Source organism: Arvicanthis niloticus, chromosome 18 (assembly GCF_011762505.2).
Source record: "Arvicanthis niloticus isolate mArvNil1 chromosome 18, mArvNil1.pat.X, whole genome shotgun sequence".
NCBI classification, from domain to species: Eukaryota; Metazoa; Chordata; class Mammalia; order Rodentia; family Muridae; genus Arvicanthis; species Arvicanthis niloticus.
The window spans coordinates 49,565,677-49,686,668 of NC_047675.1; the positions used below are offsets into that span (position 1 = coordinate 49,565,677).

The 120,992-nt window shown below is 47.8% G+C and overlaps 3 protein-coding genes and 1 long non-coding RNA gene across 4 annotated transcripts; 1 reads left to right on the forward strand and 3 right to left on the reverse strand.

The window, feature by feature from the left end:
• Nucleotides 1-20,786: 20,786 nt before the first annotated feature.
• On the reverse strand, nt 20,787-23,935 carry Acta1 (actin alpha 1, skeletal muscle). The gene is made up of 7 exons (XM_034522884.2): nt 23,790-23,935; nt 22,648-22,788; nt 22,218-22,542; nt 21,855-22,016; nt 21,566-21,757; nt 21,250-21,431; nt 20,787-21,173 (listed from the first exon to the last, which is right to left on the reverse strand). The coding sequence occupies exons 2-7, from the start codon at nt 22,774-22,776 to the stop codon at nt 21,030-21,032; spliced, it is 1,134 nt and encodes a 377-aa protein (XP_034378775.1). The 5' UTR covers nt 22,777-22,788; nt 23,790-23,935; the 3' UTR covers nt 20,787-21,029.
• A 5,135-nt stretch (nt 23,936-29,070) lies between these two features.
• Nup133 (nucleoporin 133) lies at nt 29,071-77,091 on the reverse strand. The gene is made up of 26 exons (XM_034523049.2): nt 76,807-77,091; nt 74,251-74,369; nt 71,754-71,857; nt 69,416-69,523; nt 67,229-67,363; nt 66,390-66,560; nt 64,883-65,038; nt 64,134-64,204; nt 62,251-62,398; nt 59,693-59,840; nt 58,160-58,317; nt 55,917-56,008; nt 50,606-50,769; nt 49,109-49,203; nt 47,799-48,023; nt 45,564-45,686; nt 44,631-44,730; nt 43,737-43,988; nt 43,176-43,309; nt 40,960-41,118; nt 39,269-39,404; nt 36,950-37,068; nt 35,341-35,421; nt 33,609-33,673; nt 31,921-32,009; nt 29,071-29,293 (listed from the first exon to the last, which is right to left on the reverse strand). The coding sequence occupies exons 1-26, from the start codon at nt 76,983-76,985 to the stop codon at nt 29,157-29,159; spliced, it is 3,468 nt and encodes a 1,155-aa protein (XP_034378940.1). The 5' UTR covers nt 76,986-77,091; the 3' UTR covers nt 29,071-29,156.
• Nucleotides 77,092-81,073: 3,982 nt separating this feature from the next.
• Abcb10 (ATP binding cassette subfamily B member 10) lies at nt 81,074-108,431 on the reverse strand. The gene is made up of 13 exons (XM_034522722.2): nt 108,020-108,431; nt 98,053-98,253; nt 96,983-97,185; nt 95,593-95,727; nt 94,015-94,161; nt 92,898-93,033; nt 90,921-91,016; nt 89,772-89,981; nt 87,920-87,999; nt 86,268-86,448; nt 83,644-83,687; nt 83,289-83,323; nt 81,074-83,171 (listed from the first exon to the last, which is right to left on the reverse strand). Exons 1-13 carry the CDS (start codon nt 108,429-108,431, stop codon nt 82,904-82,906), a joined length of 2,148 nt encoding a protein of 715 aa, XP_034378613.1. The 3' UTR covers nt 81,074-82,903.
• Nucleotides 108,432-108,736: 305 nt separating this feature from the next.
• Nucleotides 108,737-110,891, forward strand: LOC143435014 (uncharacterized). Its single transcript, XR_013104975.1, has 2 exons — nt 108,737-108,965; nt 110,445-110,891. It is a non-coding gene; the product is annotated as an uncharacterized LOC143435014 (long non-coding RNA).
• Nucleotides 110,892-120,992: the final 10,101 nt, after the last annotated feature.

A 120,992-nucleotide genomic window follows, 5' to 3' on the forward strand; every position in this document is an offset into this window, starting at 1 on the left:
TTGTGGAGGTCAGTTCTCTCCTTCCATCATGTGGATTCCAGCGATCACACTCAGGTGGTCAGGCTGGCAAACACCTTGGCCTGCTGCTCCATCCCACCAGCCCTTAACTCTGCCCCCCCCCCCATCCTTCCTCCCTGGATTCCTTTTAAGACACACACAGGTCAGGCTGGAGAGATGGCTCAGAGGTTAAGAGCACTGACTGCTCTTCCAGAGGCCCTGAGTTCAATTCCCAGCAACCACATGGTGGCTGGAAACCATCTGTGATGGGATCTGATGCTCTCTTCTGGTGTGTCTGAAGATAGGGACAGTGTGTTCATATATATAAAATAAATAAATCTTAAAAAAGACACACAGGTCTGGGCAGTGGTGGCGCATGCCTTTAATCCCAGCACTTGGGAGGCAGAGGCAGGCGGATTTCTGAGTTCGAGGCCAGCCTGGTCTACAGAGTGAGTTCCAGGACAGCCAGGACTACACAGAGAAACCCTGTCTCAAAAAACCAAAAAAAAAAAAAAAAAAAAAAAAAAAGACACACAGGTCATATCTGCTGACCTTGAAGCAGGAGAGCATTTGGGGGTATCACTATTCTCAACATGACTGTCACTACAGTGGAGACTTGGCCCAGCACAACAAAGCCTTGGCTTCAGCTTGTAAGACAGGGTCTGAAGACCCACACCAGAGGCAATTTCAAAAGCCAACACTTTTATGGGCAAGCACCTGCTTTTCTGAAAGCGTTGTGTGTGATATCCTCTGAGCCAAACAACCTCCATCTTGGGGGGGGGGGTTCCCCGCTGTGCGTTCTTACAAAAGGATGAGTATGGACTATTCATACCCAGCTTGAGGAGGGCTGGAGAGACTCACAGGACCCTCACCTGTGGCTCCTGCCTCTCAGTACCACCCACCTGTTCCAGTCACTTTGCCTTAATTGCAGTGTGGCCCAGGGGGGAGAGAAGACTAGAAGGAGGGGCTCTATCTATGTAGTTATGGGGAAGCTCTCATCCCTGTGAGGGAAAGGCTTTCCAGGAATAGCTTGAGGGGGGACACCCCATTGTATTGCATGTAACCCTATGCTCTATAAATGAGCCCAGTAAACCCAGTGGTTCCCCAGAGTGATCTCTGTGAAATAGTGCCTTGGTTTGTCACTGAGACCTTAGAGGAGACCTCCCCTAGGGAAGGACTTTTAGAAACAGAGACTAATGAAGCTGTGGCATTCCATTAAGACTGGGGCGATGGGACTGTGTAGACACTTCAACAGGCGCATGCACACTGGTGCACATGTACACACACATTCTTGTACACATAAACTTACAAACGTGGACTGACAATGACTGACAGAACTCCTCCATCTCCCTTCCTCTGAATGAAGCCTTTTCAGGAGGGAGTTGGGCCTCCTTTGTCCAGACCGAGGCTCGTTCTTTTCACTCTTCCCCTTTGCCTCCATCCTCTGAACAAGCAATTGCTCATATCCACTCGCCCCTTCTGACAGTCCGTTAGCTTGGGATTCCTGGCCCACAAGGAAAGTTCCCGACAGAGTGTACCTGTGTGTAAGGCCCACGGGATGCCCATTCTGTTCTGTTTCTTCATTGTTGAGACAAAATATCTAACAGGAAGCTCCATTAGGAAAGAGAGGCTCATTTGGCTGTGTGGGTCAAGGGCTGCCAGGCCTGTGGTAGGACTCCTTGGTTCGTGGCAGCCAGAAGCTGCTTGCTTATATCTGAGCAGATCAAGAAGCGGCGGTGGGACAGAAAGTGAGGCTGGAAACCTCAAGGCTTGCCAGTGATCGCTTTCTCCACTAAGGCCACGCCTCCGGAAGCTTCCACAGCTGCTGAAACAGCACCGGAGCCAGAGAACAAATGTTCTGCACAGAGCCTGTCGGAGGCTGCACTTCACATTCAAACCAGACTCCCTCGGCCAAGCCAGCCGGTGAGGAGGGAGGTCAGAGGAGGGAGTTATAAACTGCCCCGTGTTCCTCTAAACCAGTCCTAAGCCCAGATCTCAGAAAGTAACCTTATTTGGAGAGAGGGTCTTAAATGTAATAAAATAAAAGTTGTTAGGGGGAGGCCTCATTTACGAGTCCTGTGTTCTTACAAAGAATGCAATCAGGAATAGACACAGGGTAAAGAGAACACCACTTGAAAGGAGGGTGCTATTTGCAAGGTAAGGCTCAAAAACCCCTCCACATGGGTTATTTACACCGGAAATGAAAACATCTGGCTCTCAACACAGTAAGTAAGGATCATGGCACCACAGGCCTGTGAACCCAGTACTCGGGAGAGTTGGACAAGCCTGGGCTACAGAGTGAGATGTCACACTAAAAGTTACTAAAGACACGTCAAAGTCAGATCTCAAAATACTTTCCTTGATTTTTTTTTTTCAACTCAAAATTCTCCTTTATCGTCAACAACAAAAATCCTGTATTTACCCCGTCTCCAAAAAGGGGAGGGTGGGGGGGGGGGTAAACTATAATCTTCAATAGTGTGCTTGTGGCACTCATTTGTAGTTCCAGCACTCAGAAGGCTGAGGCAGGAGAATTGCCATGACTTTGAACCCAATTTGGGCTATACAGTAGGTAATGGGCCAACCAGGGGTACATAGCAAGACCCTGGATTAAAAAATAAGAAGGAGAAGACAGTCAGTGGTGCACACCTTTAATTTCAGCACTCAGGAGGCAGAGGCAGATGGACCTCTGTAAGTTCAAGGCTAGCCTGGTCTACAGAGTGAGCTTCCAGGACAGCCAGAGCTCCATAATAGAGAGACCCTGTCTCAAAAACCAAAACGATGATGATGGTGGTGGTGATGATTCCAGATTTGTTATTGTTTTTGAGGCAGGGTTTCTCTGTGTAGCTTGACTGTCCTGACACTCACTCAGAGGACTAGGCTGGCCTTGAACTCAGAGATCCTTTCCTGCCTCTGCCTTATGAGTGCTGGGATTAAAGGCATGTACCACCACCGGCTGGTGCATTAAGTCTGAGTCTCTAAATATTGAAAGATGTCAGCAACAAAGTCGGGTTCTTGCCCCTTCCTGCTCACCAGCCCTTATTTTAACTCTTCTATTTTTCTGCGGCCAGCAGCTGGCAGCCCATCTGGCTTCTGTCCCTGTTTTTTTCTGGTCTCAGTAGTCACTTGTGGTTCCACAGCTGAGAATTCATCTATGTTTGGGAAAATGCCAGGGACACATTAGACCTATTTGGAGAATTACATGGGCAGGAGGTTGGTTCTACAGGAATGAGCACAGGCATTATTTCCTGGTAGAGACCTGGTCCAGAAAAACCCATGGATAAATAGTCAGTACCCTCTAGTGAAAGCACGACCTTCCCTCTGCTGTGACTCCTTCACAGCAAAATACGCCAACTGGGGGAGGAAGGGGAGGAGGAGGGGGAGGGGGAGGAAGAGGAGAAGGAAGAGGAAGGGGAAGAGGAAGAAGAGGAGGAAGAGGAAGAAGAAGAGGAGGAGGAGGAGGAAGAAGAGAAGGAAGGGGAGGAGGAGGAAGGGGAGGAGGAGGAAGGGGAGGAGGAGGAAGGGGAGGAGGAGGAAGAGGAGGAGGAGGAAGGGGAGGAGGAAGGGGAGGAGGAGGAAGAGGAGGAGGAGGAAGAAGAAGATAAGGAAGGGGAGGAGGAAGGGGAGGAGGAGGAAGGGGAGGGTGGGGGGGAGCATGATTATATGTTTTCCACTCCGGACCCCAGTGGCCTAGGAGTCGGCACTGCCTTAAAGTCTATGACTCCAGGAAGCAGCTATTCAGACCCACACAGAACGTAGTCTGACTCCAGGGGCTGCTATGAGCTTCTTACACTGCCACAGCTATGGGAGAGCTCTGGGGCCTTCAACTGTAAGGGATATTGCAGAAACTCCTGCCACCTGCACTCAGGAGATAACGTCCTGAACTATGTGGACGTGACCTAAAAGGATGAGCAGGCTGAGAACATGAGGTGACACTGTATAGAAGTCTCTTGGAGATGACACCTTCTTGCCTCTGTCCTCTAATAAAAACATCCCCTCAAATCCACGACCTGCCGAGCAGGGAGCAACCCAGGGCCTCGGCCATGCCATGGAAGCATCTATGGGCATCAGGGTTCCCCTGGTTCAAATGTTCATGTGGCACCAAGACATGCTCCCCCTCTTCCCATCCCTGTATGGATGGAATTCAGGACCTCAAGAATGCCTTCCTCCAAGGGTACTGCATGGATGTGATATACACATACACACAGGCAAAACACCATGCACATAAGTGGTTTTGTACTAAAAGGCAAACAGAGCTGGTCCTAGGCTACAAAGTAAGTTCAAGGATAGCCTGGCCATTAAATAAAGAGGAGCTGGGGATATGGGTCAGTGGCTGAAAGCTTGCTCAGCAAACATAAGGTCCTGGGTTCCATGCCCACTACCATAGAAGAGTCCAGTTTTGTTCTTCAGCATGTAGAGATCCAGCTACCCTCAACCCATTTGCTGAAAACACCATTCCTCCTTTCCCCAAATCACCTTTTTGCGGATAATCAGTTGACCATCAGTAGGTGCGTGGAGGGCAGACTCGGGCTACTGTAAGCAAGATACTGAACTTGAGGTGATAGCCAAGCGCCAGATGCAGACCTTCCAGGCAGGCAAGAGGGCTCATGTATATCTCAGTGCCTTTGGAGCATCTCACTCTGTGGTACTTGATAATTACGGTAGTCTTCTCTCACAAAAGGAAAACTAAGCTTTAGAGAGATCATGAGATTTAGGAATGGCCAATCAGGGGCCTGGCCCTGGTCTCCTGTCAAGCTCTCAGAAAAGAAATGACCGTTGCTGACCTCAGTTGGTAGAGTGATTGCTTCTGTCAGCACTGCATGGATCCCCAGCACTAGAGAAAACGGGGTGTGGTAAGAGCAAGTACCAGACCGGATGCCGAGTGAGACCCTGTCTCAAAAACAAAAAGGTTCAAGGTCATCCTTGGTCTATGTAGTGAGTTCAAGGCCAGCTTGAGATATATAAGAGCTGCACACAGAAGGAAGAGAAGGGAAAGGAAGGAGAAACACGCAGCGTTGTTTGTAAACAGAATAATGACTCCTGTCCAGCAGTGGCATGTTCAGGGCTGCCTGGTCCACTCCAAAGGCAACATCCCAGGCTCTGGGGAGCTCAGGCTGGCCTGCAGCATTCAGTGTAGCAGTTGCCTGCTGCCTCCTGCTCTGGAGGGCAAGAGGGTCTGTGTCAAAGACTACTTCCGGCTCAGTCACAGTGCACAAGAACTGCTAAGGCTATGAGTCTGATTTTTGGTTGAGGGGGGAGGTTGTGGGGGAGGGGGGTTACCATCCTCTATCCTGCTGGAGATTTAGCTATTTCTGGAGAGGTTTGGAACACATGGAGTATACACGCTCACAGACACGTGCACACGAGAGCTGGACTGCAGCCCAGCCCCGGAGAAGCTGCTTCCCTAGAGACAGATTCTCAGAAAGGAAAAGCCCACGTGTGAAAGCAAATCATTGGGTTGCCTAGAGCCCGTCCGTCACAGGATGCTGCAGCCACCTGATATTCAGGAAACGAAGATGCTTCAAATGCCCAGACAGAGAGGGTCTTCTTTCCAAGAACTCACAGGGACTCCAGAGAGAGAAGAGTGAGCCTGCTTCCTCGCAAAGGGGCCAAGAAGCCCACAAGTGACTTTGACAGGCAAGTGGTGGAAGCCCAGCTGTAATCTATATGCTAACTACCTGGGGTGATGTGCATCTGTTACACCAACCATAAGGAAACACACCCCCTTCACTTCAGGTCCCTGTTACTTTGTAGACTTGGTCCATGCTAGGAAGGGGGTTGGCCAGAAAAGGGGACATCTTCCAACAACAAATACTTCTGTGTAAGTCTACAGGATATGAATGGTTAAGTATACAAGTGGCTGAGAGGGCAGCCCCTGGTCCAAGGTTCTGAATAACACAGGTGACTACTTCCTCCTCCAGCAGGGGGCGCCTATCCCCAAAAAGCCCGGACTCCAGAGGATATTGCGGGTTGAAGGTAATTTAGCAGGAGACACCCAGCAGACAATAGCATGCACATGCACCACACGGAGAGGGTGACTTCCCAGCATGCACATGCACCACATGGTAAGGGTGATTTCCCAGACATGCTCATTTTATTCAACAGGAAGTCACTTTGTCATTGCCATGTTTGTTCCTAGAAGACAATGTCAGGGAATTGAAGACCATCCTGTAAAATATCTGACCAGGAGCCAAGCATAGTAGTTCATGACTGTAATCCTAGCTCTGGGAGGCAATGGTAGGAAGAGTGTGAGGATATCTCAAGGCTATCCTCAGCTACATATTGAGTTGGAAGCTGGCCCAGCCAATATGAGATTTTGTCTTAAAAATATTATCAAACCAAATCAAAATGAAAAAATATTTGACCAAGGACTTCGGTGCTCTCAAAATTATTGAAGAGCAAGAAAAGGTTGGGATACTGTCACAGGCCAGAGGGGCACCAGCAAGCACACTCATTTCATGAGTCCTGAATGGGTTCACCGAGTGGGGCTTTGGTGTGCATGGCACATATCTCTGGAGGTGGGAGGACCTAGAGCATTGTGACAGGATGGGACCCAGGCTTCATAGTCTCCTCTGCCTGCGCCCTTCCTCCGTCCTCCTCAACCCAGACCCTGGCAACCTTGACAGGGCTCAACCTCTTTTACAACCATCTCCTGTCCAGTTCATGGGTGGTAAAATGGTTTCCAAGGTGACTCCATTGCAGTACGTGTCTGTAGCCAGAGGCTGGAGTCTCCCCACCACAAAATTCATGGGAACAACCCCAGCTGCCGAAGGCACCTCCTGGAATTTTCACATCTTCCGGGACCAGCAAGGAAAGACAGCTTTAGGGAGCAGATGGTATAAGGGCTGGGTGATCGCTGTGGACAGAATTTCAGGCCAGATGGAAGCCATCTTGGAGACGACAACGTTTGCTGCATACGCTGTAGATGAGCTGCATGGTCACAGCTCCGGAGGACAGGCAGCATCACACGTCAGTAAGGACACCAGAGAGGCAGCTCTGGAGGACAGGCAGCGTCACACATGGTAAGGACACCAGAGAGGCAGCTCTGGAGGACAGGCAGCATCACACGTCAGCAAGGACACCAGAGAGGCAGCTCTGGAAGACAGGCAGCTCTGGAGGACAGGCAGCATCACACGTCAGCAAGGACACCAGAGAGGCAGCTCTGGAGGACAGGCAGCGTCACACACAGTAAGGACACCAGAGAGGCAGCTCTGGAGGACAGGCAGCATCACACACAGTAAGGACACTAGAGACCCTGCCTGATAGCTGTAGACTCCAGGGCAACTCACTGGGTAGGGTACGTGGTCTCATAAGAGGCTACAAATCTTTGCCAGGATCCCTGAGATTGACTGACCAAAGAACCAGCAGCTCCCATCTGCCTCCTGCCGTATTCCAGTGGGGCCAAGGACCACAAACCCAACCGGACACTTGATGGCAGCGAGGGCTGCAGATTCTCACTCAACACCAGTTTTGAGGTCCCCTGTTGATGGAGCCCTGGGCTCCTCTTGCTTGTGTGAGTGAAAGGAGACAGAGGCACTTGGGAAGATACCTGTCATTTTCTGTCACCCCCTCCCCAGTCCTCCAGACAGTAAAGTGGAATACAGCATACAGTCCTTCGTGCTCAAACTCAGCTGACAAGCCCTTGGCATGGAGCAAGGTGGGGCCCGCCTTATGCAGACCCCACTGAATTACCTCCCATTTCCAAAATTAGCCCCTCTAGTTGAGTTGCATTGATGACCCTGGTAACCATGCAGGGAGAGTAAGGCGGCACTGGTCAGGTTCCTACCAAATTAATTTACAAAATGGGAAGAGTCACCAGGGAGCTGGGAACAGTCAGGTAAGCAAGGCAGAGTCTTGTGGGAGTCTGAAAACAAAAAGAGTCAGGTATTCCCTCTTTCTGGAGGCCCTGGTTTCCTGCAGCACCTGAGGACCCTGGGCAAGCTCAGATTCTGAGATAGTGCCTATAATGAACACTCCACCCCACCCCACTCCCAGGTCTCTGGGCTCTCCAAGCTGTGGAGTTCCTAAGACCTAATAATACCCACAAATCAGAAGGCAGCCCACAGTCCCTAGCCATGCAAGGGCAGGAAGAGAGTTGATGCCTGCCCTGGCCTGTCCCCTGGCTTTGCCCTCAGGCAGCACGGCTGCCCAGGGCCAGCTGGGCCTATATTGAGAGCATGAGCCTGCTGGCGGGAATGGCCGGCATGCGTGCAGCTGTCGTAGCAGCCCTGCCCAGCCACCCAGCGGAGCCGAGCCCACAGGGGCGCCACTATGACACTCCCTATTGCTGTTTTCCTGTTAGAACCCAAGCAAGCATTGCACATGCCAACATGAACAAAGGAGGTCGTATACACTCAGAAGACCTGCCCAAGGTCTAAGTAGCATCCTGCATCTCTTATGGGAAAGAAACTGCCTGAAGCCCCACCATCCCTGCAGTTACCTCAAAACCTCCTGACTCGGGGGAAAGCTATAGGCAGAGACCATGTCTCAATACAATAGCGCCGGGGCAGTGGTGGCGCATGCCTTTAATCCCAGCACTTGGGAGGCAGAGGCAGGCGGATTTCTGAGTTCGAGGCCAGCCTGGTCTACAGAGTGAGTTCCAGGACAGCCAGGACTACACAGAGAAACCCTGTCTCGAAAAACAAAACAAAACAAAACAAATACAATAGCATCTATAATTAAACTCCCCCCTGCCTTAGTAGGGTTCTTGGAAGCTTCTCCCTAGGGAGCAGCTCCCAGAGGGACAGTCCCTTTACCCCAGGTCATACAGACAAAGATGCCTCCTCAAGCTGGGCCTGGTGTGAGGGAGTCAGTTAGGAAGGGAAGTTTGGTCTTTGCCAAATCAAAGTCAAAGAATGGTATCTAGAAGCTTGGAGCAGGGTCGCTTTGCACTGGGGATCAGAACCTGAACCCTAGATATTTGGACCCTTGGGAAGTGTTTATCAGGCTGGAGAGATGGCTCAGCGGTTAAGAGCACTAACTGCTCTTCCAGAGGTCCTGAGTTCAATTCCCAGCAACCACATGGCGGCTCACAACCATCTGTAATGGGATCAGATATCCTCTTCTGGGGTGTCTGAAGAGAAGTGTTTATCAAAGCTGCAAAGCCAGGACAAAATCAAAATCAAAGCCAGGACAGGCTTGTCAGTGTCTTCTGCTTCTTGCTGGGGTCAGGCAGTGTTGAAGAGAGGTCAGCTGCTGCCAGAAGCCTCCAGAGGGGAACCTGTGTCAGGGAGAGAGCACTCAGTGTGCACGGAGCCATTTTTCTGAATGTGGGGTTCTTCTTGAAGACAAACCAACAGGTTTTTGACTCTCCTCCACAAGCTGGCAGCCAGTGCCTGGGGATGTGGGACACATGTTCACTTTAATCATCCACCTGCCCAGAGCATGGCAAGGAGATGCTTGCTGCTCCCACCTCACCTGGGACCCGCCTTCTGGGGTAGACAAAGCTCCACTCAGTATGGTCTTTACAGATGGGATAGTGGACGCTTAAAGACATGGACTTATCTGTCCCAGCTGTCATTCTTCCCAGAATGTTAGCCAGGGGCTGCTGTCGTGGTACCCCAGCCTGCTGCTGTGCTTGTAAATTCTCATCTCTGTTCCCAGAGCCTTTAACGCAGCCAAGGGCTGCAGGGCAGAGGCCTGGAGCACTGACTCCTTAATAACAGGAATTGCTCTGAAATTCCTGCCTAGACTTTCCAACGACTCCCTCAGTCCTTGCCCTCCGCCATCAGATTCCCCTCCTCTGCCATCAGATTCCCCTCCACCAACTGGAAGGCTTATTTCACGCAAGATGTGAGCAGGCGCTGGTATAAAAATAGAAGCAGGCAGTGGGCGCAGCTCGGTGACTCACTGAGGATGGCTCTGTAGTCAGCTGCTGCCCAGCTCCTCCTCCCCCTTCAAGCTCCCCTCCCAACCAGTACCCTCCCTTCCCTTTGCTGTCCCTCTCACACGCATGTATCTTAGGCTCTCATCCCCCTTTCCCTTCCCTCTCCTTCCTCTACCCTTACCCCAGCCCCTCCCCTCTTACAGAGCAGGGTCTCCAGAGCAGACTAAGGGTCAGGCAGGACTATCAGCTGGTGCACAGGATAGGAGGGGACCAAGGCAGCAGGAGCTCTTGCCCTCCAGTAGTCTTGGGTTTTCTACTCAGCACATTTTAACTCCAGTTCTACTGAACCTCCCTGCTCTCCCCAAGGCTCCAGTGAACTGAAAGGAAGTGAAATGGCTTAAAGCCAAGTCATGTGTCACCTAAGGGGCCCAAACTGCACCCCTCCCCCTCCCCCGGCCCTGACACAAGGTGTGCTTGCGATTAAAACAGATCAGCGATCTCCCCATTGTATTCATTTATTTTTTACTTGTTTATTTAATGTAGGCTTGAGTGTTCTATCAGATGATTGGATGCTGGGACCAAACCCCAGTCCTCAGGAAGAGCCTCTTAAACAAAGAGCCAACTCTCCAGCGCTCTCCCATGGTTCTTATGATGTAGAAACTGTATGTGCCTAGCGATGAGGTTTCCTCAGTGGGGCAGCTACCCTCAGCACCTTCCTAAACCTCACACCTTCCCCAGCCCCAACCTTCCTCCAAGCCCAACCATGGCCTTTCAAGAGCCTCCCCTCCCAATGTCAACCCCTCCTGGCTCTGAGAACCACTTCCCCAGCACTTAGGCTGGGTCTAACCCTTTCTCCTTTTGCAGCCTGTGTGGATGGAGCCTTTGGGCTGATGAAGATGCACCTCCCTTCTAGGCAGGTCAACGTCCTGGGGAGGAGCACATTCTCTGGTCCCTATTGTTTCTCCTGCACATAGTAGGTGTTCTGCCACGTCTACTATCTCCAGGTGCATCAGTTTTCTTGTAAATAACGCAACTTCATTCTTCTGTATGGCTGGAACTCCTCTTGTGCATAAACCCTGCTTTCCTTCATCTTTCCTGATGATGGATACCAGGGTTGGTTATTAGCTATTGTGGATAGTATTCCACAGCACTGATGTGCAGGGGTCCCTGTGGTTTGATGACTTGGAGTCCTTTGGTGAATCCCCAAAAGTGGAAATGAGACTGTGTAGCAGAGCACGGCGGACTAACCAGAGTAGGGAGGAGAGAGAGAGGGAGAGAGGAAGGGCAGGTGGGTGGAGGAGATGCTCAACGTACATTATATGGGCAAACGACCTTATGTAACCCTGTTCCTCATGCAATAAACATAATGCCAACTGGAAAACCTTAATTATTTCCCCCTAGAGCCTGGCTGATCCTTTGAAAGTGTCACCTCAATACAGCAGGAAGGAGACAACCTCACCTGGAACTGAGGAGAAAGGGAAAGGCGGTGTCTCTCAGGCCTCACCCTCCCTGGCATATGAATGACCTTATGGGACTCCTTTCTTCTTATATATTTGATTTTGTTTGCTTGCTATTTTGAGGCAAGCCCTTACTCTGTAGCTCTGGATGGTCTAGAATGCTCTATGTAGGCCAGAGTAGCCTTGAACTCCCAAAGATCTGACTGCCTTCTGCTTGCTGGGTGCTGGGATTGCAGGTGGTTATCACCACACATGCCTTATGTGATTTTTGAGGGAGTGTGCTCCCTCTCTCAAATTCCTTCTTTGTAGGGCAGGGTCAGCTCGGCGGGGGCAGGACATGGCCCTCTCCCCCTCTGTTGTCTCCTCAGTCTGTCGGGGAACTCCTAGGGAGCTCACTAACCCTGCCTGGACCTTGAGGACCCGAGTCCTAGGGTCCCTGCCTGTCCTGGGCTGAGCACTAGAAGTTGGGATGGAGATTAGAAAGCTCAGACCTCAGGCAAGAGTTGCAGGCAGCTTGTAAGCATTTTCTTTCCTGGAGATGTTCAATCCTGCTGCTTTATCCACAGTGCCTTGTGTTGAGAGAGGGAAGGTAGATGCTTAGTGCCTTCTGAAGGGGTAAGTGCAGCGGGAAGCCTTTGAGGGACTCTCAGGGAAGTGTGGGAGAACCCTCCTCCTTAATTCCCTGCTGTGCAGTTTACCAGCTGTGATACTCACAGCCCCTGAGCTTAGCCCCAGCCACTTCTCTCCTATTGCTCCAATCACAGGACACAGAGCAGCTGGTCCCTCCACACAGGTGTTCCTCCTGCATGCAACCCAGGCCTCTGATGGACAAACCATTCTATTATGCTTGGTTTTAATGTCAACTTGCCACAAATTAGAATCATCTGGGTGGGGAGCCTCACCTGAAGAAGTGATGTGTGTAAATTTAACTTATTCTTGGAGGCCTACTGCTCACTAAGCTCACCCTTTCTAGCTCTTTCTGAATTCTGGCTGGCTGGTTCAATTCAGCTGTTCAGGCTCAAACTCCTCTCCAAGCTGACTGATTCAAACTGGCTTCTCACTGAACTGCCCTGTTTGGTCTCAAACTAACCCTAGTGATCTGCTATCTTCTGGTTTCTTCTTTTTTGTTTTGTATTTTGTTTTGTTTTGTTTGAGACAGGGTTTCTCTGTGTAGCCCTGACTGTCCTGGAACTCACTCTGTAGACCAGGCTGGCCTCGAACTCAGAAATCCACCTGCCTTTGCCTCCCAAGTACTGGGATTAAAGGCATGTACCACCACTGCCTGGCTTGGCTTCTTCTAATTCTCTGGCTTCAACTGCCTCTGCACAAAGTCACCAACAAACTCAACCCCACTGCACTGCACACACCCAACTGAACTGCCGTGCCTGAACTCAAACTCCACTCTCCCCGTAAGACTCTTTAGTAACCCCTCCCTCCTGTCCTCATGAGAGTCGAGTATATCCTCTTTCTGACTCATTCTGGCAAATCTTTCTCTGATTCATCACTTTGTCTGCTCCTCAATTAGACATCACTTTCAAACATGGCTGCTTCCTTCTACAAATTAGTTTTACCTTTTGTTGTTTGGGATTAGAGGTTTGTATTAATATTGTGTTTATATCTCAGTCAGATCACATAGACTGAGAAGGTCTTTGAATGCGATCTTGTACCATAGCAGCCATGTTGCTGGATTAAAATTCTTCTACAGTGGGCTGGAGAGATGGCTCAATGGTTAAGATCACTAACTGCACTTCCAGAGGTCCTGAGTTCAATTCCCAGCAACTAAATGGTGGCTCACAACCATCTGTAATGGGATCCGATGCCCTCTTCTGGTGTATCTGAAGACAGCTACAGTGTACTCATATAAATAAAAAATAAATAAAACTTAAAAAAAAATTCATCTACAGAGGTGGAAAGACCTACCTTGATGTGTGCAGCTTTTTCCAGTAGCAGTCCAGATAAGAGAATGGGAGATGGACGGTCATCTTGGCCTTCCCTCTCACAGCAGGGTTAATCTGCCTCATTGTTGCTGCTGCTGTTGCTTCCTTGCTGATTTCAGAACCAGCGTTTCCCCTATGGGAAGAATAAAACATTTGCATAAAGGTGGATCTTAAGGAGTTTAAGGCCGGCCTGGTCTACAGAGTTCCAGGACAGCCAGGGCTACACACGGAGAAACCCTATCTCAGAAAACAAAAAAAAAGGAAGGAAGGAAGGAAGGAAGGAAGGAAGGAAGGAAGGAAGAAAACACTTGCATAAAACCCTTACAAGGTGGGGAAAATGAACGATTTAAATTCCTTGTCCTAAACACAAACTCCATTGAACTTGATAGAAAATACTAGTGTTTAATGTTCCTTGTAAAGCCCACCTTACTTTTAAACACTTGTCTTCAAATCATTAAAAAGAAGTTTGATTTTTTTTCTCCTATCTTATCTTGGAGTGAGAAGCTCCTCTAGGGAGGGAATGGAATACCTCTTTAGTGGCTTGCTCAGTAAGGCCCTGAGTTAGGCTAGGCATTAACTATCCCATTTATTCATTGGCCTGGTTTACTGGAAGCCTGCCTTCCTAGCCGTGGTTCCTTGGCCAAGAGACTGACCTGGCCCCACTGGAATGTCTGCACCCAGACCAGAGATTCTATTCTCTTGTTTAGGAGTTTTCTCTTAACAGGCTGTCTTAGTCAGGGTTTGTATTCCTGCACAAAACATCATGACCAAGAAGCAAGTTGAGGAGGAAAGGGTTAATTCAGCTTACACTTCCATGTTGCTGTTCAGCACCAAAGGAAGTCAGGACAGGAACTCAAGCAGGACAGGAACCTGGAGGCAGGAGCTGTTGCAGAGGTCATGAAAGGATTTGCTTCCCCTGGCTTGCTCAGCCTGCGTTCTTACAGAACCCAGGACTACCAGCCCAAGGATGGCACCACCCACAATGGGCTGGGCTCTCCCCCACCCTTGATCAATCACTAATTGACAAAATGGCTTACAGCTGGATCTCATGGAGGCATTTCCTCAAGGGAGGCTCCTTCCTCTGTGATAACTCCAGCTTGTGTCAAGTTGACACACAAAACCAGCCGGTACATGGGTCTTCCTTGCTACTTTAACCGCCTACTCTTCCCCCAACCTCCATCTTTTGAGCTCCTCCTCCTCTAGTCACTAAGGCCCTCCAGAGTGACAAACCCAGGATCTGCTTTCAGGCCCTTTGATAGCTGTTGGAGTGTCTATAACCAAGAGTGTGGTGTGCTCTCATAAGGCTTTCAGACAGGGAGAGAAGAGATATTTAGCCATCGTTTGATGTTTATGGTCAAACAACAGTTGGGCAAGATGGAACATTCCTTAAATCCCAGCACTAGGGAGACAGAGGCAGACAGATGTCTGAATTCAAGGCTAGCCTGGTCTACAAAGCAAGTTCTAGGACAGCCTGGGCTACACAGAGAAACCCTGCCTTGGAAAACAAAACAGGTAGCCAAATTAGTTTTGTTTCTTTTTCTTTTCTTTTTGTTTGTTTGTTTTTGTTTGTATCATCAGACCAGGGCTCCACCGCACCCCCAGGGCCCCACTGCACCCCACGGTTAGGACTCCAGATGTCCCCGAGCTGCTCCACCTTGCTCCATGTTTGGGGGCCAAGTGTGCAGGTCTGCCAGTCAATCAACAGGGTCTAGCAAGAGAGAGAGAGTGGGGATGGAGACAAGACAGAGCATCTGATCAAGTCCTTTTTATTGAAAGGAAATCCTGGGTATTTATATGCTTTACCATGTGCCTTGCCTCCGTGGGCAAGCAGGGGAACACAGCTGAAGACACATTACCACGTGCACCGTGCAGCTGGGGGCACTAAACAGCAAAACAAGCTATGTGGGGTAAACAAGATGTTTGTCAGAGTGTGCTCAGCTGTTGTAGGCTGTTGAAAAACAAGTCTCATGTCAGGGTATGTGGCTCGAGATGGCTGCAAAGCTGATAGCCACTTTCTGCTAGGAGTCGGCTCCCAACAGTCATCCAGGCCAGTTGAAGATCTAGTTCTCAGGATCACATGATTACGGAGGGACTTCTGGTTCCTTTAACCTTTAACCAGTTGTATCTGTGTGAGGATTATCAAAAAGCATTGCTTGATTGTGGCTTCTCTTGGAGGAATTGAGAACTTTTTTTCCTCTGTGTTGACTCTCATCTCTGTAGAATGGACACAGATTAGAATTCACCAGAAGTGGCCTCCATGTCTTTCCTGAATAAGAGAACAGGTAACTCCCCATGGGTACAGAACATTTCAAGATATACCCACAGTCCCCTGGAACCTGGCTGATCTTGGGGAGCAAGACAAATGGATCTATCAACTAGGCAGAGGTTTAACACAAATATATTAAACTTCGGTGCATGCCTTTAATCCCAGAACTCAGAAGGCAGAGGCAGGTGGATCTTTGAGTTCAAGTCCAGCCTGGTCTCAGAATGATCAGAGATAACCAAAGAACCCTTGTTTTGGAAAAAACCTTTGACCTTATGAACCTGATGCCACAGTCATTTTTCTCTAAGTCTCAATTCTTGCATCCCCTAAATAATTTACTCAGACCTTTAAAAAGAAAGAAAGAAAGAAAGAAAGAAAGAAAGAAAGAAAAGAGATTTATTTACTTGTTGTATGAGTATACTGCAGCTGTCTTCAGACACACCAGAAGAGGGCATTGGATCCCATTACAGATGGTTGTGAGCCACCATGTGGTTGCTGGGAATTGAACTCAGGACCTCTGGTAAAGCAGTCAGTACTCTTAACCACTGAGCCATCTCTCAAGCCCTACTTAGATCTTCTTAACTTGCATAAACTTTCTAGTTTTCCTTATCACTTTGGAAACACCCAGCCGTCTTAATTTCATATATAAACCCTTCTTCACTAAAACAATTTCACATTTTTTTGTTTTGTTTTGTTTTGTTTGTTTGTTTGTTTGTTTGTTTTTGAGACAGGGTCTCACTCTGTAGCCATAGCTATCCTGGAACTTGCTTTGTAGACCAGGCTGGCTTCGAACTTAGAGACCCACCTGACTCTGCCTCCTGTGTGCTGGGACTAAAGGCAAAAGACGCCACCACCCAGCTTTGTTCTCCTTTCTTAATGCCATGAGAAATTGTAACAGACCCTGAGACCTTAACACAACTGACTCCATGATGGAAGGACCAGTCAGGCTGCAAACCTCAGCCAGAGACAGCACCACCTGCCAAGACTAAAGCAAATGTCTACTCTGTAGTTCCAGGAACATCTCTAAATGGACTATCCTTGCTTTTTGGCTTCTGTAATTCTGCTTCTGGCTAACTGTTCTTGTTAACTGGAATATGACAACCTAGTTTTTGTGCTTAAAAGCTTGCCCTGAGAAAGACTCGGGCTATGCTGGGATCCCAAACACCACTTTCTAGTGACTTTAAATCCGTGTTAGAACAGTTCTCTCTGGTGAATACCCCCACAACAACATAGTAATATTAACAAATACATTTACCATCTGTTATGAAATTTTTCTCTTTGGGGAGAAGGGGGAACTCAGCAATGTCTGTTCCAACTTCATAAGGTCCCAATGACAAACCAAACATTGGTTCCATCAGAGTTCACTCTGGGTGACCAGTGAGTTTATTGAGCTTACTTACAGAGCACGGTGAGGGGTTCTTGACAGGACTGTTGGAGACTCAAGAGCAGCCACACTGGAGAGTCTTTACCCTGTATGTGAGGGCTTCCCGGAAGCCACATAGGTGGTCCCCATCTCCCTAGTCTTTCCCAACCATGTACTTACTGTAATGGCTTTTCCTCCAAAATCGTAAGGCCACACATCTAATCAGGGCAGAATTACACACAACCAGCTGTGAGGAAAGTCTGGCTGTTCAGATGAGCGTCCAGTGACACGCCCTAGCCACTACAAAGGCCCATTTACAGTCACCAAGCCCAGCAGCCAGGACCTATTGTGACAATCCACTCCTGGCTTTAAGAGGATACCAGCTGTTCGGCTTACAGAGTAGTGCTGTGTGGTTCATCTGTGTAAAGGAGCTGACGCCTAACTATACACACAAGATAAAGTAATGAGTTAGTGTTGTGTGCACACTGTTAAGCTATCAGGCTTTGCATGTTCCCAGATAAATCTCACAGAAGACACAAGACAATCTTTTTAGGTCTATAGGTCTATTCATCCCCTTGTCTGCTCCTTTGGAGAACCTGACTAACACATCCTCCCGGCCCCTGAGCTAGAACCCCTGCAGCTGGGAGAGTGTAGCCTTTTTCTTTGGCTGCTTATTTGCTTTTCATTTCACTTTAATATTTTAATACTAAGATGACATACATCTGCAGGAAATGTTAAGTTGGAAGGAACATGGGAGAATGGGGGAAGAGAAAGCAGAAAAGAAAAAAGAAAAAAAAAAAAACCTCACAAAACCCAGCCCTTGTGCTCCCCATAGAAGCTTTGTGGTGATTTGTCACTTTGACCTGATTTCTTTGTCCATTTTGTCCTTCATTTTTCATTTTCCATGGCTCAGTTGGTCCGTGGACATGTTATGTGTCAGCTTTAGTCTGCAGGGCCTCCAGGCCTCCTGGCCTTCCAGTTGGTGTCCTCCTGGGGACTTGTCCAGGACAGCAGCTTGAAATGCAGCAGCAGGGCTGGGGTTGGGCCTCAGCTGGTGGGGTACTTGCATAACATATGCAAAGTGCTGGATCTAACACACACACACACACACACAGACACACACACACAGACACACACACACACACAGACACACAGACACACACACACACACAGACACACACACACACACATACACACACACACACACACACACACACACACACACACACACACGGCGATCCATAAACTAGGAATGTCAGAAAACCCACGTAGTCCTATTCACCTGACCATCATCTAGATCAGAAGTTCAAGGTCATCCTCTATCTTTGGCAAAACAACAACAACAGCAGAGAACAGCAGAGTTTGGGGTGAAACCCCCAGGTTCCAAGAGGGCTGAGCAGCACTTTAGAGGCAATGAGGGCTGTGACACTTTTTAAGACTTGGGAGCTGAGTTTTCTCGTCGTTTTCATTGCTGTTCAGTGCTCCTTTGTAGTGTGGAGAGCTGTGCTTCTCCACATCTCTTCTGGCCTGCCGTCTTGCCCACAGTTCCTACATGTTGGTTTCTTAGCCCTGCTGCTGTTCCTCTGCTAAGCTAGAATCCCAGGAGACAACAGTTATCTGAGAGCACGCTGAGACCCACGGCTCGCAGTGTTCTCTCTCTCTCTCTCTCTCTCTGTGTGTGTGTGTGTGTGTGTGTGTGTGTGTGGTGTGTGTGCTGGTGTGGTGTGACTTATTTTGTGCCTTGCTGTGTTGTTTTGTGTTGATACAGGGTCTCATGTTGACCAGGCTGACCTCAAACTTACTGTAGAGTCAAGGATGACTTTAAATTCCTTTATCTGCCTAGTGTTGGGATTACTGACATGTGCTACCAAATTCAGCATCTCTCTCTCTGTCTCTCTGTCTCTCTCTCTCTCTGTCTCTCTGTCTCTGTGTGTGTGTGTGTGTGATTCTCTCTCTCTGTGTGTGTATGTGTGTGTGTTTCTGTTTCTCTCGGTCTCTGTCTGTCTCTCTCTCTCTCTCTCTCTCTCTCTGTGTGTGTGTGTGATGTGTGTGTGTATTTTCTGTGCCAGGAGCAACATTTTTTCTCTCATCTTTATTCCCTAAATTTAGGGACTGACATGTCTGCCGATTCTCTAAGCAGCTTTTCAACAAAACTGTAGCTCCAGTAGGGATGAGCTAACAGTGAGGATGGTTGATTCTCTCCCAGCCCAGGAGGAACGTTTGCGTGTTCTAGGTTCTTGTTTTGCTCCGATCTGCTCACCCTTTCCACGAAACACTGAAACTTCAGGCCTCATTTATAACGGCTTGTCAGATATCAACAGCTTTCTCCAAGGGCGTGAAAAGATGTGGAACACTTAACAAAATGTACGACACTCGATTCTTTTTCAGAGAAATACCAAGAAAAGAAAAAAAAATTAGGCTTGGTGCCTCTTGAGTGAAATTACACAGCCCATAAGTTTGTCCCCTTCTTGGTGGTAGACTGAGTCTTGGATTCTGACTGAAGCTCAGGGAAGAGATTCTATTTCAGAGTTCAAACTTCTGTCAGCTTCAAGGTATCTTGAGTTGCTTGCTGATTGCCCTGTTGTGCCCATACTTAAGTCTCTGGCTCCAGCATGCTCACTAGGGCAGCTGACTTAGAGAATACTGATGGGTTTCCTGGGTTATTTGCTTGTACAAATTATTCAGGCTGTGGGTGAGGCTTGTTCAGATGTGTCCAGCATTGGCTATCAGCAGGCCAGACATCCCTACTTATATTTAATATTATCAATACAACCTAAGTTCCTACAAATGGCTAGAAACTGGTCTATCTTAAACGTTCTTCCATGCTAAGTAGAATGAACGTGTGGTTTTCAGTAAGTCTGGTACCATGTGCTCACTGTCATAAAGTCTGAAGCTGTATTTAGAAGTCAGGTCTTCTGAACAGTGCCCTGAGGGCCTTGGAAATTCCTGGAGCTTGTCACTAGGAAAGGAAGAGGGAAGAAGCCCTCAGTTTTGTGGCAGATAACAACTACATAGTCAAGCCTATCTGTGAACATGCTTCTAAGCAGGCTTGTTCCCTTTCTTCAGTTGGTATCTGTTTTATTTAGACGACTGCCCTTGGAAATATTGACTGGGAATAGTAAGGTACTTTTAACAGCAAGTTGGGTCTGGTGATATTAGTGGGAAGCCAACAATAGAGAGGCTGGGGAGGAAGGGTGACTGAGAGTTCAAGGCCAGCCTCTACTACATATGAGATCATGTCTAAAAAAATAGTTTAAAATAGGTGTTTGTAGTTCCCTCCTGGAGGATTTCAAACTGCCATGGTTTGTATCTTTCAAACATTTGATGGGTGTCTGGGATGTATCTCGGTGGTTGTGTGTTGTCCTTGTATGCTTAAGGCACTGGGTTGGGTTTTTAAGATGGCAGGCAAGCAGTGACCAATTCTTGTGCTTATGTCTTCTTCTTTGAGCAGGGTTGCCAGCCTTGGACCTAGTGAGCTACTTCCTTTCTGGGTAGCCCAGATCCTTCCCAGTCCTCCCTCCCTGGTAGCTGCTCCATAGTCCTGCAAGGAGAGCGCTTCTCTGCGCCACCAGCATTTGATAGAAAGGAAGAAATGGTGACCGTTCTCATTACACGCTTGTTAGACTAGAGGATCCAATTTCCAGCCCTGGCGAGAGGTGCTTCGGGCAGCACCACGGCCAGCGCCCGCCAATTCACAGCGGCCGTCTCTTAAAGGGGAAGATGCTTTTCGAAGCATCCAGGGATCAGGCAAGCCGCTTAGATCTCCTATAAGGGGACTGGCTATGATCCAGAAGGAAGAAACCATGAGGTTTGTGTGAGAAGACCTAACTTCCTAATTTCGTTTCCGAAGGAGCTCACCCAGTTGGAGCCCTTTGAACAGTAAGAGGTGGAGACGGGTCCTTCGCCTGCCCGCTGCCTACTCCCAGTGAATAAAGACAACACACACTTTATTGGAGCAAAACAGAATGGCTGGCTTTAATGCTTCAAGTTTTCCATTTCCTTCCACAGGGCTTTGTTTGAAAAATAACAAAATGAGGTAAAACGAGTCAATCTATGTACACGTCAAAAACAGGCGCCGGCCGCAGTGGCAGCGATGGAGCCACAGCAGAGGATGGGGCCACCCTGCAACCACAGCACGATTGTCGATTGCCATCCTGAGGAGAGAGAGCGTACGCAGACTCGGGTGCACCTAGAAGCATTTGCGGTGCACAATAGAGGGGCCAGCCTCGTCGTATTCCTGCTTGGTGATCCACATCTGCTGGAAGGTGGACAGCGAGGCCAGGATGGAGCCACCGATCCACACTGAGTACTTGCGCTCAGGGGGGGCGATGATCTGCAAGACAAGAGTGTCAGGTGCCTTTGCGTTCCCCCCGCCCCCAGTCTCCGCCCACACCAGGCACGTCATCCACCTTGATCTTCATGGTGCTGGGAGCCAGAGCTGTGATCTCCTTCTGCATGCGGTCAGCGATACCAGGGTACATGGTGGTGCCCCCTGACATGACGTTGTTGGCGTACAGGTCCTTCCGGATGTCGATGTCGCACTTCATGATGCTGTTGTAGGTGGTCTCATGGATCCCCGCAGACTCCATACCTGGTGCCCGGGGGAGAGGCAGTGTGAGCAACCACGGAGTCAGACTAAGGGCACCGGCGGGTGGAGACCATGTACTCTGAGGCTTAGGGAGAGGGAGGACTGATCCCGGCACACCAGCGGAACAGGTGGCTCACCGATAAAGGAAGGCTGGAAGAGCGTCTCCGGGCAACGGAAACGCTCGTTGCCGATGGTGATGACCTGCCCGTCGGGCAGCTCATAGCTCTTTTCCAGGGAGGAGGAAGAGGCAGCGGTGGCCATTTCATTCTCGAAGTCCAGGGCCACATAGCACAGCTTCTCTTTGATGTCGCGCACAATCTCACGTTCAGCTGTAGGGGCAAAAGCAGTGGGAGGCCTCAGAGCAAGGCCCGGGGCGTGTGCTCACCCTCTGCCGGCCCACCCTCAGCGGGCATTGGGAGCACGCACCTGTGGTCACGAAGGAATAGCCACGCTCAGTGAGGATTTTCATCAGGTAGTCAGTGAGGTCGCGACCAGCCAGGTCCAGACGCATGATGGCGTGTGGCAGGGCATAGCCCTCATAGATGGGCACGTTGTGGGTGACACCATCCCCAGAATCCAACACGATGCCTGTGCAGGGAAGGGACAGTGTGTGAGAGAAGGGGACCAGCAGAGAGAGCAGAGGCAGCCGCACAGGACTGGGTTAGGGCAGAGGGTCATCAGGGATTGGGTGGGCATGGTGCAGGGTCTGGGGCAGAGGATTAAAAAGCTGGGCTGGAATGGTTGGGGCAAGGCTACCTAGGCCAGAGTGGGCCGTAGGTGAGCACTTACCGGTGGTACGGCCGGAAGCATAGAGGGACAGTACGGCCTGGATAGCCACATACATGGCAGGCACGTTGAAGGTCTCAAACATAATTTGTGTCATCTTCTCCCGGTTAGCTTTGGGGTTCAAGGGGGCCTCAGTGAGCAGAGTGGGGTGCTCCTCAGGGGCCACACGCAGCTCATTGTAGAAGGTGTGGTGCCAGATCTTCTCCATGTCGTCCCAGTTGGTGATGATGCCGTGCTCAATGGGGTACTTCAGGGTCAGGATACCTCGTTTGCTCTGGGCCTCGTCACCCACGTAGGAGTCCTTCTGACCCATACCCACCATGACACCCTGAAGATGGAGACATCAGACACTTGTTACTTCAGCCAGGGGGGTGGGGCAGGGAGAACATTGGCTGTATTCAGAGAGCCTATCCTTCCCTGCCAGCAGCCTGACCTGGTGACGGGGTCGGCCCACGATGGATGGGAACACAGCCCTGGGGGCATCATCCCCGGCAAAGCCAGCTTTCACCAGGCCAGAGCCGTTGTCACACACAAGAGCGGTAGTCTCGTCTTCGTCGCACATGGTGTCTAGTTTCTGCAAAGACAAGGTGTTGAACATTGTGTATATGTGATGCAGGTTACGGTGAGGCTGCTTAACCTATCTTCACTTTGGAGATCCAGGAATTCCTTTCCCCCATCCCCTTCCTTGCACAGGGCCAGAGGATGCGCTTCCAGCTGAAGGCTGTGCTTTCCGCTATGGGAAGCAGTCTGTGGACCACACTAAGTCCTCCAACTAGGCATGCAGGGGACATCCTGAGACCCTCTGCCTTCACTGTTGGCCACGAACGCCACAGCCAGCACTAGTGCTATCCTGTCTGCTCACACTCTCATCTTTGAAGGAGGCATTAAGGACCGCTGTCCATCTGCCTGTCCCGTGAGAGGGTAGAGGATTCTGCCCTGGGAAGGGTAATTTATTATCTCAACTATGGAAAAGCTGCCAATTTAAACACCCACAGCATTCCAAACTCAGAAGGAACCCTTCCACCTGTCTCCTATTTCAGAGAGGAGCAGCCAGGCTTGTTGCCCTTTAGAAAAGCCTTGAGCTCAGAGGGAGTTGCCCCCAGGCTAAGACCAGGCTGGATTCTCTCCAAGCTCATCTTCAAATCAGTCTCCCAGGGGCTGGGGTGTAGCTCTGTGGGAGATCCGGCCCGCCTCTTGCATCACAAGAGTCCAGATTTGATCCCAGCAGAGAGGGGAAAAAGGAAGGAGAGGGGGATGAAAGGCGGGAGGGAAGAATATAATTCAGGGAGAGAAATCTCAGCCAACCAGGCGCAGGTGTGTGGCTCAGTAGGAAAGCACTGGCTGGCTCTCTTGCAGGGGGACTTGGATTTAGTCCCCAGTAAGAGGGGAGGAGTCTGTGGGTGGCAACGATAGTCGTCAGACCCCAGGCATATTCTAAATGCCCAGTCAGCAGCCCACACGGGCTGGATGTGAGTTTGGAGAAATCTCCAGAGCTCAGTGCTAAATACAAGTGCAAGGCTCAACAGCGTTCTGTTCTCGTCTGGGTCTCCAGGTTACCCACCCGTCTCCACCTACCTGTTGCTCTGACTCTGGCCCTGGGTGCCGAGGGTAGGAAGTGAGGCTTCACTGTCCGTGTGACTGCCTGTCCCCAGCTCAGGTTTTTATATAGTCCCAGGAGCTCTCTCCACACCGCCCCGAAGGAATGTTGCTGCCCTTCCCAGGCCATATTTGGGTGTCGGGCACTAGAGTCCCTTCCTTCGGCTGGTTCTCAGCCTGGGTCCCCGCCCGGGTCTCCTGCACTGACCAAAGAAGGAGAGGACTGGCCCTGGCCCAGGTAGCTAGGACCGGACCGGGCCGTATATGGAGAGTATCCCCAGCTGTCCGCCCCTCCCAACTGGCTCCAAGGCTTGCTGAAGGGCTGGGCCGGGCCAAAGGTCACTGTTTTGCAGATCGCTGGTCTGCACTTCCCAAGTTTTACCTGTTTCAAAGGTCTCCCCAGATCTGCCCACCTGGGCACATATGATTGCTGATCTACCACAGTGCACCCCATTTATGGGTTCTTAACTCAAGACTACCAAGCCCTGATGCTTAAGCCCAGGGAGGGAGCCCTGTTGTCAGGTGAGCTGGGAGGGGTCATGGGCTCCAGGTAGGAATGGAAAATAACCCCCATATTTGAACTCCATTTCCTTTCACTTAAAGCTCCCCAATCCAGAGATCTGATACACATCCCCCCACTCACCCCCACACGCTGTCAGTCAGTGTAGGACATGCAGCTGTCACTGAGCAGACAACTGGTGGAAGAGAGGGGAGGAGGTAGTGAGAGGAGGCGCGGGGACTATGTGGCCCTGGCACATGGCATGTGAGGCCAGGGTATTAGCGCTGTCCCTGCATTCTACAGTGTACTCTCGAAGGGAATAGAAGGGCCAGTGTGTGTGTGTGTGTGTGTGTGTGTGTGTGTGTGTGTGTAAATCCCAAACTTGGAATTGACCGTCATCTAGTTGGCTAGGCTGAGCAAATGATACTCCTTCTTTGGTGGCATTAAGCTTCCCTCCCCTGGGTCTGAAAGAAGGGTCACACCTGGAACTGTTGGAACCTGGGGGGGGGGGGGGCTGAGGCAGAGGGAGGTAGTGATGGATGCACCTTCTAAGGAGCACTAAGACCTTACACTGGAGCTCAGGAGTGGCCCCTCCCAGGCGGACTCATCTTTATATTTAGAGGATGATGCCTGTCGGGCCGGCTGCTTCCCATCCACCTTGGGGACACCACCTGCCAGGCCTGTGTGGGTTCTATTTATACCGCTGATAGATGGGGATCTGCCTTTGGGTTTCTAGAAGGAGCTACTTATGGAAGCTGGGAGTGGGGGGTGAGTAGAGGTCGTCATCTCTTGGCGCCTGTCTCAATTTAGGCAGGGAGAGGAATAAGAAAGCCCAAAGGAAAGTGTTCTGTGACCAACCAGGCGACATGCTTTGAGGGGTGCATCAGAGCCAAGCCGCCACGGAGCCATTCACTTTTGCGATGGCTTAGGCGCTCCCAAAATAGCCGTTCCCATTTGGGGTGGAACTTAGCAGCTGGGACAGGTGCAGAGCCCGAGAGCAGAGGCTCCATGAAGCGACTCCAGGGTCCGCCACCGCACAGCTCTTCCTAAACCCGGGCTGCACTGCCTAGCCAGCATCGGCTCTGTTGGTTTTGCCTATCCCCAGTGCCAGGACAAGGGAACTGTCAGAAAGGGGCAAGCAGCAAACACATAGAATGTTCAGCTTTGGGGACTGCTTATACTTGGGCCATGAATGAAGGGAGAATTGTCCTGATGCCCTGGACCTCAGCGGCGGCGGGGTGGGGTGGGGCCGGGCTGCGCTGTTGGACTCCAGCAGACTCGCAGAAGCTCCTGCTAATCCCACTATGCCGATTTCTCAGCTTTGCATGACAGCCCGCACATTCTAAGCGGACCGGGAGCATGCGTCTGCGAACTACGGGAAGCCTGCTGCCCCATACCTGCCGAAAAGGCAGGTAAGCAGGGCGGATGAACTCTAACCTCAGCTGCACCCTTCCCTTTCCTGACAGTTTTGCACTGGAATCCAAATGGGAAGTGCAGGGCGCTTAACACCGTCATGCTACACACCCACATCTCCTTTCTCTCCTTTGCCCCCTCACCACTCGCATCCTGTTAGTTCTTGCAGTATCTACCCAGAAGCAAACAGGACAGCTAACAGGCAACATTGCAATCCCCCAGCCCTCTGCCGTAGCACTGGTATGGATTAGCATCAGTCTCCCTTCCCTAGTGGGCAGCAGCTCCGGAACCACAGAGCCTCACAGGACAGCTTTGTGGGGCTGCTCCTCTCCCTCCACTCATGTAGACTCTGGGGATTGAATTCAGGATGCCCAGCTTGCAATGCTTGCATACCTGCTGAGTCTAAGAAGCTGGTTCTTACAAGTAAAACAGACAAAAAGAAAACCTTGTTTTTATTAAGGCAAAGTGCAGATCCACACAAGGTCCTGTCACCTTAGCAGGTGAGGGCAAACTGGAAAAGCTCCTTGGAGAACTGAAGTCAAAAGGTGTGCAAAGTACTCACTGTTCCCCACATGACACAGAAGGTGGTCTACTGCAGCTCATGTCAAAACAGAAGCCCAAGGCTTCCAGGTCAACCAGTTACCTGTGTTTATTTTGGATGTGAATTGAATTGTCATGCTCCACATGCCTTAAAAAACTTGTTCTAGCCAGGGCTAGTGTGCCCATTTTCAGTTTTAGCATTTGGGAGGCTGAGGCAGAGGGACTGAGAGTTTGAGGCCAGACAGAGCTGCATAGTGAGACCTTATCTCAAAAAGTTTATTTTATACAATATGTGTATGTATATTTTATGCAGTATACACACATTGTATCATATATGTAATGCTAAACATATATACAACGTATACACACAGTATATTTTTTCAGCATATATTTTATACATGATTATCATGTCATTCTGAGGACAGACTGGGAGTGAGTGGTGGAGGCTACAGGACTGTAGTTAGCCTGAAAACACTTAGAATGTGAGCTATGATGCCTGAGATGCATGAGTTTGTCCTGGAGTCTGGCTGTCCCCACAGCAGCCAGGCCAGAGAACGAAACAATAAAACCCCTCCCTCTGTGCTCCATACAGGCTGTCAGGGCCCTTTCCAGGGGTTTGCAGCAAGTGTGCTTGTCCTACCCAGGTCCTGACTAACACTCACCTCAGGGACAAGGGTGGCTGCTGTCAGTCACAGTCCTAACTAGTTCATGCTGAACTAATGGATAGGCCAACAAGGGTCCCAAGAAGAATGCGACACTGAGTACCAGGAGAGTCTTAGCTACTTGACTTAGAAACAGATCATTAATTCTTCAGAGATGGATTATGTGCCCAGTTTTTAAAACTTAGGAGTGAAAGATGTTAAACTGAAAGTCTTAATTTCATTTTTACTGTTGGAGTTTAAATGCCAACCATTCTAGAGTTGCAGTAGTTGACATAAAGGTTGGCTCCCTCCTTCAGACAGGTAGGCCATGGCCAAAGCTCCCAGAGCAATGTCTCTGGGAAGACCAGCCTTGGCATTACAGTGCTTGTGAAGGGACCGGCTATGGGGACACTAGAAACCATCCTAGGCTTATGAGTCAATACTGAGATCACAGCCAATGCCAGTACCATATTTGGTAGCAGTGACAACTTTCTGATAGCTCAGAAAGCCATGCAAACATCTTACTAAAACACTTTAAGAGTCATCCATTATTGATGGGTGTGTGTAGCCCACACCTTTAATCCCAAACTCAGGAGGCAGGTGTGTTAGTTGTTAGACGTCCAACCGCAGTTCAGAACAGACCACTCCAGACCACACAGTTCCGAGGGGAGGAGGTTTATTCAGGAGATAGGGCAAAAGAGGCTGGCCATGACCACGTGGATAGAGAGGAGGGGGGGAGGGGACAGAGGCAAGAGGGTAAGAGAGAAAGAGAGTAAGAGATTAAGAGATTAAGAGGAGGGGGCAAGCAGCCCCTTTTATAGTGAATCAGGCCTACCTAGTGGTTGTCAGGTAACTGTGGGGAGGAGCATACCTGGCTGTTGCCAGGTAACTGTGGAGGTGGGGTTTAGACAGAATACTAACAAGGTGGATCTGAGAGCCTGAGGTCACCTTGGTCTACAAGAGTGAATTCCAGGTCAGCTAGTTACATAGTGAGACCTCTACCTTAATGGGTTTTTTTGGCTTTTATCTTTTTTTAAAAAAAGATTTTATGTATGTGAGTACACTGTCACTGACTTCAGACACACCAGAAGAGGGCCTTGGATCCCACTACAGATGGTTGTGAGCCACTATGAAGTTATCTCTCCAGCCCTTGCTTTTAATTTTTAAATCAATGTAGAAAGTGAGGAATATTTCCAGTGCATTACCAGCTGTCAACTCTCCTGAGTTAGACCCAGTATTTGGTTTCTAGGTCACAGTGTAGTCAGTAAAATCTCACCTTCATTTTGCTAAGTAGGTACTTTCCCTCCCAGCTCTGACCAAGAGGGAGAGATGAGCTTCCCAGAGATTTCCCCAGAGCACCTCATGCAGAGGGCAATCTCTCACAGTTTCCCTTCCCTTGCCCCCTCCCCACATCACTTCTGCTGCCCTGCTCTCTCAAACCTATGGCCTCTTTTAATTGTTGACCCAAATAGACACAACCTGCTCAGTCCGTGAAGTGTTGCTTGTATGTATATTATTGTATACTTACATTACTTCAGGGCTGGTATCAGATAACTAGTTGAAGGTGGGAAACCTGCTTTGTTTTCTAAGACAAGATCTTGGGCTGGAGGGATGGCTCAGCAGTTAGGAGCACTGACTGCTCTTCCAGAGGTCCTGAGTTCAATTCCCAGCAACCATGTAGTGGCTCACAACCATGTGTAATGGGATCTGATGCCCTCTTCTACTGTGTCTAAAGACAAGCTACAGTGTCTAAAGACAAGCTACTCATACACATAAAATAAATAAATCTTAAAAAAAAAAAAAAAAAAAAAAAAAAAAGACAAGATCTTGCTATGCTGGCCAGACTGGCTTTGAACTCAAGTATCTTCCTGTCTCAGGGTCTAGTGTTGGGATTATAGATATATGTCTCCAAACTTGGCTCAACCTTACAATCCCCAAGCCAGGAGTAATGTGCACACGGAGGCGGTGCTGGAGAGTGACATCTCAGCCTGGTTGGACCAACGGAGGCTGGCGAAGGGCAGCACCACAGAAGCAAGGCCGACTTCAAGTGGAAAAGGAGGAGGAATACCTTAGAGCTGAAAAAGGACATCAGGGTCCCACCTCCTTTTGTATCACAGCTCCCACACAGAGCATGGAAAACCCGCTGCCACAGATAAGAGACTTCAAGTTGATCAAGACCTAAGTTTTTTGGCTTCAATATTTTTTTATAAGCAAACATTTATACAAATTTTAGAAAAACCATTTTTACAAATGTCACATCTGTCCTTGAACATAATACTCATAATTTGCTTTTAGAACAAACTCAAAGTAAGAGTTGGACTTGAGGCTTCCCAGCTGCTCTGCTTGCAGTAGGTCCTTCACCTCTGGCAAGTATTCGCTGAGCTGGATGCCTGCAAACAAGAGACACAGTCACTTCTGATTTCACACGCCCACACTGCGGCCTCCCCCATTCAGAGCCCTGCAGGTTCATATTGGTCAGAACAGCTGCTCCAGAGGAAATTTTCAGTAGAATTTGAAATTTTCTTTTTTTTTTTTTTCTACAGTTTAAGACATTACTTCAATGTGTAAGTTTTCAACTAGTAGTCATTTCTATGTTGCCCCATGGGGGGGATAATTTAACAGAATCACTGTCACTAAGCTGGCCACAGTATTGCAAAGGAGTTATAACTTAACCAGGCGCCTGTGCTCCCAGCACTCAGGATGCTGAAGAAAGCTCCCCTGAACCTGACAGCCCAAGAGCAGCCTGGCAACACAGTCAGCCTTTGTCCCAAAGATAGCAACACACACACACACACAGAAACACACACACACACACACACACACACACACACACACACACACACCCCAGCATTTCAACTGAGGTCAGGTACCAGGGGACTACCGAGCCGCATGTGACCTCATCTGACAAAGAAAACAGGACCAGACTTACAACGAGCAAGGTCATACCATTTGTTACACTACTATCAGGCTCTCTTCATTGTTGTTTTGAGGCAGGGTTCCTCTGTGTAGAACTGGCTGCCTTGGACTTGCTTTGTAGTCCAGGTTAGTCGGACTTGTGCTCACTGAGATCCACCTGCCTCTACCTCCCGAGTGCTGGAATTTAAGGTGTGTAGCAGCATGCTAGACTTGACTCTGGTTTTAAAGATGATATCCCTGAGAGGAGGCACTTGTCAAGTAAAAGTATTCTTGATGTACCCAGCACCATCTTTTTATATTTGTTATAAGTTGAATAACTCAGTATCACCAAACCCCAAAAGGTCTACTGAGCACCTGTGTGCCAGGTAGGGCAGGCATGTTCTACATAGATTTAATGATACACCTTGCAGCAGGTGCACAGCGAATATTGGGGGTCGTGTGACTGCCATTCTTAGTTATTCTGCAGGGTCGCTACACTCAGGCTCCATCCACTCACTGGATGTTTCAAATACAGCATCTCTGTATCTATAAAGACCTGCCAGAGACAGGCCACTCGGTCTGGGCACTGCTGGGACCTGGCACCCTGTGTGTTGATTCAGTAATTTTGTGGGACTCACACCTGCCTCTGTGTAGACTGTTCTGTATTCTGTGCTTTTCTGACATTCTGCATGTGTTAAGCTCCCAGTACACAACAGAAAGGCAGAGGTCTGTTGAGACTCCTCTTTCCCAAAGCAAATGTGATTCTTATGCTCTAGACACAGGCATACTAGTTTTTAACTTTTTTTCTAAATCGAATCTTAGTCTTCATGTTTAAAATGGATGCGTGTAAGTATTGCAATTTCATTTTAAAAAAGATTTCAAAGGTCTTTACCCATTTTAATATCATTATGCATGAGTTCTGCCTTCGAGTCTGTGTGTGTGCACCACCTGTGTACCCGGTGTTCTCAGAGGCCAGGTGCTCTGTCCTCTGGAAATGGAGGTGCAGATGGTTGTGAGCCACCGTATGGTTGCTGGGAGTCAGACCCAGCTTCTTGGGGACAACAGCAAGTGCTCCTAGCTGCTCAGCCATCTCTCCAGCCCCAATTTTTAAATTATATTTTCTTTAAAATATATCTATTTAGTTATTTAGATTTATTTTATATGTATGAGTGTTCTGCCTGAAAGTATGGATGCACACTACCTATGTGCCTGGTGTCTGCAAAGGCAAGGACTTGGGATTCGGAGACTGCAGTTACAGACGGCAGTAAGTCACTTTGTAGGGGTCAGATATAGGACAGAAGAGCTCCTAACTGAAGAACCAGCTCACCAGCCCTATTCCACGTCCTCTTAGTGTGTGTGTGAAGGTCAGAGGACAACTCTGGGAGTTGGTTGTTTCCTTCCACCATATGGGGATTGAACAGGTCCTCAGGTCTGCTGTCTACTTGCTGAATGGCCCAGCCGCCCTTGCTGTTTCCATGTTGTGTGTGTTCCAGTGACTCTGGAGGCCAGAGTAGGCGCTGCTTACTAAGGAGCTGGAGGCGCAGGCAGTTGTGAGCTGCCTGGCGTGGGGCCTGGGAACTGAAGGCTGTCCTCTGAAGAGCAGGGAGCACTGTTAACTGCCGAGCCAGTTCTCCAGCCTCTTGTCATTTACGCTTGAGAGCTCAGGAAGGGACACACCAAAAAGTCTCTCTCTCATGTCACATTTGCAGTCTTTGCAGGAGTCAGCAGACAGTTACTTCAGTCACAGGCTTTTGCTGTTACAACCAAAGTCTGTGTCATGGGGTGGAGAACTTCACCTGAACCTTGTTAACCCTGGGTCCCCAGTGCCAAGAGCAGAAAAGCAGCTTCCCTGAGAACAAGGCTTATCCCCGCACACAATCCCGATCCATGTGACCCCCTGGCACAGAGCATGTTGGCAACACACAATTCCCATGATATCCAAAATCAACTAGCAGCATTTTCTGTGTTACAGCTTTAGTTGTTCCGGAAGTCACTTTGTAGACCAGGCTAGCCTCAAATCCAGAGATTTGTCTGCTTCTGCCTCCTGAGTGCTGGGATTAAAAGTTTGTTCCACCAAGCCCAGCTGCAACATTTAATCTCTAGTAGTTAATAAACCACTTACCATCTTTTATAAGTTTCTGCAAAATCTTCACAAACACACTGTCTTTGGACACTTCAATTGGATCGTCTTTGCCATCTGAACCAGACCAGCTGAAAAAGGAAATGAGGAGGGAAGCAGAATCATCATGGCAGCTGAGACACATGGTTTTTGTTCAATACTGTGCCCTTTTCCTGATGGCCATGGGATGACGGGATCAAGTGACGCTGCTCAAAGTTATCAACGTAATGGACTTTAAATGTGAGATCTATCTAGAGCTGTGTTGGCCTGGGCTACACTGGCAGCAGATGCCATCAATGCTACTACCACAGAGGCTTTAAAAACTTTGGTTTTTTTTGAACATAACATTTTGCTATGTAGTGCAGGCTAGCCCCAAACTCTTTATCCTCAAGCTGCACGTCTCAGGTGCTACTGGAACCACAGGCGTGTTATCATTATACCTGTTGTGAGGCATCTTTCAAGTAACACATCTAGTCAGCATCCTAAAATGCTGGCTTCCCAAGCACAGCAGTATAAATAGTTCTCAGCAATTTCTGTCTTTCCTGACTATGTGTGCACTACATCACAGTTAGCAAGAGTGGCTTTCTTCCCAGTGGCACATGAACGTACCATCACTGCTTTCTGGTGCTCCATGGACAAGCCATAGCCAATCTAAAACTCAGACTAGAAGCTAGGACCAGGGCTGGCAAGATGGCTTAGTGTGCAAACATGTTTGCCATGCAGGTCTGATGTCCCAAGTTTGATACCAGGTAAAGGTAGTGGAAGGAGAGAACTGTTATAAAGTTATTCTCTGACCTCCACCACACCCACAGACAGTGGTTAGAAATTTTAAATTAGGACAGGGAGTTCTCATCAAAATCATAGTGTATTTCCGAGAGCGGAAGAGCTGGCCCCACTCCTCACTCAGGAGAGCCCTCTGTGTGAGCAGCATAGTAGAGGGAGAGCCAGCCCAGCCCCTCCCAGGCTGCAACACTTCAGAGTGGTTTCCTCCTTGACTGGACAGCAGAGTAGAGTTGGCTCTGGAGGAGGTGAGCCAGCCTGAGGACATGACAGCTGACCTTGCCTCTGGCTGACGGTAGTACTGGGTGGCCTAGCTGAAGCAGTGTGGAAAAGCTTGCCCTGGTGGTACGCTGACCAGCTACCACCCAGGCCCAGATCCGGCTCTGACTGGCCACCCCAACATCTATATAATCTTCGATGGTTGAGATGTGTGTAAGGGCCAGGCTGCTGATGCAAAGCTGCAGGATCTCCATGACACAGAACAACAACAGGAGAACCAGGAAGAGGCCCAGTAAGGATCCAATATGGACAATGTCACAAAAGCCAGAGATCTGGAACCACATCAATGATTCACTGCAATGAACACAGCAAGTGAAGATGTGTGGAGAAAGGGACACACTGCGGGACACACTGCGGGGCACACTGTGACACACTACAGCTTCCAGGATGGGATGCTCTCTATGCTCTGTAACTGTTGTTTGCGTGTTTTCTATTTTTATTTTGGGGGTGTTGCAAGGGCACAGGGAGGATATGAGGGGATGGGGGAATGAGCAGGACTGGAGTGTATGGTGTGAAACTCACATAGAATCAACAAACAGTAAACCCAAGTGTGTTATGCTCAAAGCTGAGATACCCAGCGGCACAAAGCCGTCTGTGTGCCGTGGTACAGCTCAGTGGGAGCAGGTCCTTACTCGTCTCTCTGCAGGGCTCTGCACAGAATCTCCAGCTTCAGGTCATCGATGCTCACGTCTTCTTCCTTCACAGCAAAACAACAACCCAATTAGAGCTTGGCTTTAAAAAGAAGGTATGCATTAAAAATTTAATTATACTGGTCCCTAATTAACAATTATTAACTTCTAACATAGAATCTGTTGTTCTACATTAATTCATAACCACACTATTTATAAAATTTATTGTGTGTATGCATTATTTTGTTTTTATGTACATAAATGCACTGTATGTGTGCATGATGCCCAAGGAGGCCAGGAGGGCACAGGATCTCCTGAAACTGGAGTTCCAGTTGGGTGAGCTGCCACTCGGCTGTGAGAAACACACCTGGGCTCTCTGCAGAAGCAGCACGTGTTCTCTGCTCTAACTGTCCAGCCCGCTTTATGATTTCTCTGCAGTGTGTGTTCTGCTGACATCTGTGCTGGTCTCAGACCGCTGAGTTCATCAGGAACTCTCAGAGGTTAGGATGATAAAGGGCCAGGCAGGGAAATCCCAGCGAGAACAGTGTTGCCGAGCACATGAGGATCTGGCCCTGGGGTGAGGAGGCACATCTGTAATCCCTGATAGGGAGGGAGAAAGGGGGATCTGTGGGTCTCACTGGCCAGCCAGGCAACTGAGGAGCTCCAGGCAACAATGACCTGTCCCAGAGGATGTGTGTGGATGGTGTTCCTGAGGACGACACTCATGGTGGCCCTCTGGCCTCCATAACCAGGTGCACAGATGTACCCATGCATATACAGACATGAATGCACATAGGATAAAAAACAAAATGGTATGCAGCCAGGCATGGCGGCACATACCTGTGAGCTCAGCAGTTGGGAGGTGAGAGACTAAGTAAGAGGGTTTCTATCATACTAATACCCTATCTCAAAAAACCAAAAAAGTCCAAATCCGCAAACGGGCTGGAGGGATGAGAGCAATCAGCAGCACTTTCTGCTCCTACAGAAGAATGGGATTTGGCTTCTAGCACCCACAATAAGGTCACAGCTGTGTGCAGATTCAGTTTCAGGGAATCTGGCATCCTCTTCTGGACTCTGCAGGCATGGCACACACATGGTATACTTAAATGCATGCCGGCAAACATTTTCATTACACAGCCGAGAAACAGCCCGGAGCCTACGCATTTGCTTCTGACCTTCGAAAGATGAAAGATAGCGTCCATTAAGTAGCTACTAAAGAATACTTTAAGACTTTGAAAAGTTCCATTAAAGTTTGTTTTGGAGACCAGTGCTCAGCAGGTAAGGGTACTTGCTACAAAGCCAAATGACCTGAATCTGCTCCTGGGAACCCACCTGGTAGGGAGGAGAGCGCTCTGGCAAGCTGCCCTCCACACGCAAACACATGAATAACCCATCCCCAATTTTTTTCCACTTGTACAGAAAAAGCCAACTGGAAATGTGGTGTTTGCTATCAGCTCCTGTGACAGCCTGGATGGATGTCCGCCTTCTTAGTCACTGTAGGCTCTTAACCAAAATTGAATTTTTTCTTGAGGACATCTTTTTATACCTATGCAGATGCCTGAGACAGTGTTTTCTCTCTCTTTTAACTTCTTTCTTTTTTCAAGACAGGGTGCTACTATGTAGCTCTGCCTGTCCTGGAACTCACTCTGCAGACCAGGCTGGCCTTGAACTCAGAGATCCAGCTAGAGTGCTGAGATTAAAGGTGTGCGCTCTGCCCAGCGGAGTGACTTCCTACCTCATCGATGTACTCCAGTAAGTCCAAGGCTTTCTTGAAATCATACTCGTTGGCTCTTCTGTTTTCTTCGCAGATGTACAGCTGAAACAAGTCCAAGGCAGATTACCACAACATTTTAAGGAGAAAATAACTCATCATTTTCTTTCACATAATCTGCATGTATTTCTGTAGCCAAGAACAACCTCACATTCGAGAGCTATATTCTGTCTATAGAAAACTGTCTAATAATGGATATTCTAAGCCAAAAGTTAATTTGTATAATGTGATATACATACATTTTTTAAAAATGCCAAAAATTTGACATTCTTAGATAAGCATATAGCACAAGCTTTCCGGCAGGCTTTCATGTATGAGTTTTGGCATAATTTCCTGCCTTGAGCTCACAGGACCACTCAGTGTCTGGCTTTTGGAATGCTACTCTTTCAAATGCCTTTAACCACTACAGCCTAGCACACAGCTGGTTTTTGCTGAGTGCCTGGTCTAACATATGAGGCCCTGGGTTCTAGTGTTTGACGCTCAGAAGTCAACAAAGAGTCACACCTGTGTGATCTCGTCTCTGTGAGTTACAGATGACTATACACGGTACGCAAAATCCTGCCATCTTTTAATCAAAAACTTTTTTTAAAAAAAATATTGGTGGTGGTACATCTTTAATCTCAGCACTCAGGAGGCAGAGGCAGGAGGGTCTTCAAGTTAGAGGCCAGCCTGGTCTATAAAGTGAGTTCTAGGATAGCCAGGCCTACATAGAGAAACCCTGACTTGAAAAAGGCAAAACAAAACAAACAAACAAAAATTTTTGATTAAAATTACCAATGAGTTTTTCCTATCTACTTCTGCTAGCATTATATGTCATAAGACAAATTTCATTTTAAAAAGCTGTATATAATTCTTCAACAATTTCATAGTTTTCACTACAACACAGCCTTGAATCTGTAATGTTTTGCAAAACCCCTTTGCCTCCACCGTTGAAACTGGAGAGTTTAAGTGGATGGTGTGTCTGAGCAAGCCTAGCCTCACACTTTCCCTGAATTAACTGCCGTACAGCCTACATCCTAGATCTCTCAATTAAACGCCCTCTCAGGAAAGCGACCATTCACAAGCTGTTGCTAACCAGGGCCCCTACACTCAAGGTCTTGGACTGTTTGTTCTCCTTTAACTGCAATAAAAGCAGACTTGGGGAGAAATGGGAAGAGGAGGAGGAGGCAGAGTGCACGGGCACCAGCCGCTCATCTGAAGCATCCTAGATGCTCTGCCCTTGCCTGGATCACTGTTGCCAGGAAACAGTGCAGTACTTAAGTCTGTGCTTCAGAGCTTCTCGAGCAGAGTAACACCTAGGAATAGTCACTTCACAGCATGTACTCCTACTCTGAGAAAGCACCTTACTGTGACTCCTACAAGGCCTCTGAAGGAGGGTGCACTGGGAGGTCTGGGAGCTGCATCCTGCTAATTCTTTCTGCTCCTAACAGCTTTTCTAGGGGAAAGGTCTCTGGCAGGTGAGAGAAGGGAAAAGACCCTACTGGGAGCTCCTGAGTATGGAGTATGGCCTAGCAAATGCAAGCTTGTCCTGCGTGAGGACACAGGACACGACTGTGACATCTGTGACACTTACACTGATTAGCTGTGGTGCGGTCAACACGGGCATTGCACTGAGACTCAGCTGTCTCTCGGTCAGCAGCTGCTCTGGCAGGGTCTCCTGGTGTAGCAGGAAGCGCTCTTGCTCAGCCATGGCTGGTGATCAAAAACACAAAAGGGTCTCACTTCTGCCATTGTCATTGAAATGCAAATTAAAGCCAACCAGCTCTAAACCGCTCTAAAGGCAGTCAGTCACAGCTGCCCCACAGTCTCTAGGTGTAACGCCTTTAACTGCGCATTCTTCATTGCTGACAACAGACTTACTGTTTGATCCAAGACCACAGCAGCAGAAAGTAGCTGCCAAGAGAGAAAGCTACTTCAGAAGGTGAGCGCCCCAGCTACAGGCCCCACTTCAGGGCAGCTCAGTGAAAGAGCATGGCGGTATTATCCAGAAACCATGGCATATCAGAAAGAAAACCAAGCCGAAGGTAAGCATGCACCCTAGCATTAACAGGTAACAACACCCCACTGGACGGGTCGGGTCCCAGCCCTCTGCACTTCCGGGTTTTCTGCTCAGATGCACAGCAGTCACAACAGACAGGCCAGAACACAGCATGCTCACCTACAGCAGCTGTTTGCCATCCAAGTGAGCCAGACAACCAGATCACAGCAGTTCCCTCAGCAGGGGAAAACCCCCAATCGACCCCCACCCCTTCCCCACAATTCACATTTTTTCATAGAAATTACTCATAGAACTAAAGCTTATTTAATATTTGAGACCAAGATTTGCCAGCTTCTACCTCCTAGTGTGATTACAGGAGTGACCAACTCTAGTTCTTTCCAAAAAAAAAAAAAAAAAAAAATAATAATAATTTTGTCTTTTGGAGACAGGATCTCACATAGCCCAGGCTGGCCTTCAGTTTCCTATGTGGCCAGGATTGGCCTTAAAACTTCAGTTCTTCTGCTTTAGCCTCCCAGGTACAGGGATCACAGGCACAGACCACCAAGCCTGGCTTTCCGCCCCCATTTTTCGCTCCCTCTTTCCTATCATAGGGAGGCTGCAGGCTTCATGACATTTAAATTCTAAGTACTTTCAGGAGGTATTCCTAAGAATAGAGACATAGTTTAATTCCAGAACCAGGGAGGCAGAAGCAGGAAGATCTCCGAGTTCAAGGCCAGCCCCGTCTACAGTGAATTCCAGGACAGCCAGGACTACACAGAAAAACCTTGTCTCAAAACAAAACAACAACAACAACAAAAACCCAAAAAACAAAAATCAAGGGCTGAAGAGACGGCTCAGCAGTTAGGAGCACTGACTGCTCTTCCAGAGGTCCTGAGTTCAATTCCCAGCAACCACATGGTGGCTCACAGCCAACTGTAATGGAATCTGATGCCCTCTTCTGGTGAGTCTGAAGACAGTGACAGTGTGCTCATATACATAAAATAAATAAATCTTAAAAAAATAAAACAAAAAACAAGAAAAAGAAGGACATCTAGGCACAAAGAGCATTATCCAGCCTTCAGAGATTAACAAGCTTATTGCAGTATCATCTAATATTAAATCTGCTCATTCACAGCATTCAGGGGGCTGATATGGGAGGGCCATAAGTTCAATGCCAGCCTGGGCTTCATAGTGAGACCCTATTTCAAGGGAAAAAAGTTCAAGTTTCTAGTTGTTCCCCGAATCCTCCTCCCAGTGGTTTGGTTGAGGGCTGACCCTTCTGTCTTCACAGTACTAACAGCTGAAGAGTGCAGGCTGGCCTGTGTAGCAGGCTGGCCTGTGTGGGTATCCTGCTCCCTTGTGATGAGAGGCAGGGGCAGACTAAGCACCGGCTAAGGGGACGTTGTGGGCTGATGACATGACCATGTCACAGCACTTCAAAAGTATGGAACATGGGCGTGTCTTAGCTGAGAGGCGTGTGTACTGAGGTAAACACAGAGAATTATCTCTTCCTCAACCTCTCAGCTCAGTGGCTTAGCTTCCTGTGTGTACAGAAGCCAGAGGCTGCCAAGGGATGTCTTCTTCGATTGCTCTCCACCTTGTTTTTTTTAGACAGGGTTTCTTTAAAAAACAAAACAAAAACAAAACAACAAAAAACCCCTAAAAAAAAAACAAAACAAACAAAAAACCAACAACAAAGCAGAGCTCGCTCACGTGGCTAGACCGGCTGGCCAGCAAGCCCAGGCATCCTCTTATTCCCCCCTACTCAGCAGAATGATGGATTAACGACTTCAAGTCCATGACCGACTGTAAAGCACGTGCAGTCAGTAGACAGGCAGCCGCCCTACTGAAGCGGAGTGACTGCAGGCAGACACAGCGCAACTGACTCGGTGCCTCCTCACTGGGACCCCTTACCTTCGATCTTCTCGTGTAGCGTGTCCTCTGAAAGGTCTGAAGCCAACGCTGCCAGTTTGCTCAAGCCAAGAAGGGTTTTTTTCTTTGCAAAGTAACGAGTTTCCATATTTGCCAAACCTAGCAGTGTTGTATGAGCCTACAATAAACAAAACAAGAAAGGAAGACATGTTGGTGAGCAGGGAACAGAGCTGGGATCAGTGTCAAAGCAGTAGCAACCACAGTGAGAGCTCAAGCCGACACAGCAGGCACGGAGAGACTTAGAAGACAGGCGCTCCATTCCAACTGTGTGCTCACTTAGCACCCTGTCACGAGCACATTTTAATATGCACTGCTTTTCTCCCAATTTGAGTTTTGTGTATGTGCTCTTGTTGTGTGCATGCAGGTCAGAGGTGTTCAGTGTCTTTATTGGTCACTCTTCAGCTTCTTTTGTGAGACAGGACCTCTCACTGAACGTGGAGCTCATGGACTCAGGCTGGCTGCCCAGTGAGCTCCAGGGTCCGCCTATCTCTGCCTTTTCAGTACTGAAATCATGTGTGCGCTGTAGGTCTGGCTTTTTACAAGGGTTCTCAGGGTCCTAATTCATATCCATCCTTCTGTTTATACAGCAAGCACTTGACTGAGTCATCTCCACAGATCCCATGATTTGAACTTTCATTAGAAGTCATTAGCAAGAAAAACTAAAGATTTTATAAAATTAATAAAATATTAGAATAATATTATTCCAGTGATGAGAGAGAACAGGAGGCATGCTGGTGAGTTTTTGTCAATTGGACACAAACCTAGACATATCTGGGAGAACGGAATCTCAATCGAGTGATCGCCTGTCTCGCAGACTGGCCTGTGGGCCTGTGTGTTTGGATACTGTCTCTGCTAACTGAGGTAGGAGGGCCACCCTGGGTGGTGCTGTCCTGGGCAGATGGGTCTGGGCTAATATAAAAAGGTACTGAATGTGAGCCTGAAGACAAGTGAGCGAGCAGCTGCCTCCATGGTTCCTGCCCGACTTCGTTCAGTGATCACTGTGATTAGGATGTGTAAGCCAAACAAACCTTTTCTTCCCTAAGCTGTTCTTGGTCAGTGTTTATCACTGCAACAGAAAGTGTATGTGTGGACAATCCATTAATAGCATGTTTTAAATTAAATTAAAAAAAAGTCTATTGTAAATTGATATATCTTAACTATATATATTCACAGAATGCAAGATAAAGTTTAAACATATACATACAATGTGAAAAGATGAAGAAGTCTAGTTAACGTATCTATACCATAAGACCTTACATTTCAGAGATGGCTCATTAGATAAACAGGCTTGGTACCAAGACGGACCACCTGAACCTAGGGTGAAGAGAACTAACTTGAAGTTGTCTTCTGGGGCCTCCCCTGCCAGTGCACATGCATGTGCACACACACAAAGATGATGTAACAGAATTTGAAGTCAGGTGTGGTAGCGTATGCCTTTAATCCCAGTATCACAGGTAGAAACAATCAGACCTCTGTGACTTTGAGGCCAGTGTGGTCTACAACAGTTCCAGATTAGCTACATAAGAGAGACCTTGTCTCCAATGAGAACAGTCTAGATACTAACTGTTTATCAGCTGTATGGCTATAAACAATACTTTAAATATTAAAACTGAGATTAATTAAAAATACTTAAACTGCATAACCAGCTGTTTCTCAGAACCAAACCATCTTACCTTTTCTAATTCTTGACTATTAATTTCATGTAACCAGCTGAGATGCTCATGCGCTTGCAAAAAGTTTGCCAACTGTCCATGCTGAGAAGTGGGCTGAGACAGCAATTTGCCCCTCTTTCCTTTCTCCAGGTACCAACGAAAGAGAAAGTCTGAAAAATTCTACAAAGAATAGACCAAGAATGTATCAAGAGTTAGTAAAACAGCTTTAAAAATATAAAATACTAAGTCCCTTTCGAAACCTCCAAACAGAAACCTTCCAACTTTTACCACTTGTGTGTGTGTGTGTGTGTGTGCGCGTGCGCGTGTGTGTGTGTGTATCCACAAGTACCAAAGTATGCATGGAGGTCAGAGGACAACTTGGGAATTGGTTCTCTTTCTACCATGTAGGCTCTAGGATCTAACTCAGGTCATCAGGTGCTAAGCCACTTTGCAGTTCCCCAAACAGACTCTTATAGCAAGTAATTCCGTATTGACAAAATACAAGTGTTGGGGCTGCAGAGACTGGTCAGCAGTTAAATCAATGGCTGCCTTTACAGAGGACCCAAGTTCAATTTCCAGGCTCACAACTATATTTAATCCAGTTCCTGGTGATCCAGCACCTTCTTCTGGCTTCTTCCAAGCATGCATGTGGTGTCTAGACACATGCAGGCAAAACATCCATATACATTTAATTAAAAAGCAAAGCAAAACAAAACAAAACATATGTTTCATATGGTTAGCGTCTACCCCACATGGACAGTGCATTCCTACCCCTGACTCCAGCCATGTCTTGACAAACCTACTAAGAGGCACTGGTGTGAGGGCTGCAGAGAGGACTTACATGATGGCTCACAACCAGCAGAAGCTACAGTTCCTGGGATCTAGGCCGTTTTCTGACCTTCACAGGCAGTGGGAGTGCATATGCTGCACATACATATACACACGGGCAGGCACAACTCTCACAGACATCAAGGAAAACAACTAAAGAGAAAAGCAAAGCACCGGCCTCAGTGCTGATGACTGCAGGACTGACAATGGTCCTGTCCTCATGAGCACACCACACACCGCCAGAACTCAGTTGCATTAATACCTGGTTTCAGCCAGGCAGGTGGTGCACACCTTTAATCGCAGCACTCAGGAGGTAGAGTTGGATGGATCTCTAGGACTACAGAGAGAAACAAAAAAATCCACCTGTTTTCAGCTAGGCATGGGGTTTTAAAATCCCAGCACTTCAACAGGAAGGACCGGTGGATCTTGGTTGAGTTCAAGGCTTAGTGTACAAAAGGAGTTCCAGGCCAGACAGGAGACCTTATTTGGAAAACAAAACCTGTTTTCTTCCTGAAGCCACTGCCAGCTACTTATAACCAATAGCTCTTTAGTGGTGTTCTGAATTTTATACAAAATTCCTTTAACAGTAGAGGGGAAAGGCTTTTATAAGGTAAACTCATGGGACAAAGTAGCTATATAAGGGACAATCAGAATCACCCTGGCAGCATCAGGCATCAAAACTCTGTCTAAAAACAGAAAGCTGGCATCAAAACTGCTGACAGCAGGAGCCTGTCTGAGCTCTCTCCACCTGTGAGGATGCTCTAAGTCTCCCTGCACTTCAGAGGTCTTGTTACACTTTAAGGAGAGAATAACCAAGCCTTGTGCCTGTAACTCTAGCACTTGGGAGACGCAGACCATGTTTTAAAAACAAAAGCAAATCCCCAAAGTGACAGCTTAACATTTTCCAAAGGCTAGTGAGCCTCTCAGTGTTTATGTGGTGGTTTGATGAGATGTCCCCTACAGGTTTGGACATTTGGCCCTCAGCCAGTAGCACTGTTTGAGTAGGTAGGAGGTGTGGCTTGGTGAAAAAGTATGTCACTGGGGATTGTTGTAAAAAATTTTAAAAAATTCTGGCATGGGGTTTCTTCCCGCCTTAGACTATTTATGTTACTGGATGAAAGATAACCGCAAGCCTTTACGTTTTTAATTATGCCTTATGCAGTACAATAGCTGGGCAACTTGTGGTCTAAGGCAGGAAGTAACCCCGCATCAGGATTTTAAAAAATGTTTTTCATAACACAGGATGGTTTGAGAATGTAAAGGCTCACCGCATTTCTGTGAGCCATGCACTGCTCCACCATGCAGACTATAAGCCTCTGGAAATGTAAACTCAGACTCTTCTCTAAGTTGCCTTGGTAATGTATCACAGCAATCCCCAGCCCCACTCCCATACACACCAGCGTGGCTACCTGGTCAGCAAACTGGGTCATGTAGCGCTGGAGTCGGGCCTGGTTGTCTGTCTGTTCACACATCTGAACCAGGATATCAAAGTCACAGTACTTCTCTGCCAGAGAAGCTGCCCATGGGTACTGGCCTAGTGTGACTGCAGGAGAAAGAGAAGACGCAACCAATACAAACTCTGCCCATTACTGATCCACCTGAGCTTCCCTAAGAGGCAAACGCAGCCCTGAATCCACTGCTGGCTCCCCAGAGGAGACCCCATCATACTCACTAGAAGAACAAACTTTCCTAATCTAGCTATAAAAGGAAACTGCTATCTGCTCAACAGCTACTCATGCGCCTGTGCCCACACTGCGCCTGTGCCCACACTGCGCCTGTGCCCACACTGTGCGCCTGTGCCCTTCACCAACAACCATCAGGCTCTGTTCTAAAACCGGTTGTTCATATGAAGGCCTAAGTTCTTTGTTGGTCACAGGTGGATTAACTGCACCTATTGCACTGTGTGAGCTCTCCAGCCTACACCTGGCGTATACACAGCCCACAGCCATTTCTGACTCTCAGACACTCACGAAGGGGAGAGAGGAGCTCCGATCTTTTCTGCAGGTATTCCACCTCCAGACTGCTGTATCTTTCTTGGTCACTGGATTTCTCTAGAGATTTCAGCTGAGAAACGTAACTATCCAGGAAGCAGTCAATCAGCGCCACAAGCTGCTCCATCACGATGCTCCGGAGATTGCTATCAGCCTGAGGGTATACTGTCTTCAGGATGATCCCATGCTGGCGCACGATTGCTGTGCGGATCCCAGATGGACCACTTGTGGCTGTAAAGTCCAAAGTAAGTTCCTAAGAATAGGGCTCCATGGTGGTAAGGGAAAAGACCAACGACCTGAAAACCATCTCTCTTCACTGCTCTAGGAAAACAGAGCAGTGTTCAGGTGATCCCTGCTTGTGCCCTGTGAACCCCATCTTTCTCTCAGTGGAGATTTCCTTAACCCAGGTCCATGTGATCCTGTTTCCGTCTCAGCTCCTCCAGTGCTATTCCACTTACTCTGATACGAACATGAAGTAGAGCCTAGTCCTCCAAAGCCACCACCTGCTTCTGTGGAGGCCTCGCTGCTAAAGTCTGGCGGGTGCATTATAAATCCAGTCATAAAGAAACAGCAAGATGGAATCAACAAATACAGCCAAGCTGAGCAGTGGCGGACCACACATTTAATCCCAGCACTTGGGAGGCAGAGGCAGGCGGATTTCTGAGTTCCAGGTCAGCCTGGTCTACAGAGTGAGTTCCAGGACAGCCAGGGCTACACAGAGAAATCCTGTCTTGAAAACAAAACCAAAACAAAGAAACCAACCAACCCCCCCACCAAGCGAGCCTTCGAGTCTAGAGCTGTCTGTTAAACTGCTCCTCATCTCACTCACAAGCCTAAGGTCTGATACAGCACTAGCATGGCAGACGACAGTACCTGTCCACGGCACATACTCTGGCTCCTTCCCTAGTGGCTCTTCCCGACTGTACATAGAGCTCTTGTTTAGGCGGTAATGAGTGGCAGCTTGTAGCATGTCCTGGGAACATGAAACACACTGTTACACCTGGGAAGCAGCAAGCCGTTAGTACAATTCAGTCACCGTCTGTCTGTGGGCTGCTGTGCTTAGGGAAGGCCTGTACCACCAGCCGACAAGTAAGAAGACATTCAGCACCTGGGGCTCTTTCAGCTTTCAAAATTGTGTTTTACTCCATAATTTAACTTCATTTCGGAAAACTAAAGTAACCAAAACAGAAAAAAATAGCACTATAGGGTTGAGAGCACTGACTGCTCTTCCAGAGGTCCTGAGTTCAATTCCCAGCACCCACATGGTGACTCACAACCATCTGTAAAGGGATCCGATGCCCTCTTCTGGTGTGTCTGAAGACAGTGAGTGACAATGTACTCACATTCATAAAAAGTAAATAAATCTTTAAAAAAAAAAAAATCACCATAAAGTCTAATAGGAAAAATGGAATAAAACCCCTTAGGTAATAATCTAAGTAATAAACTTTGAGCAATTGAAATGCAGTGATGTAGTAGCATGTGCATGTCCCAGCTAACTGGAAACGCAGAGGCTGGACTGAGTTCAAGGCCAGAGAAATAAATGGACATGATGTTAAAGAAAAACCTTCAAAGAATACTTTACCAAACACAAAGTCAAAATTATAGAAACCCATTAGTATGCACAAAAAAATACTAAAAAAAATGTGTTAGTTCACATAAAAACATAGGCCGTTCTAGCTTTTTTGAATTTAACAAACAGCTGCAATCTTGCTACCTCAGGCAACACAGAGCAGGGTTAAGAAAACCACTTTCTTGTCCCCATCCTGAACGGGGTTTGCGGACACTGCTGTCATATACAGTAAGTACCTTGAGGACCATGTTGACATTGACCGCCACATCTGCCCATTCCTGAGAGATCAAAGCAACATTGCGCAGGACTTGTTCCTCATGCTCCAGGAGACACTCGCAGATAGTGTCCACTTGGGACACCTGAGGGCAGACAAGGTCACAGCGTTAGGCTCTTAGGGATAAAGGCCCTACTTGGTAAGCTGCATCTTTCCATCTTTAATGGAAGCTAATATATTAACGTAACGATGAAAGTTAATGTAAAGAAAGTCAGGTTCCCGACTTGTCACAGTCACTGTCACTTTAGTTACTAGATGGAACCGAGAGGTGATCTGTGGCACACTAGAGGTGATCTGTGGCACACTAGAGGTGATCTGTGACACACTAGAGGTGATCTGCGGCACACTAGAGGTGATCTGTGGCACACTAGAGGTGATCTGTGGCACACTAGAGGTGATCTGTGACACACTAGAGGTGATTTTGGCACACTAGAGGTGATCTGTGGCACACTAGAGGTGATCTGTGGCACACTAGAGGTGATCTGTGGCACACTAGAGGTGATCTGTGGCACACTAGAGGTGATCTGTGACACACTAGAGGTGATTGTGGCACACTAGAGGTGATCTGTGGCACACTAGCGGATGGTGTAGCTCTTACGTCATTTTATACACAGGCCTTTTAGATTTGGGGAAGGTATGTGGGGTAGGGAATCTGACGCAAGTTCCCAGCAGACATCAAGGACGATTGTCTAACAAAAGCCAGTGAAGGCTCCATGCTCCCACCAGTCTCCAGTGGTGCACACACAGATGCTGTGCTGTGCCACTCAGCCCACCCGAGTGGTTAGCACCACTTTTATGAAGCCTTGAATAGACCTGGGCTCTTCCCAAAGCAAGTCAATGTCAAGCTGGGATGCTCTTCCAACCAGGCCTCCTGCCCTTCTGTTTACAAGGCTGCCATATCAAGTGTGTGCCTCTATGCTGGGCTGAGCAATCATCCCTTAACATTATCATTACCCTTCAGGAACGTGCCGCTGCTCTGTGCAAGCAGACAGGATAAAGTACCACTTCAGAAAGAAGGGGGAGGGGAGGGGTGGTCACTGGGCTGCATAGAAGCTTGGTCTTTGTCAGGGGCAGCCCTGCTTATACACTGGAGGCCTAAAATCAGCCATAGGCCTGACATACATGCCTGCTAACACAAAGTCTTGGTCTCTGGGGAAAAAACACTGAAACAGATAGCTCTAAGATATTGTTAACAGGCAGCTTTGGTGGAAATTTATCAGCCTGGATAGGAACAAGTAGTCATAGGTCTTGTGGATAGTCATAGACCTTGTGGATGGGTAGCCTTGGTGGGAAGTAACAGCTTAGATAAGAAACGTGTGAATCATAGAGCCATAGTGTCCTGTTCCCTGAACCTTCACCCAGCCGATACCCTGTCCCGGAAGATATCTGTACTCCCCCTGAACACCATCCTACGCTCCTGCATCATCCTCTTCTCCACATCCTGCCTCTATGTGCATATGGCCCCTGTGTGAAAAAATAAAAATTATGGTTTGATCAGAATATCGACAAGCCATGGCCCTTTGCGTTCCTCTGTTCTCCAGTTCTCTCTTCCAGGTCCCCTGGATCCCAGTTCACTGCCCCGTGGGTCGGGGCAGGTCTTGGGCCAGAGAGATGACTTAGCAGGTAAAACTGCCTGCTGCCATGGCATTTGACAAGTTTGACTCCTGGGAACCACATGATAGAAGGAGAGAACTTTTCAAAGTTGTTCTCTGACCTTCACGCATGGGCCATATGTAGCACACAAACCCACACATGTATAAACACACACATATACAAATGTGTGAAAAAAGTTGGGTTTTTTTGTTTTTTGTTTTTTTGTTTTTTTCAAAAAAAAAGAGGCTGGTCTTTGACAGAGTGAAATTGCCAACAGGCTGGAGAGTAGCTGCTCCTACCTGCTATCTGCACAGTGCCTCAACTCTTCACCCCAGAGCAAGCTAGACGCCTGAGAGCCTACTGAACAAAGACAGCTTCCTGTGCGAGTCACGAGGGAGCCCCTTTCTCAGTCAACTGTATCCCCCTCCTGGAGGGCAAGCAGTGATGACGACACCAAGTAATATTATTCATAAAGCAGGGAGCCGAGGGAACAGTCAATGAGGTCTTTCAACATTCTGCTCCGACAGGGATGCACGCACGCACGCACGCACGCACGCACAGCTCAGAGAAGACACAGGAAGATGACGATTAGGGCGCAGCTGACCTCTCGAAAGAAGACATCGGCAGGGGTCAGGCTGGTGGGCACCTCACACTCCCTCTTGCTCAGGGTGAGCAGGATAGCCGCGTTCACCAGGTCTGGCAGCCGAGAGTGATGGTTTTTGAGTGTGATGGCAGCTGACAGCTTTTCCGCATGTTCACAGAGCAGCAGTCGGGTGGTCATGGGTGTCCCTCTGATTGGATAAGAGCCCAGACGTCTAAACAAGCCGACCTCACAAAAACAAAACAAGCACTTGTTCTCAGAAGGCGCTCATAGAAAATGTGGCCACATTCTCCCAGGAGCTGCCCCGCTATAGGCCACCTCTGGGTGACATTGTTCCCAGTCCTCCACACGGGGCAAAGTCACCTCACTGTTTCTATCCATGGCTGTCACATGTCTCAACCACTGGTTACAGAGCATGAGGATCAAATGGCTTTTCTGATTTGTACCTGGATTACTATCCTGAATTATAGACCTTTAGGATATGGAAACTTGAAACGACCATCTGATGATTTCTAGAAACCTGACTTTAGGTGGAGGGCAGGCTGCATATGTGTCCTGGTTGTGACTGCAAATGCAAATGCTTCCTGCTCAGAGACAAAGCTACAGAGATGAGCTGGTGGCTCAGTTCTTTAATCCTACCATTCAGGAGGCAGAGGGAGGTAGATCTCTAGGCCAGCCTGATCAATATAGTAAATTTCGGGACAGCTAGCTTTACACAGCGAGACCTTTTTTTTAAAAAAACAAAACACAAACCCCGTACAAGTCACAGAGAAGAGAATGCAAACACAAGAGACACCAGTGTTGGGTCTGCATACACAATTAGAGCTGTTGGCAGCTGAGACTCCACTAAGTCCTCCAAGTCACTGTGTGCCCACACTCTGGCTGCCTGTAGCTTCTAATAATCAGGTGTGCCCACACTTGTCACCAGCTCTCAGCACACAGGTGTTCAGTGTGACTGCCCCCCACAGACCATAAAAAGATAGCTTCTTGATCCCACCTGGTCACAGTCAAGGTCCTCCTGACATATAAAAGCGATGTACAAAAATCCATGTTTTAACATAAAAGCATTAAAAAAGTTTGTGTGAGATTCGGATTTTACAAATCCCTGGTCTTGGGCTGGTGAGATAGTTCAGTGGGTAAAGACATCGCCTAATCACCAGAAAGAAACACCTCCTGAGAGCTGTCCTCTGACATCCACATGTATGCCAAGGCCCTGCAACTATTACTTCTGCATCAGTACATAAGGCCCTCAAGGATACTCAGAAAAGGGGCTAGGGTGCCAGCCCACCCCTTAACCCAGTGCTGAGGCTTACTTGGTGAAGGAAGTCCACCAAGAGGCAGTGAGCTTTCATCTTGTCCTCCAGCTGGTGCAAAATGATCAGCGAGGTGTTGCTCAGCCCAGGGGCTTCTGTCAGAACACAGCAGCACAGTGTAGACACAACCATTGTCAGAACATAGCAGCACAGTGTAGACACAACCATTGTCAGAACACAGCAGCACAGTGTGGACTCAACCATTGTCAGAACACAACAGACACAAACAAGCTAAGAGGACCCAGAAGTAGAGCACCGATCCTTAACAAACGTTCTAGACATCACTCAAAGAGCTGTAGAACTGGATGTATAGGCCAGTGGTGGCTCACATTAGTAATCTGACCTCTTGGTAAAGCAGAAGCGGGAGATTACAAGGCTAGTCTCGGCTATAGTGAGTTCTGGAACAGCCAAGACTACAAAGTGAGACCCTGTGTCAAAACGTTTTTAAATTCAGAAAGAAACTTAGTAGTGTTGACACTGTACTTATTCAAAACAAAAAGTGTGCCCTGAGTTAGCCACTGTATGGTTCGGCTCCAAGAAAGCAGCAAGGAACTCCTTAAATCCCCAGTAAGGCTCAGCAGACATTTCAGAAGCAGACCTTGGTGTGGAGAGAGATTTGCATCTGAGACACTTTCTGGTAAATGGGAATGCAGAGTAGCCTAAGTGGGTTGTCACCTGGGACAGGCTGGGGAGGTGAGGTATTCACTTCTGAATACCAAGAATTTCTCCACCACCCAGGAGATCCTGCCGGCCAACGCATAGAGTGTGCTGAAATGACTGACTTTGGAGCAACTGAGTACCACATGCTTACCAGCACCTCTGAGGGCTGTTCTTGCTGTGAACTCGACTACATGTGAATTAACTAAAAACTGGGCACACAGTGAGAGATTGTTATTTAACTGGATCATTTGAGACTGGTAGGAAGAGCCATCTTAAATCTGGATCATTTGAGGTCAGAATACCCACTCTAAATCCAGGCCATACCCTGTCACGGCAGCCAAGTAGGAACAAGGGGACACTTTTGCTCTCTGCCTGCTTGGTCTCGCTCTCACTGGCAGGCCCACTCCTTCACTGGCATGAGATGACTTCTTTGGGATTTTGATGTATACTGAAGAACAGCTGAGACATCCAGCCTTGTGGACTGAACTTGCTGAACTTACTGACTTGCTGAACTTTCTGTTGGTAGACGGTCATGTGGACCAGGTGGACCACTGTTTGTATGTGCTCTAATCAATTCCATGTACTTACTCATTCTACCAATTCTGTTCCTCTAGAGAACCCCGACTAACACAACCACCAAGCTGTTTTAGATTAAAATGCTAAGAATCATGACTCGTTCTACTGTGACACAAGGCCACGTGTTGGGGCCCTTGTCAGAATGTGCCAGAAGGAAAGCTTGTGACACTACAGGTATGTGGAGTGGTCACTGAATTCAGAAACCAACGGTCCTCTCCGCCCTGTGCTCTGCTTTAATTCCTCTGAATCAGGTCGACTTACCCTGGGGGACAGACTCTGCCCAGCGTGGGTCTGAGGCTGGGTAGTCATCTATGAGGTCCACGCTGATCTGAGTCACAGCCTTGTCTAGCTCAGAATCCGACTCCAAGTCGGTATGAGAGGAAAACAGCTCATCAGCCATCATCTGAGCTCGGCCCAAATCTTTCCTGCAGTGAATAGAACACGAATGCATCATGAGGGCAAACCATTTTCAAGCTCACCACAGAAACACTAAGGTTAAAATCACATGTACATGCTTCGGCCCAAAGAACCATTAATATTACAAGGTTAAAGTTGCTGTGCAGCTGTACACTCATCCATATACTGACTCCCGGCCAGACCAGGCACCCGACGATGACTGGGACACAGAGCTCAGCCCCAGGCTTTAGACAGTCACAATGACACCAGATCACTAAACACGCAGTGGTATATTCACAGGCAAGTGCTCAGACACAGATGGACAGACAGAACCACGATGGTTTACATGTTAACTCAACAGGCTCTAGAATCACCTTCAAGACAAATCTCTAGAGTTTTCTAGGTTGAGGTGGGAAGACTGAATAAAGTGAAGTGGAGGGGGCTGGAGAGATGGCTCAGAGTTTAAGAGCACTGACTGCTCTTCCAGAGGTCCTGAGTTCAATTCCCAGCACCCACATGGTGGCTCACAACCATCTGTAATGAGGTCTGGTGCCCTCTTCTGGTGTATAGGCATACATTCAGGTAGAATGCTGTATACATAATAAATAAATTAATCGAAGAAAAAAAAAGAAGTGAAGAGAAACTGAATAAGCCCATTCTTTGCTCTGCTTCTTGACTACAGATACAATGCACTTACCACTCCCCATGGCCATTCCCTGTGATGACCCTTCCCCGTGATGACCCTTCCCCGTGACCCTTCCCTGTGATGACCCTTCCCTGTGATGACCCTTCCCCGTGATGACCCTTCCCCGCGACCCTTCCCCGTGACCCTTCCCGGTGATGACCCTTCCCCGTGATGACCCTTCCCCACGACCCTTCCCGGTGATGACCCTTCCCGGTGATGACCCTTCCCGGTGATGACCCTTCCCGGTGATGACCCTTCCCGGTGATGACCCTTCCCCATGATGACCCTTCCCTGTGACCATTTCCTGTGATGACCCTTCCCCGTGATGACCCTTCCCCGTGACCATTTCCTGTGATGACCCTTCCCCGTGATGACCCTTCCCTGTGACCATTTCCTGTGATGACCCTTCCCTGTGATGACCCTTCTCTGTGATGACCCTTCCCTGTGAGAGATGATCACTGTCAGGTCTAAGCTACAAAAGTCCTTCCTTTTTTAAACTGCCGGATATCTGGTCACGACAATGAGGAGAGTAACTAACATGCCAGCCAGCACAAGGAAGGACGATAAGCCCTTCAGAGGGAAGGAGAGCTCTCTGGAGGAAGAGGCCACGGGGAATGAAGTGGTTATCAGTCATCCACAGAGCATGCTCTGTTGTCAGCAAGGAAGCTGCATCAGATGTGGAAACCAGGTCTCCTAATGTCTGCGCTAGTGTCTGTTGCTGCAATGGAACACCATGACCAAAAAGCAAGTTGGGGAAGAAAGGGTTTGTTTGGCTTACACTTCCACACTGCTGTTTATCAGTGAAGGAAGTCAGGACAGGAACTCAAAACAGGGCAGGATCTTGGTGGCAGGAGCTGATGAAGAGGCCATGAAGGGGTGCTGCTTACTGGCTTGCTCCTCCTGGTTTGTTCAGCCCTGCTTTCTTGTAGAACCCAGGACCACTAATCCAGGGATGGCACCACCACCATGGGCTGGGCCCCATTCATCACTAATTGAGAAAATGCCTTACAGCTGGATCTCATGGAGGCATTTCCTCAGCTGAGGCTCCTTCCTCTCTGATGATTCTAGCTTGTGTCAAGTTGGCACAAAACCAGCCAGTACACCTAGGAGAGTTTGGGGGAAAAAGTTCCAGAGCACAAGCCTGAAGGACAGTGAGCCCCTAAAAAGAGGACTCTTCTAAACTGGACAGAGACATGAGAAAATAACCAGATACCACCAGAGAAGAGGAAGACACATGTGGCCTGCACTGAGAAGGAAGGAGGGATCTAAGCATGCAGAGCTCTGCAGGCTGCGGTGTGTGGCTGCACACAACCCCAGGGCCCCACGGGATGAGCAGACGCCACTCGAGTACGGGAAGTTAGAAGGATCTGGTAGTAACTCAGAACTCTACTGGAAGAATGATATTTTTGCTGTCAAGTGTCCACTTGAAACTCCTGGTCCTACCCTGAGCTATGCACAAGCAGAGCTCGTGGGAGTCCAGGGCAGAGCTGCGTTGGGTCCGGCAATACTTCCCGAGGCTGTTTGGGCGGAGGCCCCTTTCTGTACCTAGTAACCCTCCTCTGGGAACACCTCAAACTGCATTAGGTGGGAACACCCCACACTCATGTCTACCTCAGTGCACTCTATGTGGGAAGGATTAGTTAAGACAAGGGTGATCTTAGGGGCGGGCCCTAAACCCAGTGCCTATAGCTGTTATAAAGTCATGTGCTGAGTGTCATGGGACAAGCCTGACACCCCAGCACTAGGGGTGCAAGGCTGAGGGAGATGATTTCAAGTCCTAGGCTAGCCTAGGCTACATAAGGAGCTGTCTCAAAAGAAAGAAACTCTGGGAAGAGGCAAACAGTAAAGAAAATCAACAAGCCCCTCGGAGGCCATGGCTGTTAGGATGAAACAGGCCTGAAAACACCCCCCAGAGCCGCTAGGGCACGTGTGGCCCCACTGACCCTGTAATGTGAGTTCCATAAGCCATGGAGTTAATGGTAACTTGTTTTGGCAGCCTTAAGAAACCAAAATAAAAGCTACAGTTGCTGACTGCATTGTCACATACAATCTATAACACCATCACTAGAAATCTGTGCAAGATGAAATAACCCAAATCTCTCCAGTAAGACTGAACATGTAATACAAGGCCATAAATACATACTACACTGTCGAGTGGCGCCCCCTCGTGGACAGGACAGGGAGTCCAGCAGACCATAAACAAGGCAGTGTTAGACTGACAAGCCTAGAGTCTCACAAGTGAACGTGCACCATCCTGCACCAGAGTGCATGGATGGCAGGTCAGGGCCTAAGAACTTGGCAGTAGAGGCAGTAAATGCTGAACAATCATCCTTCCAAACCAAGATGTGCAAGGCAAACTACTGCGCCTTCCCTCAACCCCCACAAAGGACCAAACTGCCAGAATCAGTAACCATCCTGCCCACAGCCTCACAGCTCCGGCAAGAGTCAGACTTGGCGGGCTAGGCGTGGCCATGATTTTCCCAAGTCTATTTAAACGTAAACCAACCCTGCCTATGAAGGAAAGTATGTAACAGGCAGAAAACGTGCTGATAATCAACTGAAATGCTAGCCTGTGCACTCCACTGTGCACTCATGCCCTAAAACCTGGGCGGCAGTTCTAAGGCTTCTGTGCCCAAGCACACGCCAGTGCACCAGGAATCCTGCACTCCACAAACAAGTCCAGCCAGCCAGTGGGACAGTGGGGTGGTCAAGTTCCAGGGCCTCTTTGCACAGGGACTCATCTGCTAAAGACATGTGGCCAGGAAGAAAAGAGCTGACCCAATCCCCAAGCCCCAGGCTTCCTACAGGATATGGGGATCTACTTGTACAAGACCTAACCAATAATTACAGATGCTTCCCCGAACTCCCATCAACAAAATACTTTGTATTTACATTTTTTGAATAAAGAAAAATGAAAACCAAATAATATGAAGCTAAAGAAATAGGTAACACTTGAAAGTTTTATCGTTTATGTTTAGCACTCAGGACTATTTGACCGTGTTTGGAGATAATGTGGTTATAGCAAAAGGGGAAGGAGCAGTGTAGTACTGGCTTCTAGTGGGAGGGGACAGAGGTACTGCTAAACACATGCCCCCAACTGGTTACCTGTCTCAAATGTCAAGGCAGCAATCACACACTACAGGAAGCAAAGAGCTGTCAGCCAAGGCCCTGGAAATGTGAGAAGTCCAGGCAAGAAACGGCCACATCGGAATCTGGGCACAATGAGAGCACAGCTGGGACTTGCCCAACTGCCACCTGACCTGATCTCCAACAGCCCAACTGCAGAATCTGAGCAAGGCTGAAGAACCACTAGGTTCTGTGGTAACTAAACCCCAGCTCAGGGGATAGATACTTCTCTAACAGCCATGTAGCTCAACCTGCAACTCATTTGCTTGGATACTTTAAAGGGAGACCTTGTCCACTGTCTTCAGGACAGCCAAGTTTAATGGCCATTGTTTCCCATGAAGACTGTGTTAAGATCAGATGCTCCCAACCTATGTGGGGCCTCTTTTGTGTCAGATTCAGCTAATCTCGTAGAACCCCAGCACCCAGAAAGACTTCCTGGGAATGGCACACTCACCACTAGCACTCAGGAGCACCAGTGCGCAGCGAGCATCAGTAAGCTGTGTCCCACACAAGTGGTAAGCTGTAGGTTAAGTTTTGTACACTGTGTGAAGTTTACCCTTGTGTTACTCAAATATCGATTTCTCTGCCCTCACATCTTGTTTCAATCTGGACAGGGCACTGTTATGTTTATACCAAGAACCTCCTGTCTCAAATATGTATAAACAATTCTTAGAATTTATTCTCTGCCTTATCAATAAATGCTGACCACCCAATGGCTTGGCAGAATAGAGAACAGAACGAGATGTCTGCCAACCGGAGGACAGGAAGAGGGAGATTCAGATCCTCGAGAAGAATGGAGGGTTTGGAGCCATGAGGAAAGGGGTCTGAAAGATCACGGAAACACACCTAAGCCCAAGGTGACAGATCACCAGTGACATCCGAGTACCATGGGATGGGGCTGGGAGGAGCCAGCTGAGCACAGGAGGTAAGGTAGATCATTTAACTGCTCAGCTGTTGAGGTGCAGTTTTAAATCTTGGTTTCTCTGTGTAGTTATTGAGGACTAAATTCACTGCTAATATTTATATTAAGGATAATTCATTTACAATACGCTGTGATTTAAAATATGCTATGCCAGCTCTAGAGGGGCCAGACAGGAGGATCAGCCTGAGTTCCATAGCAAGACCCATAAACACAACAGGGAGGTAGGTGTGTGTGGACGTGTGCAGGGGTGGTTAGGAGTGGCGCTTGCACTTGAAGAGGACCTGGATTTGGTTCCTGTCACTCTTATCAGGTGCCTCACAACTGCCAATAACTCCAGCTCCAAGAGATCTGATGCCCTTTCCTGGATTCTATGAACATACACACACAGAGACAGAAGCAGAGAGATCTTTAAAAAAAAAAAAAAAAAAAAAAAAGTGCTATACCTGCAGTACTGTAGAAATGCAGCTTTAAGCAGTTTTGTCTTGTCTTCATGGGCTACAGTTTCGTTTTTTGTGGTGGTCTCAAAAACCATACTCTGCAAACAAAAAAGCTACCAATTAGAGGCGGAGGTACAAGATCATTCGCCCTTGAAGGATGATCCTGTGATAGATCACACACCCAGAGCTGATTGCCGATGACCAATCAAAGCCCTACGGGAAAGGCAGGTAACTCAGGGCTTTCCCACCATTGGTCAGAACTGTCCCAACTGTCCCTATGCTTGTCACAATGGGCATTAGCACAGGGGAATGACACGGCTGAGCAGGACTAAGAAGAAACGGACAGTGGAGAAAGAATTCAGGAACACGCAGCAGCACACACGATACAGCCACAGGCTCACCACAGGACTAACATACACCACACGCCATGTAAACTGCCAAACCACTTCCATTCTTCTTTTTGTTTACAATGTTTATTTTTATTTTATGTGTATAAATGTTTGACTGCATGCATATATGTACACACTTGTGTCATATCTGATGCCCTCAAAGGCCAGAAGAGAGAACAGGATATCTTGAAACTAGAGTTACAGATGGTTCTGAGCCACTATCTGGGAGCTGGGATCAAACTCAGGTCCTCCACAAGAGCCACAAGTGCTTTAATGGCTTAGCCATTTCTTCAGCATCCCCCTCCCTCTTTTTTTGAGACAGGGTCTCAGTATGCAGCCTTGGCTGACATGGAACTCTCTATGTAGACCAGGCTGGCCTCTAACTCACAGAGTTCCACCTGCCTCTGCCTCCCAAGTGCTGGTATTAAAGGCTTGTACCACCATGACTGGTTTCATTCACTTCAGCTTTTAATTATGAAAACGGTTTACACAATGTTTAGACATAGGAGCATATGTCTGTTACTCCAACCCTGAGAACGAGGCAAGAAGACAGTTCAATACCAGTCTGAGCTACATACACAGCAAGACTCTGCCTCTAAAAAAAAAAAAGTCTACACACAAAGACTTATGGACATTAGACAAGTCAGTGTCTTATGACAAACAAAATCAAACATGTGAATTTGTCATGTATTTCACTGGGAGAGGAGACTTATATTTTAGGCAAATATGAAAATATTCTTTTCAAACATTTGGTTTGGTTTTCTTTTTTTTTTTTTTTTTTTTGCAAAATAAGTCAATATTTCCTTTGATTAAATTTCAGATTCTCACGTACTACAAACTACACAAGCAGGAGTGGCTGCTGCTCTACTAACCGTCTTCTGCTAGCTCCTGTGATACTGAATTAGTAAACAACAGTGGGCAGTTTTTAAAAATTAGTTAATTAATTTGTTTATTTGTTTATATTAGCAGCTTTGGAGTTTGCTGAAATACAGATGGTTATATTAGTGTTAAAATAATATTTGTCTAAAAAATATTTCTATATTTCATATAATCTTTAAATGAAAAAAATCTGTAAACATTATTTTTAGCCTTTTGTGACTGAAATATTTTTTATTGTTTAAAAATCCCAGACTTACAGATAAAGTTATCTCAGGTTTCAAGATAACAAAGTTGATTTCTTATTTATTTTTAATCTCATAAGCCTCTCAGAATTCATCCTTTGGTGTCACTGAGAGGGCTCAGTGAATATAGACACTTACTTGCTGTGCAAGTTTGGCTACCAGAGTTTGATCCCCAGAACCCATGTATGGTAGCATAAAGGTCTCCCTGGCACAGGTGGGGACAGGTCCTCAGGGTCTGGACAGTGAAGAGCAGGCTAAGCCTGGCCCCCTTCCTGAGGTGACCACAGGAGAACTCCCCAACAAGCACCCTCCAGAGCTGCTGGATGGATGGTGTGTGCGACATCCACGCTGCACGATGTGTGCAATGCGTGAGCGCTCCCCTGGGCTCAGCAACCACACCATCAATTGCTCTGCACCCTGTGCTAGGGAAGGCAAAGGAGAGGAGCGAGCATGAATTGTCCCCAGTCCTTGCTTTAAAGCTGGTGACCTAGGGACAGCAACATATACATTTGACTCAAAGATACAGAGGAAAGAGCAGAAGGAATGGCTGAGACCTACAAGGAGCTGCAAGGAAGACCTTGGGATGGCATACAAGAGACCCAGGAAGTGGTTCCCAGCCCTGTAGACAGCCTGGTGCCTACGTGCTGGTGTGGGTGTGCTGGTGTGAATGTGCCGGTGTGAATGTGCCGGTGTGAATGTGCCAGTAGAGGGAATGTTGCCCGATCTTCAGATCCCTTACCTCACTGCCCCGTCCACCAACTGAAGAGGCCAGAGATTCTTCCAGGTCTTCTGCTAACAGGGATACATTTTCCCTTGGAGTGATAGACACCAGACCACTGTTCCTAGAGAAAAGGATAGGAACACCGCCACAGGAGCCAGCACCCAAAATGCCATCTCCTGAGAAAAAATACACCAAGATTACAGATTAATTCCTCAGATCTCCGACCCCAACTATCCTGATGGCCTGTGACCTTTCTTGTTTATGACACTTAAACTCCAAAAACTGTAAAGATCCTGTTCCTACTCCATGAATCAGACTGTCTTTCCCCTTTAAAAACAAGAAAAACTGGGCAGGAGCGATGGCTCGGCAATTAAAGCATTAGCTGCTTCTGCAGAAGACTGGAATTCAGTTCTTAGTGACCTCACTGAGAGGCTCACAACCTCCTGTAACTCCAACTCCAGGGACTACACCCTCTTCTGGCCTCTACTGGTACCCCTGCACAGATAAAAAAAATCTTAAAAAAACCAAAACCAACCAACCAAATCAAAATTTGTCCCTACAAGGGAACAGTGAGCAAAGCCCCTACTCAATTCTTCCAAATTCTTTATTCTGCAAACTCAGAATGGCATCATCTCTGCCCTGTGGTGCCCTGAGTGCCCTCTTGCTACTTGCCTAAAGGTCTGTCTTTGTTGGGCCAATCCAGGCAGTTGGCAGGCTGCTCTGTGCCTTAGGAACAGCCTACAATACAGGACCACCACACAGCTCTATCTGTGGCCTTGCCCAGACTCTGTCTTCTGTAGCAGTCTTGGGAGGCCGTATCACCCGTTAGTGTCTACTTGTCTGCTCTGCACTGCAGGCCGGCTCCCAGGACACTTCCTGCCAGGGCTAGGCAAATGCGCATGAGAGTGTTAGCTCAGAGCAAGTGTCTCTCACAAACCAAGATGAGCGCTCACTTCTCCCAGTGTTAGTTCTTACCTCCTTGATCTCTTTTGAGGAAAAAAAAATCTTTTAAACTAATTTTGCCTGTAAAGATAACAGCTGGGAAATTCTACCCAGCTTAGGTATTCAGCATGGCTGTGAACTCAGCTGTTGCAAACATTATTAACGTTTTTAACTGGCAGGTAGCAAATCAGAAGCAAAATGTACAATAAAAGAAGAGAAACTACCAAGAATGGTTAATGAGTTAGCCAAAGTGCTTGAATTTAAGAATTATTTATTGGAGAGATGGCTCAGTGGTTAAGAGCTCTTCCAGAGGTCCTGAGTTCAATTCCCAGCAACCACATGGTGGCTCACAGTCATCTATAAAGAGATCAGATGCCCTCTTCTGGTGTGTCTGAAGACAGCTACAGTGTGCTCATATATATATAATAAATACATCTTTATTTTTAAAAAATTACTTACTGAAAATTGTATAATATTGGTGAATGAATAGACACATATAGAAGCAGAACTAGATAGTCCTGAATGTACCATATGCATGTGATTAACTGAATTTTGACAAAGGTGAAATACAATTCAATGAAGAAAGAACCATCTTGTCATCTAAAGTACCTTGTGTATCAAAGACAATTTTCTCCTGAGGAAGAGAAAACTTCCCAGTTCCCGTGGAGCACACAAAGACAGCATTCTCCATGTAAAGATAGGTCACCTGGCTTGAAAAGTTTGGTACCATCAATCGACATGTAATCAGGTCTTCAGACTGAAAGGTAAATTTAGGATTATAGTTGGGCAGAATGAAGACAAAAGTATCTGTATGATTTTCCCAGCCATGTTTATATGACTCTATTTCATAGAATGCTAAAATTCTCATTCACTGATTATTCTTGTGAGTTACATACTACACAAGATGATTCACAAACAGGACAGGGGAGGTTCATAATCACTGCTATTGCCTGGATGTTTGTGTTCCTCTGGAGTTCAGATGCTGAACTGCTAACCATGTTAACATGGAGTCTGAGGAGGGCGCTGCTGGGCAGGCCTGCTCACCTTAGTGAGTGCACCAACAAGAAGGTGCTGTCTGTGAGAATGGGGACCACAGCTCCTGGAACCTTTACTCTGGACCTCCAACCTGCAGGACTTCTGATAGCTTATAGATTATCCAGCCCTGGGTATTTGCTACAGGGCAAATGGACTAAGATACTTATACTTGTCTTACACAAAGTATTTGTTGAGCTGCAATTATCAAAAATTTAAAACTCTTCTATGGGGTTAAGATGAGCCAAGTGTGGCGGCAGGATTAAACACCTTTAATCCGGGCTCTCCGGGAGGCAGAGACAAGAGGATCTCTGAGTTAGAGGCCAGCCTGGTTTGCAGAGTGAGTTCCAGGTTAGCCAGGGCTACATAGAGAAATCCTGTCTTGAAAAGAAAGTTTGCAACAAATGAGAAATTAAAAGCTCTACTTTGTTATTTATTTTTATACTGGCAGATGTAGGGAAAAAAACCACTTTGGTTCTGTCCCTTTTTTTTTTTTTTTTAAACACAGTTTTGCTCGGTATCCTTGGCTGCTTGGCTGACCTTAAACTTACTGGGATCTGCTGTCTCTAGTAAGGCATGCACTTCCTAATAAGCGTGTGCCACCACAGCAAGCTGGTTCCTGTTTTATCAAACACGTTCAAGCCTGAGGCCACAAACAAGCTCTCATATACAAGACCATTGAGTTTATCTGTTCATACATGAAATCAGAAGAAGAAATGTAAGTACAAACTCAGTAGACACAAAACTAGGAATACAGTCACCTCACCATCACTAAAGAAGTAATTAAAGTTTTATAAAAATTATTTTTAATGTGTATGTGTGTGTGCCTACACGTGGATATGTGTATACAGATGCAGGTACCTCCGGTGGCTAGACACTTTGGATGACCCGGGGCTGGAGGACAGGTGGCTATAAGCCACCTAACATGGCTGCTGGGAACCAAACTTGGGTCCTCTGCAAGAGCAGCAAATGCTCCTCCTCACTGAGGCGTGTCTCTGGTCCCCTAAAATAACAGTCGGAACATTTCCTTAAAGTGAGACTGTAAGACATACATATTTCATTCTCAGATTGCTTTCTTTATATTCTCTAGCACTTTGTGAAAAATTAGAATGACACTGAGCTATGATTTCCAGTTATACTGAACTGAAACACATGGTAAGGTTTAGTCCTGTTAGAAATGAAAGAACAACAGATTTTCTTACGAGATTCAGATAAGCAAGTATATTAAGAACAAAGATTTAGTAGCTGGAGAAAGGACTCTGCGGTTGATGCGTGTTGCTCTGGGAGAGGACCCATGTCTGGTCCCCACATCGCTGTGGGATGGCTCGCAATCAACTGTGACCAGCTCCAGAGGCACATACAATGCCTCTGCCCTCCACAAGCACTGCACTCACATGCAGATACCCCAAAACAAACAAGCAAGGGCCAGGCATGGTTACACACTTTTAACACCAGTGCAGGGGGGGCAGAGGCAGGCAGCACTCTGAATTCCAGGATGAGCCAGAGCTATATAGTGAGACTCTGTCTCAAATAAATAAAGATGTAAGAGAATCAAATGCTACATCAGATTAAATGACATGGCTTCCCCTGTTAGATGTCAGTTACTAGACAATATGCTTAATTTCTGTTTAGACACTCAGCATTAGTGATACTGTCTTCTGGTGATTTATTTGTAGAGTACACAAAACAGAGTCATCCCCTAGACACATGGAATTTGTTTATAATATGAAGATCTCAAAAGTGAATCCCAGGAAGATATGATGGCACATACCTGTAACAACAACTTGGGAGACAAGAGACAGAAATATCTTGACTATGCAGTCAGACTAGAATACACAGTTCCCTATCACAAATATAAATCAACACACATACACCCCAAATCTGAATCAAGAATCTCACTATGCAGCTGCCCATCAAACTCCCTTTCCACAGTAACAGGCACACGCGGCAGAGGACTGGCTTCAGGCTACTTTCAGTACCATCTTTCTTTAGTTCAGACTGGGCAAGAGAGTGAGATGGAAAAGTGAAAAGCAATAATATCTACAACTATTTCCAAATCTTGCAAATGAACCTTAAAGTCACCAATGGTTGTACAGGACTCCAGTGTGTTGTGGCCTCCTTGTAATCTGACTTACCTGGAAAGGTGGGTTATACTGAGTCACTTCCACGGTGACTGCATCTGACATCTGGTTACCATTGTCTTCCACTGTGATCACAGAGTAATAGATAAGACAGGGGCTGTCTCCCAGGTGCCATGCTGCTGCCAAAATCAGGAGCCCATCGCTAGAAAAGCGGGGTGGGAAGAGAAAGGAGGTTTCTGTGCGTGTGGTTTTGTTGGTGTTGTCGTTGTTTGCTTTGAGACAGGGTTTCACTATATAGCCCTGGCTGTCCTGAAACTCACAGAGGTCAAAGGCACATGCCATTACATCCTACAGGTTTCTTTGTAAACAGTAATGCCAGATTTTTACAAAATTACACACACTCACCACTTCCTGGGACACTCATCATATGTTTGAATGCCCAAGGGAAGAAAAAGAAAAACATTCTCGAAATTACCTTAGTGCAAATGTTTATAGTGGCTTTATTATAGTAGCCAACCTGAAAGCAACCCAATGTCTTCAACTGCTGAGCAGATAAGTCCTGCTATATCTACACATATATTCTCTTGAATACTACTTAGGAATGAAAATGAAGCAATTTCTGAATCAACTTTAAATCTACCATGTGAAAGCTGACTACACAGCATGAGTTCATTTATACAGCATTCTGAAAGACATAACTTTGAAGACTGGATCAGTAACTGTCAGAGGCACAGGAATTCTGGAGGAATGGTGATCTCTTTCTCCTCACCACCCACACCGAGGTTCAAACTCTGCCTTCTGTGTGTAGACGCTGGCTGTAGCAGTGAGCAACACATCCAGTTCTGCTCTGTACCCTGACTATGGCTAGGAAGACTATACTCTATGCACTTAGCAAGACTCAAGAATTAAAATCAAGCATGGATGGTGGCACACACCTGTAACTTGGGGCATAGTGACCGAAGAACCTAGAGTTCAAGACCAGACTCGACCTTTCTCAAACAAACAGGCAAGCAAATAACTCAAAACCTCAGAACTACAAACCAAGATGATTCAATATCACTATGTGTGAATTATAGGGCAATCAACATGACTTAACACTTCAGTCTGGGAGTTAGCACAGTCCATTCCTCAGGTCAAGGTAACCTAACGCCATGAAGCAGCATCTAAGTTTGTTTACCCAGGGCTGCTGAGGTGGTGCCTTGTTACTGTGAACTATGGAACCTGAGGCTGAAGCGCTCACTAAAGCACCTCAAAGGTAAGACAGCGCTGACTGACAATGCTCTTCATAGCTTACCTGCGCTGAGAGAAAAAACACTTTTTTTCTGTTTTAATCATCAGTTACAGAACTCCAAGCTGCTATTTATGTGAAAAGATTATTTTGCTTGTTAAAACTTATGTATTATTCTTTATAGCCCAGGCTGGCCAGGAACTATCATCTTCCTGCCTCAGGCTGCCTGACTTCTGAGAGCACACAATGATCTGTCAAGCCCTTCCTGAGAACTACTGCTAAGAGGAAACTCAGTCCTAGCATATCCATGCTGAGTCTAGCTCACAGTGGAGGACATGGTCTCCTTATATCAGCATAGTCACTGACTGTGGGACACAGAGCTCCTTCACTGAGTGATGAGCACCCAATGTCTCCATAGAGCAAAGACTACTGGTCAGAACTCTCTAGGCAACAGAAAGGAGAGGGTGTTGGCATCATCCTAAGATGAAATAAAGACAGAGCTGGGCCAGCTGGGCAAGCCGTGAAGATGTAAATCTAACGGGGACAGGAACACACTATTTATAGCTGAGGAATGTTTCAATTTCCCACGAGCCAACATAGCTACCTAAGAACCAGACCTCTCCGAGGTTTAGTGACCATAAGAACACCAGCACAGCAGGCAAAGATGTCAACCTGTCATCCAACTTCTTTAGGACAACTGAGTACTTACCAGTTTTGTTTCAAGTCCAAATACTGAATGTTGACCCCTTCTTTAATGGCTTCATAGTTACTCTCAGACCCCTAAGTGGAGATACCAAAGTGTAAGCTCCCAGCAGTCACTGTGCCTTTCCCACCACTGTATGCCCAGCACCTGGCCAAGTGTTGCACCCACAAGCAATGAACATTTAAAACTAGTCAGGTGCACACCTTTAATCCCAACACCCAGGAGGCAGAGACAGGCAGATCTCTGTGAGAGTGAAGATAGCTTGGTCTACAGAGTGAGCTCCAGGAGAGGCAGGGCTGTAGAGTGAAACCCTATCTTTAAAAGAACATTGGGTCAGCTGTGTATGGTGGCACAGGCTTATACTCCTAGTGAACAGATGGCAGAGGCAGGAGGATGAACTACATAATGCGTATGAGGCCAGCCTGAGCTGCACAAGACTGTCTTACATCACCAACCAACACATTAACCACTGAGTTCCAATATAGGTAGGAACTCAACACCTACTTATTCTTAATGGCTATCCACTTATTACATAGAAACATGTTCAAATAAATGAGGCAGATGGGCTGGCTGTGGTGAAGCTCACCTACAGTGCCAGCACTTGGGAAGCTGAGGCAGAGGGTTAAAGAGTCTACAACCAGCCTGGGCTACATAGAGTGAGTCCCTGTCTCAAGTAAACAAAAGACAAAGAAGGAGCGAGCAGTCACACACCATAAGTGATGTGCAAACCAGAAGTGGGCACGACTGATGCTCACCCAAATCGCATCGGCGATGCTCTCCTTCAGGGCTCTGTGCATGTCCCAGCTCTGAGCCTGCTTCTCTGAAAAGTCATCCAGTTCCCACCTGCTGATGTTTGAACTTGTCAGGGTGTAGAAACTTGATCTTCCTCTGTCCCACAGAACACTGGCCAGCTGTGCAGAGAGAAGGGGGACACGCTGAGACAGACTCCAGCTATGCAGAGAGAAGGGGGACACGCTGAGACAGACTCCAGCTGTGCAGAGAGAAGGGGGACACGCTGAGACAGACTCCAGCTGCATGTGCTTTATAGCTTTCTGACTATAACTCTTGTCCTGTCCCGGGCTCTGTAGGAAGAAGACCTTGAAAGCAAGGCCAACTCTCCAAAGAAGAGGCCTGGGAAGAGCAGAACTGGAAAGCAGAGTTGGGAGATGGGAAAGTTGCAGAGTCCTCAAAGAACCAGTGTCTTATTAAATTGGAAAAATATGTAGGAACTCTTTAAAGAAGCCACAACAGAGCCTTGAGTGTGAAGTCTACAAACTTATAAGTCCTGGAGACACGGCTTATGACTTTTGGACAAGAACTTGAAGGGAATCAGGCAGGGAGAAGGACACTTATCAGACGTGGTCATTGTTCTATGAGTAGACTCTCTGGTACAAAATAGATATTAAGCCATGTACACAGTTTTAAGTTATGTACACAATGATTTTTAGTTTAACCCCCCACTGTCTCCATTTCTCCTGTTATAGGGCAAGACAGGGCAACAGTGAGGCTGTCCCTGCCTGTAAACAGGAGTGTTAACAGGGCAATGACAGAACAGTGGCGGGAGATGTACCCAGAAGCAGCTCGGGAACCATCGATGTACAACAGAGAGAAGCACAGAGACTATCACAGAGGTTGGAAACAGGTCACCTGAGAAAAAGGACAGCTTCACTGTCAGAAACAGAGATGAAAAAATGGTAAGTCTACGTTTACACATGACTCAAGGGAATAAGTGGCAAGGTGGCCTGAGATAAGGAAGTGTGCTGAGTGACAGGAGACTTCTTAGCACCTGAACCTCCCAACTCCATGCAGAAGGGCTCTGCTTCACAAGAGAACAAACTGGAGAAGCTGGCAGATCTAGGCCTACATCCTCCCTCCTCTCAGGCCAGCAGGAGGGAAAATGGGAGATAGCCATACAGACTGGAGGAGTGGGAGAAGACACACAAGCCAAATTCAACCTTAACAACTTCACAACTGGGCTGGAGAGACTGGCTGCTCTCCAAGAGGACCCAAGTTGAATTCTTAGCACCCTTATGGCAGCTCACAACTCTCTGTAACTCCAGTTCCAGAAGATCTGATGCTCTCTTCTGGTTTCTTACAGGTACCAGGCAACCATGTGGCACCCAGAAATACATACACAGGCAAAAACCCTAGTACACATACAAGTAAAACAACAGAAACACAACAGCTTGCATTCATATGAAGGCAATACCACTGTCAAGGGAAACTTTCAACTTGGTGTAAAAGAGTTCTTTATAAACTTACCATGAGGTCACTGGTAGGGGACAGAATCCCAAAAAGGGAAGACACCCTCCGGCCAATCCCTGAGAGCATGCCTTGACCCTGGGGCAGGACATGCTGATGAATCTTTCCTGAGCTTTCGGGAACCAAGCGAATCAACTGGCTCCCCACGGAGGACAGGATGAAACTTCCTCCCTGTGAGTAAATACAAATCCTTTCACTAAGGAATACTCAAAAATACTCTTACAGCAAAATAAATTTCATCTTTTAAATCTGAGATTTACATGAAGGATTTACCACTGGCATGTTCAACAAATGTCAGATTTCTTTTTTTTCTTTTTTGAGGTAGCCTCACACATTCCAAGCTAACTCTGAACTCACTATGTAGCCAAGGATGACCCAGAACTCCCCATCCTCCTGAATGCTGGGATCACAGGCATGGGCCACTACATTGGGTTTAGGTGGTTCTAGGGACGGAATCAAGGGCCCTGTGCCTGTTAGGCCAGCCTTGGATTTCTCCCGTAACTATATTCTTTCACTGTCTAAGATAACGTATGTATGTCTGTCTGTCTCTGTCTGTCTCCCCTCTCCCCAGGGGGTAGGGTTCTATATGTAGCCCAGGCTATCCAGAGATCTGCCTGCCTCTGCCTCTGCCTCCTGAGTGCTGGGATTACAGTGAGGCACCACCAGGCCCAGTGTGTATAGTATAAGCCTTTGTAATGGAGCTGTTGTAAAGAGTGCTTATGAGGAAGGAAGCAACACTGACTGCCCAGTGAACAGCCTCTGTTGCTCTAGCTCACACCTCGGCCCTCACCTCCTTCTCTTCCTTGCCTGTCCCACACTGAGGCTCTCCCCGCACACACCTGCACTGCTGTCAGGAACCTGCACATCTTCTCGCCTCCCAAATCCACACAGGAGTCTGAGTAGGTGTCTTCCCTGGCGAGGCTGGGCCAGTAGCGGATGGACCCCTCTTTGGTAGCAACCATGACAGAAACAGCCTTGAAACAAAACCACAGTCATCAGCAACAATGCAAGAAGGCCTTATTAGCAGGAGCTTAAGACACTGATGCAAATAAGAATTTATGTTTAATTTTATTATTATATATATTTAATTATCTTAGAGAAGGTCTCACTGTGCATCCTTGGCCAGCCCTGAACTCTCAGAGAGCTGCTTGCCTCTGCATCTCAAGTACTGGGGTTACAGCTATGTACAACTATGCTCATCAAAATTCTTTAAAGAATAAGCGGCAGTGAGACAGCCTTTGTCTTCTCTGTTCCCACATGTGAGCCTCCCCGTGTGCAGATGGTGTTAGCACCCATAAGGACACACAGCAGCTCTGTCACCCCATTCCCCGCGTGCAGATGGTGTTAGCACCCATAAGGACACACAGCAGCTCTGTCACCCCATTCCTGATGCGACCCTGACAGCCGCTCCTCCCTGTTTTATCCAGGAACCAGTTTCCATCTCTGCACTTCTGGCACTTTGAGAACATCAGAGAGCAAAAGCAACAGACTGAACTACAACTGTGCTTCTCCACCTCAGCTCTCCCTGCGGTTTATCTGAGTTATTGCACACACCCACGATGAGCTGTCTGTTAAAGGACCCACAGGTCATTTCCAGCTCCAGAGCTACAAGTAAAACTGCTGTAACACAGGTGACTCTGTGTTACATTTCTATTTCTCAATCAGAATTATAAGATTTGAAGGTAGATGGACAGAACTGAAAAACATTTAGCTGAGCTATTGAGGCTTGGAAAGATAAGTACTTTGTTTGCTCTCACGTGCAAATCTTAGCTTTTCTTACATTATTTTTATTTATGTGGTAAGGAGTGTGCATAGAGGCCAGGAAACTAAAAAGGGAGGAGAAAAAAAAGCGGTGTTGAGAGCGACAGGAGGCTGGTAATAAACACATGTGATCTGAGGGTGGCGGGGTGTTAAGTGGGGAGAGGGAGCAAGGAGATGGAGGTGCCTCAGCTAAGGCTAGGTTACAGATCCCAGCACTGGGGGTCAGAGGCAGGTGATCTCTGTGAGTTCAAGGCCAGGCTGGTCTACACAGTGAGTTTCAGGACAGCCAGGGCTGCACAGACAAAACTGCCTTTAAGAGGGGGTTGGAGTGGGTTTGGAGGAGAAAACAGACGTGAGAACCAAGAGTAAGAGCATGGCCTGGAGCCTGCATCGTCAGGCCCAGCTGCCAGTCTACAGCTGTGCAGCAGTGAGTGGCCCACTGGTGCTGTGCACGCTGCTCTAATGGCTGACGGTGCCAAACAGCTCCTCTCGTGTTTATGTGCCAGGCTCCTCTTTGGTAAACTCATGTCTACTGAAGACCTTGCCCTGCTCTTTTCTCTTTCTTCTTTTTCTTTATGTATTTTATGTGTATGAGTGTTTTGCCTTCGTGTGTGTGTGTGTGTGTGTGTGTGTGTGTGTGTGTGTGTGTGTGTTTGTAAGCATTATATATACGCCTGGTGCCTGTGGAAATCAGAAAGCATCTGATTCCTGGAATTGGAGTTGCAGGTGGTTGTGAGCCACCACCACATGGCTGCTGAGAATGGAACTGGGTTCCCTGCAAGAACAACGAGTGCTCTTAACCTCTGGGTCATCTGTTTTTAAATTGGATTTATGAGTATTTTCTCAGTCTGTATCTTGTTGTTTCATATTCTTATTTTACAAAAAGCATTGTTTGTTTGAGACAAGGTCTCACCTTGTCTAGTTCTAGCTTGCTTGGAATTTGACAAAGACCAGGCTGCCTGTCTCTCCTCCCCAGTGGTGGGATTAAAAGTGTGCACCTCCACACCAGGCTCTCGATTACCTTTTTTAAAAAAGATTTTCTAAAAATATGTGTATGCTTGTCTGTATGTTCACCATTCACCACCTGCTTGCAGGTGTCTGCAGAGGTCAGAAAAGATTGTTGGATCCCCTGGGACTGGAGTCACGTGCAATCATGAGTCACCCAAAGTGGGTGCTGGGCACTAAACCTCCCCTCTGCGTGAGCCACAGGCTCTAACTCACTGAGCCACCTCGACAGCCCCTTCAGTCATCTTTAAGTCACCTACCTGAACAGAATGTACTTCACCTGAGGTCGCAGCATACGACAGTGCCACCAGGTCAGCGCTCCAGTGGAAATCGCTAGGGGGCAGCTGGAGTTCTTTGCAAACAGACAACTGCAAGGCAAACCCAAGTAGAAAAGGCCGACATTTTAATTCCTCCCTTACATCTTAAGCTACTGATATTAAGGTTGATGTTAGCCAAAGGCATGGCCCCTCTTCCCCACCTGCTAATCATTTTGAAGTTTAAACTAGGAAGAGACAGTAAGAGCTTGAGTCAGACCATACTGTGCTGATGGTCTAGGATTGGTTCTGGGACTAGCTCCTTCTTCCTGCCTGCCCTCCCTCCTCCTTCCTGTCTGTCCCTCTCCCTCTCTTCCCCCTCCCTTCTTTCCTTTCCTCCTTTACTCATTCTTTTCCTGGTTGTCTTCAAATTCACTATGTAGACTACGCTGACCTTGAACCCATGAAAACCCATCTAATCTGTCTCTGCCTCACAAGTCTGGAACTAAAGGCATACACCACCACGCTGGGCTGCTTTGTTTGTTTTAATTTTTAAAAATTATTAATTTTATATACATGAGTATTTTGCCTACATGCATGTATATGCACTATAGGTATGTCTGGTGCTGGTGCCTATGGAGGCCAGAAGAGGGCACTGGATCCCTTAGGAATCAGACTTGTAAATATTTGTGAGCCACCATGTAGCTGCTGAGAACTGAACTGGGGACTTCTGCAAGAGACCCAAGTATGCTAAACCACCGAGCCATCTCTACAACCCTCTACAACCTTCCCAGGGTCTGTAGAGGCAAAGAGGGTAGTCACCCCAGGAATGAGGTGGACTGTCAGAGTAACTCACAGGACAGGAACCTACATTCTCAGTATGTGAGAATATGCACACACACGTGGACATATACATGGGCATACATTTAAAGGTTAGGAATATGGGATAACTTTCTAATCTGTGTGGGCATCTTGTGCATTGAGATTTTATTGATATATATAAATCCATTGGTTCACTTCAAGCATCAAGAGTTCTGATTTACTGGGTTACTGGAGGGTGGGTCTGCAGACAACCGGGTGGTTATGACTGTGAAGGAACTAGCAGCTCCAGGGACAAGTGAACTGGAGCTGGAAGCACAGTGACTGAGTGCTAGCTAGAGAGAGTAGCCTGGAGGACAGCCAGCTGGGACCAGGTGGCCCGAAGGTAGCCAGCATTAGTGCAGGAACACGGCGGCAAAGCCAGGAGCCAGCTGGACATTTTCTTTCTAATATCTCCTGCTACACATACACTCTGGGTCTGTCTTCTCTCACATGGGGTTTCCAAGGTTGAAAGTACTCTCTCAAACATGATGCAGGTGCCTAACCCCCGCTGGACTTTCACTAAAACATAGAAAACACTCAACCCACACAGTGGCACATGACAAGGTACAGGGAGTGGCGGGTGGATTGAGTTGCTCCTCCAGAACAACATCAACTGCAAGGAAGGTAACTCTGAGCACGCTAGTGCAGCTGTAGCCTCAAGAGAACACAGTGCGAAAGCATCCATCAGAGGAGAAGCCACCACAGGGCAGGTAAGTTCATGAAAACACGGTCCTAAGGGCTGGCCAACCGGTGGAGTTAAGAGCAGACCAGATGAAACAGAGTGAGTTATAACTTGGGGTTAGCGACAGGAAAATAGAGGGTAGATCTCTGCCCAGCTCGACTGCTCATTAAGGCTTAGTGTAAATATAAAGGCTGTGTCTTTTATCCAGGAACTAATGGCCAAAGACAGGGTAGAAATCCTGGATTGGGATTAGTTTCCTCGACAGCACGAGATCCAGAGCTCCAAGACAGTATCTCAAGCTCATGTTCACTTGTTTTGACTGCAGTGGGTCTCTGGAGAAGGAAAAAACTAAAGACATCAATAAAAATAAAGTATTAAGAGAAGTTTTCTTCCAACTAACAAACTATGAATGCACAGTCAATATTTCATTATCCTGAATTCTTTTATTTATTTATTTAAAAATCTGGTGGTTTTTATTCTCATTCTCTCTCTCTCTCTCTCTGTCTCTCTCCCTTCCTCCTCCACCCCCCACCCCCGTCTGAGTGCTCTGCTGCATGTACACCCGCACACCAGAAGAGGGCATCAGGCCCCCTTATAGATGGTCTTGGGCCACCATGTAGTTGCTGGGAATTGAACTCAGGACCTCTAGAACTCTTCACCATTGAGCTATCTCACCAGCCCCCACATCCTGAATTCTTAATGCTTTCACAGACTGACTGGTCTCCTTCATAAACTTTAAAGAATAAAGGTACAAAGAAAGAGCCAGCCCTTTTCCCAACTGGGTATCTGAAGGGCCATTACCTTAGTGACAGGCGACATAGCAATCTTCCAAACCAGGAGCTTCTCTTTGCATACCAGGCAGGCCCACCCACCTTCATCGATGTGGACAGAGAGCTGATCGTCGGCTGAGGGGATGAGGCATACAGTTAATCCCACACTGAGACCATGGAAAGTTGTTTCATCTCCTTATAGCATATATCTTTTTACCACGTTTGTCACCAAAACAGGAAACTACATTACTCTCCTGCAGAGGACCTGGGTTTGGTTGCCAGCACCCACAGAGCGACATATAACCACCTATAACTCCAGTTCTAGAGGAGCCCCACAGGCTCATGCAGACACATGGTGCACATACAGACTTAGGCATACACAGATACAATTATCATAATATATTAACTATTTGCGTATATGTTTAGTACTCTTTAATTTTTGTTATAAAGAATCTTTAAAAACATTTTTTTTTAAAGATTTATTTTATGTATGTGAGTACATTGCTGTCTTCAGACACACCAGAAGAGGGCATTAGATCCCCTTACAGATAGTTGTGAGCCACCATGAGATTGCTGGGAATTGAACTCAGGACCTCTGGAAGGGCAGTCAGTGCTCTTAACCACTGAGCCATCTCTCCAGCACTGTTATAAAGAATCTTAGATAGGTATGCCTTTAATCCCAGCACTCAGAAAGCAAGGACAGGTGTATCTCTGAGTTTGAAGCCAGTCTAGTCTACTCCACAAAAACCAAAGAGACAATTTAACTTCTGTAAGAATCACATATAATTCAATAAACCAAACAATAACCCTCTTCTTAACTACTATTTTCAAAGAAATTATCACATTCCTTTGAAAGAATGTAATTTTCAAATAGAGCTCCTTAGAGATATGGTAAATCATCTCATCATAAGGAAACATAACAGCATTGTTTACTAAGGGAAAAAGTAAGTCAACCTACCACAATGTCTAGGGAGCGGTGGTAAGCCTTCATAAATGTGTTCACAGCTTTGAGAATCTTACCTGAGCTTTGCGCTTTGCTTGTAGACAGGGCAGCAGTGTGAGCACAGAGCATTGGAGATTAACATGCTAACTGTGGAAACATGCCCAAGCTGTGCACAACTTTCTGCTGACCTGGAGCACCTGCCTGGATTGTTCAGCCCCCGCCCCATGCAGGTCTGACCCAACATCAGATGTGGTCAGACCTGCAATGTACACAGGTTCGTCGAGTCTGCACTGCTCTTTTGTTTGTAGATCTCAACTTCTCTGGATTCACTCCTGAATTCCCAAAGGGGAGGTACTATTTAAACACAGACTCGGCACAACCCAGACACAGGCTCGGAGATTTAAACACAATATGAATTAAACATTTCAGGGTGACAAAAGAGAATGAAGAGGAGAAGCCAGGTGGAGAGGAGGATGCATGGCAGAGGGTAGCAGTGTGACAACACCATCCCTAGAGCCTGGGGACCGGCAGTCAGGGTGTCTAAGCTCAAGGACAGCAAGCAGTCCTTTTATAACAGGCATTTTATCCACTGCTACTCAGTGGGGAAGTTCCTGCTACTCAAGCTTCATGATCTGAGAGCTGTCCTCTGACCCCGACGTGCTGTGACTGAACAGACATGAGTGACACACACACATATGAAAGTTTTAAGTTAAAAACATTAGTGAATGCTGAAATGCACTCTCATATTCTGCCTTCCATCAATGCTTGTCAGAATCACTGAAGCCATCTCAGTCACAACTCAGTTTCCTAAACATCATTCTAGAAAAATGCAAAGGTCCAGGTGACCTGTTAGTAAAGCAACTTGGGCAGACATGATGGCCTCTTGGTCTGTCTTCCCTGTTCCCCTCTCCTCTTCCTGCTGCGTCTCTCACCCTGTGATTGGCGCCTCCCAACTCCTGTATCATCTTTATGCCAACAGAGGCTTTAAAGACACAATAGTAACTCGGTGAGTCTATGACATGACTTGTAGGATGCAATAACCCCATATAAGCCTGTCACAGGACTTGTGGGACACAGTACTCAGAACTGGGGGCAGAACTTGACTTTAAAACACTATTTAACATAGTAATGAAAGGTACTGCATTTTGGATGATCTTATAGCTAAATTTCATATATCTAATCAATTCAAAAGTTGGGGCAGCCGGGCAGTGGTGGCGCACACCTTTAATCCCAGCACTTGGGAGGCAGAGGCAGGTGGATTTCTGAGTTTGAGGCCAGCCTGGTCTACAGAGTGAGTTCCAGGACAGCCAGGGCTACACAGAAAAACTCTGTCTTGAAAAAATAAAAAAAGAAAACAACAACAACAACAGTTGGGGGAATCAGGGACTGAAGTTTACACACAGTTCTTAGAATCACTGGTCACCGATGTGACTATGTTAGAAAGATTCACTCAGCCTCACAGACCAGTGTCTCAGGGATGGGGAAAACTCAGCAGGTTGCCTACTTCTCTACCAGACAAAGCCAAAATGTCACATGTGACCTGGCTATTGACCAATATGGGAACAAATGAAAAGATGATACCTACCCTCAGCCATTGTCAGGGCTTCCATGATCTTAACAGGGAGAGATGATCCAAACACTCTCACATCGTAGTTCACAGACTCTGATATGGAGTGGTGGGGGAATATCCGAGTAGGTGTTCCTCTAAAGAAAGAGATCAGGTAGGATTACCTGTCACCTGAAATTTCCCATTATCTTTGCCTGTACGAACCTACTCGAGCTATCTCTAATGAGGTGTAATGGTGAAAGACACCAGCTTGTGTGCACTATGTAACTGACTGTGCTTTACAACACAACTTAGGAAAACTGTCTTAGTTTGCTTCTCATTGCTGTGATATAGACTGTGAACAAAAGCAACGTGAGGGGAAAGAGGTTATTTCACCTTATATTTCCAGGTCACTGCCTATCACCAGGGAAGTCACGGCAGGAAGTCACCCAGCGCAGGAATCTGGAGGCAGGAACTGAAGCAGGGGTCATGGATGAACGGTCTTTACTGGCTTGCTCAGTTTGCTCAAGAGCCACTTGCCAACAGATGGCACTGCCCAGTGGGTCAGGCCTTTCTACATCAATCATCAATCAAGAAAATCACCCCTGAAGGCAAGCCTGTAGGGGCATTTTCTTTTCTTTCTTTAAAAAAAGATTTATTGCCGGGCGGTGGTGGCGCATGCCTTTAATCCCAGCACTTGGGAGGCAGAGGCAGGTGGATTTCTGAGTTCGAGGCCAGCCTGGTCTACCGAGTGGGTTCCAGGACAGCCAAAGGCTATACAGTGAAACCCTGTCTCGAAAAACCAAAAAAAAAAAAAAAAAAAAAAAAAATTATTTATTTTATGTATATGAGTAAGCTGTTGCTGACACACCAGAAGAGGGCGTCAGGTCTCATTACAAATGGTCGTGAGCCACCATGTGGATGCTGGGGATTGAACTCAGGACCTCTAAAACAGTAGCCAGTGCTCTTAACCCCTGTGCTATCTCTGGGGTAGGGGGGGTTTCTTAATTGAGCTCCCCTCTACTCAGATGATTCTAGTTTGTGTCCACAAAAAAACTAACCACCATGCCTGAATCATAGGAGTTCAGAAACTAGGAGTGAGTGCACCTCTGCTTCTAAGGCCAGTACTGTCAAGGATTCTTCTCAAACAATAAAAATCAAAGCCAGGCACAGAGAGAAGGCAGATATCTGTGATGTTTGAGGTTAGCCTGGTCTACATAGTAAGTCACAAAACCCCTCTCAAAAAACAAGGAAACAAAAACAAGGGTCCCATGTGCGCTCTCAGCATCACAGTTACTCTCTGAATTACCACAAGACTTGTAGATTCATACATCTTAACCATGTCTCCCTCAGAATCAGTCCTTCCTGTTTCCATGCAGAAGAAATTCACTTAGTACACACACACACACACACACACACACACACACACACACACGAATGACTATGTGAGCTTGTACACCCGAGAACAGGTGCCTAGAAGCCAGAGGCATTGGAACCCTGCAGCTGGAGTTGCAGATGGGTGTAAGCCATCTAACATGGGTGACAGAGAGCTCAGCTCCTTTTGAAGAGCAGCAAGTGCTCTGAACCCCAGAGCCATCTTTCCATCCCAGAAATTCACTTTTGAAAGATGAACAGAAGAAATTCCTCTGGAACAAGGGTAGCCTGATTCTGAATTTTCCTATTAATTACATGGAAGAGGGTAACAATTCTGCTAGATATGTGGATTGGGCAGCACGCCAGCAGCTTTAGTGAAGCACACACATTCATTCTCTCTCTCTCTCTCTCTCTCTCTCTCTCTCTCTGAAAGTGATTTTATGTAACCTAGTCACAACATCATGTTTTGTGACCCAAAGTCCTTTAACTGCCCATCCATATGTTGTAATAGCATTTGTTAGGCACTGAGAAAACATTTTTTGCTAGGGTTTGTAGGCTCTTTACCACGAGTCAGATATGTATACTGAATCCTGAGACTATGGCAAGGATGCTGAGATCCTGACTTAAAGGTGGAACTGTTAAATAAAATTATGGTGACCAGGCAAGATACTGCATGCTTGCAATATCAGTATCTGAAAAGTGGATTGAGCAAAGTCAGCCTAAGGTAATAAATAGCATGGCCTGTGCCAAAGTGGGCAGGACCGAGTTCCAGGTTGCCTTTCTACACTATATCACAAAAAGATTAGACCAGACCAAATGAGTTACTCCTGTCAAATGCCACAGCGTCAAACCACAACTTTAAACAAACATCAGTCCGAAACTGACCTGCTTTCCTTTCCTGCCTGTGTCAACATAATAAAAAAATAACGTTTGCTTTAATCTTTACAATAATCTGAAGTATGTTTCTACTTTACAAACATTGCTTGGATAGTACTCAAAAAGTGCTTTCATTCTTTTCTGCAGCGCGGACAGTGAGTGAATTCATGAGTCCAATAAATAGTTGAACAGAGAACAGGCAAAATGAGGGCCACCATTAAACAGCGGCAATAATACTCAAGAATGACCGGGAGTACTTTCCAACTCTGCGGCAGCTTACCCCACTGCCAGGTTCCATCTGCCCGCTTTGGAGCTGATCCTGCTGGTCGCTGAACCCCCACTTACCTAGAGCTCACCGAGCTGCGCCGGCCTACCGGCGAGAACAGCACAGGCGAATTAACTGCAGACCCCAGAGACAGACCCCTCCTGCTCGCTCTAGGCGTGGACGCGGGCCCGATTCCGACTAGCGGACCCCGTCGGGTCCCTGGCCCCGGGGTTCGCGGAGAGGAGACGGCTGGAAACATGTCTACAGGGAGCGTAAAAGAAGCTGCACTCACGGGCGAAAAGCGAGAACCTCGCGCGCCCGGAGCTTGAACACCGAGGGGCGGGAAGGCGCCTGGAGATGACGCAAAGACAGGGCGCTCAACAAATACGGAGGGCGCGGCGCATAGCAATGACGTCAAAGATCGGCGCCGAGACGCAGGGCGGGGTGGGAACTGGAAGCGCTTGTGCCGACGTCATGGCCAGTACCGGGGAGGGGCGGGGCAAGCGGTTTTGAGTCCTGAGCTGTTACACCGGGGTGGCTCAGTGGTCGGGACCGAGAGCTCGAGAAGAAGCGCGGTTCTCTGGTTGGAGCTGACCCTCCGCGGCGAGCGCGGACTCGGGAAGGAGGCGCCCGTGTGCGGCGGTGGTGCGCTCACTGCTTTTCCCAACCGAATTCAGATCGGTTCAGGCTTATCCTGCGTCCGGATGTCGGGGCTCTGCTGTGGGCCTCAGCTCTTTGCTTTCGAGGCACAGCTTGCACTTTGATGGGTCTGGCCTACTGCCCGAGATTCGGAAATGACTGTGCCCCCCCAACCCCCAGGCATGTTCGTTCACCCCTGCCCCTGAAGTCCGAGACCCTTGTAGAAGCCCTATAGCAGGTGTGCACACAGCTCGGTTAGTCCTCTGCGGCTGTCTTGGAGTATGTGTTTGGGGGTGTCTTTTCCATTCTGCTCCTCACACTACCAAACAGTGAACTAAGGCAAGCCGGAACCTACACTAGAGTTTGTAAATATTCAGGGCTGATAACTGCCCAGGGGTTACTTGCTGAACTGTGAGGTCACTTGTGACTTCGTGTGACCTTTCCGTTTCAGTTCTTTCATCGCGTCCCACTTGGACTCCGTTGTAGCCGGACTTTTGGCTACTTTATAGGTTTCTTTTGCTACCACCTTTCTTCCAACCCCCCAACACTAGGTAGGAGAGAAAGAAGGCTAGAGGGGAAAACGGGCTTCGATATCCATAGACTGCTTCCTGGTGATACAGGCATCGAGTTCGTTGAGGCAAATCTGATCTTTGCTGACAAACGCCAAGAGCTCAGAAAGTCAGAAAAAAGGCATTGGACCCTGGAGTTAGTTACAGGGGGGTTGTGAGCCACCTAGTATGGGTGCTGGGAATTGAACACGGATCCTCAGCGAAAGTGTTCCGCACTCTTAACCACCGAGCCTTCTCTCCAGTCCCTCACACACTTGGCTTCTTTATTTACTTATTTTGGAGACAGGATCTCATTATGTAGCTTTACCTGTCCTTCAACTTGCTCTGTAGACCAGGTTGGCCTCCAGCTCGAGAGATCTGCCTGCCTCTGTCTCCCAAGTGCTAGGACTGCAGGTGTGCAACACCACTCCCAGCAGTGAGTTTCTTTTAGAGTGTATTTTTTCCCTTAAGCTTGCCTTTATAGGTTTCTTTTTTTCTTTTTTCTTTTCACACCCATAAATGTAGTTATACTGATACTACCTGATTCTCACTAATTCAACATCTCCAATCATGGAATGTTCAGCTCACAGATGCTGGAAAGCCATTCCAGTTTCTGCAAAGGTTTCTACAAGGGGTGGTCAGCAAACCCGACCTGCTCTGCCTATTTTGTGTCCACGGTGGTCTCTCAAGTAATTGTGTTTTAGTGTTTTTGGTATTTGAGACAAGGTGTCGTGGAGCCCAAGGTGGCTTTGAACAACTCCTGGTACAGAAGGTACAAGAAGGAAGCTGACCCCCACCGAACCTCTTTAGACGCCACTCTGCCCACCTCCTGCTGCACACACAGTAAAATAGAGAAGAAATGTTCTGTGCTCTGCAGGACCCAAGGGCAGCTGCAGAACAAGACAAAGCTGTGCATTTCTCTCAGCTGGAAGGAAACCCAAGTTAACTGCCAGTAGCCCAAGTGGGGGCTTTCGGAATGTAAACCACAGGCACCCTGCTCTCCCCACCTAAGACTTTTTCAGCCAGTGTTTATGTAACCATTCCTCTCTTTTAGCAAAGGCAGCCTCAAGTCTACTTGTTAAGCTGATCACAAAGATAACAAAGTCACCCTCTCTCCGAGATATTTAGTGATAACTGGGTGTGGTAATGCACCCTTTTAATCCTAGCACTTGGAAGACAGAGTCAGGTGAAGCTTTCTGAATCCTTGTCTCAAACATCCTTCTCCCCCGCCCCCCACAAAGACAGACATTTAGAAGTAGCTAGTTAAGCCAGGTGTGGTGGCACATACCTGTAACCTCTGCAGGACCAGAAGTTGTTCAAAGCTACCCTGGGCTACATGTCTCAAATACCAACAAACAAAACCCAAAATGCAATTACCTGAGAGACCATTATGGACAGAAAGTTGTTAGGCCCATCAGAAGTAAATATAGTACACACACATACACACACACACACACAAGAGGAGAAGTCATCTCTGCCCTAAGGATGAGAGACAGCAGCCCTCCAGTCTGCAGTCCAGGAGAAACTTGAGAATGGCATCAGAGCCTTTAATTCTTGCAAATTGGAGTGTAGGAGAATTTTGGTTTCTTTAAACACAGAAATGTTATAGGAATGTGTCTTCATTTAATCCCAGGTGTAGGATAGAGGGCTGCTTCAGATTGTCTACAACAGTTGATCACGAGGCAGGAGGATCTCTTGAGTTTGAGGCCAGCCTGGTCTACAGAGTGAGTTCCAGGACAGTCAGTCAGGGCTACACAGAGAAACCCTGCCTCCAGAGATCCACCTGCCTCTGCCTCCTGATCGCTGGGATTAAAGGTATGCATAACTGTGTCTGGCTTGCACAAGTATGGCATACACTGACAGACATATAAAAATATTTTCTAAAAAACCCAAAATAAGGGGTTGAAGAGATGCCTCAGCAACTAAGAGCACTGGCTGCTCCTCCAGAGGTCCCAAGTTCAAATCCCAGAACCCACATAGAAGCTCAAAATCTGCTGCCTTCTTCTGGTCTTCAGGCATACATGCAGACAAAGCAACTGTACAAATTAAAAATCAAAAACAAAAGCCCACCAAAACAAAAGCCAAACATGTAGTATGCAGAGACAAGACAATACCCTGGAGCTCTAGGGCCAGCTAGCCTGACAGCAGAGGATCCAGCGCCAAACACTGAAAGGTGAGGAGGTCCACTCGGTTGTCCCCTGACCCTGCAGTGTCCTCCCAGTCAGGAGGGACTAAATCCTTGGGAACAGTAAGGAACTTTCTCCCGAGGTTGCCTTTATCAAGTTATTACAGCAGAGAGAGGCTAAGACCAGTGACAAACCAGTTCACAGCCAAAGCTGCCTCCCTCACTGGGTACATGTGACCTAAGTGTCTACATCGAGGGATTTACCAGAGCACCAGATATAATATGTACAGAACTTTGGAGACAAAGCAGCCCCCAGAAATACTGCTTGCCACTGTACTTAGCCAGTTTCTTTTTACTGATTTTGCCTGCCTCTCTCCTCATAAGCTAGAGAGTTTTGAAGGCAGACACTGCTGACTGCACTGTACTTACTCATGGTGGGGCAGGAGATACTCAGTAATGGAGCAGGAGCAGCTGCACAGACACCAGTAAACAGCAAACACATGAGAACATGAGTCTCAGACAGCCGGGCAGCGGTGGCGCACGCCAGCACTTGGGAGGCAGAGGATTCCTGAGTTTGAGGCCAGCCTGATCCACAGAGTGAGTTCCAGGACAGCCAGGGCTACACAGAAAAACCCTGTCTCGAAAAACAAAACAAAAAGATAAGTAAAGTCGGTAGAACCCGAAGTCACTACTCTGCATATGACATGTTAGATTAAAAAGGTTTTTTTTGAGTTCCTATAACAAATTCTATTAAGAAACTAAATATGTGGGTGGTGGCAGCAGGGGTGGTGGTGAGTTCGAGACCAGCCTGGTCTACAGAGGGAGTTCCGGGACAGCCAAGGCTACAAAGAGAAACCCTGTCTTGGAAAACCGGGGGCGGGGGGGAGGGGGAGATAAAGAATAAAGTGCATATGTACAAAATTTTACAAGAGGCGATGGCCGTGAGGCTGAAGCCTGGCTGTAAGTCAGTAGTAAAGCTCTTGGCATGTGTGGGGTCCCTCGGATCAACCTCTGCATCATAACAACAGACACAGATTCAGTTCACTATAAATTTTAATCTGATATAAAATGTTAAACATATTAAGAAATAAAATGTGATGACTCAATTCAATTTTCACAATACTTTCCCACCAGCCTGATACGCAGCTGCTCTGAGTTCTGAGAACACCCTGCAAGGAGCTTCGTAAACGCAGGCCGGGCTGTGGAAGACTGCCGTCACAGACGTGCCGCCCACACACGTCCACGGGGCCTCGTGCTCATTAGCCAGTTCCCCACGTAACAAACTGTGACACTCTGCTTCTCGTGAGGAGGTTTCTTCTAGAAGGGTCAGAGGCAAATGGGCACGGCAGGTGTGTCCTTTTAACTAACTCAGGGGAGCTATGCCTCAGGCTCTACATCACCAGCATAAAAAAAGCACTTCTTCCTGAGGCAACATCCAGATAACAGCACTGATACAAAAAGTGAGCAAATTCATTGGCCACTGTCATTGCTGTAGGAGCTGTGACACTGTAGGTGACAAACCGTAGGCACAGGGGCAAGGGCACGTCTATAGGGCAGCTCCACATTCCAGTTCCATGCACCTGGTGGAGGAGGACTTCCAAACTCTTCAGATGTCTGTTTGAAACATTGAAACAAAGTCTCACACCCTGGCTGGCTGGTTTTAAACTCACTATGTAACAAAGTGGGGCTTCCCAAGTGGGAGGTGTGAGCCACTCTTTTTCTCTTTTTGGAAACCAGAACGCTTATTTCATGACTGTTGAAATCTTCAACATGAACTGGATGCTGCAACATTACCCTCTTGGGTTTGGGTTGTTCCTTCACAGAACCCATGTCTACACAATGAACAATTTAGGAGCCTCCTTCCCTCTGGCCCAGCAGCGTTTCATCTCCTAGCCTTGGCACTCCAGTTAGACTTCCTCTTGTGATTGGCAGGACAACGTGTGTCTTAATCAAGATGCTCTCCAAAGGCTGATGTTCCTTTTGTTGCCTTGCTTCTGCAAGAACCATCAAACATACTCAAGGCTGAAAATTGTATTTTTCAGATTCAGCCTTATCAATAAAAATATAAAATATAAAACTACAATATACCTGTGAATTACATATTTAAAATGAGTATTTTTTTTTCAAAATACATGCTTCAACAAATGTGACATGGATTTTCATTCACTTCTGTTGATAATACCTGGTCATTTGTACCTTGCTTCTCAAAAGGAGCCATAAAACAAGGAGGTAATAAAAAAAATAGAAGCTTTCCAGTTTACAGAGCAGGACTTCTTCCTTTGGCAGAATGCATCATGCTCTCGAGTGCCCAAATGGTGAGCACTGCACATTCTGCCAGGTACAGCCTGGAAGTCTGCTGCAACTCTGACACCTGAAGACATGGGGACAGACAAGGCAAACTTTCCCTCAGTGGCCCCAGGTAGGTGCCCCCGTGATTAGCAAACTGGTTTAAATTAGTTAGGTCTTTAGTTTCTAATTCCCTTTTTAAAGTTGTCACCTGAGAACAACTCGACTTGGCAGCACACACAGGAAGTGAGGTGTTCTGCTTAGCTAGCAAACACTGGAAACCTGCAGTCACTTCAGTGCTTTTAAACATTTAGAGGGTTACGATTTTACAGCCGAATAACAGTCTGGGAGGACAGGTACATCGTGAAACCATATTGTACATTCTTTGTGGAAAGAGGCATATTTCAACTAACTGAAGTATACTCACAGGCTTCACACAGCCTCTAGAATCTGTTTGGTTCTAAGGACTCCCAGACAGCCCGCCACTAATCGATGCTTTGTTTCTGTCTTAGACAGGGTCCTGATGAGTACATGATGGAGTCACAGTCCGCTTCAGCTACCCAGCAGCTGGACTGAGGGCTACACCCGTGCAGGTTCCAAGAACTGCTCTGCTCCATTATATGACACAAAACTCTGCTTGTTCATCAGTCTCCTGTAAAGCCCATTGGGCTTCAAAAGCAGCTCTTCATGTGTCCCATATTCACAGATTTTTCCTTGGTCAAGGACAGCAACAGAATGGGCATTCTTAATGGTCGACAGGCGGTGAGCTATGATCAACACAGTCCTTCCTTCCATCAGCCGGTCAAGCGCCTCCTGGACCAGGTGTTCATTCTCAGCATCCAGTGCACTGTGACAGACAAGGTTACACACGAGGAAGCAGACGTCAGAGCGGCATACGTGGTTGCACTCACACACACTAGATAGTATACTAACATCGTCACATATGTCACAGAGATAGCCTCACCTGGTTGCTTCATCGAGGAGAAGAATTTTAGGGTTCTGAAAAAGTAAAAATAGAAGCAGAGAAAGGAGTTATCAATGAACACAGCTCTGGACAATGAGAAGATAGGTGAGGCAGTCACCATGTAAAGACACTAACCATCAAGCCCAACAACCTGAACTTGACTCCCAGACCCCACAGCATTAGGAGAGAACTGGGTCTGGAGAGATAGATGGCTTAGTGGTTAAGAGCACCGACTGCTCTTCCTGAGTTCAATTCCCAGCAACCACATGGTGGCTCACAACCATCTGTAATGGGGTCTGGTGCACACACACACAGACGTGGGTGCTGGCGAGCCGCCGGCAGGCAGCTGTCTTACCTTCAGCAGGGCTCTGGCTATTGCGATCCTCTGCTTCTGCCCACCTGACAGAAAACAGACAGAGAAGGCAAGCTTAACAAAACTGCTTAGGAAAATTTCCAGTAAGACAAGTGACAATTTGGAGGGAACGTCTTCCATTCAACCACAACGGATGGGCAGGAGTTTGTCTTTAAACATACCGTCTTACTAAACTGCACAGCAAGCAATCGCCATAGCTAACATATACTGAGGATTTCCTTCACAGAAGACGTTCCCTAAGTGCACGAGGCAGTTAATCTAGAACAGTTGTTGCTGGGGCCGACACTAGGATCGTTTTCATTTCTACAGCTGAAAACTGATGCCAGGTGTGGTTGAGAGTGCCAGCACTCGGGAGTCAGAGACGAGACGATCTCTGAGGTGAGACCATCCTAGTCTATACAGAGGGAGTTGCAGTACAACCATGGCTAGTATTAAGGAAACCCTGTCTCAACACACACACACACACACACACACAGCCAAAATCAAAACAAAACAAAAACTAAACAACTTCCTTCCAAAACTGAGGCACAACTACAAACGGTGACGTACACTTTTAATCCCAGCACTCAGGAGTAGAGTCGGGTAGATCTTGCAAGTTCAAGACTAGCCTGGTCTACAGAGTGAGTTTTGTGCTCTAGCCAGGGCTGTATAACGAGACCTTGTCTCAAAAACAACAACAACAAAAAATAATAAAACAACTGAACACTCAAACAGCTGGGGGACAGTGTGGGTGTGGGGAGCTCTTGTGCTGCTTCAAGGACACTGGCAAGGATGTTTGCACTGGGCGAGGACAGGGAGCAGGCTCAAACAAGATTTTGACATTGGGCTAGGACAGGGCTCAAGAGGAGTACAGCTGAGGAGGATGTTCTTTGTATCTTGATCATCTCGTTAAGTCCCTGAACACAGAATCGTGGGACCTTTGTCTATGCCTTGTTTGATTCTTGACTACTTTGAATTTGACCTAGAGCTGACCCTGTTCTTTGCACGTACCTAGAATGGTATAAAAGCAGACTGGAAAAAAATAAACCAGCTTCAGCACTGGCTGAGGTCATATTATAATGTTGTCTAATTGTCTTGTCTTTCTTTAATCCTTAGTCCCTCCCTGGGGACCCTGTTGACTGACTGAGTTGGCTTGGTCAGTGAAGGCATGACGTGAAGGGCTCTCCCAATACAACAGCCAGCTCATCGAGGGAACTTGAAACTCCTTGGGAGCAAAAGGAAGTAGCGATGCTTTGTGTGCATCTCCATTGCTCCACAGTGGCACACAGCCTTCATCCTTCCCTCCTGCGGTCTGTCTTCCAGCAGCCAAAGCTGCCTGGCGCTCACACCTCCTTTCCTGCTTGAGGTGCTAACAGCATCCTTCCAAGCTGACTGTGGATAGGGCATCTTTATCCACAGTGATGCTCATTCATCAAGGTGTTCAACACATTCACCAGATGCTAAGGAGCCCCCTCGCATGGAGCCATGGGATGCAGGAAGGCCCCTCCTGGCCCTCTGAAGTAGGTAGCTGCGTGCCCCAGAGTGGTCCTTGGAGCATCCTGGGGTAAAATCCTGTAGCAGCAGCTAGTGCCTCTTGGAATACTCATGTCGAGGGGGCTTTACATTTTTCAGAGGTGCTTTAAGGAAGTAAGCACAGCCTAGGAGTGTGGCTCCATGGAACAATGCTTGCCTACAGTGCTTAAGGCCTGGGGCCCCATCCCTATCACTACACAAGACAATAAAAGGACATCACATCTGACCAAGATGACAGATGGTCCATCAACGTGTTCACTCTTTGCCCTTTCTGGAATATTCTCTGGTCTCTGGTTCCTCGCTGGAACATAAAACCACTTTTGTGGTAATATGAATAAAAATGGTCCCCACAGGCGCATATGTTTAAATGCTGTTACCAGAGAGTGGCACTGTTTGAGAAGAATTAGAAGGATTAGGAAGTGTGGCCTTGTTGGAGGAATTTGTTGCTGGGGGCAGGAGTTGAGCTTTCAAAAACACACAGGAGACCTTTTTGTGTTCTCATTCTCTCTCTCTCTCTCTCTCTCTCTCTCTCTCTCTCTCTCTCTCTCTCTCTCTGCTTGCTAAGGGTCAGGATGAGCTCCTTCTCCAGCACCACGCCTGCCTGCTGCCATGCTCCCCCTGCTGCTGTGCACCCCACCATGATGATAATGATTTACTCTCTGAAACCGTAAGCAAGGCCCTAATTAAATATTTTCTTTTTATAAACGTTGTCTTGGTGGTAGTGTCTCTTCACAGCAACAGAACAGTCTTCAGTGACCTTCTGCGCTGGGTTTCTATGGGATAGTCCTTTTCCTCAGGTCATCATACAACCTCTATGTCACATCTCTTTTCTTTAATTTCCTACAGCCTCGGGTTATAAAGCATATCCTTCCTCAGATGTGCTCAAAGGCTTGCTGTCACTAACTAACTATCAGCAGTCCCAAGGAAAGTTCTGGGTACAAAGTGAAGGAAACACCTCCTCGTAGAGAGGATGCAGTGGTTCTCCTAGGCTGCAAGGATGGAAACCTCATCTATAAACAACAGTGCACCCAGAACCACGTGGGGACGCCCTGAGGCAAGTGCTCCTGCTGCACTGCCAGGAGAGGACTGCTCACCGGACAGGAGGACGCCCTTCTCCCCGACCACAGTGTCGAAGCCCTGTGGGAAGCTACGAATGAACTCATCGGCATTGGCCATTTCTGCGGCCCTTTCCACCTGCTGGGCTGTGACCGAGGAGAGGTTGTCAGCGCCGTAGGCGATGTTTTCGGCAACAGAGCAGGAAAACAGGACTGGCTCCTGAAAATGGAAATACAGCACACTTGTCAGAAACTTCCGATGACTTCATGGGTGCCAAGGAGCTGAGGACCAGCCTCAGCCGACAGTGACACACTGCCAGACAGAAACTTCCGATGACTTCATGGGTGCCAAGGAGCTGAGGACCGGCCTCAGCCAAGAGTGACACACTGCCAGAACTGTCTGGAGGGCTTGCTCTTCTATAACTTCACCCAGCTGATTTGAAAAGTTCCAGTTTAGGGGCCAGCAAACGTCTCAGGAGGTAAAGGTGCCTGTTGTCAAGCCAGATAACCTAAGTTATCTCAGTGAGTTCAAGCCCCAAAACCTATTCAGTAAAAAGGGAGAGCCAATTCCCCTAAGTCGTCATCTGACCTCCGCATGTGCACCACGTCATATGCACACACACACACACACATACACACACACACACAAAATGTAATTTTTTTCAAAAAGGTCCCAGTTTACCATGAAGAGAACCAAATTGATCTGTTGTCTTCACCACACTGTGGGAAGGAGACCCCAAGATGGATGCCCACAATTGCTGGCCCATGACAACCTTATAAATCTCAGCCCCTTCCCTAGGACCAGCAGGGTCTGGAAGACCCAAGTTGGACTACCTACCTTCTGCTCAGGCAAAGGGCCCATGTCCATCCACTGCTTTCTGACAAACAATCAGATACCACTACAACATCCTGACTGACAGAACCCCAGGGAGCACAGCGGTCTCTAATCTCTCCTCTGCCCTCATGTCACACTCTGCTGAGGTCTAGTCAGTACCACACTGCACCATCTATCCATCCTTGTACATAAGTCCCCATACAGTATGAAAATGAGAGGTGGGGGTGATCACAGGGTGCACAGCGGTAAGAGACAGCTGGCCATGATACAACTGTTGCTCCACACAGTCTGTGCAAACAGCTCTGTGAAAAGGAACCACACTTGCCTCCCACAGCCACGCATGGAAACTGTGAAGAACAGCAAGTTTCCACCCGTCCTTCCTCGAGCCCCCCAGTGCTGTACAAAAACACTAGTCTCGGCTATTAGTGAGAAGTCAGCACTTCAACTGATGAATTGTGTTGAGTCCCTGTGCCATACATCAGTCTGGATGTGGAGTGTGTGTGTGTGTGTGTGTGTGTGTGTGTGTGTGTGTGTGTATAGTGTGTGTGTGTTGTGTGTAGTGTGTGTGGAATGGTGTGTGTGAAGTCAATGTGTGTGGAGTGTGTGTGGGGAGTGTGTATGTGAAGTGTGTGTAGAATGGTGTGTGTAGAGTAAATGTGTGTGTGTGGAATAGTGTGTGTGTGTGTGTGTGTGTGTGTGTGTGTGTGTGGTGTGTGTGTGTGTGTAGTGTGTGTGTGGAGTGGGAGTGTGTGGAATAGTATGGTCCATCAGAAGCTCCTGAGAAACGTGAGCTCGAGGGGAAGCAAGGGGAAAGCAGCTCCAACAAGGGGAGTGAAAGGGAAGCCTGTCCTCGTACCTGACTTACTGTTCCAATCTTGGATCTCAGCCAGACGGGGTTTAGCTGACGAACGTCATGGCCATCAAGACTGACTGTTCCTGATGGGAGAAGGCAGAGGTCACTACAGGTCAAGGGTGATAACCAAAGTGAACCCAAAAAGGAGGGAAAATCCCAGACTCACGGCTCCTGCCCCTCTTAACTGAGACAGGATCCCATGGAGTCTAGTCCACTTCAAAGTCCCTATGTAGCCAAGGGTGATCTTGAAGTTACCCTCCTTCCTCGACCTACCTGGGAGGGGTGCGCCATGATTTGACCCGTCTCCCCCTAAGGCTGTACTGGGGATCAAATGCAGATGTTTGTGTATACTAAATAAACAGGAACCATTTGATCCACAGCCCCAACCCCCAGACAATTTTTAAACACTAAAAATATCATCAAGACTCTTGATTCCCAAGAGAAGTGTGTGGGACAGGGGAACACACAGTGTGCACTGACTCGCAGTTCTGTGGCAGTCTCCTGATAATGCTGGTATCAGAAGAGACCATGAAGGCCTGGTTCGGGAATGGTAGTCTACAAATGTTCTGCAAGCTTAAACTGGAGTCAATAAGCAGCCCCGTCTAAGTCTGTGGAACGGTGCACATACATACACATCTCGTGAATGCATGCGAGTCTCACGCTTGCTTTCTACGTCTAAAAAGTAAAGCTCACGTACAGATCATCCACTCTAAGCAGGAAATATAAAAAGTAATGCATTTCTGCTCTTAAAGGCTAATCCTACTGAAGACATAGCCAGGCAGGGTGGTGCGTGCCTTTGATCCCACACTTGGGAGAAAGAGGAGGAGGAAGAGGAAGAGGAGGAAGGAAAAGAAAGGAAGAAGAGAAAAGAAGAAGAAGGAAGAGGAGGGCTGGGGAGATGGCTCAGGAAATAGCGTGTTTGCCATGGAGGTAAGGACCTGAATTAAAAAAAAAAAACACAATAGATTACAAACAAACAAGCAAGTAAGCAAGCACAGAAGATGCAGGCCTAAAGCCCCAGCTACTCAGAAAACTAAGGCAGAAAGGTCAAAAGTTTAAAATCAGCCTGCAAAACTAAGTAAGAACCTGTTTCAAAAGAAAAGATAAAAAGAGGGTTGAAGGAAATCCTCAGGTCAATATTAGCAGCATCACCACATGGACCCTGGTCACTAAATTAGCTGTTTCTCAAACAACTAAAGAAGTGGGCCTGGTAGTGCATGCTTGGAATCCCAGCATTCGAGGAGGCAGAAGCAGGAGGATTGCCGCAGTTTGAGGTGAACCTCACCTAAACAGTGGGTTCCACACCAATTAGAGCTTCAGAGAAGACCCTGCCTCTGGTTATATATAAATATAACCAACCAACCAAACAAACAAACAAAAACAAAAACCAGCCAAGGAGGGGGCTGGAGAGATGGCTCAGCGGTTAAGAGCACTTCCCAGCAATCACATGGTGGCTCACAACCATCTACGATGAGGTCTGGTGCCCTCTTCTGATCTACAGGCACACATGCAGGCAGAACATACAAAATAAATTTAAACAGTCTGGTCTGGAGGCAGAAGCCCCTAAAAAACAGCTAAGAAACAGCCCTGAGGCAGAAGCCATCAGAAGGCCTCTGAAATTCTCACAACTGCCACCTCAGTGCATGTCAGGGCAGAGTTCCAGTGTGGGTAAGGGACAGTCCACAGCACCCGTGGCTGCTGGCACCAGAAGGCATTTACTGCTGGGCAGTCTTGCTGACCCATTTCCAAGGCAGGAATATGGTCAGGTGTGGTCTCTCCTGGACATGGGGTGGGAGCAGACAGCAGCAGAAGGCGCCGACAGCTCAGGGATGCCTCTGCCCACGCTGTCACCTACCTGAATCAGGGTCATACAGCCGCAGCAGGAGCGAGACCACTGTTGATTTCCCAGAACCACTAGGGCCAACCAGCGCTGTGACAGATCCAGATGGGATGGAAAGACTGAAATCCTGGAACACAGACACCTCTGGGCGAGCAGGGTACGCAAAGTGCACATTTCTGAACTCCAGGGCACCCTGGAAGGTCTTCTCATCTAACACCATCCCCTCTGAAACACAAGAGGGGACACAGAAAGCCAGAGTGAGAACGGAGTTCAGGCAGATGCACCTGTCTCCTGGTGGCTGTCTCCCTTGCCTGAATGAAGTGAACAGAAACAGATGTTCCTGGGGAGTGGGGGGCACTATGAGGAGCAGGTCTAGGTGCTGGGTTTATCATGTAAGGTCTTGTGATCTGACAGATCTGAGGTGCCACCTTTCTTGGGAGCAGTGTGAAGCACAGTGTGAGGACCGACCCTTGGGTCTGACCCACCACAGTAACTTCTCTCGGTGCCACTGTCTGTGCTCAAGTAGTTTCTGTACAGAGTTCTTCATCTATTCCAAATAAACATTTTGAAAGTACAGTGACAGGGATGCATGAGAGCCATGAGGATAAGGAGGGTCAAAGGTTAAGAAGGGTCAAAGGTTTACTTAGCTCCAGTGTGACCTGGCCTGATACGCATCACATGCGTATGCGCGCGCACACATACACACACACACCATCCCAAGGAGGAGATGGTCCTCCATGCAGTGCCAGCATCCCAGCATCCCAAGGAGGAGATGGACTTCCACTCAGTACCAGCATCCCAGCATCACTCCCCAGAGCCAAGAAATGTAAAGCCTTTTATTCATGTTCGCTTTCCCCAACCTCTTACAAATGTCAGGATCACTAAGGAAGGTTCGGGAAGGCCATCTGGGTGTTCCTGTACACCGGCCTGCTTGCTGCTATCCTGCCCTTGGTGATAATGACTGGCTGCAGGTGCATGTGCAGCATGGCATGTCGTCAGCCTCACATTTCCAGAGCATCCCCTGAAGTGTATCCATCAGAGACCATGAGAACCTGACCTCCCTGTTTTGCAGCAGGGGCTACCTCTTGGCAGTGGTCCATTCCCTGAGGAAGGCAGAATGTCAGTCTAACTGTCGAAACCACAAACACCCCACCGTATACCCACCGTTAAAAGGCAGCTGCGGCTGTCTCTCCAGCAGCTCCCAGAGCCGCCCACCAGCACCCAGGCCTTTCATCAGCTCGGAGTAGAATGAACTCAGACCTGAGGACAAGAAGAGTCTGTCATCAGCTGACAAGAAAGGCCACAGGCCCTCCTGACCTGGGGAATCCTGGAGACAGCAACCACCTCTGTCCATGTGGAACCTGCTGCTTTCACTGAAGAAGCCGAGGTTGTCAGCTGCTCCACCTCCCACCCTAGTATTCACAGCCTCACTTTCTCAGAGTCCTAATAAGAAAAAGGACCACACTGCCCACCAGTGGCAAGTCACAGCACTGCAAGGAAAGCCTCCTCCTCCCAGACAGCATACCAAGTGCAGCATGGGGCCTGCCCCATGTGAACTGAAATTCCTTCAAAACAGATCCTACAAGGCTAACAGAATCTTAAATGTGACACCAGCCAGGAGAGGCTTCCTGCTTTACTGATTCCAACCCCGTGACTCCTGAAAATGTCAACGCCGTGCAGACAGCCTGTGCACGCCAGAGGTGGAGGAATTAACAGGTGGAATGAAAATGTTCAGCGCAGCAAGGACAACTCTCTTGTGATGGTGTAACAGTGAATCTAGGACAAGGCTCACTTGTGCAATCTGTATGTGTGGGGTCACCAAGAGCTAGCCCTAATGTAACCCTCTGGTTGATAAGGACAATGTGTCACTGTAGGCTCAGCAGCTGTGTAACAAATGCCACTCTGGTGGAAAGGGTACAGATCCTGTCACTGGAGTAGGGACAATCACTGGAAATGCAACAGTGTTGCCTTTTAAAAAGAACTCTAAGGCCCGCGTAAGTTCTAGGCCAGCTGAGTCTACATAGTGAGTTCCAGGACAGCTTTTAAAAAGTCCAAAGCTGAGTGTGGTAACCCACACTTGTAATCCAGTGCTTGGGACACCAAGGCACGAGATTTCAAAGCCAGCCTGTGCTATACAATAAAGCTCTCAATTAAAACAAAACACTATGTATGTTTATCAAAACATATAAATATGTATGTGTATGCCAATGTATAAATGCTACTCTCAGCTTTTCCCAGAGAAGTATCTCCTTGTAGTAAACAGCAGTGACTAGAGAGACTTAGCCATGATGCTAAAAATTGGCAAGACGTCCACTTGAGAGCTCAGCCCTAAACTGGGCTTTTACAGCACCTCAGGCTCAGGTACACTTGCCAAACAATGGATCAAAAGAATGTCAGAGGAAGAAGACAGGAGGAGGGGCTGAGGAATGCGGTCTTCCAGACACTGCACGCCTGAGCCATCAGGAACTCTTCAGAGCTATGGCTGCAGACATTAAACCTCGAGACTGGCCCTGCAAAGGGCAAGAAAGGGGCCTACAAGGTCCTACCCATGTCTGTCTCTCTCTGTCTCTGTCTCTTTCTCTCACTCTGCTGAACCTCTGGTGACCCACAGGGTCTGGGAAGGGGCGGGGGTCACTGTCTTCATCTGTCACCCACTGTTACCCAGAGCCATACTGACAGTCCGGGTTAAACTCAGTGGGACACAAAACAAAACTCCATGAGCAGGGGAAGAGGTTCGTGAAGAGGAGCTGACAGGGGAGAAGAAACGAGAGGATGGGGGAGGGGCAGGAAGGGAGACAATGTCCTAGGTACATGGTATGAAACTGTCAAAGAACAAAATAAAACTGACAAAAACTTATTATTAATTCTGAGGAGTGAGAGGAAAGAGAGACTCTGAGCAGGGACAGCTTAAGAGTCTGGGCAGCAGCAGGTGTGAGGTGAGACTCGCCCTATCCTGGCTCAGGGTCTCCACAGTGCTCCCGAGCTGTGGAAGGACACAAGGGCCCCAAATTTCCCAACAGGGAACCTGCTCACCCACTCAGATAACTTCAGGTTTGCTTAGGAGACTGGCACAGTAAGAATGCCCGTTCAGTGGGGCCTGTTTTTCAATGTGTACCCTCAAAGCCTGTTTATATGATATACCTCCGATGCTCAATCCAACCCAGAAAGCGTACATGAGGAAGGAAGAAAGCTCGCCCACTGTCATGTGGGCGCTGCCCATCAGCAGGCCTCCTTTGTACAGGACAGACAGCACAATCAGGTTTCCCGAGAGCCCAGTCTACAGGAGGAGGAAAACAAAGATGTCAGTGCAAACAAAGGCCTCTTGGGACAACAGTGTAAACCAGGCCTCTGCCTCCCTTTTAAGATATAAAACTCCTCACAGAAAGGTTTTGAAATATTTGCAGCCGTGAAGAAAATACTTGCATCCCCACGACAGCTTAGACACTACTTCTCTCAGGCTAGTCACCAATCTACTTGGCTCAGAACAGAAGAGAGTAGCGCCTAGGCCTGCCTCCCTGATGTGAACCAGTCTACCATGTTCATGGCTCTGAGGAGACATCCTCCACATGGAGCTCCAGCCCTAACCCCATCTCTGAGCTTTGGGCCCTAGTGAGAGCTTCTCTGAGCTGCTGCTTCTCTACATGTTAAACAACCTCTGAGGTTTAGATGGAGATGTTTCCGTTTTCTCTTTATCTGGTTTTGGTTTGTTTGTGTTTGACAGTCTGACTATGCAGTCCAGGCTGCCCCAAGCTCATTACGTAGACCAGGCTGCCCCAAGTTTACTACATAGAGCAGGCTGGCCTCAAACTTACAAGCTGCCTGTCACAGGCTCCTGCGTATGCCCAGCACTCATGGTGGTTTTCCATCCCAGGTTCCTGGGTATTTTGTAACCAGTTTATTAAACTTCCTTCCAGAGTGCACTGAAGTTAGGTAACCCTCCATGGGATCAGCAAGTGAGGTTACATCGGAGGGACCAGAGCCTGTGCAAACACATGTTGAGGCCCAGTCCTAAGGTACATAGAGCACAGGTACTCGATGTCAGTGTCCCTTAGGACTGCCTGGCACACACCGGGGACCAGCAGCAGGCTTCATACATGCTACTTGTTTCTGTTTCCACTTTCTTGCTTTCTTCTCCTGCCATAAAAATAGCTCAAAGTCCAAGTCAATCTTAGCATAAAAATAAAATCATTTCTACTGTGTCAAGAGTCACAGGATGAAAACCTCTTTGCAATCTCATGGCCTGCAGAGATCCACTTACTGCTCCAAAGAAGCCGGCTCGTGCCCAGGCCTCCCTCTGTGCCAGCTGCAGCAACTGGTCCACTCGGGCCATGTACTTCTCCACTTCCGTCATCTCCTTCCCAAAAGCTCGGATAGTTCGTATGTTTCCAATTCGCTCCTCAGCTAGCTATGAGGATTCAAATACACGGTAAGGGCTGGAAAGACGGCTTAGCAGTTAGAAGCACTTGTTGTTCTTACAGAGGACCTAAATTTTATTCCCAGCATCCATGTGGTGGTTCACAACCATATGTAACTCCAGTTCTGGAGGATCTGATGCCTTCTTTCCTTCACCAGCACCAAGCACACACGTGGTGCACAGACATACATGCAGGTAAAACACACACACACACACACACACACACACACACACACACACACACACACGACATACACACCCCCCAAAGAGAAGAGCATCACACTGTAATTGATAGCAAAGTTAAAATGTGATTCTTATTCAATATTCTGCCAGTGAAAGGCTCTATATGAGGCATGGTCAAGTAAGATCACATAGCAAAGTGCAGAGAAGAATCCATTTTGCTGTAAGAAAATATAAAGTGCAGGGCTGGAGAGAAGACTAAGAGTGTTCCCGGCTCCTGCTGAGGAACTGAATCTGAGCTCATGAACCTCACAACTCACAACTGGGACCAATGCCCTCTTCTGGCCTCTGAGGGGAACTGCGTTTATGTATACATACCTGCCCCCCCCATACATATGTAATTATAAAATAAATCTTTTTTAACGTAATTTTTATTTATCTTATTTATATGAGTACACTGTAGCTGTCTTTAGACACACCAGAAGAGGGCATCAGATCCCATTACAGATGGTTGTGAGCCACCATGTGGTTGCTGGGAATTGAACTCAGGACCTCTGGAAGAGCAGTCAGTCAGTGCTCTTAAACCGCTGAGCCAACTCTCTCTAGCCTATAAATCTTTTCTTTTCTTTCTTTCTTTCTTTTTTTTTTTTTTTAAAGAAGTCTGCCCTACTGAGCTAATGGAGACTCGGTGCCAACTAGACACTTTTCCCAAACACATTAGCATCTGTTTGTTTTTATTTTTGTCTTCTGTTCAAAGAAAATGTTTAGAGAGGTAGCCTAAGCTAGTCTCAGATTCATGATCCTCCTGCCTCAGGCTACAGAAAGCTAGGCTTGTGGGTGTGTCCCACCATAGCGGTCATATTAGCTTTTTGTCCTACCAGAAACAGTGACAGAAAACAGTGAGGACTTGACAAAACCCAGGTGTAGGGCTCACAACTGTAGCACTAGCACTTGGGAGGCTGAGGCAAGAGGAGTATGAGGGTCTGAGGCCAGCCCTGGCTATATCGTGAGTTCTAGGCCAGCCTGGGAAACAGAGCGAATTGGATGCAGTCTGGGCTAAGGGGCTAGCCAGGGGTAGAGTGTTTCAAGTCTGTACTGACGTCCACTGGGGTAAAAGGAAGGACTTTGCTGCTTGTTTCTTTCCCTGGTGCTGATGCTGGGAAGGAACACACTGTGCACATCATGCAATCCGCCTGTTACTCCGAGCCCCACACCTACATAACACACACGGAAGGTCAGTACCTGTGTGGCTTCTGCCAACGAGTCCTGTGTGGCTTTGGACAGTTTCCGTAGATATCGCCCATAAATCACAGCAAGGACAGAGATAGGAGGTACCACACCCAGAACAAAGGTGGCCAGACTCGGTGACACAAAAAACTGTCAAGAACAAAAGTCAAGAATGTTTGTTCCCCGAAGTGGCAAGGCATCCTCAGACCTACAGTGTGCAGCCTGAAGAGACATTGTCTCCAAGCCAAGCCTCCTATTTGGGTTGGGTTTTCGTGGCATCTTTGATCCTTACAAAACCCATGTTATATGCAGCTGAAGCAGGACTCCTAACACTCCTGCCACAGGGTTGGGGGCTTGGGGGAGACTGTTTCCAGGACTTAGCAGCCTAGAGCCAGTGGACCAGCTCTGGTCAGTTTAACTGCAACAGTGGCTCAAAGAACAGAACCTTCTTGAATTAGATTAGACTTCCCCAATTCTGCAGTGCAGTCATTGTTTTAAATGGTCCTAGTGATTCTTCAATGCATTGTAAAAACCTGCCCAATCTCATTTGCATAGACAATAATATCAATGGCAGGAGGCCTCCTGAAGTCCAGCGGTAAAGCAGATAGATGACTATCTGACTGCTCGTCCATCTCCTCCCTCAAACCACAGTTCTGCTCAGTAACTGGCAATACTTTACTATGTCCTGCCCTTTGCTTTGGCTTGGCTTTTGGTTGTGGCGTTTTGTCTTGTTTTGTTTTAACACAATCTCATATAACCCAGGCTAGCATCAAACTAGCTTGTGTAGCCAAGAATGACCTTAAATTTCTAATTCTCCCACCTCTGTCTACTGAGTTCTGGTATTACAGGCGGATGCCACTATGCCAGATGTACTGGACCTGGAACCCAGGGCTCAGTGCCTGCTGGGGAAGCTCTATGCCGACTGAATCACAACCCTGGCACTGACTTGCCTTTTAACCTTGTCCCATGAACATTACAATCGCACAAGTTATTCAGGCCAGCAGGGCCGGTTGAAGCACAGACACTACCTGGAGAGTGAGCTGAGGTGGGCTGAGCTGTCAGAGATAAGCAAGACTTCTGTGGAACACAGGTTACCTTGCAGGGGTGGAGGTGAGGTCTATGCCCCTTGATCCTTACTTACACTTGGTTCCCAAAGGCGCTCCTTGGCCTGACACAATTGGCTGTCTTCACACCCTGGTCTTCAGGAAAAGCCACTCTAAATGACACTTACTCAAGAGACATGTAGGCCAGGCCAGGAGAGGCGATCCTTTTGTCCCTAAGACTGGGGCAATGTTCTTGTTTCTATTTGCTTACAAAATGACAAGGACATCTCAAGCCTCTCATGCTCACCAGCTCTGGTCCTGAGAGCCCTGACAGAAAACACCAAGAGAAGAGACTGACATACCATCATGCCAACACCAACCGAGGCCTGGGCCACAGCCCTCAGGCCATCAGAGAGGTTCTCAGTCACGGAGCGACCCAGGAGTGCGGTATCTGAGGAGAGGCGGTTGATCAGTTCGCCTGTGCGGGTCTTGTCAAAGAAAGCAACCTCTTGCCTTAGGATGGAGGAGAACAGTGAAGTGCGCAGTCTGTTCACAATGTTCTGACCTGCAGAGTGAACACAACGGCCATTGGTGACTGGGGCAGCCACCCGCCACTCATGGGGCAGCCACCGACAAGCTGTTTATTTAGCCTGTTGTCAAAGCCAGTTTGTAGACTGAGCACATCAGCTCCGTGGATCCTGGCACTGGATGGGCTCATACAGACCCTGGCCTATATGTATCTGTATGTAACTTCCTGTTAGTACCTGCAGACTGTGGGAGCAAGGGAGGTAGTGATGAAGGAAACGTAGCCAGCAAGAAGATCCAGCAGGTGAAGGTCCTTGCCATACAAACCTGATGACCTGAGGCATCACTTGGGACCCAGAAACCCAGATCAGGTAGGAGAGCACCGTCTCCAGAACATTTTCCTCTGATCTCACCGCATGCACAGGGGTGCCTGCACATGTATGTAAATATATCACAACAACGATAAATACACTTTAATTCTTTAAAAGGTAACATTGTCCTTGACATGTGAGGAGCATCACAGACCCGGAGCGTCAATCAGTTCATGACTGGCTACCCTTACATGAATTGCACTTTGTAATAGCAGGAATGGGTTAACCACCCAGACACCATCTTACTAGCCACACAGACATGGAACACAGTTCAGGGCTGTCAGCAGTGCTGCTGCCAAACCAAGCTCTCTAAAGGAAAGCCATTCAAGTTCCCGCCCCAGCAGCTACACAACAGCATGGAGCAGACAGCGCTTGCTTTTGCTACCTGCTCAACCCTGACCACAAGAAGTAGAGAATGTTCTGAATGACTGTAAGCCTTCCTGGTGGGATGTCAGAGCCCAGTGCGATTGTAGGAAGAGAAGGGGCCTCGGAGCCCTGACCCGACCCCACGACCTTTGTCACCTGAGGAGACTGACCTGAAGACTGCATGAGGTAGACACGAATGCTGTTGGCGGCAGCGCCACACAGGAACACACAGGTGAGAGCAGCACAGAGGCGAGTCAGGCTGTCCCCATAGTTCTCACTTGGGTTGGTATAAATAACATCAATGATCCTCCCCAGGAAGAAAGGGGCAGACATGGTGATGAGACTGGACACGGTGAGAAACCCAACGGCAGCTGGAAGACAGGCATGACAGTCAGACTCACCACACAGCACAGGGCAGCGACGAGCGCATGGGACCTCAGCCCCCCCACAGGCCTCAGTGGCTGCGCATTCTTCTCCTTCACCGATGGGCCTGACTAACGACCAGATGGCTTCAGGCTAAGAAGAAGCGTGGCTGTGTAGAAATGTGTGTCCCCTCCTCATGCAGCTGGAGAAAGGGATGTTATGGTTTGTATTCCTTCCTTGTGTACCGGCAGCCGCAATGGCCTCCCTCCTGTCTTCTGGTATTCACACTCATTTCAGACCCTGCTCCTCCTCCGTTTCTGCTCCTTGCTTTTACTCCTTGGCGTCTAACCACACCTTCGCTCGACGGGCAGACTATCCAGGGAAAGTTATCCTCTGTGTATGTAAGGAAGGGGAAGCTTTTTTGAGGCAAGGCCTAACTGTGTAGCCCAGGCTGGCTTCAGACTCATTACGTGGTTCAGGTTGGCCTTGAACTTGCCACGACACCATCTTAGCTCCTTGAATGCTGGGATTATAGGTCCATGTCATTGTGCTGGGTTTAATGCTCTTGCCTATGCTCAGTTCTTCAAAGCTCTCTATATAAGCTTTGGGGAGCAGTTCCGGGGATCCACTTACACATGGTGTGTCCCCTCTGAGTATTACGGCTCTGGAGAATAAAGCGTGAACTGACAGTTAACAGGAGAAGAGTTCTCCATGTCAGTAATCAACAGACAAGGGAGGCAGAAGCTTGCTGAAAAATTCCAGCCATGTGTGGTGATGACTGTCTGTAACCCCAGCATTTGGGGGCCACAGGCAGATCTCTGAGTTCAAGGCTAGCCTATTCTACACAGCAAGTTTCAAGCCCCCCAGTTTTAGCTTCATAGTTGTCTAAAACAAACAACAAAAAATTCTAAGGAAAGACCAGTTAGAAAGAAGACACACCACAGACAACCACACCCACACCTTTAAGGAGCATGAAATCATACACAGCCGATTTTTTTCCTACTCGTGAGACTGGCAAGGATTACAGGCTCGTGTGTGTGATGGTGAAGCTGAGGAAAGGCTCTCACATGGGTGGGAGCACACAGTGCACTGGTGAAGGAGCAAATTCACACACCAGCAACAGGTGAGGTCGCGGGTGACTAGTAACAGACTCCTGAGGGTTTCACTTCCACACCCTCGAAATACAAAGCCAAGGATGTGAGATTATAGCATTGCTTATATCAGCAAAAGAATTCATGCCGGGCGGTGGTGGCGCACGCCTTTAGTCCCAGCACTTGGGAGGCAGAGGCAGGTGGATTTCTGAGTTCGAGGCCAGCCTGGTCTACAGAGTGAGTTCCAGGACAGCCAGAGCTACACAGAGAAACCCTGTCTCGAAAAACAAAACAAAACAACCCCAAAAAAGAATCCATATCTTAAACACCCACATAAACTGGGTAAGTTGAACCTACTGTAAAGAATTTATAAATATTAAGCCACCAGTACAAGGAATAAAGTCACTCGTTGGGTACCTACGTAGAACAACTGAACAAGATGAAGTGTGGGCTGACATCCAGGAGGATCACAAGTTCAAGTCTAACCTCAGCCACAGAGTGAGTTCAAGAACAGTCTAGGCAACTTAAGGAGACACTGTCTCAAAATAAAGAGGGTTATGGATGCCACTAGGTGGTAGAGCACTTGCTTAGTGTGTGTGAAATCCTAGTTTTAATCCCCAGTACTGCTAAAGCAGAGAAAGATGATAGACAGACAGACAGACGGCTGGCTAAAAAACAAGTCCTAGACAACGATATTAGCATCTGCAGAGTGGTTTCCTCTTTTTTCCGTCCTCAGAGTTTATGTGAGTTCAGAACATCTGTGGAAGTATGACAGGTTCAGCAGCCCAGGCTCCTTTTAGGAGGGCGCTGTGACTGGACACAGGGCAGGTCTGCCTCCTCTGGGCTTCTCTGGTTTGGGTAACAAATCTCTTAGGAACCTTGCTGGTTTGTGGCAGGACTTGAGCGGGTGTTCAGGCTTCGGCTGAGAGGCAGCAGAGCAAGAGTGGTAAGCATGGGGGTGGGGCAGCTCTTCAGAGAGGCCTGACCCTGCTTCCTGCCCTCTGTGTGTCTACTTTCTGTCCTGGCATTCTAAGTGTGCCACTGGCTCACTGCCCATGGCTGTTTTGCTGGCTGCTGTAACCCCTCAGCCCTCACCTGCAGCACAGAGCAAGCGCTCAGTCAATATCTGCCGGGTGAAAGAAAGAGCACTGGACTTTAGCAGGGGAGCAGCAAAGTGACTGACCAGAGCAAAGTCCTTTGCCAGCTCAGCAGGGAAGGTCAGGCTGGGCCAACCAGGAGCTCACATGCCAGCTGTCAAAACTCACAGATGGCTCACAACCATCTAGTTCCAGTTCCAGAGGGTCCAATGCCCTCTCTTGGCCTCTGCAGGAACCAGGCACATGCACACACATACACACAAATTAAATTTTTAAAATTTAAAAATACAATGAAAAATAGAAAACCTCCATAATCATAAACTGGGCGGGTTGTCACAGCTGTGTCCCCACAGTCCCACCGGACACTCAGAGGCAGGCAGAGAGGCATCAAGAGCTCAAGGCTCTCCCCTGCTATCTGTGGAGTTTGAAGCCCTTCCTAGCTACATACCTTAAAACAACATAACACAACACAACACATAACCTCAATCAAACCGGAGAATGTGAACCAGGACAGAAACAATTCCCTTTTGATTTAAAGCAGCATGCTCCCAAGGGATAGTGACAGGGCAAGGACAGTGGCTTGTCTCTGGTTCCACATCACTCAGCCAATGGCTGACGATCAGGAAGAACCCTTCCCAAAGGCCTCTCCTCTAGTTTCTTTTCCTTTCCCCCTTTCCTTCTTTTTTTCCTTCTTGAGACATGGCCCTGCTATACAGCTCTCGCTAGCCTGGAACTCATACATAGACCATACACAGATTGAACTTGCAGTGACTCTACTGAGTGCTGGGATGTGGTGGTTTGTATACGCTTGGTCCTTGGGAGGTGGCACTGTTAGGAGGTGTGGCCTTGTTGGAAGAAGTGTGTCATTGTGTTGGTGGGTTCTGAGGTCTCCTAGTGTTCAAGATCTGCCCAGTGAAGGAGACAGCTTCCTCATGGCTGTCTGAAGAAGATTCTTTCTCTGGCTGCCTTCAGATCAAGATGTAGAACTCTCGGCTCCTTCTCCAGCACCATGTCTGCCTGCATGCTGCCATGCTTCCCACCAGATGATAATGGACTGAACCTCTGAATCTGTAAGCCAGCCCCAATCAAATGTCTGTCTTTATGAGAATTGTGTCGGTCATCGTGTCTCTTCACAGCTATAAAACCCTAACTAAAACAAAGGATTACAGGCATTCCTGTAACATAGTATGCAGACCAGGCTGGCCTCAAACCTGCAGTGATCTTCCTGCCTCTGCCTCCCGAGTGCTGGGGTTATAGGTGTGAAGTATTCTGCCAGACTACTCTAGTTTTCTAAATCACATGAAGAATCTGCACGCTGTGAACTACATAACCCGGGTTCCAACTGAGTTCCAACACTGTAATGACACCCATACAAAGATAAGGGGGAACCTGCCGTGGTGAGGTACGTCTGGAATTCCTCCATTCAAAAGGCACGTTCCAGGCCAGCCGTGGTTACACAGTGAGGTACTGTCTGGGGCAGGGGTTGGGGGAAGGAGGCTATTTGGCTAAATCTAAACTCATCCAAGTACAGTCCATGGACTTATGTATTAATTTATTCCATTACTTAAAATCAATTTTAATCTAGCGGCAAATTTAGCTACACCACTTTGGCTCCAGGTGGGTTGTACGTGCGCAACCATCCAGGAGCAATCTGGATTCGAGAATGAAAGACACACAGACACAGACACACACACAGACACACACACACACACACACACACACACAGTTAATTTTTGGCATGCTGTGACTAGCTCAAAGTCTGGGCACTCCTGAACCATTCGCTGCTAGCAAATGCTAGCACCTCTGGTGCTCCTGAGACTCTAAACCTTCCCCTGCTGCCCCAGGCCCAATGGGGAAGTGGCCAGTGGCTCCTTACCCGAATTCTCACATGGCTGCTTGGCTTTCTCTCCTGCAGCTCTTACTTCCCATCCTTCTCCCTGTCATGGTGAGTCCCTCCTCTCTCCCAGTCCCTAGCCCTCAAAGATCCAAAGGTCCTGCCTCAGTCTACCTGCCCAGCCACTGGCCATTGGCTCTTTATTGATCAATCAAAAACCAAATGGTGACAAGGACCTTCAGCGTTTGGACACACAGCTTCCCGATTTGGGGGGAGGGGGGGCAGATTAATTCAAAGCATTGAAGCAATCTGCACGTTTTAAGATGTATTTTACTTTATATGTGTGGATGTTTTGCCTGCATGCATGCATGTGTACCATGTACATGTTGGCTCTCCTAGACCGAGAGCAGCCAGGGCTAAGCCATCTCTCTGGATCTGATTGATTGATGATTAATTAATTAATTAATTATTGTAGTGGTTTGAAGAAAAATTGGCTCCCATAGGCCCACGGAGAGCAGCACTATTAGGAGGTGTGGCCTTGTCAGAGTGGGTGTGGCTTTGTTCGAGGAAGTGTGTCACTAGGGGCAGGCTTTGGGGGTCTCAGAAGCTCAAGACTGGCCAGTATGTCACTGTCACTCCCTGATGCCTAAGGATCCAGATGTAGAATTCTCAGCTCCTTCTCCAGCACCATGTCTGACTGTAGGCCATCATGCTTCTGGGCCAACCCTCTGAACGGTAAGCCAGCCCCAATTAAATGGTATCTCTGTACATCAATAAAACACTAAGACTTGTTTTGTTTTGTCTTTTTGAGACAGGGTCTCTCTGCAGTTCTGGCTGTTCTGGAACTCACTCTGTATCACACTCAGAGATGTGCCTGCCTCTGCCTCCTGAGTGCTGGGATTAAAGGTGTGTGTTTCCACTGTCCAGCCATTTCATTTATTTTTAATCCTGTGTATACATGAGTGTGTGGGTGTTTTCAGAGGTCAGAGGTATCAGATTCCCTCAGAGCTGAGTTTTAAGTGGTTGTGAGCTGCCTGACTGACATGGTGCTGGGAATTAAACTCCGGTCCTCTGGAGGGCAATGCACACTCTTAGCCATTGACTCGTCTCTTCAGTCCCATTTTGCTTATTTATTTTTGAGGCATGGCTTCATGTAGCCTAGGATACCTCAAACTAACTATGAAGCCAAGGATGGCAGTTCTCCTGCCTCTACCTCCTGCTTTCTAGAATGCAGGGATTAGAGATGTGTCCCAACATGCCAAGTTTTATGAAGTACTGGGATCGAGCCTGGAGCTGTGTGTGCCAGGCTAACACTCTGCCAACTGAGCTGCTGTATCCCAACAGTGGCTCTGGTTTATTTCACTGTTGTTAGCCCTTTGTATTACAATCTGAATGTAAATAAAATGGGTTTTGGCCATCTGGATTTTTGGGATCAAGTTTCTGCCATATGGGGCTGTGGGATATCAGGTTCCACCCAAATCCTAGACCTCACTCGGCACACTGTAACCTGGAATTCTCCATCTTCCCTCCACAGCACGGGGCAGCATCTGCTAGCCTGAGGGGTTCCAGCAGCCTCTACAGCTGTTTCCAGGCTGATAGTATCAATGCTCAATGTCCTATATGACTCAGTCCTGGCGGTCAGAGAGGTCAGAAACAGTAAATGCATTGCTCTAGGTCTGCACCAAGTCTGGGAAGTCAGAGGCTGAGGAGGGCCAGGAAAGCTGGTTCTAATGAGAAAACAAACAGGACCAAAACCCAGCTTGGCCACCGACATGTCTGACCTAACACAAGTCACTCAACTCCTCTGTGCCTCAAAATTTCCTACAATAAACGGACAGCAGCAGCAGCAACAACAACAGAACCTTCTCCTGGAGCTGCCTTGAGCAGATCAGACACAGAAGGCATCTGGCACAGCGCCCGGAAGCTGTCATTTCAGAAGCGACCTGGGCATTGGCTCAGCCCAGAGGTAACTCAGCTGTCCCATCTCAGAGACCAGGGACTGAAAGGAAAAAGACAAAAGGGCAGCTTCCTCAGGAGGCTGAGAGCTGTTTGCAGACACGCTGAGAGCTGCAGGGACAGGGAGATGTTTTCAGAGACAATGTAGCTATGAAAGGGAGATGAGGCGACAGACTCCAGGCTGAGGGAGGAAGTGAGGGTGGGAGCTGAAAGCCTAAAGACAAGCAGGAAACGGGTTCAGGAGATTGTCAGATCCCTGGAGTAGCCCCCACATCACAGGCTGTGCCTCGTGTCCCTCAGACCTTTCCTGCAGGATCAGGAAGCTGCAGCTATAGGCAGTCTCATCGTTTCTCCAACTGTCCTTAACTATGGTCCCTCCACAGACATATAAAAGTCAGCCACAAGCTCGGCCATAGTTCCAGGCAGGCACCAGCTTTTGCGAACAGTCATTATCACACATCATCAGCCCTTACCAGGAAACAGGAGGGTGGCCGACCTGAATCCCGCATATCTGCACTGGTGAAGGGAACAGAGTACAATGATAGTGTAGCTAGGAGCCCGCCCCGTGAGCCAGGAGACCCCAGCACTCTAGCTATCTTCTCATCTTGGAGGCGACGCTCTCTGGGAGAGCTGAGCCCTGGTCTGCTATCTGCTAAACACACAGGAAGCCTGAGTATGTACCCCCCCTGTCTGCTCTGTGCACGTTCCTGATGGTCCTGGGGTCAGCACCTTCTGAGGCTCCAGGTGACCAAAGTGATAAGAGTAACACTTAGTGTGGAAAGGCTCTGGGCAGCGCTGCAGACTTGGTGATACGAAGATAGCTGAAATCCTGAAGGAGTGGACTGCTAAGTGCACTGCTGCTGCTCTGGGTGAGCATCTGCTCTGGGCGAGCATCTGCAGTCATCAGTAGCAGGAGGCCCTGCTTTCCAAGTTTTGGATCTGTAACTTCAAAGTCTTCTGAGGAACAAACTGCTGAAGAGGAGGGAAGGGAGGTTTAGTACTGAAACAACCCCCAGTCTTAGGATCTGTATTTTCTCCAAAACTAGAAAACTAACACCCAAAGCCAGAAGTGGTGGCGCCTTTAGTCCCAGCACGCAGGAGGCGGAGGGAGGCGGATCTCTGAATTTGGAGCCAGTCTGGTCTACAGAGTGAGTTCCAAAACAGTCAGGGCTACACAGAGAAATGTCTCCAAAAAATGAGGGTGGAAAAAGAAGGAAAAAAAGAAAGAGGGGGGTGAGAGGGGGCCGGGAGGGGAAAACTAACATTGGCATTTCTTTTCTTATCTGCTTTTGGGGGCTCTTTAAAGAAATGATGACAGGCACTCAGGAGGCTGACGAGGGAATAATGCTGTGAGTTTGTAGTCAGTCTGAACTACAAAATGATCTCCTGTCTCAAAAACCAGACGGATGGACAGACGGACGAACGGACAGAGGGCAGACAGACAGACACACGGACGAACGGACAGACACAAACCTACGTTCGGACAGAGACACAAACCTACGCAACGGCTCTGTTCCCCCAGCATTTCAGAGATGTGCCAACCCTCAGCATGATCTATTACACAGTAACGGTGCCACCACTTCCTTTTACTTCCACGAGTGCCAACACCCAGAGCGGCTTCACCACAGCTTCTGAAGACAACATAGGTCATCTAAAGAGTTCTTCTTCAGCCTTCCTAAAGACAGAATGCATTTACCACCTACTTAGGAAGCCTTAAGAATTCCCTTAAGGCCGGGCGGTGGTGGCACACGCCTTTAATCCCAGCACTTGGGAGGCAGAGGCAGGCAGATTTCTGAGGTCGAGGCCAGCCTGGTCTACAGAGTGAGTTCCAGGATAGCTAGGACTACACAGAGAAACCCTGTCTCAAAATAAATAAATAAATAAATAAATAAATAAATAAATAAATAAAAGAATTCCCTTAAGAAGCACTTGAGAAGTTGAGGCAAGAAATCTCAAGCTAGAGGTCTGCCTGGACTACAGAGCAAGACCCTGACTCAGAAGCAAAGCCCTTACTGTCAGCGGCAGTGTGTCTGTCCCTCTGGTCACACATCTGACAATTCAGTGAGGCAGACTGATAGCTCAGATGATGGAAGCTGACTTAATGCAGACTCCACAGTGTGCTGACAGGGCAGGACAAGTGGGGGGCCAGGTGACAGGTCACAGACATGACAGGCACAGGCAGACAGGGAAGGACTACGTGGCATCAGTGAAGCCTGACTCCCCACAACTACAAGATCTGAAGTTTCAGAAGCAGGAGCCTAGGTTCCTGGCTCCTCACAGTCTGTTCACACTCAGTTGCCCAGGGTCTCCAGGCTCCTCCATGCACACCATCTGCTCCTCCCTGTGCCCTCTTCCCCCCACAGACATCTTTTAAACCTGGATTTGGTGGCTCACACTTATAATTCCAGCACTGGGGAGATGGACAGGAGGATCAGGAGTTCAAGGACGTCCTCAGCTACATCGTGAGTTTGAGGCCAGCCCGAACTACATTACACCTGTCTCAATAAAATGCAGAGGAGGAGGCTGAAGAGATGGTCCAGTGGTTAAGGGCACTGGATGCTCTTCCAGAGGACCCAGGGTTCAGGGTTCAATTCCTGCTACTCAGATTCCAGTTACTGTCTGTAACTCCAATTCCAGGAGATCTGACATCCTCACACAGACACACATGCAGGCAAAACATCAATACACATAATAAAATAAAAGCTCACATAATGAAAGTAAACAATTCTTTTAAAGAAATTAAAGAAAACACAGAGGAAAAAAAAGTTTACAAGATAGCCAAGAAGAAAAGGACTTTTTCCATCGAAATCCACAACAACCATCGTAAAATCTGTCTTCTCACACTAAGGACACAACAACCTCCTGATTCTTGTAGATGGCAGATCCATGTGTCCTGCTCCAGGGACATCCTGCTCCAAGGCCGACGGCCCCCAAAGAGAGTAATTTGTACAGCAAGGGACTCAACAACCAACTTGAGGTCCTGCCTGTTTCAAGAGTTGTATGGCAAAGTCTTTCCTTTTGCAAAACCCTCGTGCCTATCCCATTTCGTCTCTGATCCAAATGTTTTCCTGCCTGCTATGCCGGGATTCCCAGCAGGAGCAGGGGCAGCTTCCCAAGGTAACCCCACAGGAGGAGGGCACAATCCATACTGACAGAAGGAATGGAGATTTAGGGCTCTAGGTCTCAGTACCTCTGTGCTCCAACCAGTCTTGCCTGCAATGACTGCCAGACATGGGGAAGTTACAGAATTCTGTCACTTAGACACAACTAATTCTGATTTCTTTTTTAAAAGCCATTTGTCGATCCGGCTGACTTACTGTCTAGTTCCTTTATGCTGTGGCCAATGCCTGGTCCTGATCAAGTCACTTAGGGAGGTGACAGCCAGCACGAAGTTCACAGTGCTCAGCTTCATCCTGTGAAATTTTGGTGGGTGCTTGATACTGTGTAACCCTAGCAGTGTTTTGCTTGGTTTTGTTCTGTTTTAAATTATAAACGTATAATATAAAGTAGACATGGTTTCGGCAAAACTTCTGGGTTTTTGTTTTGTTTTTTTCTTAAAGGAGGAGACTCTACCTTATTCAGAGTATGCCCCAAAGCAGACACTGACAACAAGCTGGTAGGGACCAATTTAAATATTCTGGTAACAGGCTCTACTGGCTTCAGACGGGGATCGCCATCCAGCTGGGGAAAGGCATCCATAGCCTTCCAACAGGTGTCAGCAGACCTGATCGCTCTTGTCAAAGCCGAGGCCAGGCCGGGGCCCACCCGCAGTCCACTGATCCCCCGGGGTTCCTACCTGACAGCCTCCCGCGCTCGGGGCGCACCAGCCCCAGGAGCTTCCACACTTCTGAGCGCCCGGTCGCCGCGGGCCGCCGCCTTGAGTCGTTCCCAAAGTCTCGCACACCGGTGGCGGCTGCTCCCTGGAGCCTGGCGAGCAGGGGATACGAGGCGCGGGGTCCTGCCAGCACCCAGCACCTGCGGGTCCCCGAGGAGGTGGCCCACCGCCCCACGCCGCCAGGCAGCCCAGATAGGGGCGCGGGAAAGCGGAGGCCCGGGCTCGGCTCCTGGATCACAGAGGTCCACGCGCGTACCAGCGGGGTCCATTCAGAAGCCAGCCATGTCCGAGAGGAGACGGCCGGGGCCCACGCTCGCACGGCGGGGCCCCGGCGCGGAATCAGCAGCAGCGCCCTGGCAGGAGGGGCGCGCATGGCGCTGCGTCTGCGCGGACCGTCTCACGAGCCGGCCCGGCCGCACGCCCCGGGACCCTCCCGGCCCGGCCCGAGCACAGGGCGGGGACGCAGCAGCGGCCTGCCCCTCCCGCCCCATCGGGCGGGCGCCCGGGCCGCGCCTTCCGCCGCGCAGGGTCCACCCCTGGGCGGCGACCAGCCGGTAGGTCCCCGGCAGTGGCTTGTCTAGGCTGCAGTCGCCAGCGCCTGCGCCCGCCAGCCGCACGCGGAAGCTTTTTCGCGCTCCTGCGCCCTCCGCGGCTCGTGAACCCGGGAGAGTCCGAGCCCTTTCTCTCGCCGGTCACTGGCGGAGTGCGCACGCGCGACACTCAGGTCGCAGATTACAGACTGCGCCTGAGACCTCAGGGTGCCTCCGCCTCGGTGCGGTCGGCGGGCGAAGTGTCGAGGTCCTGGAGGACTGGAACGTAGGAGGTGCCGCGGAGGCCGGCAGAGTGCAAGTGGCCCCGCGAGCAGCGGTCTTAAGGAGATGCGCGGGGTATTCTATGGAGGCCTGGGGTGAGGAAGGGGGAGAGTTTGTGGAAGTTCACTCGAGCGGAACGAAGTGCAAGTGAGCCCTAAGTACGAGTTCAGACGGGTGCACGCTTTTAATCCCAGCACATGAAAGGCAGAGACAGATCTCTGAGTTCGAGGCCAGCCTGGTCTATATAGAGAGTACCAGGTCAGCCTGGGCTACATTGTGAGCCCTTGTCTTTATTTAAAAAAAAAGGGGGGGGGGGGAGGAAGGGAGGAGGGAGGAGGGAGGAGGGAGGGAGGTCGAAAAACAACCTTAACATCAGTATTTTAGTTCAATATATTCCTAAAACCCAACACGAATGGAAAAAAATCTTAAGGAGCGAAACATCAGACTTCCAAATGCAGAATCTGTCTGTCTCCAAACTTGCAGGATTCTTCCTCTTTTTATCCCAGTCCAACCCTGGAAAAGTCATTTATTAAAATCGGGAGTGAGAGGGTAATGCAGCCTTCACTTCATGAGCACCAGGTTACCTGAGTTCAGACAGACACAGGAAAAAAAAAGAAGAAAAAGAAAAAAGAACCCAAGTAATTAGTAGTTTGTTTATCTGATTTGTTTTGTTTTCCTATCTTAGAAAATTCCCCATGTTTGGCCTAGACATTGAGCACCTTTAATTAATTTAATTAATTTAATTATTAATTAATTAATTAAGCCTTTAATCCCAGCACCCAGGAGGCAGAGGCAGGTAGATGTGGATCTCTTTGAGTTCCAGGCCAGCCTGGTCTACAAAGAGAGTCCCAGGATAGCCAGGGCTATGTGGAAAAAGACAAAAACAAACAAAAATTCTCAAAAAGCCCAATAAAATAAGAATATTAAAAACCCCATATTTGTCTGGATCCGGAGATTTCCGCCTCTCTGTATGTTTTCACAGTCAGACAGGAGCCTCGCCTACATGTGGAGTCACAGGGTGGAGGGGGTGAGTGACACGTGAGTGAGGTTAAGTCTGCCTTGAACAAGCTGGAGATGAGGGAAACAGACTAGTCCTTTAGATTCCAGGCCTGAGGCCCACGAAGACTTGAGTTTTCTTGAGAGTGTCCTGCCCATCAGTGCAGGATTTCTAAACCCCAGGGAGTCATGGTGTGAACTACAACCCAGCTACACACAACAGGACTCAGGTTCCTTCCCATGCCCCACAAGTACTTCCTGCTCCTTCCTCTTGGCCCCCAGCTCAACAGCTTAAGGGATGAATGTCCTCCAGGCTGGCAAGAGTAACCACTTTCTGAAAATTCTCATTATTTTATGTGTATGAGTGTTTTTTTGCCTGGGTATTCCTTTGCACTGCATACACCCAGGTAGCGTGTAGGACCTCCTAGAACTAGAATTACAAGTGGGGATGACACAGATCTGAACTTGGGACCTCGGGAACAGCAGTGCTCTTAACCACTTAGCCATCTCTTCAGCCTTGAAATTAACCATTTAAAGTCAAATCTAAGCTTCTTCTTCTTCTCTTTCCCTCTTTCTAGAACAAATTGCTGCTGTGGTGGCCAGAAGTGAGGAGCTGTCATGTTGGGAGCCGACTTTTAGCAGAAAGCGGCTAGATTATCTTTGCAGCCATCTGGAACCATATACCCTGATAAGAGATTTGGTTTTCACCAGCCTACAACAGCTGAAGCACACTCTGATATCCCACATATTTTGTGTTGCTGTTTACTGCCCCCAGCTGCAAGGCGCACGTGGTATCCATGCCTGCAAGGCATGCAGTTCACGTGCTGTCCACGTGCTATCCAGGCCATATATGCCTGTAAGGTGCACGGTGCACGTGCTGTCCACGCTATAGACTCCTGTAAGGCTTACATCATATCAACACCTGCAAGGCACGGGGTATCCACGCGCCTACAAGGCACGTGGAAAAAGCATATAAATACCTCAGAATTCCCTTCAATAAAAGAGACTTGAGACTTGAGACTTGATCAGAACCTCTGTCTTGTCTCCATTCTTCGAGTCTCTTCCCAAGAGCCCCACTCTCTCTCTCTTGACCAGAGCACTTTGCCCCAAAGCGTTGAGGAAGAGTACAAGCCGCCACACTGTCATCTCCTCTGTTCTATCCTGGTCCTCTCAGTACTCCCTGGGACCAGACTCAAGAGGAAAAACAGGAGTCCTTGATTACACAGAACTGAACTCTCCAAGGGTTTCTGTTTGTTGAGGGTTTTTTGTTTGTTTTTTGTTATTGTTTGTTTTGGGTAAGGAAGTTGTTGAGTGATCCTCCTGATCTTCCGGGTTCAGGGATTATAGATACTGCCACCCTGGAGGCTGAACCAGAAAGATCACCATGAGTTCAAAGCCAATCTGGCCACATAGAGAATGGTAGATCATCTAGACACGTTGCAAGACCCCATCTCCAAAACAAAGACTGACATAAAGGCCAAGGAAATGGGCAGGCGTCACCTTGACACTCGAGAGCCATAGTATAAACCAGGAGTCTGGTCAAAGATCCCTCATCAGTTCCTGGACGTTTTTGCTTCTACACCTGCTGCACACTCTATAGTTACTCCCCTGTCCTCTGAACACATCCAGCCCAGCAGGTAAAACTGCTCTCAAGTTCTGCTTGTGATCACTTTAGAATGTGATACCCATGAACCACTAAGCCAAAACTCCTCCTGGCCAGTCATGCCAGGACTCTACCTGGGCCCCTCCCATCTTATGGGCGGGACGTAAACTTCCGTTGATCCTAGCACTGCCAAACCTTGCTCTGTCTTGCTTTGAGATTCTGTACTATTTTGTTTGTCTGTTTTGCTTCTCTTAAGTCAGGGTCTCACTGTGTAGCTGTCTGGCTTGAAACATGATGTATAAACCAGGCTGGCCTTGAACTCACAGAAATCCTCAAGCCCCAACCCTTACCTTGAGTGCTGAGGAACTTTGTACTGTTAACTCACCCACTTCTAAGTAGTCCGCTTCTTTCCTTGCCAATATACTTTAGAGACTGTCTTGTGCTTCTATAGAGGCCAAGAAGATTGTCCTACTTGCTGGGGTAATCCATGTCCTTCGTTCCCTCCTCCTTTCCACAGGGTCTCATTGTGTATGTTCAAGTCTAAGATTTCTTTGTGGGGATAATTATTTTCAGGTTATTTCTCTGATTTTTAATTATTTTGTTCATTCAATAGTTTTTTCTTCATTATATCTTTATTATCTATTTGTGTGTATGTCTCTCTCTCTCTCTCTCTCTCTCTCTCTCTCTCTGTGTGTGTGTGTGTGTGTATATATATGTGTGTACTTGTGTGGGCATGAGTATGCTTTAGCATAGGTCAAAGAATAAGCTGTTGGAGCCAGTCTTCTCCTTGCCCCTGTGGGTTCTGGGGTCCTAGCTCAGGTTCAGCAGCAAGGACCTTTACTTACCAAGCCACAAAGCCATGGAACCCACTCTAATAAAAGTGGGTTGGAAATTACTTTGAAGCTTCTGGGTCTGAACTGCTCTCTGAAACTGCTGCAGCTCGAGCCTTATCTCAGCAGTGTCTCAGGCTGACAGGACAGCACAGTTCACCGTACCATTGCTGGTCTTGGTAGTCTCACCATTCCTCAGAAGGGTTGACATTTGGTCCCTTCAAATGGCTCTGTTGAGATGCTAACACCCAGTCTGGAACCTGGGGATTGCAGATGTGGTTTACTTAAGATGAGACAATTGGGGACTTGAGAGATGGCTCAGTGGTTAAGAGCACTGACTGCTCTTCCAGAGGTCCTGAATTCAATTCCCAGCAGCCACTTGTACACAAAATAATTCTTTAACTCCAGAACATGGAGGGGTGGCGCTCACTAGTTGTCAACCTGCTATGTCCTCACCTTGTGGCAGCAACAGCAGAGATGGTTCTGCAGCTGCAAGCCAAGGGGAAAGACTGCCAGCAAGCCACATAAAGCTGTAAGGAGACAGGGAAGACCACCCCTGTGATGCTGTATGCCAGACAAAGAAAGAAAAAAAGCTGATGAGCAAACAAAACAAAACAAACCCCAAAGGAAGCAAAAATGCTGACACAGTTCTTTAGCTAAACCAAGTGCTGGAGGAGGTAGCAGGCACGACTGTCTCATGCACACACAGAGTCCAAACGTGCTGAAGGATTTATCGCTCAGTAATGAATGAGGGACCAGCAGACGCTGAGCATGAGGAAGCCTGTTCACGTTTTAGTTAGGAAAGATCTTTACTTCAAAGATGCAGTAAACTCATACGTCACACACAAACCTAGTTAATTTTCAACATGGCAGTGCCTGATAACTTGAGGTTCTCTTTACTCTGAAATATCGCCCACCACACTCACTGTCTGTTTTCCTTATCTTCCGCCCTTAGCTGGAAATGCCCTGATCAGCTGTAAGCAGCAGAGCAAACAGCTTTCCCAGCAGGCATGCAAGAGTCAGACTCACAGTGGGACACCCCAGTGATCATTCTGCCTGCAGCTTTTGAGGTTCCTCCTCTCCAGTCAAACTCCTTGTGCCATGCAGCCTCGTCTCAGGTTTTCCAACCTGGCGTCAAACTTTTGCCCCTCCTGTCTCTACCTCCCAAACACTAGGATCACAGGTATGAGTCCCTTTGCCCAGCTTCTTTGGGGCCTTTTAAAATCCGAACCAAACAACCCTGAATGTTGCTTCGGTTTGTCTTCCAGCCTCAGAGCCCCATGTTATGAAGGAAGGTCCACTGTATCCCAGCTGCCACTGCTGCCTGTTCCTCTCTGTTGTCTTGCTTATTTTAAAGACAGGGCCTCACTCTGTAGCCCTGGCTGTCCTGATGTCAAAGGTCACCCTCTCTTTGTCTCCCAAGTGATGGAATTAGAGGCTTTCACCACTTCATGATAGACCAGCATAGACCAGCATGATACTGTTTGAGGAATCTTTCTGGAACAACAGTGAGAGTAGAAGAGAGATGTCACTGGCCCAGAACCCTGCTAGCTCCTGAACGGCTTCCATTCTGGGTCCAGTTTGCACTTTCATTTTATACTCTAAAACAGCAGTTCTTGACTTTTCCTAATCCTGCCACCTTTTAACACAGTTCATTTTGTGGTGACCCCCAACCATAAACATTTTGTTGCTACTTCATAACTTCAGTTTTGCTACTGTCATGATCGTAATGTCAATATGATACGCAAGATATAAGATATGTAACCCCCCAAATGGTCACCACTCACAGGTTGAGAACCACTGCTCTAAAAGCACAAGGCAGGGCAGGCGAGCAAGCAGGATTTTACAGAAGCCTACATGGCAGTCAGGTTGTTAAGGGCACTGTGTGTCTACGCTGACCCAGTGTTTAAGCCATCCCTCCAGCTCATTCTGTTTCTGGTGCCAAGTGAAGTCGTGCCTGGCACACAGGCAGTACTAGCAGAACTTTGGGTAAATCACTAAATAGATCAATAAAGAAAACGGTATCTAGTAATTTTAAAAATTTTATTCTACTTCAGTATCCTCAGTGTGATATTATCATACGTTATAAACTATCAAAAGCTCTGATGCTGTCTTTTTAAAGGCCTAGAAATGGTTATTAAAGGGCTCCTGTGCCTTTGGGTGGTAAATGCCTGTGATCGCCCAGGAAGCTGAGGCAGAAGGATCACAAGTTCAAGGCCTTGCAAGGGCAACTTAATATGACTTTATTTCAAAGCTCAAATACATAAATGGCTAGGGGTGTAGCTTGTTGAAAGTGTCTACCTAGTACGAATTAAGGACCTGACTTCAACCCAACACGGCACGCACACACGCAGCCCTGGTTAGGGATAAATTACACATCCAGTTTTCAGGCTGCAATCTTGATCTCCACAATTCCTCAGAATGGGGCTGTATTTGGAGATAAAGCTTTAATGAGACAATTAACATTAATCGAAGACATCTGAGCAGGTCTTAGCCTAATACAAGCAGCGTTATATAACAGAAGATAAGACTAGACACCCAGAGGCATGGCCATGTCTATGGAGAAGGGTGTATCTGCAGACCCAGGTTCAAGAGAAGCTAGCCCAGGACCTGCTGACATTGGACCTACAGTCTCCAGAACTGCGAGGTCAGTTTCTGTGGGGGAAGCCTGGCAATGAGGTGCTCTACAAGGTGGCACTAGCAGCCTGACTGCCACCAGGCATGGGAAAGATGGCTATCTCTCGGGAAACGCAGTAAAAGGTTGACATTGCTGCCAGGAAAGTCTACTCCTACACTCTAGAACAAAGGAAGAGCCACAGTAGACGCCCACTGGTTGGGATCTTACGGCTAGAGATACTCAACACAACCCAGACAGGCTTCTGAAATGAGAGCCTACTCTTCGAAACTCATGAGAGGAAATGGAAGCCTGAGAAGACATCAACTGTTGGGAGCCGACTCCTAGCAGAAAGCGGCTATCAGCTTTGCAGCCATCTCGAGCCATCATGTACCCTGACAAGAGATTTGCTTTTCAACAGCCTACAACAGCTGAGCACACTCTGATAAACATCTTATTTATCCCACATAGCTTGTTCTGCTGTTTAGTGCCCCCAGCTGCAAGGTGCATGGTGCATGTGCTATCCATGATATACATGCCTTTAAGGCACATGGTATCCACGCCTGCAAGGCACGTGGCAAAGCATATAAATATCCCAGATTTCCTTTCAATAATAGAGACTTGATCAGACCCTCTGTCTTGTCTCCATTCTTCGCAGCTCTTTCCCCTCCATCCCCACTCTCTTTCTAGACCCTGACCTGCGGACCCGTGGAGCAGCTCCGGCCATTACAATCAACCTCATTTATTGAGTACATCAAGGGCGGACCATTCGGACATCTGACAGACCCAAGTCCTGTCATCACAACATCTGAGAATGGCTTAGCAGGTGTGTGTCACAAGTATGGAAACCAAGATGTCTGCATTTGCTCAAGTGAAATAATGATTCCCAATGGGTATGTATAGTCGACCCCAGCTCTGGCGCTGCACTGCCTGGCTGCCCTGAGCCAGGCCCCGCACTGCCTGGCCGCACTGGCCTCGCTCTTCCTGCTCCGCTGCAGCCTCTTCAGCTGTAGCATAGTGAAGGTTTTATCCAGTGTTTTCTGAATGGATTCTCTTAAGGCCTGTGAACATTTAGATTCCTGGAAAAGCTGGCTCTCTGCCTTCTGGTTAGGAAGGGTCTATACAAATGTGCACAGCACGGCAAGTATCTTTAGTATAAAAAATAAGGCATTTTAACAGCAGTGGAAAAAGTAACTTAACACAGTGTTGATTGAGAACTCTGTATGAAGAACTCACCATTCAGGAATTTGTGTCTTTGTTTGTCTACACTCAACCCCATAAGGTACTTGCACCGTGCTTTTCTTTGTGACACCAAACTGTTTTCCAGACTGCCTACAAATTTGACTTCTTGGAGAGGTTTTAAGAAACCTCGGGCAGATGGCGCCCTCTCGTGTTATGCTCTGTGCAGACCTTGGGAACAGGACTAGTTACAGGCTCTTGTGCCAGCTTAGGAAGTAGAGGTTCTTCATCCCTTGGCAACACCAGCGTTAGAGCTTCTGAACACACGTAGGTACCAGGATTCCTTAGCACTAAATAGTGGTCAGTGTTAAAGCTCCTGGGTCTGGACTGTCTTGAGACCTTTGGCTCTAAAGCACTGACAGACCTGTAAACTTTTTATCAACCAGGTCGAGTTCTTCTCTCTGCGCCCTTCACTCTTTTCTAACTTTAACACCAGCTTTCTGCTCAGTCTCTGCTGTTGCTGCCCACACTGCCCCACGCTGGGCACCAAGATGTTGAGACCTGCACTGCCCCACGCTTTGGGGCTAAGTGCTCTGGTCCGAGGGGATCAGACAATAGGGTCTAGCAAGACAGAGAGTGGGGATGGAGGGGAAGAGACGTGAAGAATGGAGACAAGACAGAGGTTCCGATCAAGTCTCTAGTCTCCTTTATTGAAAGGAAATCCTGGGTATTTATACCCTTTGCCATGTGCCTTGGAGGTGTGGATACCACATGCGCCATGCAGCTGGGGGCACTAAACAGCAAAACAAGCTATGTGGGAAAAATAAGATGTTTATCAGAGTGTGCTCAGCTGTTGTGGGCTGTTGAAAACAAGTCTCTTGTCAGGGTATGTGGCTTGAGATGGCTGCGAAGATGACAGCCTCTTTCTGCTAAGAGTCGGCTCCCAACACTCTGCTGTCTTTTTTTTTTTTTTTCCCCTTTTGGATGTTAAGACAGAATCTTACACTGTACCTCAGACTGGCCTCAAACTTGTGGCCACCCCCACCCCCACCCCCAGTCAGCTAAGCGCTGGTACTACAGAATGAGGCATGGTGCTCAGTAACGTTTGAAAAATGGAATTTTAACTTTTTAAATTGGGCACCCAATTCTTTTTATGTGGATGTTTTGTCTGCATGCATGTCTGTACGTCATGCATGCCTGGTGATCAGGGAGGCCAGAAGAGTGTCAGGTGCCTGGAACTGGAGTTACAGGTAATTATGAGCTGCTATGTGGGTGCTAATAATTAAGCCTGGGTCAGTGCTCCAAACCACTGAGCCATCTCGCCAGTGTTTTTAGTGCTTTTGAACTTGGGTAACCTTCTTGCCTCAGCCTTCTGTGCTACGGGGGTGGGGATGTACCACCAAGTCCACCTCTACCATCCTTCTTGCTCCCGGCCCCACTCACTCTCTTTGAGAGTCTTCCAGGCAGCTCATCAAGTGAGCTGAACAGACTGCTTATATAGTCAGAGGTGCTGCACTGACCACAGGAGACTGTGTACGCAAATGAACTTTGTATTTGTTTTTGGTTAACATTTTGGTTTTTCGAGACAAGGTTTCTCTGTGTAGCCCTGGCTGTCCTGGAACTCACTCTGTAGACCAGGCTGGCCTCGAACTCAGAAATCCACCTGCCTCTGCCTCCCAAGTGCTGGGATTAAAGGCGCGCGCCACCACCGCCGGCTGAACTTTGTATTTGTACCAGTCACCGCACTCTTTCAGCTCAGACCCAGCAGGCTCCGAGGCTAGTAGAGAAGGTGCTCCCAGCCCTGACCTAGGTGGAGAGGACTCGGGATTACTTGGAGTTCAGTGAAGCTTATTTCAGTAAAAACTCCAGGACTACTTCAAAGTCCTGGGCTGTATTAACCTTCAGGAGTCAAAGAACCTGTAGTTGTGTGGTTTCTTCGAGATGTGTGATGTGTTCAAAACAGCGGCACTGGCATGAGCAAAGTCTTGCTGGCTGTTTGACAGTCCTTTTGCTCCAGGGAGCTAAGGGGTGTCAAGAGCCTACCAGTTCTCAGTAAGGAAGCCAAGTTGTCCTAACACCAACATGTTACTGACAGGGAGATGAGCATCGGAGTGCTCCACACTGGAACTTCAAGGAGTTTACGTTAACATTTAGTACTGCTAAGAATGATTTTAACCATGCTTTAAGAATGTTTAATGAAGGCCCAGGTTTTAGGGTGTGGTGTCTCTTCCTGCAAGTCTATTTCTGTTCACCCCTGATAGAACAGTGACAGCCCAGAAGCTATTCAAGCCCAACTTGATCAACAGGTTTTACAGAGGTGACTTGGAGGAGCACAGGTGACGTGGGCAGCTGCCACAACCCAAGCCCCACCCCTATATGAGGGTTTCTTTTTCCTTTTCTTTGGTTTGAGACAGGGTTTGTCTCTGTAGCCCTGGTTAACCCGGAACTATGTAGACCAGGCCGGCCTTGAGCTCAAGAGATCTGCGTGCCTTTGCCTCCTGAGTACTGGGATCAATGGTGTGCTCCACCATGCCCAGTTGGATGAAGACTTAACAAAAGCTGTGTCATCCCTGGGGTTTTATGTCCAATGTGTAGACAGCTACGGCACCCTTCTCCCTTAGCAACTGTTTCCTGCTTGTAACCTCAGAAGAGGATCATGAGAACTCCTGCCTTTTTCTAAGAGGGGATGCTCCAAGCTAGAGGCAACAGCTACCCACCACAGAGAGAGGTAGGGTCCTCTACTGTCTGATGGGTACATAGTGGCAATATCCACTTTAAAAGCTTAAGGTTAGGCCATTTCTTCATCATTGTGTTCATGAAGGTCAGAAAAGGGCATCAAATCCTTGGAACTAAGGATGGTTGCAAGACATCATGTGGGAGCTGGGAACCTAAGCCAGATCATCAGTGAGAACAAATGCTTGAAACCTTGAGTTCTCTCTCCAACCCCTTCCTTTACCAGAGGGTCTCACTAAGACTGTCCAGTCTGGTCTTAGACTTCTGCTCCTGCATAGTTGTATAACCTGGCCTGTCTTTGGGAGACCTACAGCAAATTCTTAACCTACACTAGACCCCAGTGTCCTTCCACACAGCATCCCATATTACATGGACAGCTCGACACCCTACTGATACTTGTTGACAATCTCTGGCTACTTTGCTTACCACAGCATAACACCATCTAATAGAAAATCTGGTCTCCAGAGAAACACACTTGCAATCACTTGAAATGAGGAATCCACTAAAACATGGTTCTGTGAAAGGCTATGTGCAGATTACTCTTTTAATCCACATGTATTAAAAGATCAATTTGAAAAGATAAAATTCCGGGGCTGGAGAGATGGCTCAGCAGTTAAGAGCACTGACTGCTCTTCCAGAGGTCCTGAGTTCAATTCCCAGCAACCACATGGTGGCTCACAACCATCTGTAATGCTCTCTCTTCTGGTGTGTCTGAAGACAGCAACAGCGTACTCATATACATAAAATAAATCTTTAAAATTAAAAAAGACAAAACTTTCTTTTTTTTTTTTTTTAAGATTTATTTATATGAGTACACTGTAGCTGTATTCAGATGCACCAGAAGAGGGTATCAGATCCCATTACAGATGGTTAACAATCAGTGCTCTTAACCACTGAGCCATCTCTCCAGCCCAAGACAAAACTCTTAAGTCTACACACCTAGCAGACTTCTATGCAACCAAGAAATGCAGAATCATGGCATCCTTAAAAAAAAAAAAAAAGATTTATGTATGTGATAACACTGTGGCTGTCTTCAGACACACCAGAAGAGTGCCTTAGATTCCATTACAGATGGTTGTGAGCCACCATGTGGTCACTGGGAATTGAAGTCAGTTAAGAGCAGTCAGTGTTTGTCTGTGTGTGTGTGTGTGTATGTATCTGTCTGTCTATCTATCTATCTATCTATCTATCTATCTATCTATCTATAGAAGAGCACAAGTTGACATCCGAAGTATTTCCTAATCATTCTCCATCTTATTGAGGCCAGGCCTTTCACTGAACACAGAACTTGCTGATTCTGGTAGAATGGTTGGCCTGCAAGTCCCCTGGGATCCTCCCTTTTCCTCCTCCCTAGGGATTATAAATATATACCACCATGCTTTTCTTCTCTTCATCTTTCTCCTATTCCTCCTTTTCTTTTTAAAAAAAAAAAAAAAAGATTTATTTTATGTATGTGAGTACACTGTAGCTGTCTTCAGACACTCCAAAGATGGCATTAGATTTCATTACACATGGTTGTGAGTCACCATGCAGTTGCTGGGAATTGAACTCAGGACCTCTGGAAGAGCCGTCAGTGCTCTTAAGCCCTGAGCCATCTCTCCAGCCCTAAATCATGGTATCCTTAAAACAAAGAATTCCCCATTTTATTTTTCCCAGGTTTCTTCTTCCTCCTCCTGTTTGAGAGGTCTTGCTGTGTACCAAGCTGGCCTTTCACAGTGGTCTTCCTTCCTCTGCCTAAGATTACAGCTGTGTATCATCAAGACTGGTGCACAGACTGCAGGTGTGTTTACTATATATAATATGGTTCAAAGTATTACTATGTTTTTCTGAAAATGGAAAATTAACTCAATCCTTCCCTCCTAACTTATCTGCGGTGTTTTCCTAGCATAAGAGAGGACTTCAATGGAGACCATCTCTTGGCATAAACAGCTTTTTTATTTTCTAATAAAGCAGACAAGAAGGATACACCAACTCCAAGCCAAATTCTGAACCTTGGTCCTATCTGTAAAGAATTAAAGCCAATTTATTTTACTCTTAGCATTACCTGTTTTTTTTTTTTTTCCCCCCCGAGACAGGGTTTCTCTGTGTAGCCCTGGCTGTCCTGGAACTCACTCTGTAGACCAGGCTGGCCTTGAACTCAGAAATCTGCCTGCCTCTGCCTCCCAAG

Bases quoted from the DNA above. Each gene is read 5' to 3' on its own strand.
- Nup133 (XM_034523049.2), bottom strand. From the start codon at position 76,985: ATGTTTCCAGCCGTCTCCTCTCCGCGAACCCCGGGGCCAGGGACCCGA. The intron at 59,841-62,250 runs GTAAGTCAGATT...TTTACCTTTCAG, and splicing joins AGTATAACCCACCTTTCCAG to TCTGAAGACCTGATTACATG. The intron at 29,294-31,920 runs GTAAGTGGTTTA...TCTTGTTTGCAG, and splicing joins GCAGAAACTTATAAAAGATG to GCATCCAGCTCAGCGAATAC.
- Abcb10 (XM_034522722.2), bottom strand. From the start codon at position 108,431: ATGCGCGCCCCTCCTGCCAGGGCGCTGCTGCTGATTCCGCGCCGGGGC. The intron at 98,254-108,019 runs GTAGGAACCCCG...CCTGTCTTCCAG, and splicing joins CGAGCGCGGGAGGCTGTCAG to CTGCCGTTGGGTTTCTCACC. The intron at 86,449-87,919 runs GTACGAGGACAG...TTCCATTTTCAG, and splicing joins AGATTGGAACAGTAAGTCAG to GAGCCAGTCCTGTTTTCCTG.
- Acta1 (XM_034522884.2), bottom strand. From the start codon at position 22,776: ATGTGCGACGAAGACGAGACTACCGCTCTTGTGTGTGACAACGGCTCT. The intron at 21,758-21,854 runs GTGCGTGCTCCC...TTGCCCCTACAG, and splicing joins CTATTCCTTCGTGACCACAG to CTGAACGTGAGATTGTGCGC. The intron at 21,174-21,249 runs GTGGATGACGTG...CTTGTCTTGCAG, and splicing joins CCAGCACCATGAAGATCAAG to ATCATCGCCCCCCCTGAGCG.